Raw genomic sequence first — 110,024 nt, 5'->3', positions numbered from 1 at the left:
CCAGTCCTACTCAGTGCAATATAAGGCTTATTTCGGAGCAAGTAACAGATGTTGGAAGGGACTTATAGGTCATCTAGTCCAACCCCCCCCCCCCCACCAAGTGATACTGAATTGAAACTGGAGCTTCCCATTAAACATAAAATTGAAGAGGGCTCCAGTTCCATAGTTCCATTCAGGCTGTGCAAATTACAGGTGGATTTCAAACAAGGTTTCTAACAACAAAAGTTAGGTCTAAAAGCATTTCAGTGGGGTTTGACTTATGAATTATTAAGGCTTAAATAATATGGGAGTTTATTTGCCAATCAGGGACCAGGTTCAGTTCCCTATTGTACATAGTTTTGTTAGACTCAAATGAACTATTCCCACCCCTAAACAACTATTCCCCCACTCTTTCCTTGCTGGAAAAAAAAAGCGTTGCTGAACATTAACAAAGGCAGAATAAAATTGACTAGAGGCAGGGAAGATCCAGTTCCGTGCAATTGACTAAGGCAAGCCAAATACCGTAAAGGAATTATAACAATTATAATTGGATCATGGGAGACTAATCCCATTCATGTTCCTCCACTTGCTAACAGAGACAGTGGCTTTTCCAAGTGCCCCAAGGACACAGACTTTCTCTAGAAATCTGATTTTCCTTATTTCCCTATGACAGCAAACCAGAACTCGTAGAATTTCACACCCCACAATTCAAGGTCCTTATAAAAATATAAATTATTGTACCCTATTCCTCTTCTTTTATAAGCTAAAATCTAAGGATCATCTTACTTCTCAGAGTTGCAGAAGGATAAATAGGTGTTGGAAGTTAAAATCACCCCTCTCCTAGAAAAATGAAATATTTTAGGATATATTTAAAAGGTAGAATATTTCCCCTAAAAGAGAAGTAGAAACTCAGAGAGGCAGAAACTCACCCACCCCTCTGCCCACTTTTGTTAATGGGCCATTGAGGCCTGAGCCAGTCTATTCTACATAACAAAAACCTACCTCCTTCAGGCAGAGCCATTCAATTGCCCTTCATTGCACCACCCAACAAGTTTTAACCAAACTTAGCACATAGACAACCTACAAAGCTAGCTAAGACCTCTGACAGCAACCAGTCAGGATACTCTTCTTGTGCCCCAGGAAGTTCAAAGCCAGAGAGGGTATAAAACCAAGGGACTCTCAGCATCTCTTCCCTTTTCTTTGCCCAAGAGCTCCAAGGCATGTGATCCTGTCCACTATTAACCGTCTTTCCAAACAGCCTCCGTGTCTTTTTCCCCACTTGGAACTGAACCCAGAAGGATATTTCTTCCAACATAGGTTTATGAGTATTTTACTGAGTTTCTGTGTGCAAGTTGTTTCTGTGTGTTGAAGTTTCCACTATTGCTGCTGCCCTTCTTACAATGAATATCCTCTGATTTATTTATTTATTGGATTTATCAAGCCATACAGCTCAAACAATGTAACCATGAGCAATGCAGAGCAAAAATAACAAACACAGAAAAATAACTCTGTTAAAAAATCTACAATCTACAATTCCAATCACTATTGAAATAAGACATTGAATTTGAAACATTCCAATTATATTTACCTTGTGTGCAAAACTTGCCAATGTAATTAAGTCTGTTTTGGTATATTGGGCAAACCATTGAAAGTGGGTCATTTGAATAAACCCTAGCTATGTTTTATGAATTCATCTGAGTCATCTGAGCACAGCCATTGTATGTCAAGTTTGCATGTGGCTTAGGATATCATGAACCCAGCTTCTGTTGAAAGCATTGATTTATGGCTTGGTATATTAAGTACATTTCACCATTTGTAGTTTATTCAGTATGCCATAGTGCAACAAGCTATACCTTAATATAATATGTAAATTCATCCTGTGGGTATAGGACTGAGGAGACCAGATTCAAATTCCCAGTCAGGTGTGAAACTCTGCAGATGCGGTCACAGAACACATTTAATCAGGTCAATTACAAATCTGGCAGCTGCATTTGAACATCATATTAATTTTAGTTTGAATTATTTTATCTTTTTTTCTCTTTAGCCTGTTACAGCAACCCTGTCTACTTGGTTACTTTATGGTTCAATGTTGTATGGGGACCCAAAATGGGATTATACCCTATTTCCCCCCAAATACGACCTACCCTGAAAGTAAGCCGTAGCTTGATTTTTACATGTGAACCACCCCCAAAAATAAACACTAATTAAGACCCCACCCTCTGCAGAGTGCACAGATAAAAATTTAGCTAGGATGGGGATGGGGGGTGGAGCTGCCCTACTACTTACCTTTGGACAGTTGTAGCCAGGCCTCACACACCCCGACACCTGCCTTGCTGGCCCATTTCTTCTGCAGCCAGCAAGGCTTTCCTAAAGGCCTCTGTAACTTTGTAGATCGATCTGGAGCTCTGTTATTGGCTTCAGAGGCCTTCAGGAAAGCCTTGCCGGCCGCAGAAGAAGTTCCTGAAGGCCTCTGACAGCAAAAAGGAGGCTGGGGGCTGCACGTGCAAGTGAGGTTAGTCAGTGGATGATCTCCCTTGAAAATAAGACCTGGTGCTTTTTTTGGTGGCCAAAAAAATATATAAGACAGGGTCTTTTTGGGGGGGAAACACGGAAATAACCTGACTAAGATGATGTATGAATTACTGTTGCTGGACAGATGAGGTTGAGAGTTAATGAGCAAACTATCTCTTCTGGATATTGGGAGGATGAAGCCAAAAAGAATGTGTTAAGTATGTTTCTTTAGCTTCTGGGGAAATGGGTTATTAATGCAACAAAAAATGAAAAAAATACAAAATCTTAGGTTCAAAGAGCCTTCCATCTAAATTCAATAGATTGTAGGTAGAAAGTTACTGCCTTCCTTCCTCTTGCTATATCTCTTGTTTATTTATGGGGTTTTTATACAATATTTTGACCCATTTTCAAAGTTCTGAAAATATGATGGATTGCATGGCTATGTTCACACATGCTAAGCTATGGTTTGACCATGATTCACTGAGAAAACTCCAACAGACTGACATAGAATTATGATTTATTCGTCACAGGGCTTGGGTTGCAGTTTGCTAATCTGACTATACACTGCCATCAAAAGCTTTGAGAATGTTAGATGAAAGCTACTGATGCATTTTTAGATTTTGCTGAACGTACGCAAATAGTTCAAATTACATTACACAAAAGTACCACTTATCCCTGGATAAGATTGAGTTTAATCTTAGGTTGTGCAGAGTTATAAAGAAAATGTGTGAGAATAATTACACTGAGATTGTATTTGCTGCACTCAATTTAAGAAAACATATGAAACATTTTCTATCCAAACAAATATGCCATTTTATCACCTAGTGTGGTAGCCTTGTTAACGCAACATGCTAAGATAATCAATAGATTTGAACAACAGATTCAAACTTTTCAACCTGATTAAGTGTATAATGTAAATTCAGCTTGTAATAAACACCAAATATGATACTTACAACTTACAGAAGATGTTATCATTACATTACATATAAAGCAGTATAGGTAGGCCTTGACATATGACCACAACTGATCCCAAAATTTATGTTGCTAAATGAAAAATTTGCTAAATGAGCTTTGCCCCATTTTACGACTTTTCTTGCCACCTTTGTTAAATGAATCACTGCAGTTCTTAAATTAACAATCTGGTTGTTAAGTGAATCTGGTTTCCCATTGACTTTGCTTGTCAAGAAGGTTGCAAAACGTGGTCATATAACCCAGGGACACTGCAACCGTCATAAATGTGAGTCAGTTCTCAAGCACCTGAATGTAAATCACGTGACCATGGGATGCTGCAACAGTCATAAGTCTGCAAAATGGTCATAAGTCCCTTTTTTCATTGCTGCTGTAACATTGAGCGGTGACTAAATGAACTGTTGTAAGTTGAGGACTACCTGCAGTCTTCTATTATCACCCATTAAAGCAAAACCATTTGTTGTTCTCAACCGACATACACTCTGCCTATGCTGAAAGACATCCTGTTCAAGGAGCCATGATTTCTGAAATGAGGAATTGGTTGTTCGGCTCATTACTAGCAAAAATTAAGAGGTAATATTCCGCAACATGAACATTTGTTTGCATAAACACAGAATGATGGTTTCTCGCTTAATGGCTGGCATTGGGTCATTATATGAGTAGAATTATTAACTGACTGGTATAACCTGGCTTGTTCTATCCTCTTTGGGCATCAGTTTTAAGAAATGACCAGAAGAATCATAATGCAATGGAAATTAGTGCTTCCCAGACCTGGGTAAATTATCCCAAATTGGGTAAAAGTGGTTTTTCTTTGAGTAATGGCACTTGAACCCCCCTACCCAACTGCAACAGGAACATTTAAATACTGTAAGGACTTTCTGATATAGAAAACCTCCAAGGTCCCTTCCAGATTTCTATTATTTTCTGTTCTGTTCTGTTCCCTTCCCTTCCCTTCCATTCCATTCTCATAAGCGGTTTTGGATAATGAAGGAATTTTGTGGGGGAAGCACTGGTAAATAGAAGTACCATGGTAGCCCCAGTTGAGATTTGCTTATCAAACTGAATTTAAAACTGGCCACTGAGCACACAACTCTTTTCATTGTACAGTATGTTCCTTTCAGGTCAGTTGCCAAAGCTCAAAAGAAAATATAACCTGTTTGAAAGATGCTTCCTGGGTATTCTGCCACCTTCTGGGCATTTTAGAAATCATAGAAGGGCATGATGTTAGTCAATTGTATCTAAAAATAGGCATCTTTTTCAGACTAACATGTTTTATTAAAATGTATGTGCTTTCATGAGTTTCTTCCTGATTTCTGGGAATTGAAAATCTAGTGGGCAGCCCTGTAGAATCCACGCATAATGCTTTCTGAAAATGTTTTCAGCTGTTTATCCTGATGCCATTTTTCTTCCATGGTAACTTTCAATCCTGATTTCTTATCTCTTCACAGCTCTATGTGGAGGAACTTTCCATCATTCTCTGTAGCTTTATTTATTTATTTTACCATGGTTGTCTATGATATAATGTTGCTATAAACCCAAGTCCTAAGGAATTAAAGATACCACAATTTAAATATATTTTCTACTACGTTGACCGGAGCAGGTGGTTCTGCCAACTTTTAAAGAGATGCTGCTCTACCATCTCCTCAAGAAACCATCACTGGATGCAATTGTTCGTGACAATCATTCCAACCTTCCCTATATAGGTGGTTGGTTTGCAGTACCAGAAGACCCTGGAAGAAACAAATTAAGCTAGATTCATTTCAGGCAGGAAAGGGTCAGCAGGATTGAAGTAGGGGTGGTACACTCATCCTTGCTGTACATATTGCTGCTATATTGCTGCTATATTGGTTTATAATACTAGGTTGGACACCCAGAGTTTTGATTGTGAGTTGGCTGTCCATATAAATTGATTACATAAATTGACCGATGGTAAATCATTGTTTCATTTTATTTCAGCCTTTGATTCCTGCTTCCATTTCTAAAATCAAAACCATCAACTATTTCCTCTCCCCTCTTCAGTTTTCCCACTTTCTTCCCCATTTTCAGCTTTTCTTTTCCTTCTTGCTTGCTGAATTTGCTGCCTTACAGTCCTTGCATAGTTGTACCTCTTTCCATTCATTCGACTACACCTAGAATTTCCCCACAATGAGACAGGCGGCAAAATAACAAAATAAAATTTATTTATCTAATTTATATAACCGACCATCTCACCAAAAGCTATTCTGGACAGCATACAACAAAGCTAAGAGAAATAAATATCACAATTTAAAACTATTAAAAATAACCAAAACAAAGAAATAACAAAGGGATGTTAATAGAGCAGCCTCACAAATTCACCTGTCCCTGGGATCTCCAGACTTGCTGGCACAACCAGGTCTTAAACGTTTCTTGATTGTCATGTTTTGTCTTCCTCTCCTCTACCTTAGTAACTGGGTCTATCCGCTATTTTTAAAAAGCCATCCTCTGAATCATTTTTCTTCTCAGCAGCTGCCCTAATTTGCCTTTAAATTGCAGAAAGCAGCTGCTTTTTCCCACTTCTACAACATTTTTACTGTCCTGGTCTCCCTTGTTCTCTCGCAATCTGGTTTCCACTCTGAAACTGTCCTCATTAAAAGTACAGTTGGCCTCCCCAGTGCTAAATTCAAAGAGCTCTGTTCCTTCATTATCTTTGACTTCTAGCTGCCTTTTATCTGATTAAGGTTTCTGTTATTGAATGAAACCACGTTTCTGATTTTATACAATGTATTGAAACCTAAATTAACCAAACAAAGGAGTTCTCAATATGCTGTGCATAAAGTTAAACTAATTCAGCATAGCATGTTATGCAAATATAGCTGCTAGGTCTTTAATTGACCTAATTAAGCATTTTAGTGAATATAACCATTTTTTATCATTTTATTCACCATTTGTCCTTTTTCCATATTTGCACTGAAACCTGAAAAAGGATGTGGCTGCTTTAAAAGGATGAACTGCAGTTTATACTTTCCTGGATCTCAGTGGTTCTTTATTTAGCTGACGGTCTTCCTATATACAATATTTCATTCTTTGGGGCATTCCATAGGCAGGGTCCTTCCTCTGCTTTCTCACAAGAAACTGTTTGACCTCCAGCTCTTCTCCCCTGAATATTGAATATCTATTTTAAAGGTTTTGAATTGAATGATCCTGCATATCACCTAATTAGTATACCAATGGGAAACAGATTACTCTTTCCTCTGGCAAATGCTAATGGCAGATCTGTAGCTTGTAGTGGGGTGTTGGAAGATTAGCATGCACTAGGAGAAAAATAAATGTGTGTGAGATTGTGATTTTCCACACATCTGCAAAACATGAAAAAAGTGACTGCTTTAATGAGAAGATTTCCTTAAAAGCAGCTTTGTTGTTTTTTCTCAGGGCCTTGAAAAGAGAGCCTAAAGCTTGAAAGAAATGGAAATGCTGCACATAACCTTCCATACCTTTTTGAGCATTTCTTGAAAGATTTTATAAAATTCTACAGGAAACCCGTCTGGACCTGGTGCCTTTCCATTATTTTGTTTCTTAAGTGCTTGACTTAACTCCATCATTGTTATATTACTTTCTAGCATTTCTTCAATCTCTTTAGGTATCTTAGGTAGATTTGCATTCTGTAGGTATTGTTTAACTTTCTCCTCGTCAATGTCTTCTTTCTTATACAAATGCTTATAAAAATCATAAATAATCTCTTTTTTTTCTTTGCTGCCATAACAAATTTTACCTTGGTCGTCTATTAACTGCGGTATTTTCCTCGACTCTTTCTCCTTTCTCAATTTGTATGCTAGCCATCTACCTGGTTTATTTGCATCCTCAAAATAATTCTGTTTAGCATTCCTAATTTTCTGTGCCAGTTCTTCTTTCTCTATTAAATCCATTTTATGTTTAGTTATATCCAGTTTCATTTTAACATCTTTTCTGTGTGGCATTTTCTGTAATTCTTTTTCAAGTCCCTTATATTCATCATCCAAGGCTTTAAGAGTTCGCCTTTTCCTGTTGTTCTTTTTTCTTGTATAGTCTATTATCAAGCCTCTAACATAGGCCTTCATTGTGTCCCAAACATTCTGTATTGAGGTGTCTTCTTTTCTGTTCTCTTTAAAGAAGAAGGCCAATTCTTTCTCCATCCATTGTATAAATTCCTTATCCTTTAAAATAGAATTATTTAATGTCCATCTCGATCTTTTCCTTTGTCCCTTCCATTCAATTGTCAATGGGTTATGGTCAGCCCAAGTACTTGTTTCAATATTTACTTCTTGAATACTAGACATTAAATCTGTTGAGATCCAAATCATATCCAGTCTGGACCATGATAAATGCCTATTTGAATAGAACGTAAATTGCTTAGATTTATCATTTCTTTCTCTCCATATGTCTTTTAAAGTTAATTCATCTATCATTTTAAAAAGGATTTAGGAAGAGTTTTCCTGTTATGCTTTACTGTTGTTGCAATATAGTCAAGTCTATTATCCACAATTCCATTAAAGTCTCCCATCATAATTACATTAGCATAGTCAAGTTCGGCAGTCTTAGTATGTAATTTTCTATAGAATTCTTCCTGTTTATCATTCGGTGCATAAATTGCAATCAAAAGTATCTTTCTATTATTGTCCATTATTTCTACCATTAATATTCTCCCATCATCATCTGTATAAATCATTTTTGCTGGAATGGCCTCTTTAATATATAAAACCACCCCTCTTTTCTTGGATTGTGTCAAAGAGGTATACAATTTCCCTAATTTTGGTTGTAATAACAATTGTTCATGTTGCTTTTTAATATGAACTTCTTGTAAACAAATTATGTCGAACCTTAATTTCATTAATTTATGGAAAATCTTCCTTCTCTTAGCAGCTAAGTTCAGTCCATTTATATTCATTGTAATCAATTTTTTTCTTCCATAATTATGTTTTATATTTAGATTTAACCACTCTCGTGGGTCTTGCCTCACGTTGATCTTTAATATCCACTTGTCCACCTACTGCACCTTCTTCTTTTCCAACCTCCATTTGTTCCTCTTGAGATTCAATTGATGGGACCTCCTTTCCTGCTCCTCCTTCTCTGCCTCCAAAAACCTCTGCGCAAAACAGTTCTGCTTTCTCAATTGAATCAATTCTATGTCTCTGTTCCTGCCACGTAAACATCAATCCTTCTGGAATCAACCACCTGTAAGACACCTCTTTTTCCAATAACCTTTTAGTCAGGAATCGGTATTCTCTTCTCATCTCTCTCACTCTTCTAGGTATTTGTTTTAAAACCAAAATTTCTTTACTTTTGTATTTCAGTGGCTTCTCTCTTGCTACTTGCAATATTTGTGTCTTCAAAGATTTTTAATAAATCTAATATGAACTTCTCTGGGTAGGTTATTTCTCATCGCATATCTTGTAAAACTCGATATATCTCATCAATTCCATCCATCATCTTCTCTTCTGTTATCTCGAGTGCCTCCGCCAAGATTCCTACCATTATCGCAACCAAATCTTGTCCTTTTTCTTCTTCTATATTTTGGAATCTAAGATAAAATTCTGATCTATCCAACTCCCACTTCAACATCTCACTTTTTTCTTGTTCAATCGCTATTAATCTATTGTCGATATTTCCAATTTTCTCCTCTCTTTGTTTGCCTCCCTCTTCAACATTTTGGAGTCTCTCTTCATATTTTTCCATCATCTGTTCCATCCTACCTGTTCTTTGTTCAATAGTATCCATTTTTACCTTAAGATCTTGAATTCCTTGCATAATCATCTGGAAGGATACTCTTTCTTGTTCTTTTTCTTTCTCCTTATCTTGCTTTAACAATGTCTGAATTGAACGCTGTCCAGATGGTGGGGAGGCAGAAGCAGACATAGAGGCACCCGAAGATATAAATTTCTTACTCATTTTAAGTGGTTCCAACTCTTCAAGTTTTTTCAAATTTTAGTCCACAAAAAAAAGAGAAAGAAATATGAAATTTTAATCCAAGGTAAGAAGGCCAACAATAAAAAAGCCAAAAGTGAGAGAGAAAAAGAAAAAAAGAAAAAGAAAATTCTTCAAATTCTTCCTGACCTTAGTTCAATAAAAAAAAAAAGAAAAAAAAAACCATAAAAAAAAAGTAACAGTAAAAATAAAAACCCAATAATAATAATAAACAAGACAAAGCCAAAAAGGAAGAAGGGAAAAAGAAAAAGAGAAAAACAAAAAACAAAACAAAAACCAAGAAAAATAAGTTTCTTCAGATTCCACACCTTAGTCCAGCCAGAAAAAAAAAGAAAAAAGAAAAAACCTCAATTAAAAAAAGGAAAAAGAAATAGTCCGCTAATGTACATTAAAAAAAAAAAGGAAAAAAGAGAAAACAGGATCCAAATAGACAAAAGAAAAAATAAAATCAGTTAAATCAAAATAAAATATAAGTAGAAAAAAGAAATTCAGAGGCTTCCCTTTGCAAATAAATCAAGCTTAAAAGTCAGGACCTTGATGTTAGTGAAGGGGTTGGCAGAACTCAAAAAAAAACAACAACACTGCACTCTATTTAATTATCCAAGGCTCTAATTATAACTCCCTTCTCTTTCCCACAAGCTTCAAAGCTGAGCCATGTATATCCAGAAAGACACCTGTAATAATATTCCACAAAGTGCTTTCCTCTATCTTATCAGGGGATGTCCTTGAGAAGAAGAGTCTATTTTTCTTTTTTTTAAATATTTCCGAGCCTCTAGGTGGCAGTGTTACAAAGTATCATAGTTCTCACTTTCCCCCCTCCTCTCTTAAGGGAAAGCCGGCTTGCAATACACAAAACAAACACCGAAAAATCAAACAAAATCAAGAGAAGCCTCTAGCCCAGAAAAAATAAAAATAAAAAGTCCAGAAAAAGAATAAAACATATGAATATATAGAAAAAAGAAAACAGTCCAGTTATCCAATAAGTAACAATAGAGTCCGAAAGCAAAGAAAAGAAAAAAATGGATTCTCTCTTTGACGTTTCCCTAAAAAACGCCGCTAAATCAATTTTGTCAAAAAACAAAACAAAAATCACACAGGTTTCTTCAGATAATTAGAGTAAACTTTCCAAATTCAAAAAATTAAATAAAAAAAAGAAGTTCTCACCCAACCGACAAACTCTTTCTCAAACTCTTTCCGTCTGGAGTCGCCCCGGCCTCAGCAGCATGGGGGCTGCCTCTCCGCCGCTGGCAAGAAGAGCTTCACCCGGGCTCTCCAGGGATTTTGCGGTATCCCCGGAATCCTCAGGATATGCTCTTCACGATGGCTGTCCCTACGGGACAGCGTAGGTCCGTTGGACCGGCCAGTGGCGGAGATATCGGCTGCAATCGAGGAGCTCGATTGCAGACCGTATCGCCACGGCGCAAGCTCCTCCCATCTCCAAATGACATAAATACTTAAGGTATGAAAACTATTACAGGTAGTCCTTGACTTACAACAGTTCACTTAATGGCTGTTCGAAGTTACAATGGCACTGAAAAAAGTGATTTATGACCATTTTTCACACTTATTACCATTGCCGCATCCCCATGGTCACGTGATTTACATTTGGATGTAAATGGCTAATGTTCATCTTCTGTGACCTTCTGACAAGCAAAGTCAATGGGGAAACCAGATTCACTTAACCATGCTACAAATTTAACAACTGCACTTAACAAATGACTTGTCTGACCGGATTCACGCATTGCATGAAAATATCCTTTAGGCATCTTAAGAACACTTTTCCCCCCATGGCCCTATGAAAGCACTGTCACCAGAGGAAAGGGAGTCTCTGGCAATGTCCTGAAGCTTCAGGGTTAGGTTTAGTGATGAAAATATACATGCCAAACATGTTGACAATTCTGAATGCTATTTCACTTTTTCAACAGCAGTAAGCCACTGTTCTGCAAAGATTTTGTTGCACAATCTGTTGAAGCTGGGGGGTGGGAAAAATAGTCAGTGAATGCCAAACAAGAGCCTGTGAGGTCATTGACCACCGGGACGTCACTCCTTCCATGTATCCTTATTTGCAAACTCCTGATTTCCTGCCCCACACCAGATAACAATATTATAGTTTCTTGCAGTCCGTGATCCTTGTGTATTTTCTAGGTTTCTGTATTTCTTGTCTATCGCAGTGCCACCCGGGCCCCCTGCAGGCTCCCTCTCGAGAGACACTGAAGGGGCATATCCGATTTTGTCGTGGATGTATTTTTAGGCCTGGTGTTCACTAAGGCAGTCCTCTCGCATCCTGCTGACGCACCCTACGGCCTCACCGGGGGGCCGTTTCCACAGGGTGCCATAGCAACGTAGGGTGTAATGATAACTCTGGAGCCTGGTGTCTGCCCTGGTAGGGAAGGCCGCTCTGGCATTCGCCTTCACTAGGGTGACAGACCATTGTACCTTCCTGACAGAGGAGCTTCATTGGAAATCACGCCTCCACAGCTGCTCCGGAGGGTGGTTCCCTTCTCTCCCCACTGCTTTCTGCCTCTGCTTGCCATCTGTTTTCCCACTGTGCTTCCCCCTCCCCCCCATTTCTTAAGAGAAACAACACCAGGTCCAGAACAGGCAAAAAAAGAAGTCACATTTCTGTTGTTGTTGCTCAGCAGATCATCAGTGTTAGTATGGAATGTGTGGCCGGGAGATGAAGGGATGGAAGCTGTTTCAAGGGCTTGAAAAGGGGATCGGGCAAATCGGATGGGAAAAAGGGTGTGTGTCTGTCATGAAGACGAAGGGGTATCGCTGGTTGTGGGACATTCTCTATCAGGTCATTGATGTTAATGGAGGGGAACGGTTCAAAAGGCTCCAAATAAGTTTATTATTATTGTTGTTTTGGAGCGGCGGAATAACTTGAGGCAAGCACAGAGCGAACTTGAGGCAAACACAGAGCGAACTTCAGCTTTTACTTTATTGTAGCAATAAAGGGTTGCCGCGGCTGCCGCGCTAACAAGGTAGCCAGCCGGCAGACAACAGCTGATGCCCTTTGACAGCTCCCTCCCCCCCAACTCCCACTCCAGGCTGGCCCCGCCCACCCTGCCCCTCCCCTCCCAGAAGTCCCCATACGGCCCATTTTGGATGCAGGTAAGTGCAGGATGGGCATGGAGGCTCAGGGAGGGTGAAAAATTGGCCTCCTGGAAGTTCAGGAAGGCCAGAAACAGGCTTGTTTCCTGCTTCCAGAGAGTCTTCGGAGCCCGGGGAGGCCATTTTTACCTCCCGGAGGCTCGAGGAAAGCCTCCAGAGCCTGGGGAGAGCAAAAATGTCCCCACCCCCACCGTAGTGCAGGAGGCCAACTAGGCCACGCCCACCATGGCCACACCTATCCAGCAACCCAGCAGAGAACCCGTTGCTAAAATTTTTGAAGCCCACCTCTGATGACATCTACTGATATAATGTCTCCTGGGCTGGACTGGAGACTGTAGAAGTCTTGAACCAGTACCTGGAGACTATGAGAATGTGGATGGGATGAAGCAAGCTTGTGTCAAATCCTATCTAAATAGAGTTGCCCTTTCTCAATGCATGGCTGGGCAATCCAGTAACACTAGTCTGAACAGTTACTCTGGAAGGGGTCAGGCTCCCCATGAAGGAGGTTGTTCGGACTCCTTGCCTTTCTTGACTCTCCGCTCCGGTTAAAACAAGTAAGCGCTGTGGCCAGAGGGGAGCTTTCCTCAACTTCAGCTTATAACATACTCTGACTCTAACTCATGCTTTGATCACCATCTGATTAGGTTACTATAACACATTGTTTGTGGAGCTTCCTTTGGAGATGACCCAGAAACTATAGTTGGTGTAGAATGTGGTGGGTAGACTATTGATAGGGGTATCCTGCCAGAAAAAATAACACCAGTTCTGAAGTCACTGCGTTGATTACCAGCATGCTTCCATGCCCAATTTAAAATTATGGTTATTATCTTGAAAGCTCTATGCCTAGAGCTTCAGTTGGTCTCCCCTTTGTCAAGACATTTCCATGTTGGGGGACAACTGCAACCCTTTAATTTTTGCTTGCTGTGGAGCAAAAATTAGAGGAGGAAAAGCTTTAGAGATTAAGAACTACTTTGCAATCCACTCTTTTAGGAAGGTGGTTCCTTCTCCTACACAGGCTTTGGCGGTGCCAGTTGGACTACTTCAGATCTTCTGCTGCCCCCAGTGGTTGAGTTGTCAATTGTCCAAAATAAAACCTGATATTTGTTTCCACTAGTGCAGACAATGTCTTTTTGGCAATAGTGAAAACAGCATCACTGACAAGCAGCTGCTCAATTTAGGTCACAATAATACCAGGGGTGGGATTCAAATTTTTAAACAACAGGTTCTGTAGGCGTGACTAGGTGGGCATGGGCATGTGACTGGGTGGGCATGGCTGCTGCTTTTTTGGAGCGGCACCCCCTCCCCTTTTGCAGGAAGCCTTTTGAAGGGGGGTCATTTTTGCTCCCAGAAGGCTTCCCTGGGGCCCAGGAAGGCAAAAAATGGAGCCTGGGGGGGGCACACAACACTCCCCCCCCCACGCTCTGTTTTTGGGCCTTCTGGGCCTCAGGGAAGCCTCTTGGGCGAAGTAGCGAGACAGCGAGGGGGATCCCGGCACAGCTGATCATCGTCAGGAGGAGGCGGGAAAGAAATACCTTAAGGAGTGACTGGGCGGTAGAGAATGCAGTCAGCGATGTCGTGCATGCGCGATAAGGACAGACTGGGCGGGGAGGGGTGGGCAGAGAGGGGCGGGGCCAGCTAGGAGCACGATTTGCCAGTTGTCCGAACTGTGCAGAATCATAACAACCAGTTCTATAGAACTGGTCGGACTGGGAGAATCCCACCCCTGAATCATGCCAAATTCAGTCAGCTGAACAGGTCAATCAGCAAAAAAGCTTCAAAGGCAGATGTAGACTGTGCATTTATACACTAGGTTTTGATTTTCTATTTGTTTCCTATAAGGAACCCTTGATTTATGAACCCCGTCCCTACTTCAGCGTCAGGAAGGAAACATTCTGATGGTGCTTACAGAAACTGCTGTTAACCCTTATTACATTCTTGGCAGGACTAGACTTCCTGTCTCAGGAACATCTCTGGAGTTTTTTTCCCCTCCTTTGCTGGCACTTTGCTTGTGTGGAGTGACCATTCAAAGTTACAATGGCACCGAAGAAAGTGACTTATGACCATTTTTCACAGTTACGACCGTTGCAGCATCCCCACAGTCATGAGAGGCCAGGCGAGGAGATGCGTGCCTCGATGTGAGTGATATTGAGTTGGTCACGCCCAGCCAATAACATGACCACCAAGCCATGCCCACAAACTAAGCCACGCCCACAGAACCGGTTGTTAAAAAATTTGAATCCCACCCCTGATTTCGGGGCCAAAAATGGTCTGAAAAAAAGCCAGGAAAAAAAGCTGGGAAAAAAAACCCCAAAACAGCCCAGAAAATGGCCCCCAAATGCCCTGTTTTCAGGCCATTTTTTCAGGTTGTTTTTCAAGCCAAAACTGTCTTAAAAGCAGACCAAAAACAGCTTGAAAATGGCCCCAAAACAGCCCAAAATCAGGCTGAAAATTGGGCAGGTCAGGGTCAGCCAGTGGTGGGATTAGCCCCAACCGGCTGAATCCTACCTCTGCCTTTGAGGCAAGTGGTCAGGAGGTGGTGCTGGGTGTGATGAATGACGTCATGTACCCAGTCACATGACCAACCAGCCATGCCTACCCAGCCAGAGAACCGGTTGTTAAAAAAAATTGCAGCACGCCACTGGGAAAGATGGATTCACTTAATGACCATGGCAACTCACGCAATGAGTATGACAAAACAGGTCATAAAATTGGGCATGACTCAATTAATGACCATCTTACTTAGTGACAGGTGTTCATGTCCCAATTGTGATTGTCAATCAAGAACTGCCTGTATTGAGATGGATCACTGTGGCTCCCACAACTATTCAATTGCTTAACCCAGGGTGTCAAACTCAAGGCCTGGGGCCTGGATCCAGTCCATGGGGTGCTTAGATCTGGCCCATGGGGCTGCCTTGGAAACAGCAAAGAACTGGCCCACAGTGCCTCTGTCAACAAAAATGGAGCTCGAAAGGCCCACAGACAGCCTTCCCGAGCTCCATTTTCACTGGCAGAGGGTTGCAGGAGGCCATTGCAGCTGAAAATGGAGCCTGTGGCCCTCCCAAGCTCCATTTTTCCTGGCAGAGGATTGCAGGAAGCCGTAGCAGCCAAAATTGGAGCTTGGGGCCGTTTTCACTGGCAGAGTGCTCAGGTCACCTGAGGCACCCCCAACACGAGTGACGTCGAACTGACCATGCTCATCCTGGCCACACACACCCCACCCCACCCCCCCGCCAGGGTAAACACAACCCTGATGTGGCCCTCAATGAAATCGAATTTGACGCCCCTGGCTTAACCTGATTACAAACCCAGCAGTTATCTTCACACAATATGATCCTTTGGCTAGTGTTACTCTAAATTAATTTTTTGCTGCTTGCCATATTGTACAAATTCAGCCAATTTTATTTAGGGTCTCCTATAGTATGCAAACACAGAAAATAGGTGAAGTCAGCCATCAAGTTAGGCGTGTTGTGCGAACATAGCCAAACCGACCCTGACCATGTGTCCGTCTATGATTTTGTTCCACATTTCTCATGTGAGTATCCTGCACACCATATGGCCCTCCCCCATCTTGGCAAAGGCTGGAAAGAACCCTGCTGCCTTTGTGTTGTTGCTTTTTTTCTAGGGTCCAGGAACATAGCTTTTTATGTTGATTCATACTGTGCTGCGCATAGGTTGCTATGATTTTACTTATTTTTGTCTCTTAATCTGTGTTTGCTTGCTGGGAATGCTGGGTGGGGGGAATGCATTAGTACTGGGTAAACACAGCATACAACTCCCTTTTCCTGCACATGCTCCCAGCAGTTCTTAGCCAATGCAAACAAAGTCTGTTTTGCCAACTCATTGACAGCTCCACTTGGTGGTGGGATTATGTGCGTATGTCTATAAGTCAGTTTAGGGGTGTTTCTAACATCATCGACAATATGAGACAAGTATAATTGCCAGTCCAATTCAGATTAAATTGCCAACTGACTGGGAAAAAAAACATGTTGAGTCCTTTGGCCTTTAACAGCCGTTTCACCTGCAGAAATCAGTAAGCGAATCTTCTTTTCATAGCAGAAAAGTCAGCATTATGGCCCCACTAATGATAGAAGATTAGATTGCTATTAAAGGCATAAGCACCAGATCAAAAGTTAGCCAGCTTATCTGGAACTGTTTTACGTTGCCTCCGGCTATCCAAATGCACCCTTGTACTGGCAAACAAGGTGTTAATTTTTGGCAGCAACTCTTTGTGTCCACCCATCTAGGAGGCAGAACCAGGTTGATGTATAAAGACTGCTATTGGAGTCAGAGCCCTAGTGAGTGCCAGGTGAGGTTCTGGCCATAATGTTCTTACCTTAAGTGTTAATTGAGCAGGGCATTTATGTATGTGGAACTGGCTGCCTCTGCAAGAAGATCCTGGTGTTGGCTTTGACAGCTGGGCTGAAGGCAGCTCCCCAGTGAATACCATTTCCTTCACCATGGCTGTCATTCAGCCTGGACGATCTGGGCCTTATATGGAACTGCAGATGGGGTCAAGGCCTGACTCGGATTTTGATTCGGATTCTGACAGCCCAGCCTTCAACAGCACCAAACCTGGCTCTGGTTATCCTGCCTGCTCCCAAGTGATCCACAGTGGTCATTTCATGGTGTCATGTCCACACAGCGACTTGGTGCCCCGTCGGCGCCATCACCAGACGGTGCCAGAAGTCCCTGATCCTCCAAGCATTGATCTCACTCTCACCCGCCTGTTTGAGTGCATGAGCCTGGCTTACAGGTGAGTCTGGGAGAGCCTCCTGCCTCCAGCCATGTTCAATTCTTTTGAAAGGTGGCTTTGAGAGATGACAGGTCTGCGGCCTTTTCTCAGGGATCCCAGAGGTTCTGTTAAAGGGCAGGGACCTTTTGATCCAAGAGGGGTACAGTCTCGGAAAGGCAACACAGAGGATTTGTTGTAGGGGAGACAGGATTGGATTAATCCCAGAATTAAGGTTTTAGTAGTTGAGAGTCCACTATGAGAACTGGCATCTCATAGTGGAGACAAGAATGTGAACCTCATGGATTTCTTCTGCCAATTTCTTCTTCTGATCTTTCTTTCTTTCTTTCTTTCTTTCTTTCTTTCTTTCTTTCTTTCTTTCTTTCTTTCTTTCTTTCTTTCTTTCTTTCTTTCTAGCAGGAACATTAGGCTGTCAGCAATTATGAGTCCCAAAATTCATCCTGTGTTTGCAGAATTGCAGTCTTACAAAAATGCAGATTGTAAATCTGTTGGGGGACAACATTTAATGAGCTGCAGGGAGTGCAAAACACACAGCCCTTCCTCTCAATCCTAGGGAAGAAGGAAAAAGAAAGCATCTTGCTATTGATTGAAACTCATGGCTTCTGCCTTTTGCAAAAACAAAAGGCTTCTGCCTTTTGCAAAAAGGATTTTGATGTTTTTTCCCCCTCATAGCAAGACTTTATCCTTTTTCTTCTTCCCTACGAGGGAAGAGGAACAGCTATGTGCAAGAGAGGTCTTTTAATCAAACGGAAATACATCATCAGCTATCTTTTCTTTCAGCCAAGTTCCAGCAATTTCCCAGAAAACTTTTATGGTGAAATTACCCTGCTTCCTCAGTGACATTTTAATAGAAATCCAGATTTTGCAATTCATTTGAATCCCTCCAGTATATTTCAAGCCCTTTCACCTTCTTTTTAATCCAGGAAAGGATAACATTTTTTTTTACATTGCAGACCTGTTCTGCTGATTGCTGGCTATCGGCAGTTCGAGTCTCACTGGCTCAAGGTTGACTCAGCCTTCCATCCTTCTGAGGTCGGTAAAATGAGGAGCCAGATTGTTGGGGACAATATGCTGACTCTGTAAACTGCTTAGAAAGGGCTGGAAAACCCTGTGAAGCGCTATATAAGTCTAAGTGCTATCATTATTTACTACAAGTATTAAAAGCTGTTTGCTTGGAAGCTTCCCCCCTCCCCCCAGTATATACTGGTAAGTTCAGTCTTGTTGGAGCAGACCAGCAATTTGTTTCTCAGGAGCCAACCAGAGGCCTCTTTTAAAGCCAGCCAGGTTAAAGGCCACCACTACATCTGTGGAAATGAATTCCTCACATTAATTTTGTGGTATGTGTTCTCTTTCATTTCTTCAAATTCTCCGTCCAGTCAGCTTCATTGGATGATTTCTATGTCTAGTGTCTGAAACGAGGGACAACCCCCCCCAAATATCTTATCTATGCCATAGATTAATTTATACCTTTCAATCAGGTTCTTCATTCTAATTTATTTCTAGGTGGTAGGAAGTGCCATATCCTTTTCCTCTAAAGTAGAGTTTGGGGCCCCAGCTAATTCTTTGTGCTTTCCCTCTCTATCTTGCCCTCTCATTTCAACTCATGTATGTGAACCTCACCATTGCACTTAATAGACCTGTGATGGTGAACCTATGGCACATTTGCCACAGGTGGCATATAGAGCCATTTGTACTGTCATTACCTCACTGCGCATGCACGCGCCTCACAGGTGATTTTTGGCTGGTTTGAGGCCTTTTTCAGCCTCCCAGAGGCTTGAAGGCCTCAAACCAACCGAAAATCAGCTGTGAGGCGCAGTGCAGGTAAGAGAGTGGGGGCAGGGTGGTTGGGGAGGGATTGTGCGCGGATACACAAGGGGCAGGGGGGGCACGCATTGCCTTCTGGGTGCTGGCACGTGAGCGCATGCGCACCAGCATCCACAGTTTTTAGCACAGGAGCCCAAAAAGTTTAGCTACCAGTGCAATAGACCATAGTTTAGTATATCGTGTTGCCAACCATTTGTGGTTTGGTTTAGGCCAATTTGTGATCCTCTTTCTTTGAAAGAGACATTTTCATTCACTTGCCAAAAAATCATGGCTTTGAGTATTGCTGTTCATCCTGCAAAAGTCTGCTTGTGTCTTTGTTTTGTTTTGTTTTTTTGATGGAGAAGACCAGAAAAATAGCACTTATTTTGTAGTAGACGCTTCTCATCCACCCACTGGCAGTTTGCAACAGCCTTAGTTGTGGCATACTGTATCAAAGACCTGCTTAAATGAGGCCATTTTCCCAGCTTCCAGAGGCTGTTGACACACTGTTCTCAAGCCTTGTTTACTTTGATCCATGGGGCGGCCCCAGCTCAGGCAAATCCGGAGGTGGAAACACTGTAAGGACACCCCCTCCCCACCTGACACACACCTATGATCTCACTGTGCCTAAGCACAATTCTTCCTGCTTTATATAGACTGTGCTCTCCGCTACTCCCACCCCTTTAAAGAAATGTCATGACAAGAATGAATATGGAGAAAAATGACTCATTTTCCATTCATACTGTAGAATTTGGGATCAGCTAGTTAAACTGACGGGATGCACTCTTCATATAAATGTCCTGGATAGATGTCATGAGGTTAGAGCCTATTAGATGTCATGAGGTTAGAGACAATTCTTCCTTGAGAGAGGAGATTGTTCCAGCCCTCTTAATTTGCTATTGGTTTACTCCCCACTTGGGAAGCCATCACTAGATCCTATTACACTGGACAATTTTTATCTAGTTGCTACACTGTATGCTACCTAGAGTTACACTTTTGTGAGATGGGAGATAACTATAGTAAATAAATAAATAAATAAATACATACATACATACATACATACATACAATTAGCTTACACAGGTAGTCCTCAACTTAGGACCAATCACTTAATGACCATTCAAAGTTACAATGGACCTCCCCAGAGTGAGTTACTACCCTTTTTTGGAGTTATGATAGCTGTACAACCTCATATGATCCCATTTTGGGTTCTTATCAACTGGGTCATCTTAATACTGTTTGCAGTATCTTGCAGTCACATAACCACAATTTGCTATGTTTTTTTTTTCTGGTTTCTGGTATATATTTCCAGTTTCCAGCAAAAACGCTGACTGGGGGAATTGATTCCCTTAATGACCACAATATTCGCTTAATGATTACTGTAAAACCAGTTATAATGTCAAATCTGATTACATGATGCCTCGGCTTACAAATACAACAACTTACAACCATAACTCCAGGGTACATTATGGTCATATGTCAAGGATACCTGGAGTAATTGTAGTCCTAAGAGTAACTTTATGTAGTTTGCTTAACAACCATGGTGTTCACTTAACAGTTACCCCCAAAAGGGCAACTTGAAATTGGGTCAGTCTCGTGGGTGACCCATTTTACAAATATCACAACTTATGATTATAATATCCATTACAGTTATAAATCAAGGATTACCTGTAATGTAACTTTACAATAAAAATAGAGCTAGTACTCTTGAATATGGTGGGAGTTCCATTATGACATCGCTGATGCATGCTGTTTCTTCATTATGGTTATATAAAAATAACTTTGCAATTAAATCTGCTCCTATACCTGTGTATTTCTTTTTCCCCATCCTGTTTGCTTATCTTTTCTGTATCATTTTTCTTCCTGCAATCCTTTATTTGATGGCAGTGTCGATACATTCCTGAAAGTATTCCGAGCACCTAGAAGCCAAGAGGAACATACGTGCCAAATTTCAAGTTCCAGATAATACAGATAATCAGAGTTGGAAGGGACCTTATAGGTCATCTAGTCCAACCCCCTGCCCAAGTGGGAGACCCTACACCATTTCTGACAAATGGCAGTCCAATCTCTTCTTGAAGGTCTCAAGTGATGGCGCTCCCACCACTTCCTAGGGCAAGCTGTTCCATGAGTTGATTGTTCTCACTGTCAGAAAGTTTCTCCTTATTTCCAGGTTAAATCTCTCCTTGTTCAGTTTCCATCCATTATTCCTTGTCTGACCTACAGGCGATTTAGAAAAAGTTTGTAGGCTTTATGGTTCTGGAGATTTTGTGAGGATGCCTGAGTGGTATTTCACTTTTATATAGATAAAAACAATTTGTACTTGTCTGTCCCGATGAGCATTATTTCAATATACGTTGAAATTGGACAACCATTTGTCTGAAATGGCATGGTTTCCTGTTTGAGCAAAGGATAGGTCTAGAAGACCTTCAGGGTCCCTTCCAACTCTGTTATTCTGGTATCTACTGCACGTGTCCACTTAATTGTCATGCCATCCGCATTTAAGTAGTTTGCTAATCAAAATGTAATGTGACTTTCTGTCAAATGCTTTTTTGAATCAAGATATCTTATACCACATTGCGTAAGGTATAGCTGTAGCATTCTCACGATTTACTAAGAAAATTGCCCAACAAAAATATGAGATAAAGTTAGTTTGGCACGATTTGTTCTCAGAATGTTTGCAGGTCAGGCTCTTGATTATTTGTTTGAGAATCTACCCAGATATCTATGTCAGCCTAACTAGCTGGTTGGGCTTCTTTTTTTCTCTTTTGAAGATAGCGATACTCTTCACGCAATCCTGTTTTACAAAACTACTCAAAAATAATATAAATAAAATATAAAGGTTCAGATAAACACTATTAGCGTGTTCTTTCAAAGCCTCAGTATGCAATCCATCTGACTCTGGAGAACTGAACCAAATAAATATTTCCTGACTATATTTCTATCTGTCTTGAAATTCAATCCTGCTCCTTCATTGTGCTTTTGTTTCTGGTAGAACATATCCTTTTTGTTTGCTTGGTTTTTTGAAAGGAAATTGTAATTGTTCATTTATGAACTCCCACTTGCCTTGGGCTCCTTTTCCATTTCTTCAGATTATGAAACCGTGCTTATCACTGCTCTGTTTATTCAAATCTGTAGCTCTTTAAATCCGTAGGGATAGTAAGCCTCATATAAACCTTTAATAGGGCGTGGTTATTTTTATTTTGTAATTGTAATCAGTCTCCCCTAATTATCCTGGCAAAAGATCATGGAGGAGACAAAGCAGAGGTGGTATTCAGCGGGTTCTGACCAGTTTTGGAGAACCGGTAGCAGAAATTTTAAGTAGTTCGGAGAACCGGCAAATACTACCTCTGACTGACCCCACCCCCATCTATTCTCTGCCTCCCGAGTCCCAGCTGATTGCCTGGGTCTTCTTTTGTTGCCCTGCACAGGAGAAGGGAGCTGGAAAGCAGGTTAGTGGGGTGGGGAGGGAATGGGATTTTGCAATAACTTTCCCCCAGGAGTAGGGAGGGGATGGAGATTGTACAGTATCCTTCCTCTGCCACACCCACTAAGCCACGGCCACCAAGCCATGCCATGGCCACCAAGCCATGCCCACAGAACTGAACTACTCAAAATTTCCGCTACCAGTTCTCCAGAACTGGTTAGAACCTGCTGAATACCACCTCTGGATGTGCGTGACAATTTCACTCTGGACCAAACAATTCCACCTCTTTATTTTTTGAGTCTTAGACCCAGTGCATATGCAGGAATAAGATGATTTTCTGCCTAATTTTGACTGGAGGACAGAGAAGCCTTAATTCAAGAAATATGAAAAGAAGCTGATGTATGCCTGGAAGAAGATCACTCTCACTAGCTGTCATACATGAGTCATCTTTGGCCAGCAGCCCTGTATCTAGACAGTCTGTCATTTGGGAATGTTTTCCTTTTGAATTTTACAATCTAACATTTAGATATGAGTGGCCTTATCCAAGCGATTGATAGGGCAAGTTATTATGTGTCTTCCGCTCTCTTAGAGAAGAACAGAACAAAGTTCATTCTGATAAGCGTAGTGCTGTAGGAAAATGGCTTCTCTTTCCTTTCCCTTCCTATCATTTCACTTGAGTTGCAGTCCTTGGCCTTCTCTCCATTCTTCCAAAGTTCTGGCTAACTTTGACAATAAGAAATTCACCCAGAGTAAGATTTCATAACCTTCCGAACATGTGATAACCGCTTTCCCCTTATTTATAGAACAATCAGAGCAATGAGCTAGATGTAATTAGACATTGCTCTAAGGCAGGGGTCCCCAAACTTAGCATCTGTCAGGGCTCCGGCAGTTACCCCCATTTAAATCATGAGTCTCTAGCCAAACTTCCAAAACTTAAAGAAGATTTATTAGGTGTAACCATGCTGGCACTGCCTGGGTGTAGCCGACTCTGAGACACATCATTCATTGTCACCCTTGACCCTGGTTTTCCCTATCCCCTGGGTGTATCATAATTCATATTCTCCAATGGGACACATCCATAGCCAAGAGGCATCAATCACACTCTCCAGTTAGAATTTTGCGTGGCAGAAACTTCAGTCACCTAGAAACTATCTTTGAAAACATTTATTGAATGAAAGCTGCCCACTGCTCCCTCCTCCCTTTCTCTTGGCAACTTTAAAAAGACCATATAAATATTTTATGAGTTGACAGCAATTTTAAGACTTTTGTGGACTTCAACTCCCAGAATTCCTCAGCCAGCTATGCTTAAAGTTGCCAAGTTTGGAGACCTCTGCTCTGAGGTTTAAGGAGATGGGGAGAAGGTAGAAGAGGAAGACAGGATTCAGGATTCCTGTCTCATGAATATAAGTCAGAATAGATTTCCATGGAACTCTCTTAAATGCCCAGTTCTTGAAGAGGTTGTTCCTCCAAACAGCCTCTTTCAATCTGGCACCATTCATATACAGCCAGTCCTTGACTTATGACCACAATTGAACCCAAAATTTCTGTTTTTAAGTGAGTTTTGCCTCATTTTATCACCTATCTTGCCTCAATTGTTAAGTGAATCATTGCAGTTAATAAGTTAATAACCCAGTTGTTAAGTGAATCTGGCTTCCCCTTTGACTTTTCTTGTCAAAAGTTCTCAAAAGGAGTCACATGCCTTGGGACACAGCAGTGATCATAAATATGAACCAATTGTCAAGCATCCAAAATTTGATCACATAATCATGGGGATGCTGCGAAGGTCATAACTGTGAAAAATGGTCATTTTCACCAAGTTGTACAAGTTCCACACACTGATCTAATTCTAAATTCATGTGCACTACTGAATGCAACATTACGTTCTCCATTGCAATCTCCTATTCCATGTAAGAAAATGGCTGGGTTTGCAGAACAGGCTAAAATATACTGTGGTTGGTTTTTATAGCATGATTTAGCATGGTAAACAAATTAAGCCATTGTGAATTGTAGAAACAAGGTTTATGGCTCTGCAAGTTGTGTGAAGCTAGTCAATTGTGTGGAAATTGTATTCAATCCATATCTAAACATCCCATGGCTTAGCGTGATTTCCGAACATAGTAAGTTTCCAATTATATCTGTTATCTAAAACATGCTTGACAAAATAAGTAAGTAGTAAGTAAGTTTCCAGGAAATATAACTCTTCTCCCTTTCTAAAATAGCCAAAGGAAAGGATATGAATGGAATATATCTGTTTTACTAATGATCATGTGAATTATCAGCCAATCTGTGGGCTCCTTTGGCTCCTGGGCACTTGGAGAGCTTTGGCCGGTGGGGTGGCTGGCAAGAGGCTCCTTTGCCTGATTCACCTACTTGGCACTAGCAGAGAGTGTTTGTTCTGAACCAGGGCAAAGAGTCCAAATTCCCCAATACAGTAGCAGCTCAGAAAGAAGACTTGGCTCATTATTTCAGTCTGCTGGTGTGGGGACTGGACTTAGCTAGATCTTTACAAATTTTTAGAGGTCATGAGAGAAGAGCACAGGGGCCACTTTTGGGGAACAAGCCCCCCCCCACCCCCAAATGCCAGGTTTTGAGTCTTTTCCTGGTAAGTAGGGACATTCAGCAGGCCCTTGGTATTGGCACACTTTAGATAGGCATATTCTAGGTGGATTCAAAGATACTCAGGTTCCAAGTGATATAGGGATTTATAGGTGGTAACCAACATTCTGAATTGTACTTGGAAACAAACTGGACCAGTAGACCAGTATCTACCTATTCTCCCATTCTGGGAATTGAAGTCCACACTTCTTAAAGTTACCCTAAGTTATCCTAAAGTAATGTTACTTTATGTCCTGTTGAAGATCTTAAATCTTACAGTAAGAAATATTGAGGTATGTAGTCCAGCTGCAACAGCAGTTTTAATGAAGAAATAACAAAGTTGATCCTTTATCAAATGGGCAGCTGGAATTTCCAAGAAGTCTCCAAGGACAGCCCCAGCTAAAGAAATTACAGTAATTCAGATTTTAGATCTTCCCATTTTTCTTTTGATTATATCAGATAATCAGAGTTGGAAGGGACCTTATAGGTCATCTAGTCCAACCCCCCCCCGCCCAAGCAGGAGACCCTACACCATTTCTGACAAATGGCAATCCAATGTCTTCTTGAAAGCCTCCAGTGGTGAAGCTCCCACAACTTCTGACAGCAAGGTGTTCCACTGGTTGATTGTTCTCACTGTCAGAAAGTTTCTCCTTATTTCCAGGTTAAATCTCTCCTTGTTCAGTTTCCATCCATTATTCTTTGTCTGGCCTACAGACACTTTAGAAAATAGATTGACCCCCTTCCTCTCTGTGGCAGCCCCTCAAATATTGGAAGACTGCTATCATGTCTCCCCTGGTCCTTACCCACAGTTGAGGACAGCTCTTGCCCATCACACAAGATGGATAGCTATATTCACACATCACATTGACCTGGTTACTAAAATAACTCATTTTCTGGATTTGCGCAATATATTGAGGCATACATTAACCAAAACAGCAAAAAAAAATATGACAAGATTGACACTTGACTTAGAAATCATGCGAAAGCAGCTCCTAGATCTATAATTGACTTACTTAAATGTATTATGCAAATATGTTCTATGTGAACTTGATCCCCCCCATTCCAAATATGCAAACTCAGTTTCTAGCCCTGGGGGTTACTGTCTTATGAAAAATTTAAATTGCCCTCAGCCTCATTTCAGCCAAAAGAAAGTAGATTTTGTGGGGTATATCAGCAAAACCTTCCTAACAGAGGTCTTCAGCAATGGGCTATTGTGCCTTAGAAAGTACTGGAGTCTTTTTCACTATAAGTGTTACACAAAGGCTGGATGGCCACTTGTACAAAGGATGATATAGCATTGGATACTTGCATTGAAGTTCCATGATCTTCTTGATGATCACCAAGGTACCTTCCAATTGTTCCCTTCTGTGCTTCTACTGTTGTGCACGAGATCATGTCCCAACAGTGCTTGCTTCAGCCCCATCCACCATCCCTCACCCTTGAAGAATGCGGCCATCAACAGGGGGGAAAATCGTTTTGTCCTCTGCAGGCATTTTGTGGAGAAATATACTAGCTTAGCTGGTGATTCTGCAATCCTTGGTTACATGTACTTAGGAGACTAAGAAATGATGACAAAATCAACAACACTTTCCTCTGTCTGCTGCCATTGTGGTCCCTTGGCAGCTATCTAATTTTTTTTTGGGGGGGGGGGGAAGCTGATGTAATCATGGCTGCTGCCAGATGAAGGCTGGAGAATGGAAACATTTGACGTGGTCTTCCTTCTGTTCACTCCCACTGCTGTGGGTTGATACAAGGGCGTCTTTGGTTTTAGATTTGTTTCTTTGCTTAATTCAGAGGTCTCTAAACTTGGCAACTTTAAGATTTGTAGACTTCAACTCCCAGAATTCTGGAAGTTGAAGTCCACAAGTCTGCTGGCTGGAGAATTCTGGGAGTTGAAGTCCACAAGTTTTAAAGTTGCCAAGTTTGGGGACCTCTGGCTTAATTGCTCATAACAAAAGTAGCTTTTGAACATAAGAGATACTGTAATAAACCTATAAACTGCTTTTGGTGATTGACTGATCAGTTACTTCTAAATACAGGAAGTTTGCTCTGTGTCTGCGTGGGTGTATGTATGGTTTGTTATCTTTAATTATTGTCAGAGATAGCCTATTTGGCTATTTTATGATTCATTTCAATAAATTGACTGACCCTGTTGTATAAATAGTCAATATAGTCCACTTGTCTTTAACATTCTATGGGAACACAGTAACTATATTTAATTAACACTGTTTTAATCTTTAACGTGAATCCAATGAATGAATCCCTAGCTTGACATGTTTCTTCCACTTGTTTCACTTGTTGGAAGAAAGAAAGTAGAAATGGTTATTGAAGGCTATTTAGAGATATAATATCCAGTTGTATTGTTTTTTTCCCAGGGGGGAATGAGAGGGGGAAAAACCCCTGCAAGACAAGTACTAATCATCAGTTGGAACAACTTTTTTCAAACTGTTGTTTTTCCAATACATAGGACTACAATTCCCATTGGACTTTCTGGCTTTTTTTCTTTGTATACATAGTCCCCTGTCTCCAATTTCTTTGCTTGATTCTAACATTTAGCAAAAGATCCACTGCATAAAAGTCTATTACGGTAGATGTCTCGATATTTACCTGAGGACTTTGAATATCACATCCTAGCAGGTAGTAATTGAACTAATGTCAAGAAATCCATTGTGGGTATTGTAGTCTTAACCTATGGGGTAATGAGGCAACAGGATGCATACTCTATTCTATCTACTATATCACCCATGACAATTAAATATGATAGGACTTGTAGTCTAATGTCACTGGAGGGCAACAAATTAAGGGAAGATTACACAATCCCACTCTGAATTTCTGTTTTATAATTCAGCATTGGCCTCCATTGTGCACTTTCCTCCATCGCGCTATCTCCGTCAACATTTGGCTGCTATTTTACAGGGTTTTCCATCCCAGCTGGTGTTTGCTTGCTTTCTTGTCCAGGAGATGATGAAGGCTGGCTTTATACATAGGTCTCTTTACATAGATTAGCAAAAATGTGCTCTGTTTTGCAGACTGAATAAACAGCCGGCTGACTGTTCCTGGAAACTTGGAGAAAGTGAGGGAATAATTGGTACAATATGATTTTACTCTTGTTTCGATAGTGCTCCTTTAGACCACATATGCTGTTATAAAAAATATGCTTTGGGACTCTTCATATGGATTCACATAATATAACAAACCTTAAAGATACCGGGTCAACTAAATCACATGCTGTATCCAAACTAATAAAACACGTTACAGTTTAATATGATGGCCTATTTCACAGAAGATGCTGAGATCTCTAAAACATGCTGAATCAGGGATTAAAAAGCAAAGCTGCCCCCAATCAAGCTTTACTTCTAGGGACCACATAGATATAACCAGGCTGTTTTCAACTGTCTTCTTCCAGGAATGTTTTCCAATTTTCCAGCCTACCTACCACAATCTTCTTTGTGCTCTCAGACAAGCCTGGACAGCATCAGCCTGGTGCTACCCAACCAGAAACTATCCAACTGGACTTTAATCTACTTCAGTATACAGTGCGAACTCAGCCACTTAGAAAAACAAGTCCTTATATAGTGGGGCAGATCCCCACACTTGCTGTACACTTATAAACATTTCAGAAAACCAAAAAAGGATTGACTTGTCTTGATATTCCCATGACACGTTTCTGAAGGCTCTGATCAGCTTTCAGAGGCTGCCTATTTGATAAGGTATTTTGGCACAGAGGCAGTGTTTGCAATGGCAAGTTGGACAAAGCAGAGGAATTTTTATGGCAACCTATGTGCATGGATACATCCCCATGCTTTCACTCATTTCTAGTTTCATACTAACATAATAACTCCAATAAACAAACTATGAATAGCCTCCCTTTAGAAGGTAGTGACTTATCTAGAACAGGGAAATCTCATGTGGAGTCTTGCATAATTTGCTATTTCCTGACTGGTTAAAACTCCACTTCTCATAGCAATCTAATGCTTTAAAAGCATTTCACATGCACCATTCTGTTATTATTACAGCAACCCAACGAAGGCAACAAAATAATATTTCCCTATCATGTTGCAGTAGAAGTGACAATGTGCCGTTTGCCACTTTGTCATAATAGTGATCTATCTTGCAGGGTTATATAATTATTTGTACCTGGTTCATTTGTTTACCAACTTGCATGCCACCCATCTTACCAAAAGTGAACCTTTACAAATAAGTGTACAGGACAGAAAGCCTTTCTATGAATCAAAGATCCACTAATTGAACATCTGGCTTCCAATTAAATGCCTGTAAGGATGCACACATGATAATGCGATTCTATTGCTGTTTGTCTTCAGCGTCCACAGCTGAAAGGTAGGCTGCTTCATAGAAATTCTGATCTGGGATCCAAAATTGATATTCAACGGTACATTTCATTTTTTAAAAATAACTTTATTAAGTTTTCAAATTTTAAAAACATAAAATAGTACATTTCAAATGCCTTGTTCAATCATAAGTTGTCAAGAAGGTATCAAGGCATTTCAAATGAATGTTGAAAATGTAAATGTAAAGAAGAGACTTTTTATCATTTATGGTGGATGTGTGATAAAGCAAAGAAATGTTGGAGTAGGATACATATCTTAATACAGAAAATTCTTAAAGCGAATATAATGAGAACATCAGAGATTTTTCTTTTCGGTTTAATGGAAAAAGACCTGGAAAAAAAATTCAGAACTTTGATGCGATATATGTTGACAGCAGCAAGATTATTTTATGCACAGAAATGGAAGGTCATGTCTATCTCCACAATTGATAAATGGCTGCAAAAATTGATGGAGTTAGCTGAAATGGCTAAATTGACTGTTTTGATCAAAGAAGAAATACAAATACATTTATTTCTACTTGGGAACTGCTTCTGGACTTTGTGCTTGTGGTGGAAAAAAATAAAACTTTGATTTTAGATTAGATAGATATGTTGTTATAGAAATGTCTAGTTTATACTATTATGTAAAAGTCAAAAAGTTGAGGTTTGATGTTAATGCCTTATTCTACTGCACCAAAGGAAGTCAAATGCCTTTTTTTTCTTTCCTCCCTTTCCCACCCTCACTTTTCCCTTCCCTATTTTCTTTACTATTTCCTTTTGTATTTTCTTTATATGCTACATTATAAACTAATAAAAACTGTTTTAAAATTCCTTGTTCAATCAGACCAAGAATTCATCAGTTCTAGTTGTCTCAATCACCAATCAACTAAATGCCTCTAGCATTCAGGGCATGAAGACAACCATATTTAAACAAGGAATACCGCCTCTGTTCATGACTGCTCAATTTGTAGTTGTCCTCCTAGCAAATGATTACTCATAAATATAATTATAGTTCCATCAGCCTTGTTAAAATGATATTGGATAAATTCAAAGACTTACAAACTTGGTCAAGAAAAGGAACTGGGGTTTATCTGTTCCCCTCTCTTTAAATCCATGTCATCTTCTTTGACATTTCAGTGAGAAGCTGGTATCTCCCAAGTGGAAGAATTTCAAAGGATTACAATTACTTTGTCGGGACAAGATCCGCCTCAACAATGCTATTTGGAGAGCTTGGTACATCCAGTGTGAGTTTGGGGAATAGGGAGGGAGATGGGGAGAGGGTTGAGGTGGGGAAGATGGTTGGGAATTCAACTCAGCTTCAGTAGATAGGAGCCCAGACTTACTCTCCAAGGATGGGCTTCAGTGTTTGCATTGTCCACATCTGAAAAACATTTTAGATCCAAGTACTGTACAAGTAAATTTAGATTTTGTGAGGGTTTTTCTAAAGTTGGATTTTGATTTTATTAAAAATCTGAAAAACTATTTTTGAGTCCTAAAGAAGGAACTTGGGCTTTTGTGAAAGTAAATGAATAAGTCTAGGCATATTTAGACATATCTATCAAAATATTACGTTTTAGAGTAAGCAATATGATATAAAACAAAATTGTAACAAGTGAGAAATTACCAGAAGACAAATTGTAAAGGAAAAATCTAGATTACATCAGAATTATTCATTGTACTTCCTCGTTTCTTTTTGTCCTTGCAAACTAACTTTGTTTCTACCTCGCTGATGAGAATATTCTTCCTGCCCAATGTATTTGAATACATGATGTCTCTAAATCATATTTACCAATACCAAGATATCGGGGCTTTTTAAATTATGCTTCTCCCATTGTTTCTGGAACCAGCATTGCTCTCAGATCCTCCTTCCCCTCCCTTCCCTTCCAACCCTACCGTACCTTAAAGTTTGCTATGGCCCTGCAAATTGCTGACAATAGTGTCCTAGAAGTTTTCCTCATCCAAATGATACAACCACACCACTATTAGTCTATTCCACAGCATCATATCTAGCCTTAGGCATCTTTTTTCTTATATAAACAAAGCACTTAGATTAAGGAACCCTCTTTGTCATCATCTAGCTGGGGACAGGAATCAGGGATATCAGTCCAGCTGTAGATATTGTAATGACCATTAGCCTAAAAAAAGCTCAGCTACATGACTGGTAAATGGCAAATGGGGGGGATACAGAAACAGTGAAGTATGTTCCCCCCCCACCCCATAATTTGGTACCCAGCCAATAGTCTGCAAGTCCAAGAAGTCTCAGCCACCATGACCGAGGATAATGGGGGTGGTAATCCAAACTGCACTGGTGGGTGGGAATGAGTGTGGGGGGTGGGAACATTTCTACATGCCTTCTGCTTGCATTATGAAGACTTGAGCGACAGCTCTAACTTTTCTGCTTTAATATATTTTTGGAGGGGAGACGAAAGAGAATGTCATGCCCCTGGTTGAGACTGACTCTGAGGGAGAGGAGGAACAGCCAACAGGGAGTGGAAGTGTGGCTCCGGAGGTTGTGGAGGAGGCTGGGGAAAGGCAGAGCCTGGCTGGGCAGTCGGAGGAGGACCCAGGCCCATCCCCTCTCCATCCTAGGGCAGGCAGGGAGGAGAGGATAAGGGAGAGATGTGGTCTACTTGGGAGGAGAGGGCCTTAATCCTCTTCATGGGCTGCAGCTGTGACAACTGAATAAGAGGACAGACCTGCATATGGGCGAACGCTGGAAAAAAAGCGTGGAAATATCTCTAGTTTGTGGTTTCTCTCTGTGTTTGGCATCCTTCCCAGTGTGTGTTCTGTTATCTGTGGACATCCTCCAGCCAGGGGTGGGATTCTACAGGTTCGCGCCTATTCGCTAGAACCGGTTGTTAACATTCTAAGCAGTTCGGGGAAGCGGTTGTTAGAAGAAATTACTGGCCTAATCCTGTAAGGAAGGCAGGAAGGAAACATTCTGGTGTTGCTTACAGAAACTGCCTCTCCGTTAACCCTTTTTACATTCTTGGCAGGACTAAACTTCCTGTCTCCGGAACTTCTCTGGAGTCTTTTTTCCCTCCTTTGCTGGTACTTTGCTTGTGTGGAGTGACCATTCGAAGTTACAATGGCACTGAAAAAAATGACTTATAACCATTTTTCACATTTACGACTATTGCAGCATCCCCACAGTCATGAGAGGCCAGGCGAGAAGATGCATGCCTCGACGTGAGTGATATTGAGATGGCCATGCCCAGCCAATCACATTACCACCAAGCCACACCCAGCAACTAAGCCACACCCACAGAACTGGTTGTTAAAAAAATTGAATCCCACCCCTGCCTCCAGCCCTTATCTTGCCTGGTTTGTGTTGCTTTTTTCCCCTCCTTCTTGTAACTGTTTGTGTGGGAGTTTTTTGTTTTCCATCAAGGATATTTGGAGCTTGGAAGCAAAGTGAAGGAATAAAAAGGGCTTCACAGGTTTTCTGTGACTGTGTTTGTTTGGTATCCCACCCTGGGTCATCATAGAGAGGCTGGGGACAGAGCAAATGGTCATCTCATAAAACAGATACTGAGAAGTAGCAGGAATACCTGTGCCTCCTCAGCTTGACTGGACAATGGAATATTTACTGTAATGGTTTCTTTACACAGATGTGGAACGCAGGAAGACCTCTGTTTGTGGATTTGTTACTCCTCTGGATGGGTCTGAAGCAGATGAGCACCGAAAACCAGAAGTAAGTGGTGTAGCATTTTCTCCATATCGTGTGTGTTTGTGTGTGCAGTTTTGTCAGGCACGAAAGATCAGGTCCACATGTGAAGGTCCAATTAAACAGATTTATTGCTACTTATGCCTATGCACAGGTAAATTCTCAACTAATGGTTAGCACCTGCTAGGAATTAGATAAGAATTCAAGCGGAGGAGGGCTGGACTTAGTCTGTTTGTGGCTATGTAGAGATTCTAGGCTGCTCTCTCTTTTAACTCTGCCTTCAGGCTTTACCACTTCTTTCCCTATAGGTTTGGTAAGCTGGGTGTTAGGAAAAGTCAACAAGGTGCACACAACATATTTGACTGTGTCACTTAGATCATGCGGCTTTGTCTATGAAGGTTCTCAGTCATCCAGGTCATGGTTGTCCAAAAAGGTGGGTGTTGTTTTTTTTCAAACATCAACGGGACTTTCTTGATTTTTCTTAAAGATGTTTTACTTCTCATCCAAGAAGTGCCTTGACTTCAAAAAAAAAATTCAAGAAAGTTCACGCCATTTGAAAAAAACCCACCTTTTGAGATTTCCGCAGGTTTCATGCAACACACAATCTGATTGCTGAATCAAAAATGCAACTTTTTTGGATTGCAAAATACGTTCTCTACAAATCAACCAACAGAGTTCATATAACATATATAAATAACAAATGATCAAAGTTAAAACTAACCGAGTGTTGGGAGTCCTTAGAACAGTGGTTCCCAACCTGTTTTTCACCCCACACCCCTAAAGAAATTTCACTCGAACCTTGCACCCCCTGAAAATAAAAATGCCAACATATAGCCAATATCCTATTATTTACCTGGACTTTTCTCGCACCCCCTGGAATATCGTCTCGCACTCCCAGGGGGTGCGAGCACCCCAGGTTGGGAACCCCTGCCTTAGAACCACTCAGAGTTGCTGGGAATTGAGTGGCGTAATATTGAATAAATTCCCCAAATTATTAATTTATCAGACACAGAAAACAAGAACATCTTGTGAAGTGGGTCAGTCTTTCCTTATGCTTTTTTCCCCCTTCCATCTTCCTTTTACTGTGCTATGTCATGAAATGGTTATTTCTATTCCTCAACTGCTGTATGATCCCAGATACCCAATTTAAAAGCCACAATTTATAGTTTACTGTGATGTGATCTCATCCATTTTAATCCACTCAGCAAGATATGATTAAGCCAAACCATGGTTTAGTATTGTGTTGGAGACCAATCCATTTAAATATCTTTCCCTTCAGTCAAATTGATAAATACGTGTTAATATTAAAATGGTTTATCATCCCCCAAACCAAGCTGAACTTGGAAAATTGCAATTTAAAAAATGAGTAAAAAAATGAGGCTTTCATTATTATTTTTCTTTCAATTTATTCTTCTTCTTGATTTGTTGTCTTCCTTCTCAGGCAGTTGTGCTGGAGGGAAACTACTGGAAGCGACGAATTGAGGTGGTAATGAAAGAGTATCACAAATGGCGGACCTACTACAAGAAAAGAGTATGGATTTGTCTCCCTTTCTCCCCACAATGTTACCAAGTTGACCTGCTGGGTGGATAGAAAAAGATAGACTTCATATTTATCCTCAGATACGCCCTGATGTCACCTGATTGCTATCTGCCATTCACCATTTGCTGATGACAGGTTGACAAAAGAGGACTAAAAGTAATGGAAAGAATCAAGTCAACTCTAAATCATGAGTAGGGTAGCAGCTCCACCTAGGGGCTTAAGTGGTCTTTGATTAGCAATAGAATAGAATAGAATTCTTTATTGGCCAAGTGTGATTGGACACACAAGGAATTTGTCTTGGTGCATATGCTCTCAGTGTATATAACAGAAAAGATACATTCGTCAAGAGTCAAGAATCATAAGGTACAACACTTAATAATAGTCATATGCCCACAGTTTACCTTTCCCAAGATTCACAAGAGATCAAAACTTTTGGCTCTGAAATTTCTGCTTCAGCACTGCTGGACTAGCAAAGCTGTTCTTATTATTATGTTATTATCTGTATACTGCACTACTAAAATTATTCTGTTTGTAACCTTCAGTTGGATGAAATGGGATATCACAGGACAACAATGTCAAAGCAAGCATATTCAGATCTAAATTGATTGGAGCTTTCTCCTTTAGGCTGTTTGGTTTTTGCCTAGGGGTTGGTGGTGATGACAATGATGGTGATAATGATCTTTTGGGTACTGATGATGGCATTTCATCAGCAATGGCACTACAGGCCTATGTTAGAAAAAATAACAAATCTATGGATTCCGAAAATGCACAAAGAATGACCTCTCTTTAATGTATTGCATTGGACAACATAACATCCTTAAATAATCCCTTCTCTTCTTGCTACTTATGTCAACCACTATGACTTCAAATGCATCCTGATTGCATTGGAAACCCACTCTTGAAGCTTAGCCCTGGTCAGCCATGGTTTAAAAAAGAAAGTACAAGCTTTAATCAATGAATGTTTTAGCTTCTTAAAGTAGTTCTATTTTATTTGATTTTTCCCTTAAGCTACCTTGAAGCAATAACTGTAAAAAAACAAAACACCACCTAGTGGTTTGTCAATGCATTGCGGCTGTGCAGTGCTTTTGCACTGACAATCACTGGTCAAATTGCTTCTTGATGTTAACATTAAATTTCCTTACTTCTGAAAGGATGGTTAGAAAATCATCAGATGAACTCATCTGATACATTAGTTCTTTGTTGGCTTGATACAGAAGTGATAATACATGCCAGGAGCAGAATAACACAGTTTTGCCTTCCTTTCAGAGGAGCAAGATTTTTTTTCTGTAGAGTTTCCAAAATATAGGTGGTCCTCGACTTACAACAGTTCATTTAGTGACCGCTCAAAGTTACAACAGCACTGGAATAAGTGACTTACAACTGTTTTTCACACTTATAAACTTTGTAGCATCCCCATGGTCATGCGATCAAATTCCAGATAACAGATAACTATAATCAGAGTTGGAAGGGACCTTGTAGGTCATCTAGTTCAACCCCCCGCCCAAACAGGAGACCCTACACCATTTCTGACAGATGGCAGTCCAATTTCTTCTTGAAAGTCTCAACTGATCGCGCTCCCGCAACTTCCGAGGGCAAGCTGTTCCATTGGTTGATTGTTCTCACTGTCAGAAAGTTTTTCCTTGTTTCCAGGTTAAATCTCTCCTTGTTCAGTTTCCATCCATTATTCCTTGTCTGGCCTACAGGCGCTTTAGAAAATAGCTTGACTCCTTCCTCCCTGTGGCAGCCCCTCAAATATTGGAAGACTGCTATCATGTCTCCCCTGGTCTTTCTCTTCACTAGACTAGCCAAGCCCAGTTCCTATAACGGTTCTTCATATGTTTTAGCCTCCAGTCCCCTAATCATCCTGGTTGCTCTTCTCTGTACTTTTTCTAGAGTCTCAACATCTTTTTGATGCTTCACAACTGACTCATAGTCATATGTATGATGGCAGTAGTGTCATAAAGCAAAGTTAATGGGGAAGCCAGATTCACTTAACAACCGTGTCCCTAACTTAACAACTGCAGTGATTCCTTTAACAACCATAACAAAAAGGGTTGTAAAATGGGGCAAAAGTCACTTAACAAATGTCTCACTTAGTAAGAGAAATTTTGGATTCAATTGTGGTCATAAGTCGAGGACTAACTGTATAATGCAAGAAGGAGGTGGCTTATTCAGCACAGGAGAGGTGAACTTTATCCTTGTATCTTAAGGATATCAGAGATTAACTGAAAGAATATCAGGAACCACTAGAGCCCCCTCCCTTATTTAAGAGTCTCCAGCATTGTCTTTATTAGCATGATTCAAACTACCTGTCACTTTCACTCCCACTGAAAGGAAGGTGACTTTTCATTGTCTTTTAAGAGCTCCAGCTAGAACAGGTGTTATCCTTCCGTTGAAATCCAAGTCTAATGTAGCATTTCTCTTATAGCTCCACAGGTTTAGCCGGGAAGGGGAAGTTCCCAGCCCAAAGCCGGTGAGTGAAGAGAATCTAGTCGAATACATTTGGAGCTGCTCGTAAACTCTTCACTGTAAAAAGGATCCTGATGAGATCCCCGCTGAAGATTCATGTCTCTCCTATGCAGGAAGACGTACCTTGGCAATCAACAGAGAATTGGTGCAACCAGCTCTTCTCCAATGTGGTGCCAATGCTGCTGCGGGATAAGGAGGAGGAAGAGGAGGAGGGAAGGCAGCTCTTTGATATGGACAGCTTCCTCTCAGACATCTCAGACACACTGTTCACCATGACTCAGGGCAACTGTCCCCCTCAATCATCATCAGAGGAAGGTAATTCTGGTGTCTATCGCTGCTGGCTTTGGGATGGTCTAAAGAATTTTTTTCCTGCTATGTTAGAGCAGAGCAGTGGTCCCTCGAATTTTGCATTCAGTGTTGTGGTGAGCCAGGGACTCTTAGGGAGTTCACAAGCCGGTGAGATGATATTCATGAGAGTTTGATCAGACCAAATACTCCATTAGTCCATAATCCTGGTTCCCTCCCCCCAAAACAACTAAAAGTTGTTGGAAGCTCACCTTTAAGGTATGAGTATCACAGTACCCTTCCAATAATTGGGACCAAGAAATGCATTGACAACAATCAGTAGGTAATAATAAAGATATTATAACTAATAACTTTTGATAGCTTTATCTTCCATGACAAGGCCTCATGGCTTTTAAAGACTTTAATGGTTTTGGTTATTACCACAATAGAAATTCATAGTATAGCTTTGTGAAATACTTCTTCCTTTTTTTCCATACTGAATTTTCCCCCATCCGTCTCTATCTTTTGACTCTGAGTAGTTGTCCCTGCCACATGCATATTTTTAATTTACTTGACCACATTCCGCTTACACTTTTCCCCCTTAACACATTCTTACATATTGTACTTTTTTTCATAGGAACTTACCAACCTGTGCACATTTGAGTTGCTTTCTTCTGTATTGTTTATAATTCTGCCAATTTTAAAGAAATTGTGAGCAAAACCATGCAGTATTCTAATTCCTACTACAGATTTTAATAAAGCATTGTTAGTTTTATTTTCAATGTCTTTTTGAAACATCTACAACATGAAGTTAACTTTTTAATAGCTATCACATGGGATTGATGTTTTCCTTGACTTACTATCACTACTCCAAAATAACAATAGCAATAGTACTTAAATGTATATACTGCTTCATGTTTTTTTATAGCACTCTTTAAGTGGTTTACAGAGTCAGTTTATAACCTCCAACAATCTCGGTCCTCATTTTATCGACATTGGAAGGATCTTGAGCCAGTGAGAATCGAACTCCTAGCAGTGGGCTGAATTAGCCTGCAACACTGCATTCTAAACACTGCACCACCATGCTCTTGGCCATTCTTCCTGAAAAAAATATAGGATATATAAATGGCATTGAGTCCCAGAGGATAAAAAGAAAGCAGTTTATGACAGTTAGCTTTTAATTATATAACATTAAAAAGCAATAAAGTAAGCATTTTGTAAAGTATGCTTCCAGAAGCATTATTTCTCTTTATTGTTTTAATAATAATGTTTAACAACATGCTTAATCTCATAAATCCTCGTGTCCTCACTGAACCACAGGATCAAATAATTAGTCATAGGGGTAGTCCCAGTCATAAACTATAAACCCTTAAAGGGGTTTATTCAGGCAATATTGATAATTTCTATAGAAAACTATGCAAAACACAAGGTGACCACAATCTGTGGTCTTACTGCTGTTCTCCATTTACTGTTTGTCAGAAACCTATTGTTAAGCATGCAAATGTTGATCATTTGACTGCAGGGATGCTGTAATTGTCGTATATGTGAGGACTAGTAATAAAGTTACTTTTTCAACATTGCTGTAAGTTCAAACGGCTGCTGAACAAGACCGTTGGTAAGCAAGGCCTACCTATATATTTGTTAGAGCTAGCAGCAGCAGAGACTACTTATTAGGAGCAGAGAATTCTGAATTATATGGACTTGTAGTTTGCTTCAAGAACAGGGTTCTTAGATTCACATACATAAATGACACACACTAACTTGAAGGACAGCAGATCAAGTATACAAAGCTTGCAAACACAACATCCTCAATAGACGCAATAAGCTATTTTCTGAAATCTGGTAGACAGATGGCTTTTCATTTTGCAAGGCAGTAATAAGTTGGTCTAGATTACTTTGTCCTTTTCTAAACAGGTAATTAGAGAGCAGTGTTTCTCAATCATACCAAATTTAAGATATGTGGACTTCAGCTTCCAGAATTCCCCAGCCAGCATGGGACATTTTAGGAGTTGATGATACACATCTTAAAGTTGCTGAGACTGAGAAACATTCATTTAGAATGAGGACAGAGAGAGAACCCATTCATCCAAGGGCCTAAAGTTCTCTGCCCAGGTCATCTAGTCTGGTCCAAAGGCCCTTGAGCAGACTCCGCTCTTCAAAATCTCTTTCCTTTCCTTCCTCTCTTTCTGTGTGACTAAACACCAAGAGTCTGCAGTTGTAGGAGCTGCATAAATATCTGCTTCTGCTGCTCTTCACCTTTCGCTTTTGAAAGCTACGTGTCTATGTGGGAAGAGCAGATGGCAACAAGCAAAAGTCTTGCTGAGTGCAGATACGAGTATTGAAAGGGTATATAGATTGGTGCCTGAGCACTAGAAGCATGAAACGTTTCTGGTTGGTCCTATTCATGATCATCTGGGAAGAGACATAAGTAAATCTGACCAGAGGTGGGTTGCTGCCGGTTCTCGCTGGTTAGTTAAGATTGTGCGCAGTTCGGCGAACCAGCAAATCCCACCACTGGCTGGCCCCACCCCTGCTTGTTTTTTGGCCTGTTTTTGGCCAATTTCTGGGCCAAAAATGGCCCTGAAAACAGCCTGAAAATAGCCAGGAAGACAGCCTGAAAATGCCCCTAAAAGTTTCTGAAAATGGCCTGAAAAATGGCACAGAAAATGGCCTGAAAATGGCTCAAAATGGTCTGAAAAACAGCCTGAAAATGGCCCCCAAAATGGCCTGAAAACAATCCAAAAAATGGCTCAAAAACCAGCCTGAGAATGGCCAAAAAAAACAGGCTGAAAAATGGGCAGGTGCAGGGCCAGCCAGTGGTGGGATTAGCCCCAACCGGCTGAATCCTACCTCTGCCTTTGAGGTGAGTGGCTGGGAAACGAGGCTGGGTGTGATGAAAGACATCACCCACCCAGTCACATGACCAACTGGCCACGCCTATCCAGCCAGAGAACCGGTTGTTTAAAAAATTGCAGCCCACCGCTGGATCTGACACAGCAAGGCAGTTCTTTAGTTGGGCTGTAATTAGAACCTCCATGAACAGGGACAGTGTTTTCTTCTTGGCTAGGCAAAGCAGAATAGCTATAGAGGTATAACTCTTCAAGTAGAGAAATTTAGCTGGCTGCATTAAACTCATAGAGCCGCATGAGTTCTATGGTAAACCTTTGCTTGCCTTTCCTCTCTCTTACAGCTTACGTTGGCAACGCTGACATGATCCAACCAGACCTGGCTCCGCTACAGCCAAATCTTGATGATTTCATGGAGATATCTGGTAGGAACCAGACTATATCTGGGGGAAACGGAAGAGATCGTGGGAGAAATTTGGTGGTTATGATCTGTGAGGCGCATTCATGGCCTCAGCAAAAGCTTCCATTCTAGGGCCCTTCAGTTCTATTAAGGTGTCAAATTTTCTCAGTTTGCTGGAAATGGGGGAAAGGAGGAGGAGGAGGAGGAGGAGGAGGGGAGTCCTCAACTCCAATCCCGCTTTAGATGCCGAAATCCAATTTAAAGCATCCCTGACAGATGGCTCTCCAGCCTCCACTTTTAACAGTTCCCCAGATATAACTTGTGTTACATGAATGTGGAACCACGCCAGGGGCTACTCAGAGAGGAAGGAAAAGTTTCTACTCAAGAAAGAGGAAATTTCTGAGGAGGGGGTGCTTGGGGCCTGCAGACCAGAAAGCAGCCAAAGAGCAAATGAAGCACTGAAAAAGGAAAATGGGGGCTGGAGGAGGGTCACTTCACTCCTTTTACCGACGTGCTTCTGAATTTAGGAAACTCTTAGGAACCAAGGAATAGAAAAACAATCCCCTTGGCTCAGGCTGGTTTTGTGCGAGTTACTTTACCATGAAACCCTTTCTCAAGCATCCTATTGCAGAAACTCATGACCGGTTTTGTATAATATGCTGACTAGATTGAAAGGGGGGGGGGGTGTCAGGTATTTGGGGGTTCAGAAAATTGTGGAAAAACCAGCTGCTGTCTTAGCACATTATGAGAACCAAGCCATCAAGTAATATTGGCTTTACTATACTGTGCCTACTCAACCAGAGGTAAGGTGCCAGGAAGGTAGTGTTCTTCCTTGAGGTTGGCAGGCTCTAATTCAGATAACACCCCACCCCCATCCCGGCAATCCACCATAATCTTGGAATATAATTCCCAGAAAGCACATATTGGCTTAGAATCATTGGAACTGGGCTCCCAATACACCTAGAAAGCACCTGGTTTGGGAGGAGAGATGGATCCTCTTGGAGTGACTGAGAACCATAAAGGTCATGGATTCCTTTGAACGATGATACAATTCAAGAGGTAAATTGTGGGTGGAATTGAAATCTCATTACAGATGTTGTCAATTAATTATTTTAGTTTTAATAAACACAATAGTATGTGCATTTGAGTCAAAGCCCTAAGGAAAAGTTATCCATCTTTCCTTGCTTTAAGATGACTATGATCTGTACTGTCACCAACTTAGAAGAGTTGTTAAAAAAATTAACATTTAAATGTTAAACTTAACATTTAAATGTTAAACATTTACCATTTAAAACATTTAACATTTAGAAATTTGATGACTGTGTTTCTATCCGGGTGGCTTTCAGTGGAAAGGTGACAGCAAAAATATCCATTAATATGACAACTCTTAAAATGAGTAAACTGATTTTGATCCACCACTGTGGTCTTAGCTATGTAGTGCAGGATATTTGAGACCCAGGTGCAGCTAATATTATTGTGCCAATTATTTTAATTAAGGAGGAGTTAGAATCTACCAACATTTTCTGAATGCTATTGTTCTTAACGTCAGTCTTGATGCATAGAAATTGATGATGCTTTTTTGGGTGTGAAGATAAAGTGATGATGGGGACAATTGTGTTGGCTGTGTTCCAAAAGTTAATTTAAAAATATACAAGGAAAATCAGTAAATAAGGGCTTGATTTAGGTCTTTTGTTAAGCTCAATCCTCAGGAGTAATAAAAAAAAAATCAGGGAAATAGATAATTCAATGAAGAGAGGCACTTCAGACATGCTCAGAGGCAGATTATCTCGCAGCTGGAATTTTAGGGACTGTAGTATTCAGTTAATCCTTGTTTCTTTTAGGTAGGACTAAAGGACTGGTCTCTGAACTACATTCTGTTCTAAGGCAGAGGTCTCAAAACTTGTCAACTTTAAGACTTGTGGACTTCAACTCCCAGAATTCCTCAGCCAGCATCTGGCTGAGGAATTCTGGGAGTTGAAGTCCACATGTCTTAAAGTTGCCAAGTTTGGAGACCTCTGTTCTAAAGGTTTTGAGGCTGCTTCCTGCAGAATCCCCATCCTGTCTGGAAACTCTAAACAGTGGACATTAACCTGATTATACTCCCAATATCTTGGATGACTAAATTGAGCCTGCATTGTACCAGGGACCGAAAATGTTTCTTAAAAAGCCCCCTTCTTATCTCGATGTTCCGAAAGCCTCTTTGACATTTTTATGGGAGGAGGGTAGTTCAAGGAAAAAGCTGGGTTAGCCCCCCAAAAAACGTTGCTGCAATGCAGAGGAGTGGCAGTAAGGTCACCAACTCTGTCCCCAAGGCAGGCTACAGAATCCTCTGCCTGTCAGTCAAAGGGCAGAGGCCCCTGTTGAATGAGGAACCACTCCCCCCTTTGCTGCTCTGAATGTCTGGAGAAGAGAGGAACCTGAACCATATGGAGAAGTCCCCATGGCAGGACCACGGCAGTCTCTGGGGATGGTGACAGACTGCTGCTGGCCTTCCACTGCAGGTAGGAGATGATGGGGCAGATGTGGTGAGAGTTGATCCTTGCTTTTTATTCAGTTCTCCTCCCTGCTTCCTGGCCTAGACAGTCCTTCCTTCGCCTATAAACCTAAGGGCTGCGAGAGAGCTGGTGCTAAGGGGAAGAAGGAAGTGTTCTCTGCACTTGTACTGAGTACTCTTCTTTCTGTAGAATTGGGCCATCCGATTCTACATCTGTACCCCAGAGGTGAGGTGAGATTGTGAAAATATAACTCCATATAACCAAGTAGCCAGAGACCAGGAAAGCACAGTGGGGAGATCTTGCACCTCTTAGGGTTTTATAGAGTGAATTTTGCCTAGTTCAACCTAGTTCACTCGCCCTCAGGCGGCAAACTATAGCTGTCTCTATTCCTGCTGCTTCATGGCTACAGTTGAAGCACAATATCTCCTAGACATTATCTCACTTGGGCCTTCCAATCCTAGAAAGAAGCTGCTTGGGACTTGGAATTCTGGAATGTATGGTGACAGCTCAGAGAGATAGTTTTCCAGGGGGTGGTAAATAAAGTGTACCTTTCTCCTCAAGAAGCCGAAAACCGCTCTCTGGGGCAACGAGCCACTGCAATGGAGGACCCTCCCTGGAAAGGGGACAGTATGCTAAGTAGCCCTTAGTACCACTCTGTTTTCTCGCTTCCCAACTGATTCTGCCCACATCTTTGAAAGAAATTGGCAGAAGTGCTTTTAACATTCCCAGAACAATAAAATAGGGGGACAGCCAACTTAGTTTATTCATTGATCATCCATGGTCTCATACTGACTCTTAAATATCGGACAGTCTACTTGTTTCCTCTAACATTTAGTAACTGTGATCCCCAGCTATTCATACAATCTGTGGCGTGTTTGAGTTTCCACACGCTCCGATACTTGCCAAGCCTTTTTATGAACTGGCCGTTAACAGTGAAGTGTAATGAACGTATGCATTTGTGTTTTGTTTTCATTATGGATGAAATCGAAAGGTGTTTTTTTTTAACATCTTGGAAAAAAAAAACCCAGGGAGATATGGCTGATGCAAGAAAAGAAACAATGTGTGAGCCATATGGAAACTTACAGCTAGCTTTTGCACTCTTTATCTGTGTCTGGTGTAATCTGCTGCTATACCATGAAATCTCTGTCCTGTAGTTTCAAAGCCAGTGAATAGATTTCTTTAATAGCAATTTTAGTCTGGGTTTCCCATATTGCATGAGGTAATTTTCTTTGCTATAGGGAAAGAATGGCAAAATTTAGATGAGGCTCAGCCTTGTCTGACTTGGAGTGTGCTTATTGTCACACCATATTTGATTTCACACACCCCACTGCATATTTGGTTGAGTTTGGGGCGTGTTGAGTGATGTGTTTTTAACCATTGTTTATTGAATAAATCACAATTGGATTTACACAACATATACTATAGTTAATATTTTGCAAACTACAACAGTTTGTTATTCAGTAGTTAGTTATTTTGGCAAGCTTAATATGTTATTCATGTAGGACATGTTATGGTTTACACAATACGTGACCTGGAGTGTCCTAGAAAAGTGTAGTATAAATTATAAAAATAAATGAGTAAAGCCAGCAAGTGTGAATTGTGTTGCTGTTTTTCCTTTACTAGATGTACAGTTATGGAATATATTGATGCAAAAATTTAAGATTGTGTGAACTACCCAGCATTGTGCAAAGTAACATGATTGATTATGTGCCATCAAGTTATTGTCAACTCTTCATGACAAGGTCGACAGATTTTCCTCATAACGATCTGTTGTTTCAGGACTTCCAACAGTGCACCATTGCCACTGTAACTGAGTCCACCTACCTTGCTGCTGGTTGTCCTCTTTACTTTCCTTCCATCTTTCCCAGTATTAGAACCTTTTCTAGATCACCCTGGTCTTGGCATAAAGTATCTAAAGTAGGATAATTTGAGCCAGATCGCTTGTGCCCCAAATGAGAATCCAGGGTTGATTTATTCAATGATTTTTTTTATTATAGTACATTCCAATACCAATGTTCAAAAGTGCCAATAATCTTCCTAGCCTGCTTTTTCAAAGTGTAAAAATAATATGAGCGAGAGAGAAATCTTACCCTGGAGAACTTATATTCAGTACAGAGATGAACGGTCTATAATTAGGACAGAGAGGGCCAGGATCTGTTTATATTTGGCCTTCTCAGTTAATGCTTGCAAGTGACAGTTGTACACCAAGAAAAGCTACAGTGACATAATTTACAGAGTTAATGGCTGCATTTTTATAACACGATTAAATAGTTCAATTAAAGGCCTAATAACTCTCTGTACATGCGCAAGGGTAGGTTTGTTTTCTGATTTGGTTCACATAGTTTCTTTACGGTTCAGCCTATTGTTCAAACTCTTACTTAAAGTATCGTAATAGTAGTAGTAGCTGCAATGGTACTAATTATAATTATTAATATTAATTTTAGTCTCCAAGGGATGTGGAGAGAGAGGAAATGACATGCTATCAAAGTTGAAAATGGTGCTTTTTGACTGGGAGCAGGATTTAAAGCAAAATAAGATATTCCTAACTCATCAGTTGCTTCCCATTTGTTTAAAATCATACCAAGAATATTGACAGCTTGTAGTCATGAAGGAGGAAAGATAGAGATATTATTTACTTCTAGCAAAAGGATATTTATAAAGAATGAAATAGACATAATTAATGCATATGTCTGAATGCAATTGCACAACTGCAATCCTAAATATGTTTACTCTGAAGTAGGTTGCAATTTTTATATAAGAATAAAAGCTTTTGAATATAACTGGGCTTTTGAACAAACAAGCCCAGAATTACACTGTGTTGTATGGTACAGATCAAACAAGTATTTAGGGGAATAAAGAAAAAAAACCTCACTGTGGATTTGATGAGGAAATAAGACACATATGCCCTTATGCAGCCTACCTGTGAGGGCTATTGTAGACACAAATAATATGTTTCTTTTGGAAGAGGGCAGTTTGAGCAATAAAAAATACTTCATGTGCTAATAATGATTAAGTACTACAATTGTAAAAGAAGCTGCAATCCTGGGAAAGGGAAAATCTATTCACTGATTTCTTAAGATTAGGGCATTTGTGTATTAGGGTGTTGAATGCGTTTATAAATTTGATAGAGGAGGGAGCTGAAACATGGCTTGTATTGTGTTTACATGTGAAAAGAAACTACAGTGTATTTTTGTGTAAGTGCCAATGGGGAAGGGCACATGTTAGGAAATATTGTGGGGGAGAATGCTTTGAAAGATTGGGGAAAGAAGGAAGTAGCTGGACAGGGCGTGTGTGTGTGTGTGTGTGTGTGTGTGTGTGTGTGTGTGTGTGTGTAAGGGTGTATTCTATTGTCAGAGAGGGAATTAATTTTGGTGGGGTCAAAAATCAGGATGGGCATTTACAATGTTGCATAAATTATGGGTGTGGGTAAATTTAGAATGCAGAGTTGGAGAAATCTGTGGGTAGGGGTGCTTCTTGAGACTGAAGGAGTGCTTCTTGAGTGAGCTATTTTTTGGCAGAAGCAAAAGAGTCCTTATATTCTTAAGGAGTAGAAATTTATAAACGCATAACTGTTTAAATATCAGATGTGCTGACTGCAGTCTTGTCACTATGTAAAGTGCCACAAGTCTTTTTGTTGCATTGCTGCAGAAGATGGCTAATCCCGTCAGGCATCTTTTTGAGTACCAATTGTGGGGATATTTCATTCCTGAGCACAACAGGAAATTTCTATAATGTTCTGTTTCTGTAATGCAGTTGTACATGTACGTACAAATAGCTCAATGCATATTTTTGCATGCAGTTTGGTTTTTCTTGGAGTTTCCTTTAGCACTTCGCTAAAAATAACTGGAGAACAAAACAAACAAACAAACCAGAGTTGCCCAAAGAATCATGGATATAGAAACTCAAAACGACATAGGCACACTTAGTAAGGCTGAAAGCTTGAAATGGCTGAGCAAATATAAACACACCTTCCAAATGGACAACTATTTAAAATCACAATTGCCAAAATATCTCAGGGAGACATTTACCTGAGCAAGATTCGAACAGCTTGATACAATGGTTAGATTTGGGAGATACCATTCTACCCCTACGATGAACGTACATGTATACATGGAGCTGAAGAGGTAGAAGATCTGACCATTCGACTGCTGTTTGTATAACGGGACGAGAGATAAGTACCTATATCCGCATATTAAACGTACGGCCCAGTAGGAGGCCCATATTAAAACAACATATCTCATGTGTAGCCAGAATCTGAAAACATTTAATACAGCACAATTTCTTACTAAAATGGTCTGACCAGGATCGGCATATGTGGGTCTGATTGGGGTAGATTGCAGGGATGATACAGAATTATAATTTTATATCATTTTATTCTATTTTACATATTTAATTATTGTATTTTATCCTATAACTATTATATTTTACCCTACTCTCATTTTAAATTGTTTGTTTGGAATTTTATCGGTAACATGTGTTTGAACCTGTACGCTGATATAGCCTATACTATAGGCTAATATAGTATATTAGTATAAATATATACTTCCCTGCAAATATCATAGAGAAGACAGGAACCAATAATGAGCTATGATACAAATAAATAAAATTACAATAGCAGTAGTTGGTGACCCAACAATCATTGTATGCATTTATTGGGAACCCAAACAAATTCTGGTTCCAGTGAAGAATATGATGTGTTGAGTATTCTTCCACACCCCTATCCTCTATTACATGCAGAAGAACTATCATTGAGTATATTTTAAGACCCAGCCATCAAAAGAATACATTTCTATTCCCCCATTAAGGTAGGTTGCACTAGAAAAAAAATTACAATCAGCACAACAGAAATAGGTAGCACAGTTTAATCCCCCCCCCCCGCCAAACCACTGAGCAAAATTAGAGAAATTTAAGAGAGATTATGATAATACAACTATTTCATCTATAAACAGTAGCAACAAAAACAGTGTTGGAAAAGTCAGAATACAATTATCTCCATCTATCTAAAAACTTCTCTTGTCTCTCTTGAGGAGGCACTAATAAAGCAATTGGGTGATCATGGAGGCTGACATTTTGAAAGTAGGAGGAGGTAGCAGGAGGCCACAGAAAATGGCATCACCGCTGAAAAGCTGAACACATTGAATAGGTTTGCACATTAGTCAAAAGTAAATGCCATCAGGTAGTCTGCGTTCAGCGTGTTGTGGGAATTCAGTCGTTGATTTTGCACATTATGTAGAATCAGGCCCGTTGGATGAACTGTCTGCATCTGTTTTGGATTGTATAATGTTTCTAAAGAGTTAAAGGAAAGCAGAAGTTTATGGACACAAGATGCAAATCTTACTCATCCAACTTTAGATAGGTTGCTCTTGAAAGGTTAGCTATACATGTATTAAAAGTGAAAAGTACCAATAAATCTTATAGGAGAGATTTATTTACTTGCATGCATTATAATGGGGCAGCCTGGTGGCTCAGCAATTAAGACACTGGGCTTGTCAGCTGGAAAACCAGCAACCAAGGTTTGAGACCTGAGTGCCATGTGATGGGGTGAGCTCCCATCCTCACTGCAGCTCCTGCCAACCTAGCAGTTTAAAAGAATGCAAATGTAAGTATATAAATAGGTACCCTTTTGGTGGGAAGGTAACAACGCTCTGTGATGTTATGCTGGCCACATGTCTTTGGGCGGCACTGGCTCAATGGCGCGGTGAGCACTGCCTCCTATTGTCAGCAACAGCTGGCAGAGTAAAATCCACATGGCCTGCTATGTATTATGATAAATATATTATGAATTCTTCAGTGGGAACAGGAAGGCTATTTTCTCAAAAAAATATACCTTAGGTTTTTCAGATCTTTTTAATACGATGCATTAAAGCCTAAACCCTATGTAGATCTAGCATGCCTCAGTGAAACATTTTTTGCCACCAAAAAGAATTAAGGTTTATTCTGAACTCTCTTTTTATGTTAGTTGTCTTAATGTTAGGCTTTGTCACAAAGTTCTAACTTGTATATTATTAGTAACAGCCAACTTTAGAAAACAACTGCTGGCCTCACTTGAAGAAGCGGGCAAGATCAGTGTGGTCAGTTGCCTTAGCTGAAAAATTTTGACACATTTATAGCCGTTTGGTTCTTTTGTGTCACGTATGCTTATGAAAAGGATGGTCCACCTCTAGCGGTTGCCACATTCTGGAGAAATGGATTTTGTCACATAAGCATGTTTCTTACTTGCTTGGGTAGCGTTTGGGTCTTTGTAATTATATTAGAAAGATAGTGAAGTTAATTTAAAAACATACTGTAAACCCACTTCAGCAAAACACAATTCATGTTATATATTGTGCCCAAACAAACCATATTATTTTATACTGTAACATGATGCCTTAGTTTGTAAAACATGCGAAAGCAGCGCCTGGGTTTCCACCTCAAACTAGTTTAGCCGCTGCGTAAACTGAGCCAGTATTTTAGATGCAGTTCCCAATAAATGTGCTAAGTGGTTGATACAACCTCAGACACTTAATCTTCCCGTGCCTGTGTGTGTGTGTGTGTGTGTGTGTGTGTGTGTGTTGCATGCGCGTCTTCCCCTTGTGACAAAGTCCCTGTTTTCACCCATGCCAATTCTATATTGCTAAAAATGAAGTTCTAGGTCACAAAAATGACTGAAGTTGGTCAATTTAAAATTGGGAATCAACATCGGAAAAAGAACAACCCCCCCCCACACACTGAGTGGAAAAATCTTCAGAGTGCTTGATGTGGGGTTGTGGTTTTCAAAATTTCCACTTTGGATTGAGGAAGAAAACAGGCTCGGAATGACTATGCCCATTTCACGCAACTCTGAAAGTGCCAAGGCAGCGGTTTGGGCTGTCTGACCCTCCAGAAATGAGAGAGTTGTGCTGCAGGGACAGGAAGGGAGAGTAAGCCACAGCTGGGTCACGGGGCTCAGCTTCGGGAAGACCATGGGATGTGGTTAGCCACAGGCTGCACGCAAAGCAGGCGCCAGAAAGCAGGCGCAGACCTGTTTGATACCTCCAGGGAGGTGTTTGACCTTCTTCATAGCAAAGATTGTTTGGTTCCTTCTCTCCAGACCAAAAAGCATTCCTGGATTTGTGGGAGGCCTACACTTGTCATGTTTTCTTCCACAGCTGGGGGAGTTTTACATTTTGAGGCTCCTAAGTTGCATGTGGACACACAAGCAATCATAGGGCAAGCCCCACAGATCTGCTACATTATTTTTTCCTCATGTCAGAGGGGAAAATTATTAAATACAGGGAGCATCACCTGCATTTCATAAGCATAAGCTTGAATTAGTTGTGAGTTTAAATGAAATAATGTTAGCCTTTCTGCTGGCCTCATCCATTTGTTGTCCTAGCTCCAGCCAGTATGGTATCCAGCCATGGCCAAGTATGGCCCCAGACTACATAATATTGGATGCCCCACTTCTTCATCGGCCCAGTGGGTTACTGCTATTTAACACAGAGGAGAAATACACTCACATTTGCTTGTTATTGAAATAAACCTAAAAGACCACAAGAATCTTTTCTAAAAGGAAGCTTTGATTCTTAGCACGCTTTTTAAGCAGAAGGCTTTTCCCTTCAGTTCTCCAAAGCTAACTCACCAGTAATTTACTAGACCAGGCAGGGGCGTCCAACCTTGGCAACTTTAAGACTTGCAGCTGACTGGGGAGTTCCGGAAGTTGAAGTTAATTCGTCTTCAAGTTGCCCAGGTTGGAGACCCCGGCGCAAAACTATCATCTTCTTTGAGTAGAGAGATTGCAAATGTGACAATTTTATCTCTCGGCATCCATTACCCTTTTGTGGTCAGGGCCCTGGAAGGTGTCGGCTAATACTTTTGTGGCCCATGGGTGGGATCTGACATATGATTGCTTCTCTATGTGGCAAAAATGCTTGTTTCACAATTGCAGCCACCGTCCCTGTTTTGCTGCTGTTGCTGCTGCTTCTGCTGCTGCTATAAAACCCAGCCAGCTGCCTTTCAAACACCTCTAGCCAGGTGAGAACAGTGCAGTGGCTTCTCCAAGGCAGCACCATCAGTATCAGGAAGGGGGTGCGATGCAATTTTTTAAAGCTCAGTGGCTATGGACTCACTGAACGTTTAACTGGGCTAATTTATTTATGTATTTGTTAAATGTCTGTGCCACCCATCTCAGCTAGAAGCCACTCTGTGTGGCTTACAATAGAGTAAAAACAACAGAATAAAACAGTAGGATATTAAAATAATAAATATTAATATTAAAATTGAAAGAAAGCTAAGGAAGGAAGGAAGGCATAAATGGGGTGGAGGTAGAATCTTCTCTCAGTCCATTAGCCACCTCCTCCCCCCCTCCCCCCCCTCTCTCTCTCTCTCACACACACACACACACTTTCTACATTCACATAACTTTGAACATTAAATTAACTAAAGACTGGTCCTAATCTATATATATAAAAGCGAAATACCACTCATGCATCATCACAAAATCTCCAGAACCGTAAAGCCTACAAACTTGAAATTTCGCGCGTATGTTCCTCTTGGCTTCTAGGTGCTCACTAAGAAATGATTATTCGAAATACCCATTAGAGCATTAGTATTTCGTATATTATTATTAACATGCTCTGATGCTAAGGAGTTCTACTCCCCACCACCACCTGAAAAGAAATCTGTTCCAAATGCAAAACACAAACAGAGGAGTTTTAGTTTCAATTTCAGAGCACCAAGCAGCTGTAGTACAGAACAGTTGAGCTAAGTCATACCCAGGCTCCTTGCTGTCTCCTTCTTGCTCACATAACAAATACTGTTTCAGTTTCTGATGCTAGCCAGATGAATACCAATGGATGCTGGTAGGCAGAGGCAGAATTCCCCCCCTTATTTTCCTCCCCCAAAACTAAGTCTGACCACATAGTTTCGTAGTGAAGCACGGGTATAGAGCTAGTTCTGTATATAATAATTATCCTGGGAGTTGATTTCTGAGAGTTTGAAGTCCACAAGTCTTAAAGTTGCCAAGTTTGGGGACCCCGAACCTAGAGCCATGGTTAAGGAAGTTAAACTTATAAACTGAAGGTGTCTCCCGGGTAAAGCACTTATATTTAGCTACAATATAATCCAGGGCTCAAATTGGACATCCCGTTACTGCTGCTTTCCCACCACACCCCTAGCCTGCTTGCTGAATTGATTCATTTTTCTGTTTGCATGATGTGTTTCTTACCCAGTTGAAAGAGTTCCTCAATCTTTCTGGGAAGATTTTTGTTTCTTAGCTGAATACATGATTCGAAAGGAAATAATATTGTATTCTCAACATTATTCAAATTGGACTGCCTTTTTATGGAGATGGGATGGAGATAGCCTGAGGCGGTGCAAGGAGGTAATGAATGCTGCGTATTGCTTTGTGTTTCTGTTTTGGAATATCTTCCTAATGTTTTGAGACTTGCATAATTCCATAACTCTTGATTCTGCAGGAATAAAGTAAAGCATGGAACATGCGGATTGAATTTATATTATGTGTGCCTCTTGTCAAATTTGGACTGTTTTGTAGTGTATCCAACTGTCCAACTGACTCAGTCTCTCTTTTGTCCTCTAGATTTCTTCTCCAGCCCTCGGCCAGTGCCTGCACAAACCCCTCTGAGCTATACAGATCAGCCTTGCTTTGTGCCCATGCCAGACACCCTTTTTGATAGTGGTGGTAGCAACCTTCTTCCCAGCCCGTCCAATGCCTTGCTTCCCACAGGCTCTGCCAGTTCTCCTGCCTTGAGCAGCCCTCGTCTTCAGGTGTGCAAGGTTGATGGCTATCTCTTTTTCCAATCCGCTGTCCTAGGTTTTGATTTAATTTGGGGGGCCTGTTCTCTTCTTTTGTATTTTTCTGCCCTTTCCAACTCAGTCTGGGTTCAGCGCAGGGTTCCTGCCGTATCAAGACTTTAAGAGGGAGCCATTTGCAGGAATTCTCAGTATAAATTGAATGTGGAATAATAAACAGATTCATGTGCAAAGTGTTATTTGGATGGGGAAGATAGGTTGAAGATCAAGGATCAATTCTTGCCTATTTCATCCCTAGTAATGGGATGGACTCTCTTCTGACCTAGGCTCCCCAACAGCACGAAGCCAAGTCCTCGTCCCAACCCCCTTTTATTTAATTTACAATGAATTTCCTCTCCAACAAAGTCCCAGCCAGCAGTCTTTCAAGATAGTTCCCAATTACAGACTTTGATCAGGCTTGGAGATTGGCCAGGCTGATATCTTTCAGACCCTGCAATACTTGGCAAGTATGCCAGAATGAACTAATTGTCTCCTGCAAAGCCCCACTCCCCTTTCACTCCTCTTTTATACTCTAGGGGAGGGGCCATTCACCGTCCACCTGTGGCTTTATTCCCAAATTGGCCCTTGTTCCTCAGCTGTTCCCTTTTTCTGGCAACTCTGTGCATGCGCATACTGGGAACAGGCTCTAACTGTTCTTCTGCCTCACTAATGGCTGACTCCGAAGGCCTGTCTGATTTCTGTCAGACAGGCCTGGTCCCATCTCTGCCTCCAATGCAGAGCACTCATCAGAGCCTTCCCCAGACTCCAGGACTTGCCCATGTTCCTCCCTAACCTCCTCGCTGCCCGAATCTGCTGCCAGCTCTGCTGGCTGCTGTCAGGCCACAACAAACTCCAACAGAGTATGTACACTGGCAACATTTTGGTGACCGAAATATGAATAAACCACCCCACTATTATTTCCCACTTATAAGATTCAGATCCAGAGTATTGCAGGATTAAGCTCAAAAATTGCCAGCCATTATTCTGTTTTACTTAATTTGGCTGATTTTACAACAATCCAAATCAGGGGAATTATTCTAAGTGCTAACTAAACTTGCAAAGGCCAAAGCATTTCGGGTGTAGTAGTTGGGTTTCTAAAGGTCAGATAGAATTTGGAGCCTTCCCCTTTTTGACTACGTGCCACTTTTCCCTTGCTCTGGATGGCTGCCCACTTCAACAATGAGATGGGAGGATATATTAATTAACTTTTTTCTTTTTTGCTGCTGCAGCATCTTTCTCCTCTCTTTTCTTTTTCAGTCTGCAGGTGGTTGCCCAGCTCAGCTTGGTTCGCCTGGTGCCTTCCTCAGCCCTGAGCTCCCTCCCATTCCTTCCCCTTCAACCTCCCCCAACAATTTTGGTCCTGATCGCAAGCAGAAGCCCCTGCTTCCCTACACACTCCCCAACAAATGGCTCAGCCTTGACCACTATGGGTCTTATTGTCCTGCCTCCCTGCCCAGAGCCCCTTTGCTCAGCCAACAGCCAGTATGCCCACCACTGTCAGCCCCTTGCTCCAAATTCCACTACCCATCTGCCCCTCTCTTTTCTTGTCCTACTTCCCCATCCCTCTCCACAGTCTGTTTCCCCCCGAATATACCAGGTTACAATATAGACTTGCCCTCTGGATACCATTCTCCCTTCAATGCATCACATCTGCTCCCTAGTCTGCCAAGCAGCCCTATTTCTGGCATGGCCAGAGGACAGCCTCCATCTGGAAGTGACAGGCCCAAGGCCAAGGGGGCAACGATCAAGAACAAGAGATCCCCAAGACTTCCTGCCCCACCCCTGGCTGCAACAATATCTGACCAATGTCTGACAGAGCTGCTGAGCACAGGTAGGAATACGAGCCAACATATTTCCTGAGGGGGTTTGCCAGACTGGAAAAATGCATTGGGATTAAGACTGCAAAGACTAATGAAAGAATAACATGCATTCAGATTTTTCAAAAGGATCTTATTCTCATTTTACTTACTTAATAGCATGTTCAGATCAGTTTAAAGCATTGGGTGAAATCCAGATTTAGTCATGTTTAAAGGAAATTTGACATGAATCATGCAACATTTAATATCAAGCAGATATCACTGAATCTAAGCATGAATCTGAATCTATTCCATTATTAATATGTATAATGGCGCAGATGGTAAATACCTTTTGAGAAAAGATGTTGCATTGTTGTGCTGGAAAAGAAAGGACAGATATTCCTCTTCTAAGATCTATATTGCATGCATTTTGCTTTTTTTTTTAAATGCTTGCCATACAAACTGATTAGTTATCAAAACTAACATTTCTCACATACCAATCCATTCACCCTTTCTTTAGCTGGCTGCAGTCTTGTTCCCTTTGTATGTTTAGAAGTTTCCCAAGGCATGTTTGATTTACTTAGTTCTACAAATAAGTCAACAATTCAAACAGAAACTTTCTGTGTTTTGGACTATTAATTGTCAGAGTAACCAAAGTCCTATTGAGAATTTTGGAGACCATAGAAGTAATGCATTTGGAAGGCACTGTGTATACTTTAAAAATGATTTGGAAATACTGTTTCTTACTACATCTCTTTGAAGCATCTCTTTTAATGAATAATAAAGAGATGTTGGGCTTACATGAAAGCATCTGAATCATTTCTTCCAAATCATTGTCAAAGCATGCACAGACCTAAATTGCTTATTCTTTTCAAAGACTAAATCCTATTGAACTTTCATTTCTATTGCATACTGTCAAATCAGTAAAGACTTATAGTAGTTTACAAAAGAGTTGACAAAAAATGCAGAAGTTAGAAATGAATTAAAGCAACCAATAACTAATGAAAGTGTGAGGAATACAAGGATAAACATATTATTAATATTAATTCTGAATATTGAACTTTCATTTTTATTCTATTTGCATACTGTCAAATCAGTACAGACATAGTGGTTTACAAAAGAGTTAACAAAAACATGTGCAACCGTTAACACATGCAATAAACATAAAACAGTACATATAAATGAATTAAAGGAACTGATAACTAAGGTTCAAGAACTCAAAGATAAGTGTATTATTAATAAAATTACTTCTGAGTAGACATGTAGAAGATTGCAATCTTTTCCTGGTCCTGAAATATTTTTACAAGTAATAGATTGTTTTGACTGGCTAGTTTACTTGTTACCACTTCAGCCAATGAATTTATAGGAGAATCCATTTAAATTGTAGATGACTTTTTTGCAGACTATTTTGTGTTGATCAAATAAGTTGAAAGTCCTGAAACTGACTAGCCCATCTTGGCATGTAATTGAAAGTATAATGGAAAAGACTTAGCTCTTGTACTTCTGTAGCCTGGTGGCAGAGAATTCTGTTTCCAATGGCAGCTCCTCCCAGATGTCAGCCTTGCCAAGTAGTGCAGACAAATAGCGCATCCAGAGGCACAAGCTCTATTTTTACCGTAAGGTTACATTAACAGAATCTTGCAGGTGTGAAAGTACTCCCCCCTCCCCTTTCTGAGAACTTTGAGAAAACTAGGGAGGATCCTTTTTGAGAACTTTGCCATGCCCACATTCCTTCTGCAGACTCATCTACCTCTTTTCCATTGCCTAATCTTCTGCTCTTCCTCCTGTTTCCCAAAGTCATTTCCACTGTCCATTATACCAGGGCAGCCTTGGCTCCGCCCTCTCTCTCTTCAGGAAGAGGTTTGGAGAACTTTACAGCTGTCACATTGCTCTCCCTAGCCAAACCCTGTTCTGTTCTCAGTCTCCAGCTTTTGTGTGCTGTATCTTTCACTGAACAAATTAGAAAACAAAACAATTAGGGAACAAATTAGAAAACAAAGAAAAGACAAAACCCTTGATGCTTTCTGCCACCTAGTGCTTGAACAATGGACTAGTTGAACCAATGTTAAAAGCCATTCTTTTAAAAGTTCAGTTCACTGTGTGATAGAAAAGAAAAGAGGGAAAACACAATCGTGCATACAAGAAGCAGACACTTGTGCCTACAGTTGGAAGAGCTTTTCCATGTGGTGGAGGATTAACAGAATGACAGAGTTGGAAAGGACCTTGGAGGTCTTCTAGTCCAACCCCTTGCTCAGGCAGGAAACCTTACACCATTTCAGACAAAAGGTTTCCAATCTCTTCTTAAAAACCTCCAGTGTTGGAGCGCCCACAACTTCTGGAGGCCAGTTGTTCCACTGATTAATTGTTCTGTCAGGGCTGGGGTTTGAGCAGAGGGAAGCACCAGTCGCATCCCCTAGATTAGAATGGGGCATGTTAAAAGTGGATGGACAGCAAGGTAGCGCACACCTGTTTTCACAGCACAATAAAGGTGCATGTGGGGGCAGCATGATTCCCTAATAGCTCTGGGGTGGACTTGGCAAAGCAGCTATATGGATGTGCCCTAGTGGGTCAGTGGGGAGACCAAAAGAAACATCTTTTAGACTTTTGGCGGAACACAAGCTTTTCTAGACTCTAGCTAAAACACAAAAAATGGTGTATAAATCATCACCATCTATATAATCCTATTGTCCCATATATATTTTGGATAGTTTTGTCTAGTGGTTAAAGCACAATGCCAGAAAGCTATGAAAACCAGCTGGGTGACTTTGGGCCAGTCACTTTCCCTCAGCTCAACCCACCTCTCAGAGCACCATTCTTTGGCTCAGTATTTGTAAACAGCAATGGATCCAGCCCAGTACTTCCTAGTCGAACCACAGACAACTACAGTGATCTAATACATATCGATTTTACAGAAGACATTGTTGAAAAAGCACTGCGCAATCTAAAACCATCTCTATCTATTGGACCAGACGGAATATGTGCTTACTTCTTAAAAAAGCTATCCACTGCCATAGCCGAACCTCTAAGCATAATCTTTGAAAGATCTTTCAGGACCAGCTCCTTGCCAAAACTATGGTCACAAGCCAGTCGTCCCCATCTTCAAAAAGGGAGACCCCCACCTAGTTGAAAATTACAGACCAATCTCCTTATGCTGCGTCACCTGTAAAGTCATGGAATCAATTATTAACTAATCCATTATCTTCCACTTAGAGACAAACAACCTACTCTCCAATAAACAATTTGGTTTCAGAAAAAAACCATCCTGTAATCTGCAACTCTTACACTGCAAAAACATATGGACTACATAACTCGATCAGGGCAAAGCAATAGACACAATCCACATAGACTTCTGTAAAGCCTTAGATTCAGTGGTACACGACAAACTAGTACTAAAACTAAAATCTTATGGTATCTCTGGACACCTACATAACTGGATAGAAGCATTCCTGTCAAACAGACAACAAATGGTCAAAATTGGGAGCGTCCTATCAAATTCTGTACCTGTCAACAGTGGTATCCCCCAAGGCAGTGTTTTAGGACAAATTCTCTTCATACTCTACATAAATGACTTCCGTGATCGTATTAAGAGCAACCGTGTTCTCTTTGCTGATGATGTAAAGCTATTCAACATCACAGACAATACTAATACCCTCCAAAAAGACCTTGACTATGTATCAGAATGGTCAATCAAATGGCAACTTCAAATATCAACAAATAAATGCTCTGTCTTACATATTGGCAAAAAAAATCAGAAAATAAAATACAAGCTAAATAATCAAGACCTTGTTGAGGATCCAAACTTTGTCAAGGACCTTGGAGTACTCATCTCTAATGATCAAAGTGCTAGAGCCCACTGTAACTACATAGCCAAAAAGGCATTAAGAATTATTAACCTAATCCTATGTAGCTTCTTCTCTGGTAACATCACACTACTAACTAGATATACAAAACATTTGCTAGACCAATACTCGAATACAGCTCATCAGTCTGGAACCCATATCATGTATCTGATATTAACACAGTTGAGAAAGTCCAGAAATATTTCACAAGAAGAGTTCTCCGCTCCTCTAGTCATGGCAGAATACCTTAGGCCACCAGACTTGAAATTCTAGACCGAGACAACCTAGAACTACGCCACCTCCGGTCCGATCTAAATATAGTATATAAAATCATACATTGCAATGTCCTACCTGCAAATGAATACTTCAGCTTCAATCATAACAATACAAGAGCACACAATAGATACAAACTCAAGGTTAACCGCACCAAACTTGAATGCAGAAAATACGACTTCAGCAACAGAGTAGTCAATGTTTGGAACACTCTACCTGACTCTGTGGTTTCTTCCCCAAACTCCAAAAACTTTAACCTTAGACTGTCTACTATTGACTTCACCCCCTTCCTAAGTGGCTTGAAGGGGGCATGCATAAGCATACCAATCGTGCCTACCGTCCCTGTCCTATTGTTTCTTTTTATTTTTCTTATAAGTATCTATCTCATGTATTCAAAACTATGTTTATTCTTATATCTGTATCTTGTAAGCGATTGACAAATCAAATAAATACTAAATACTAAAAAAATTGTGGGAAAAATAGGAGGAGGAAGATGAATATGTTTACCACCTTGAGTTATTTTTTAAAATAATAAAGGTAGGATACAAACAAATAAAATATTTTTGTCCTGTTTTTCAGATAATTATTGTCTTTCAACTGGGCACATGTAAATGTTAAAAATAATAGTTCCCATCATCAGGTTTAAGAATGAGCACACATAGAATAAAAAGGAAAGACAGATCAGCTCTTAAAATCCAGAACAAAATAACAAACTTGTATGCCAGCGATCCACTCATGTTTTGGATCGTTTCCTGTTCCTGGTCTTAGCTGTGTGACAGTTGGTAATCTTTGGCAATGGACCTTTCTCCATTTCAGATCTGTAGCTCTAATGAAAGTAAAATGACTTTTGATTCAGGGTGTGTTTCTTCAGGCTCACTCTTTGGACATATGGCAAAAGGAGAGGAATCATTTTCCTTGCCTTTTTGACTTCCTTGTCTAATATATAGACCTGGTATTCCCTTGAGGTCTCCCCTCCAAGTACTAACGAGGCCTAACCCTGCTTAGACTTTCAAAGCCAGAGAAGGTCAGACAGATGTTGCTACCTGCTGAGGAAGCTGTAACTAGTAGCTATGTGACAGAGGGATAAAGCAAGCTTTGCTTCTTTCCTGATGTACAGGTGCTCCACAACACAGGGGGATCCATCAGGATGCCCCTCTCCTGTTACATAAGAAAACATCAGCATCTTTCTTTCAGTCACCCAGAAAGACCTTCAGAGAAATAAAAGGCTGACCCCATCTTTAGCTAAGATTCATTCACACATACTGTTCATGGAGACAAGATTCCGTTTGGAAGAGAGCCTTCCCTCCTTAACTATGGCTCAGCTGCACTCAAGCATCCTGAGCACTGATTAAATTTGAAAGCACTGTTTGGTTGGATTCACACAACATATTAACCTAGGTTAAAATGAAATTGGGTAATTTGTGGTGCAGAGTAATACGGGAGGGCAGTCGTCAAGATGCTGTGTGAATCAGATCATTCATTCAGCATGGTTTATCTGCTGCACCATCACATCATATATGAATGCAGGGATTGTATTTTGTTGTCCTGGGTTTAGGGTTTAAGCTAATGCATGTTGTGTAAACCCTACTGTGCTCTATATATGGGCTGCCTTATTTTTCTCTTTTTACAGCAAAAGCAGAACCTAGTTTAGAGGATCTGTCTGCTCCCAGCCACAATGTGGCCTCCACGGGACCTGAGACCCTGGTAGGTGTTGGTGAGAGAATGGGGTTTTTTTGTGGGGGGTTCTTGGATTTGGAACAGGATTAAGATAAGGTACTTCTAGATCTGGAAGGAATGGAGCTGTATCATCTCACCTGGACAGCTTGGTACTCTAAAACTTGGGATTGTGAAAAAACCCTGGTAGATGTTGGAGAATATGATTAGTTAGACCAAGGGTCTTCAAACTTGGCAAGTTTAATACTTGTGGACTTCAACTCCCAGAATTCCTGAGCTAACATGACTGGAGGAGGAAATCTGGGGGTTGAAGTCCACAAGTCTTAAAGCTGTCAAGTTTGAAGACCCCTGGACGGAAAACTGCCATAACCATGGGTAAAATGAACCAATATACATCCCACATCTAGATTGCCAATACTATTAGAGGAGAAATTGTAACTTAAGATTGGTAGCACTTGTCAGACCTAAAGACCCAAGTTGTCCAGCTCCTTTTGTCCACCAGTGACTGGGCACATCTCCCACTGGGAAGTTTATCAACAGAGCTGGAGGCAGATAGAAACTCACTGTTTGTTCAAAGAACTACTATTCCCAGGTACCAGTGGCGGGATTCAAATTTTTTTACTACCGGTTCTGTGGGCGTGGCTTGGTGGGCGTGGCAGGGGAAGGATACTGTAAAATCTCCAGTCAGAGGTGGTATTTGCCGGTTCTCCAAACTACTCAAAATTTCCACTATCGGTTCTCCAGAACTGGTCAGAAGCTGCTGAATACCACCTCTGCCAGGTACTGTATACTTACTACTTCTGGCCAAGTAAATTCCGTTTCTGGCTGCTTAGAAATCAGGACTCTAGCTAACACATTTATTTTTCATAAAATCAGTTCCCCTTTCTAGAGTATTTTTCAGTATTTGGTGTCAGAAGGTTCCATGGACACCAGAGGTGGTATTCAGCAGGTTCTGACCAGTTCTGGAGAACCGGTAGCGGAAATTTTGAGTAGTTCGGAGTACCGGCCAATACCCCCTCTGACTGGAGATTTTACAGTATCCTTCCCCTGCCACGCCCACCAAGCCACTCCCACAGAACCAGTAGTAAAAAAATTTGAATCCCACCACTGATGGACACCCCTACCATGATGTGCCTAATGTTCCCTTGTGTGTGCTAACTTTGCCCCCACTTCCTTTCTGTAGCACAACACATTTGGTGACGAACCCGCCAGCTTCATGTCCCGAATAACAGAGCTCAGCCCTAAGCTGTCCCCCATCTCCAGCCCCTCGCAGTCCATTTCAACCACAGCATCAACAGGTTCATTGCTTGTGCCCAAGATAGAACGTCTCTCGCCCACTCCTATTTGTGGTGAGTCATTCGAACCAGCATCTACAATCAACCAGTAGTTCTATGTATTCTGGACAGTGTTCTGCCTGCATAGAAGTCTGTGAATGCTCAGTAGCAATCAGTAATTGCAGTGATGTTTTTTTCTCTCCTTCTTCCCCCACCCCCCAGCAGCCAACAACCAGAGAATGACACAGGGACCCCCTGTTTCCCTTGAGGGGCTAGTTTCATCCCCTGTCTATTCAAGCCAAAATAGGACAGAACCAAGCAAGGTGAGACCATGTTCCCTCAGATCATATTAACCCTCTCCACCCCAGAAATGAGTGGATTGTGAAGCATTAATCAACTCATAAGGAGGGAGTGTATTTGTAGCTCAGGGTTGAGGCTGTGAGTTCGATCCAAGGTAGAGATTAATATTTGGAATAGACTCTCCTGCACGAGCAGGGGGTTGGACTAGATGACCTCCAAGATCCCTTCCAACTCTGTTATTCTATGTATATTTTTTATTTATTTTTGTCAATTACTTACAAGATAATAGGTATAAGTAAAAACATAGTTATGAATACGTGGATACATATAAGAAAAATAAAAAAATAAAAAAAAATATGTAAATGAGGGGTCCTTGGCACCAAAGGCCCCTCATAAACAAACCCCTCTGATTTATCACAGCTTATTTCTTATGTGCTTCATCGGTCTATATGGCATTTCCCTTGCTGTCCTCTATACAGTTTTTAGAAATTACATGGTAAGAAAATCAATCATCAGTGATGGAGCGCATAAAAAAATACAGGTTGTGACTGTGTCAAAAAACAAAGGGGCAACCTGAAAATGCAGCTGCCTTCTTGCACCCTGTTCAAGTGCTCAGCTTCAATGGCAGTACAAACCTAAACATCCTGTCAATATCAGGATGTTTTAAAGCCCTATTTGATCAGTCCTAAAAGAAAATAATTTAGGGGTGTTTTCCTTTGTTTTTTTTTCCCTATGGAAAAGTAGCAGGAAATGCATTCCAGTAATATGACAATTTGGTACCAGACTCTGGCAATGTGAATCAGGAGTTACATACAGGTAGTCCTCAACTTATAATCATTCACTTAGTGACCTTCAACGTTACAACAGCATTGAAAAAAGCTGTTTTTAGCATCAGTCCTCACACTTATGACCATCACAGCCTTGGCAACTGGCATGTATTTCCAAGAATTGCAGCATCCTGGGATCATGTGATTGCCATTTGAGACCTTCCCAGCTAGCTCCTGACAAGCAAACTCAATTGGGGGAGAAGGGGGGAGTTGGGTTTGCTTAATGACCGTGAGGTTCACTTAACAACTGTAGTGATTTTCTTACCTCGTGGCAAGAAACGTTGTAAAATTGGGCACGCTCACCTAACAACCACACTCTAGTTCCATTTGAACGTCTAAGTTTTACACTGAAAGTTCCCTTCTTCCCTCCTAGACTGAGAGCCGCAGAATCATCCACATTTCTGCTGAGCAGAAACGCCGTTTTAACATCAAACTTGGGTTTGACACATTACATGGCCTAGTGAGCACTCTGAGTGCCCAGCCCAGCCTCAAGGTGAGTGTTGATCATTCTTGATCCTTGATTTCCTTAGTAGAGGCCACAAAATTACCCTTGCAGTTCTTGACGCCATCTTGGACAGTCTGCTTCTCTGGTCTTGTCAGCCATTCTTAATCTGAAGGATGAATTCTGCAAACTTTGTCATCCACAGCTGGCAGATATTATATAGGAGCTGTGCAGGCTGCCAGGCCAGGGAAGCCCTGTAAACACATTTCTCCTTCCTTCCTTCACCCCTCTATGTAGATCAGCAAAGCTACAACCCTGCAGAAAACAGCAGAATACATTTGCAAGCTGCAGCAGGAACGCGCTACCCTGCAGGAGGAAGCCCAGCGCCTGCGGGATCAAATTGAGGAGCTGAACGTTTCCATCAAGTAGGCCTGCTGGGAACGCCCCGGCTTTTTTTGGCAAAGAAAGGGATTTGGGTGTCTTTTGGTTGCTGACATGGAGCTCTGGCATGGCATGGACAATCGGCCATACAGTAAAGTGGGGGAGGCACAGGCCAGAGGCTCTGGAGCAGAGGTGGTATTCAGCAGGTTCTGACCAGTTCTGGAGATTTCTAGTGGAAATTTTGAGCATTCGGAGAACCAGCAAATACCACCTCTGACTGGCCCCACTCCCATCGAGTCTCTGTCTCCCGAGTCCCGGCTGGGTCTTCTTTTGTTTCCCTGCACAGGAGAACGGAGCTGGAAAGCAGGTTAGTGGGGTGGGGAGGAATGGGGATTTTGTAGTAACTTTCCCCCAGGAGTGGGGAGGGAATGGAGTAGTATCCTTCCCCTGCTACGCCCACCAAGCCATACCCACAGAATCGGTAGTAAAAAAGTTCGAATCCTACCACTGCTAGTCTGGAGATAGTGGCACCTGGCTTTTGTGCCAAATCCAGGTTTCTCCCTAACTTGTAATTCCTCTCCTACAGCCTCTGCCAGCAGCAGTTGCCTGACACGGGGGTGCCCATCACCCGCCAGCGCTTTGACCAGATGCGGCATATGTTTGACGAGTATGTCCGTTCGTGCACCTTACAGAACTGGAAGTTCTGGGTCGTATCCTTTGGGAAGAAGGCTGCTTGCATTCCCGAAAGGGAACCTACAACGCTTTGACCAGAATAATGATTCCCTGAAATTGCTAATGGTTCAAGTATTTTTTGCAATGATTCAAATAGTCCTTGTGCAAGCCACAGGTGATAGGGTATCTAATTTGCCACCTAGCAAAGGTAGTAGAGAGAAAAGGCAAAGCTGGCTCCTTAACTGCTCCTCCACCATCAGTTCAGCATCATCATGCGGCCTCTCTTTGAGTCCTTCAACGGGATGGTGTCCACCACTAGCCTAGAAAGCCTCAGTCAGACATCTTTGGCCTGGCTGGATCAATACTGTTCACTTCCAGCACTGCGACCCAGTGAGTCATTGACTTCCTTTTTGTTTTTAGTTAAGATGGTTCTGGGCAAAAAGGGCAGGGATTGGGGATTGAATAAAATCAGGAAATAATGTTTCAACTTTAATACAGCATGGAGTTACTCCAGTGTTGAACCAGGACCTCAGGTATAATCTTGACTTGTACAGCAATTTAAAAAAAGGACACCTGGATTCAATTTCTTCCTTAGTTATGGAGCTTATAATAGATAGTCCAAACTTTACTGAATGCCTTGGTTTGTGACTATTCAAAGGTGTGACTGCTGAAAAAGAAGACAACTGTTCCTCAAAGTTGCAATCTTTGCTGTGGTCACATGTTCACAATTTGGGTGCTTTGTAACCAGCAAACATTTACAATGATTATGTGCGATCACTATTTGTAAACATCATAACTGGTTTCTGATAAGCAAAGTCAATGGGGAAGCCAGCAGGGTGATGTCTTGCTTAATGAATAAGAGTGATTCACTTAATGACTACTAGGGGACTGATATCGTAAGTCTGGCATAGTCACATTAGATAGATAGAAAGATAGATAGATAGATAGATAGATAGATAGATAGATAGATAGATAGATAGATAGATAGATATGATAGACAGACAGACAGACAGACAGACAGACTGACTGACAAAGTTAACGGAGTCCCTAGTCCTCCACTAGTCATCACCAACTATAGGGGGCGTCTCCATTTCCAGGCCACTGAGCCAGCACTGTGTGAAAACATTTCTGCAGTCATGTGGCCAGCATGATGTCACAAAGTGCTGTTATCTTTCCATAGTAAATAGTGCCATACCTATTTATCTACTCAAATTCCTAGATTGGCAGGAGCTGGGCTGAGGACAGAAGCTCATCCCAATGTGTGGTACTTGGATCTGGAATCTGGGCTTCTGGCTTTACAGCTGACAGGCCAGCATCTTAACTGCTGAGCCATGACACCACCTGTATCTATGTATGTGTGGTTGTATGTGTATCTCACATCACTGAAATGCCAAAGGAAAGTGGGATATAAATACGGATTATAAACAGTGTGGATGCTGACTTTTACGTCACAGATCCCTAACTCCTGGGCCATGGCCCATTTGGAAACAAGCCCGCAAGTGGCAGGCCCTCGTGCACATATGCAACTCAACTTGTGTGAGTGGCAGGCTGGTTCCCTTCTCCCCCTGGTAGTGGGCCATGGGCCATGGGTTAGGGACCTCTGTCTTAAAGAACACTGGAAGCCGGAAGCCAATTTGAATGCTAAACGTAATCCTAATGCCAACAGAAATACAGTATATTGTTTCTGGAAGAATCACTGCTTGCCCAACACAGTGCTTTCATCTAAACCCAAACCATGTTATGTGTGATAGTTCTAATGACAGCATTCCACCTTCTGTTTGATTTTGTTCTTTTCTTTTTGTGATATGTCAGTTCTTTTTTCTCAAAGAACCCCTCCCCCCCATCATTTATTATCATCTTGCTGGCTGAGGAATTCTGGGAGTTGAAGTTCATGCATCTTAAAGGTGCCAAGGTTGAGAAACACTGCTATAAAGCATAGGAAGATTCAGAAAGAATGTAACCGGGTATGCAGAATGAAAGAATGAAGACAGTATATATGGGAAGGTTTATAATACTTCATATCACTTGTGACTTCTGCAGTGTTATTTCTTTGGGGAGAAGTCTTGCTGTACTTTGCACTGGCAAGATTCAATATTTCTGTTTCCTAAGGAAGCCTACCAGAGCAAAGGAGCAGAAAGTTTTAGAGGTATGTCATGATTTTATATTCTCCACACATTTTTTTCCCTTAGCTGTACTGAGCTCCCTTCGCCAGCTGAGTGTTTCTACTTCAATCCTGACCAACCCATCTGGCATCCCAGAACAGGCTACTCAAGCAGTGACAGGAATAAGTACCATCGATGGCTCTTCTTAGCCCAAAATTGGGATGCTAACCAGAGAATGACAATTGCCAGAGGAGTCCTTCCTCCCTTCATAAGAGCCATATTTATGAAACAACTGATTGACTGGTTCTCTGCAGGAAACTTATAGAAGAAGCATCTTGTGTTGATTTTTTCTCCAAAGTTTCTCTAACTCAAAAGCCACCTGGACCCACCTTGTCTCCCAACCTGGCCAATGAAACAGAAGTGATTAAACTATAAGATCTGTGTGACCTTTTGTTTTGTCTTGGTGGGCTTAGCTGACATCTTCCAGTTTATACATTAGTAATTCATATAGGTGTGGATCTTCAGTCCTCTGTAGTACTTTTTCTGACTTCAGTTCAAAGTCTTATAACTATTGTAGATCCACTTTGGAAGTCCAACAGGAACAAGAGGTGATGTGGCATCTTTTAGGCTTTGTAAAGTTATGTATCCTTACCAGTGCATAATTTTACAAGTACAGGTACATCTCTAAAAAAAAAGAGTTACTGTATACCTGAGAAGGGATTTATGCTTTAGTTCCTGTTTACTACATCATCACTGTGTGTCTTTACTGAGGGGAGACAGTTACAACTTCAATTATGTTTTTTACCCTTTTTCCATTTTCCAAGAATATGCATAGTTCCAGAGTCAAGCTTACAATGTTTATGTAAGTCTGCCTGTGTGTACATAGTTTTTCAGTAGACAACAAGTCTACCCATATTTAGAGGAAATTAGTAGCATAAGACAATGTCAGGTCAGACCAGAGATTCATTAGATCCACAATTTTGTTTCCAGCATTGGCCGGTCTAATGTGTCTTAAGAAGCTCAATAAAGAGGGCCCAAAAAGTGATGTATTATGGAAGAGAATACTTAGCTCAGGGATGAACTGTGGATCCTTGGTGCTATCTGAGCTTGGTTGTTTTTCTTGTATTTCCCTGCACTTCATTGATCTTTGATAATGAAACATCTGCAAGAAAACAACCAAGGTTAGAGAGCATCAAGGACCACAATGATATACAGTACTTATCACTTCCCCCTTCTGCTTGATCTTAGCATCTGTGATTCAGAGGAATACTGCTTCTACAGTAGAAGTCCTATTTGAAACATAATTGGCAGTACAACTGGGGCATTATTGTAAGATCCATCTTATCCAATTTTATACATTACGAAGGCAAAACAGGATCTTTTGAAAGACTATCGGTCAGAATGAAAATTCCTACTATGGGTGCCCCAAAAGTTTATCATCTCTCAATATTGTTCCAGCTAGCAGAAGAGCTAAGGCCCAGTCACTTTCCGATCACCATCTGAATAGTACAAATAGGCCAGCATAGCAACTTTTGTCAGTAAATTACACAACAAATCCAGGGGAAGGGCCACTTAATATAAAAAGAGGCTGCACTGTGGAAGAATAGGCCCTTGTGCTCCCCCCCCCCCACCATTTGTTTCTTTCCATCATCAGCATATCTGAGTTGCCAACAATATAACCTTGATGCTTGATATTAACAGAACATGAAGAGACCCCAATTCTGTGTCCCCTGGGCAACAGTGATGTCACCAGCTAATTCTTTCACCCCCAGAAGCGCCTCGGTGCTTCCAACATGGAAGTAGTATCTTGACACTATAGGGTAAAAGTGACACATTGGTTTTGAAACTCTGCAGCCACTAGCAATAAAACGCTTTCAGTGTAGTGTGTTTTTTAAGTATGTGGCATAATAAATCTTTATGGTAGCAAAAGTTTCTTGGTTATTTTGGTTCCAACAGATTAAGATGTCAACCAGCTTTAGAAAACAATTTCAAGAAATTCCAATAATGTGGACCCACAAACCCAATTATAGCTGGTAAATTCCTGTAGGGTCTTATTTTGCTCTGGCGTGTGCAATAAAATCAGGATCCAGGAAAACCTGATACCAGAATATAAAACTGGTTTAACATTGTGCTAAGCCACCCTTTTATTTGATTGTTTTAGCACAAGACCCACATGCAGGAATTTTGGTCCTGCATATGGTTCCTAAAACCTTGCTGGATCACACTGTCACAATTAGATAACAAGCTCTTCAGTTTTTGACATTGCCATTTTTTTTTCAGTTAAAGGTAAACAATAGAAAGGCTTTACAAGGATTCACATCCCCTGCTTCATATACCCATCTCCCCAGCTACACTACAGTCTACTTTTTGGTAAGCAATAATATACAGGGTGAAAACAGAAATAATAAATAGTAAGCTAAAAATGTAAAGGCACAAGATAAAAAGAAAAGGAAATAAAACTAAATCTAGCTTACACTAGCACCATTGAGGACATTTCTCCATATCCTTCCATTGTGATAAATCATCTTTGCTTCTATTATGCTCATGCATCACTTCATACATTTTTTCATTATAGTTTTCATTTCCTACCCTTGAGGCTCTCTTCAAGCACATCTTTCTTAGTCTTTGCCTCAATCCATTTCTTTGAACAAAAGTTTTTGTTTTACAATCTAATCCTCATTCGTTCTCTCTATACTGCATAACCAAATGATATTCCCATGCTCATTTCATATTGATAATAGATTTCTGTATTCAGTCCAAATTCATTTTGTATCTTCCTGTTTTATCACCCAGTTCTTAAATATCCTATAGCCATTGCATCCAATATATTTGTTCAATTTCTCCTGACAAACAATTCCCACTTTATTAAAAAAAATGGGCATAGTGTACTTACATATAGCTGTTGTGCCTCCAGGCTTGGATTCAGCTCCTGTGATTGATATGAGTTCAAGTGAAGAGGTTATGTCAGAACAATATGAACCAGCCTGGCTTACTGATTGGACTGATAACCAGGATGAGGAGATGGACGTGACAAAGGACGACAGACCTGATGTATTAGAATTGTCAGGACCTTTGACCTCCTCTGGTTCCTTATCTGATCAACAGCCAGGAATGGCTGACAGGGAAGTTTTGAGAGAGTCTTCTAGTGGAGATGAGAACTTGGAAAATTTGTGGTTAAATGTAAAAAATAGAAGACGGTTGAAAAGGCAAAATCAGCTGGAGCAAATGAGAAAGGCAAGTCAGTAAATTAGCACGTTGCCTTAATGAGTATAAAAGGACACAGCTGGGCTGGTACATTTCGCCAGGAACAAAATGACTATTTGAGTGAGGACGTTACAGCAAAGAGCTCTGAGGCTGAGGATTTATTGCCAGGACTGGTTTGCCGGACAGAGTAAAGATTTATGCTGTGGTTTCTGCCAGCCGTTATCTTGTAAGACTTCTTTCCGTTTGATTTAATTGTGAAACGGCTGCTTTCTGTTTTGTTCGTTTGAATTTCGAAGGGGAGTCATAACATATAGCCATGTTTGTTTCTTTTGACACTCATCCAGTACAATATACTACACATCACCCACTAAATTTCTACTAGCATCTGCTTGCTTTTGCTTCCATTTTCTCATCTTTAGCAACTGCTCTACAAAGAGTGCCAATTCATTTTTTTTTCTTTTTTGGCTTTTATGGGTTGTCTTGCAATACATTAATTTGCTCCACTTTCTTTGTCAAACACATCTACCTGGATCGTTGGTATATTAATTCTCAGATTCATGCTTTTCATTGCATCATGCAGTCTAACATTCATTGCAAGTCTTTTGGCCAACCACAAAACATCACTGGCACCCTAAGTGTGCTGTCCCAGCCAGTCTATGGGAATTGGATAGTTACTTAGGAATTATGAGCTGTCCCCTTAAGGGAATGCATCATGGTAAATGTAGTTAAAGGTATCCTGGGAAATGTAGTTCATGTCATGTGGCCACATCTGTAATCCTGATTGATCACTTTGAGTTTATCTATCTGCATCTGCACAATTTACAAATCCACTACTGTGCAGAATACAGAACACTAAGTACAGTCTGTAAATGACTTGGAGAGGGCTGTAAAGCATTGTGAAGTGGTATATAAGTCTAAATGCTATTGCTACCAGAGCTCCTTAGATTTTTACCCCCAAAATACTTAAAAATACATTAAGGAAAGAGCACACACCTTGCCTTACTTATTAAATGCTAAACCATTCATTACACATTCAATTTCTTTACTTCCATCACATATTACTCTTACTTCATTCAGCAACCAAATTTCAAAATGTTTGGTAATTCAAGGCCACTCAGTTTGAGTACTTTCTCTCTAAATCAACAAATGTAAAATAAATATATAATTGCACAATTTTGAAAGTGTAATAATGCGTCATTTTGACATCACCGTGGCTTGTTACAGGTGCCTATATTAATCGTGTTAGTTTATATTCAACCAGAGATGGACAAATGGCCCTGCAAGTAGAAATTACCTTTTTTTTTCATTCCTCCCCACAACTTTGGGGTAAAAGGGCAAGTGTTTATAAGAGAAGAGAAATCTAGTTTTATCATTTAACCATGACGGAAAAGAACCACTTTGTTTTCAGACTCAGGATCTGCTCCCTGAAGCATATGTGAAGTCTTCAAGCAACTCACAATGCAAATATAACATAATTACTACCCACCTCAACAGACCCAGCACTGCTATAATTCAGGGTTTAAGCTACTGCATTATAAATGACACAAGAGTTCACACATCATGACACCCTTTAATTGGGTTTGTTTCATTCCGATGTAGATAATGCATAAATGCAGCGACTGTAATTTGCAATCGACAGCATATAACACAGCATTTCAAATCAGTCCAATCACCTATGGTTTTTAACACACTGTAGTTGCTATACTGAATCCATTTTGCATAGTACACTAAATAATCAGCTAACCAATAGGGCCGAGTTCTCATGATAAAAGCCACAAAAGGTTAAAACGGATTGCGTTATGCAGCAATTGTAATTTGCAATTGTCCGAATGCAACCATTAGTGTTAACGATTGTGGTTAATAGGGTTATGTTAACACAGCAACAGAAAACCTTACAAAACCCCACAAAACAATCTTTATTAAAAAAAAATTGATAACAGGACGGTGCTAGGCGGCACTAAATCTTCTAGTGTCCCATTGAGCTGCTGCCAATAAAAGTCCCGAACTACGCAATTTCTGCAGACATTCGATTCAGACGTTTTGGATTCCGAACCCACCCTATAAAGCGCTCCCATTGGTGGACAGGTGGGGTGACGTAGAAAACAGAATTCATCAGGCAGATAAACGCTGCGTTTGACGTACTTTTTCCCGTATTGGCCTTTGCCCCACCTACCAGCTCCTGAATTGGCCAAGCTCCCCGTCTGTCTGTAGACCACGCTCTCCTGCCCTCACCTCCCCACTCTTACCGGAAACGAAACTACAGTGACCGCTTTGCACATGCGCACATAGCCATTCCACGCATTGGGTCACACCGTCTCTCATTAGCACACTGCCTTTATCTCTGTTTTCGCCTTCTTGCTAGTGGCTTGCACGCCACGTCCATCAAGAGCGCACCAATAGCTGACTACGCCCCGCCTTTTGGCTGGCCAGGAAGAATTTTCCAATGGGCTTCCTTTCTGGGTTACCGGCTGATTTTTGCTTCAGGCGGTCGGGTATCTTAAGATGGCAGAGGTCGCGGGGAAACGAGTCGCTGTCGGCTTTTAAAGACGCTGCCTATGGCCCTGGCAAGATCGCAGCGCCAGTCAAGGGCCTCCTCGGTCCTCGCCTCAGATCTCCTCTGGCCGTCCTTTGGAGCCGGTCTTAGGCCCAAAGCAGCGCTGCCTACCCTTGCCTTTCGTGGACGATCAGGTCCTGGCCAGGGTAACGGCCAGGAGGGAGAAGGCGGGGGAAACGTTTGGCGCCGTGATCGCCCGAAGGACCTGTACGAATTGCTGGGAGTGCAAAGCAACGCTACTCAGGCCCAAATTAAGACCGCTTACTACAGAAAGTCCTTTCTCTATCACCCGGATCGCAATGCGGGCAGCGTGGAGGCAGCCGATCTCTTCATCCACATAACTCAGGCCTACCAGGTGTTGGGCAGCCTCAGTCTGCGCAAGAAGTACGACCGTGGCCTCCTCACCCAGAAGGACATTTCCAACGCCAAGAAGCCCCCCGGCAAAAGTAAAGCCGCAGCCGCAGCCCAGACAGTGTCCAAGAAGAAGCCGGTTTACACCTCTGGCTACCCTTCAGGCAAGCCCATCTTCAACTTCGATGAATTTTACCGAGCCCATTATGGCGAGCAGTTGGAACGGGAGCGCCTGATGAGGCTAAAGCAGCAGGAATTGCAGAAACAGAGAGAGAACCAGCAGGATGAGCAGTACAAATTCCTGGAAAATTTTCTCTTTGTGCTGTTTTTATCAGGCGCTGTGATCCTACTCAGATACCAGTGAAGAGACGAGAGAAGAAAGTGGTGCTAACCTTGTATGCTGATCTCCTCTTGGGGAAACTTTGGGAGCCGGCAAAGCAGAAAAGGCATTTGTGTGCCAAGGCATTTGTGGACTTTCTGCTGCAGGGCACTCAACAGATTTTGGGTTACATGAGCAGTCTCTTGGAGAACCTTCATCTAGTGCCCGGAGGACTTTACAGTTTTAGAAAGATTTGAAGCAGGCATAGTTTTATGTAGTTAATTGTCCATGCTTAATAACATAGGTCCTAGGGAGAAGGAGTGTTTGCCCATGCAAAATATTATCACCATATGCCACTCCTATAGCATTAAATTCTTCCTCTGAGTCAAGAGTGGAAGGATTTGAGGTGATTTTTCCTTTCTTTTCGCATGGGTTGAAATGTTTCTGGTTTGGCACAGGCATATTTATACTGTTGTTGATACTTCTGGATTTGGGCCCAAGGCTGCTGCAGAATGTAAAAGTACAGGAAAAAATCTGAATGTTATGAACAAATGTTTTTGTTAAGCATTCAAATAGAGGGACAGTTTGACTTCTGGTACTGAGAGCCAATCATGTCTTTATCCTAAATATAATTTAATTGGATAAACAGTTTGACCATTCTGGGCTTTTTTTGCAGATTGTATTGTACAGCTGTACTGTGGTTTCCTTATGTCTCCAAAACGTTCAAGCCACACACAAACAATTTATACACACACACTTTGTTTTAAAACTTCAGAAGCATAAAGATTTATGATATACGTTACTGAGCTACTTTTAACTATGACATCGTTTACATTAACATTGGGGATGACTTACAATAGTGCCAAAATGTGCTTTTTAATTGGAGGTTGTGCTGTCTGCAGTCATCTTCCCAGGGCTTCCCCCCACCCACCCCAAAAACCAGCATTTACATGATATTTTAAACTAATTTATCATGTTTCTTAACTGACCCAACCAAACAATTGGGTAACTGAATTATCCCATTTTCACACTGTGTATTAAATTATTAACAAATCAATGGGATTGCATAATAGAATCCCAGAAACCAACATAAACACAAGCTACATTTAGTATATTGTACAAATACATCTATTTTTTTCTAAATATGTCTTCTCTTGCAGCCTTAGTCCTTCATAGGTGTAAACCCCATTTTTCTTTTTCCCTTTCTGTATGATTTTCATTTTAAGTCTCCCTAAATTGTCTGCTGTCTGCTCCTAGTCTGGATGACAGCGAAAGAGTTCCTGCCCTTTCAATTTTTAGCCAATAACCCCTCCCCTATAGCAATTCTCCTTTGTTTTCAAAAACTGGAATGTTGTTCCTAAACAGTACTATAGAGGGAGTCCTAGTACTGTACTGATCTACAACTGCTAGTGAAATCATTTAAGATTCATAAGCTAGAGTGCTTTGTTCTTGAACTAGCTGGATTTAAGAAGAATGAATCCCCATATATGGATAGCAAGAGGAAATAAGTTTCTTGTGATTGATGAGTGTCATAAAAGCAGCCATCAATCTGAAGCTAGAAAATGAGTTCTGTTCTATTGGATATGAAGAACCACCACACCAGGAGGGAGATTTTATATACACACACACACACACACACACACACACACACACACACACAATATATATATATATATTCTTTGTATTTTGTAATTAGCTTAATTTATTTGAACTGCCTTTAGATTGTTGCTCTGCAGGTAGATTTCTATTAGATGCCATTTCAGATGGTTGTTCCTGTTCATCCCAGGATGTTTTAAGGATCGCTCCAAATAAAGTTCCTTGGAAGATACAGAAGCCAGTTTAGACGTTGTAATAGCTGATGTAATAGTAGACAAAAAAAGGCACTCTGAGGTATTATTGCACAAGAGTATATGATAAATCATAAATCAGCGAATAGCATTTTGACTTGTCATATAACCAGCCTTCTACATTTAGGGGCACTTTTCTAAAAGTGTGCACGCATCAAAACTGAGCACCAAGCCCTGTGTTGAATTAAGCATGGCCACAGAGAATATAAGATGCCCATAATGAAAGCTTCCTAGTTTTTTTAGTGCTGCCACCCCCCACCCCCCGCCAAGATAATATTATTTCATCTGAGACCTTCTGTAAGATTTCCTGCAGTATGACAGTATGCTGAAATATACCTGCTAGGATCGCCTAGGCATTCTGTGGAACATTTCAAGGAATTCTACACCCCCCCCTCCCAATCTTGCATTGTGTGGCTTAGGTTCAGGTGGAACTGCATGGTGGTCGCTAGGGCTTTCTGGAGAAGCTTGCAGAATCTCTGTTGCCTTGCCTTCACAAGCGTATCTGGATGCTGCTGTTGCCAAGGCAACGGGTGGCCCATCAGCAAGTTGGAGAGCCTGGCTGGCCCTCTCCACCAATAGCAGAGCCTGACTGGCATCCCAGAGACAGCGGCTCCTGCCTGTAACCAAGGGCTACCCATTGGCAAATGGGAAGCAGATCTTTCTTTCTCTTGCTCAGCCTAAGCAGATAGAGGGCTAAGATGACTCCCCTCCCCTTCTCTCCATCAGCAGTTTCTGAGCAGCCAGTACATGAGCAAAATAACCTGTCCCTTGAGATTTCTGTGAGGATGGGGATCCAGCCAACTTTACCAGCTACAATTTGAACAAGCTATGCTTGATTTCTAACGTGGGAGAGCCCAGGAACTCAAAGCAAGGCTGAACTTTGGTTCTATTCTTCATTTGAATGGACTTGTGGGAACAGCCTGAATTAAAAGACTGAAGTTTACATCTGGTGTGCTATCAAGGGTTTCACAACAGAGACGTTGTGATCTGTGAGATACCCTGGTGTCACTTTGAACCTGGAGGTATGTGTTGGTGCAAGCCATTCTTACCATGACATCACATGCCAAGAATGAACAATGCACCTGTCATATACCTAGCATAGTCCATGAACCCACCCTCAACATCTCCAGTTCTTTGAAATCTGCCCCTTATGAAATGGACACTGAAACATGTATTCTATGTGGTTCAAAACACACTAATTTCTTGAATTCAGATGTGTGACATTTGTGCCAAATGGCCAAAAGAAAGCAACTATCTCAACTCCAAATGAGTAAATTTGTTAAGACCTGATATGAAACCTTAGAATTTGGCTATGGAGTGGGATGAGGTCATGGGGAGGGGCATCTTTTACATCAATTGTCTCTAGCCTGGGCAACTTTCAGTTGTGCTGATTGGCAACCAATTTACTTGGTATCACTGGTGTAAGTTCTTACTGTGTGAGAAATACAGTTTGCTGCCACTACCCTCAAAATGACAACCACAACTATGCTGAGTCGTTATGTTCTTTGTTATAAATTATTGGTAGTAGAGTATCTTAGACATAGGAGTGGGGGTATTAACTATTGTGTGTCATTTTCTCAGAACTGATTGTTTACAAACAAAATTTAATAATACTGCATGAATAATTTACTAAATTTAAACTCTGGGCAGCTTACAAAATTAAAAAAAAACAATAAAAACAAGCACATAAATAGACGATCTGGACTAAAACCACCAGAATAATAAATACAATACTAATTTGTGGCCCCACCCATACATCAATGAACACAGGAAGAGAGTCAGGTCTTAAGGGTTTTCTGGAAAGCCAGGGAAGTGGGCACCTTTCCTATCTCTGGAGGTTGCTATTCTAAAGTGGGGGCGGTAACAGAGAAAGCACACTTCCTTGGCCCCAGAAGTTTCATGGTTTAAGAGTAGGCACTTACTCTGTATACCAGGTGGTCAGAAACAATTGGAGGAAAACCTTGGATAACCAGGCCATATACATCATTATCATGTATATACAGATAATAAGAATGTGCAAACTATTATAATTTAAGAATGATAATTTCTGCCTAAAATGAGAAATCTGCGTTGATTTCTTGTGTTATCTGTTTTTTCCTCCCTTGGCTAGCTATGGTATTCTCAGCAGTCTTTTCCAACACCAAAGTTTAAAAACTTCAACACATTTTCTATTGTATTGCTTCAAAGTCCAACTTTCATACCGGTATTTGTAGGAAAGGAAGGAAAGCCACTGACTGAACCATTCTGATCTTTACAGACAGAGAGAGGACCAAAGTATGTAAATATTTTTTCCCCATCGCCTTCACTGCTATCCTAACAGGTGCTAGTTTTTGATGTTCTTTTGTGTTGATAGATGATCCTAAGAGCTTCCGTTTGATGTCTTCATTGTCAGTTTGAAGGCTATTTGCTTCACCTGTTGTCATTCTTTTGTTATTTCTTATATTTAAAACTTAGCCCCAATTCTTTTGGCTGCTCCTGGACTTTCATTACTTGAGTTTGCAGTTCCTTTGCATTTTCTGCTATCAGCACACGTTTGTTCCTACTGTTTTAAAACCAGATCTTCCAATCCAGCCTCCTTCAATATATATTCAGCGCAGAGATGGAATAAATAAGGAGAGAGTATGCAGCCCTGTCTCATTCCTCTGCTGACCTGAAGAAAATCTAATTCATCATGACCATGGCTTCCTGCCCTTTGTACAGATTTCACATGAAGAGCCAATGAGATGTTCTGGATTCCCCCAAACCTTCCACAGCTTGACATAATTGACGCAACTGAGGGTGGTTTTATAATTAATTAAACACACATTGATTTCTTGTTGATATTGTTTAGGTTTCCCAATTATTCAGCATGCATCAGCAATAATGTTTCTTGGTTTTGGTATTTTCTAAAACCAGACTGAACATGTACTATCCCCCTTTCCATGTAGAGTACTAATCTGTGTTGGATTAATTTAGCATTATTTTGCTAAACACTTTGCATACTCATATACTTTCCAGACTCCTTTCTTTGGTATTGGTATGTAAACTGAGTGTTTCCAAGTACTGTCATTGCTGTATTTTTCCTGACTATGAAATCAACATTGTTCTGTGATTTTTATGTCAGTGTTCAATTCACTCTATTTTAATTTGTTGGTGGCTAGCTCAAGTCATTTAATCTTTTGCTGTATTGAACTTTCCATATTCCCTTTGTAATTCTGTCTTTGCAGGTTTGGATTTTCCTTTTCTGCATGGCAACTCAGCAAGAGATCTGGAAGGCTTTAATCTATCTGTATCATAAACACCATTAGTACTCCAAAAGGCTTAGTACTCCCTTCCCTCCTTCTTTCCTTCCTTCCCTCCCTTTAAAAGTCACGAACAACAACAAAAGAAAAAAGTGCATGTCCTGAATAACACAGTATCACCATCTTCTTTTAATGACCCCATAATCCCTACTGGGGTGGAGTCTGGGCAACTGAACGGAGCTGAGTGTTTACTGGCTAGATGCCCTTCCTGTTGCCAATGTGGAGTTTTTTTCCCCAGCATATGTTCTCATTGTGCTCAGAGAGACATATCTGCCTCTACCTAGGATCAAACTTCTGACTGAGGCAAGAGCTCCATCTCTAGGCCACCACACCACTCCTGAATAACACAGTATAGCAACTCCCAACCAACGGGCCCATTATTATCATCATCTTAACCCTAAAACTAAAAGTAAAACCAGCTTGTCAGGAGAGAAATCTTCAGGAAGTTTGAAGGAATTGATATTTAACCAGGTTGTGAATTTGTTTCAAAGGTATTTTAATGAAAAACTCCATGAATCACCAATAGTAAAAGCGGGAAGCTCAGAATCCTTTTGGATGAGAGTGGTTTATAAGCCACAGTAAATGAATAAATAATAAAGCCTTCTCTTTCTACTAGCAAACAAAGTGAAACACAGCCTGGAACATAATCTTGAATTTGGGATGGATCTCCCTTCAAGAGTTCCCTAAAATTACTTGGACTCTTAAGAAATAATGTCTCTATGGCTTCTGCCTTTATCTACGTTTTCTTATTATTGCTATTGGTTTGTGGTTATATCCAGTGGTTATTAATTACATGCACGTTTTATGTTTTATTAGTAGCAATATTCAAAATACTTCCCATCCGCTTTCAAAAATGTCGCTGTTTATTCGACTTGTAGCACCTTGCCAATATTTTGTCTGGTGCTTCCCCTAAACAGCATGGCTGGCTGTGCCAAGGGAACTCTCTGCCAGCTGCTCCCATTCTATGCGCATGAGCCTTTGGCAATGCAGATTTCTGTGAGATTGAACATTCCTCATCCATTTATCCTGGAGGGCTCCAGGCCGCTGGCCCAAGTCCTTCCAACTGATCCCAGCCTGTGTGGAATTAATACTGAACTTAAAAATGCAAGCATCAGCCCCCTTGTGTGTTGGCTCCTGGCCACCAAGGAAAAACTCAGACTAATGGAAAGCCACTGGAGTGGAGTATTCAAGGACAAGCTGGGCCAGCAAGACCCACTTTCAAGTCTACCCACAAGCTCTGGCCAGACACACATTCTGAGACACATGACAAGGAAAGAGAACTATAACCCCCACAATAGCTGGGAATTTACTTAGGAAACTAGTTGCTTCAAGGTAAATGTGGGCTTGGACAACCTAGAACTATGCTGCCTACGGTTGGGTCTAAGCGTAGTATACAAAATTATCTACTACAATGTCCTACCCGTCAATGACTACTTCAGCTTCAACTGCAACAATTCAAGAGCACACAACAGATACAAACTCAATGTAAACCGCTCCAAACTTGATTGCAGAAAGTACGACTTCAGCAACAGAGTGGTCAATGCCTGGAATGCACTACCTGACTCTTTGTTACATCCTCTAACCCCCCCACTCCTTTAACCTCAAACTAGCCACTATTTACCTCACCCCATTCCTAAGAGGTCTGTAAGGGGCGTGCATAAGTGCACCATCGTACCTACCATCCCTGTCCTATTGTCCCCATTTATTCGAATCTATTTCCTGTATTCATACTCATATCTATTCTTATACCTATTATCTTGTAAGTGATTGACAAATCTGATAAATAAAAAATAAAATAAAAATAAAAAGATTATTGCTTTGATGGACATCAACTTCCTGATATTTCTAGCTTCTAATCGTTTTTTTCAATACTGTACTATCCTTTTCTGATTCTATAAGATCATCTTCCCCATTTTCCGTCTTTCTTCAAACCTCCTTCTATAGTTACTATTTCCTGGCTATAGAAAATTTTTAAAAAATCCTTAATCAGATTTGATGAAGATCTAACAGATGCATTCTCAAAGCATATTAAGCTTAGTCCTACCATTTCTTTTAAGATTCTTACAGACTTTCACAAACAGGTTGTCCTTGACTTGCAACCATTGTGTGCTGTCCCAGCCAGTCTATGGGAATTGGATAGTTACTTAGGAATTATGAGCTGTCCCCTTAAGGGAATGCATCATGGTAAATGTAGTTAAAGGTATCCTGGGAAATGTAGTTCATGTCACATGGCCACCTCTGTAATCCCGATTGGTCACTAATTTGACCCTTGATGGGTTGGGGGAGTTTTCCTCACTATTGCCTGAACTCCCTAACTCATGGGAGCTGCTTTCTATCACTACAAGATGGGTTAGGAGATAACCATTTTTTACTACAAGGCAGATATGCAAAGGATTGGTCAGCAAACCATATATCGCCCTCAGGCCCTATGCACACTACCAGGGAAAGACCCTTCATGGTTGTCCATAAAACTGAGATCGACTCCTCATCCACACACAGTTGGGGAGAGGATACAACCCAAGTTAGATCTCTGAACACAAGGAGAATACAGTTTTGTCCTATGCACCACACTCGTCACTCGCTGAACAGCTGCACTGGGTTTGCAGAGAAATCACTGACCCAACGAAAAGAGTTGCTAAGGGAGTACCAATACCAATAGGTGTTGTGAATCCAAACACCTGTCCAAGTACTGGATAGCCAAGGTGCAATGCAACTTATGCCATAGTGACCAACACCCAACCGTGCTGCATCCAGACTCTGAGCTGCCACTGCAGAAATCTCGTAACCCTCCTTCGGACTAGGAGCCTCAACATAACACAGAAGCATGCAGGGCTCCTCGGCAGACTGACAAACCTCAACCAAAACCAAGGATGAGTGTCAACTGCACAGCACTGTGCGCCGACTCACCATGCCCTCATTCTGTCTTCCTATCTGTTTAGCCAAAGTGTATCCTGAAGGACGCCCTGAAGATGCTGTGAAAATGTATGTGCAGATAGACACTCAAAGCACCTGCACCCTGGCCAGACCTGCATTCTTCGACCTCTTTGAGGTGCAACAGAATGAACTTCACTTCACTGTATCAACATGCCACGCACCAAGAAGCACAGCGGGGAGGAAAACTACTGGACTCTGCATAGAGTCATTGGATGGAGGTTCCCAGTTCCCATTACCACCTGTATTTGAATGCGATGGGGTACCGAACGACCGCAGTCAGATCGCAGCACCTGAGGTCATAAGTAGCATGCCTCACCTACAGCACTTGGCTCATCACTTTCCCACTCTAGATACGGAGGCTGAGATCCTATTCTTGCTGAGAAATAATGCCCCACATGCCTTTCTCTTCTCTGAGTCAGTAGGTGGCCCTGTAGATGGCCCAGTGGCCATCAAATCTCCACTAGGATGGGGGATCGTAGGAATTGACAGTGATGATTGGATGCAGGCTCCAACCCAGGCAAATGCCTTAGCACCATCCATTCTAACTGTCTTCCAACACCCTTTAGAACCATCGAAAACAAGAATGCCATTCCAGCCTAAAAGGCCACTGGCAATTAGTACACTTTCACTAGGACACCCTAAAGAGTCTCTAACAACTACCAGACATCCACTAAGACGCTCTACACAGGCATATACCTATGCAACACCCTTTCCAACAGCTTGCCGATGCCTTTTGACACTGTGGAAGCAAGAATACCATTACAACCCGAAAATGCCACCAGAAGAGACCACCAGACTTTCACGATTGGTACCAAGAGTACCTGTCAACCCTAAAAGGCCACCAGAGGTGACCAGCAGACTTTCACCTTTGCCGCCAAGAGTACCTGTACACCCTAAAAGGCCACCAGAGGTGACCAGAGGACTTGCACCAAGAAGCCGAATTGAACCTCAAGCTTTGCATGCTTTGCTTTGTTTGATGCTTTATTAATGTTTACTAGTTTATAGTTAATTTTTTTTCTTTCTTCTTTTAATAGTGGAATTTACAATTCTAGGTGGGGAATGTGGTGTCCCAGTCAATCTATAGGAATTGGATAGTTACTTAGGAATTATGAGTTGTCCCCTTAAGGGAATGTATCCTGAGAAATGTAGTTCATGTCATGTAGCCACATCTGTAATCCTGATTGGTCACTAATTTGATCCTTGATGGGTTGGGGGAGTTTTCCTCACTTTTGCCTGAACTCCCTAACTCATGGGAGCTGCTTTCTATCGCCACGAGATGGGTTAGGAGATAACCATCTTTTACTACAAGGCAGATATGCAAAGGATTGGTCATTAAAGAAGAACTTCGTCACAAATGGGAGTTATGAGGATACCTGATGAACCAATAAATATACTTTGTTATTGACGTCTTGTTGAGTTTATCTTTCTGCATCTGCACAGCTTAAAAATCCACCTCTGTACAGGATGCAGAAAAAAATTGTTTAGTGACCAAAGTTACATCAGCAATGAAAAATATGATCTATGACTAGTTTGCACATTTATGACCATTGTATTATCCCCAAGGTCACATGATCAGAATTTGAGTGCTTGGCAACCTGCATGTATTTATGATGGTTGCAAATGGCATGGGATCAGGTGATCAACATTGCAGAAATTGCAGTTTCCCAGCTGGCTACCCACAAGCGAAGTCAATGGGGAAAGTTGGCTTTGTTTAAGAACCATGTGCTTTACTTAAGTACTGCAGTGATTCTTTTAACAATCATAGCAAAGGAGGTCATAAAATGGGGGCAACACCCTCCTTATTTAGCAATGGAAATTCTGCTCTCCATTGTGATTGTTAAGTCAAGGACTGCCTGTATATTTTCTGCTGTAATATCTTCTAGTTTTTCATATATTTTTTAGATCTGATATATCTTCTATGCTTTTCAGTTGACTGTGTCCCATCCTCCTTATGCTGGCTTACACTCTAATAAAAACTTGATTTGATTTACTAAACTTAGTGACAGTAATATGGGTTAGACTTGGGGAATAGTGTCTAGATTGTAAATCCAATCCAGTTGGTCTGTTTATACATAAATATTAGGTGAACACAGATGACAGCTTCACTAACCAGTTATGTTGCCCAAATAGTATCTGAAATGTTTGTGAACATTTTCATGCCATGCTACAATCGACATGGCAGACAGGATGCAAAAAACTTTCTCCTCCTTTGTTTTCTCAGATCCTTAAACACGCCTGAGAAGTTAACCATTGCAAAGATCTACCTGATACTGGGTTTCTAGAAAAAGACAAGAAAATTATGTCTTGAAACCCAACACAGTTGAGTTGAGAGGAGCTTCATTAGTGTTTCTTACTCATGCCCATTGGGATCAATCATGATATTCTGTACTGAAATGTTTTCCTTAGCGTGTATGTGTATATCTATGACTCAGCAACAAGGGAACTGAAGTCAATTCTACTTTTATCTGATCTCTCTGGCATAAAACTCAGTCATCCCGATTCAACTACACAATGATTCTGCAGGACACGTTAGACTAAGAAAGACATTGGCATGCTCATCCACTGAATTCTGCTGAATGAAAATTCCAGCTGGATCTCCAGGATTAATTTCAGTTCGCAGTCACTTTAAAGCAACAGAGCTACCAAGATGATAAAGAGATAAACATATTATTCTTTATATTGTTCTTTCTTATTAGAATTATTTATTCATTTCAGGGCTGTGGGAAAGTACAGTTGTTGTTTTTTACTTTTGTACTTGTCAATTGCTGGGGTCTAAGGCTATAAATAATATTGTTGTATTAATAGTAGCAATTAATAAGAATAAGCATGTCACTGTAATTATTTTTCCTAATTGTTTTGCTCACATTTTTCTCAAGCTTTAAAGCAATCTTCTAGGGATAAGTCAATTGTCACTAACTCCTTGTTATACATGGCAGGTGCCAATTGGTAACCTATCTAGACCGATCTACTGACATCATAAGTTGTTTTATTTTGAACATGGATATGGCATCTATTCTTTTTAACAGATCTTGCAGAAAATTGAGCTCTTGCACAAATCCAGTCATTAGTGTTGATACAGTCCAAGTCATAATGCTTATTTACTTCTGTTCAGGACTCTGGAGAAGCAGCCAAATTCAATGTGCTTTGGGGCACAAACTATATTTTTTATTCAATCAGGGTCCATTCCCATCTTCTCCTCCTACTTTTCCCATTCAGCTGACCTGGTGCTCTGGCCAAATCTTCTGTTCTGTTGGTCTTAATCCCTTGGAATGAAACCTCCCCCTGTAGCCTCCTACCCAGAACCTGCGGAACTCTCCACTGGATTTTCATATGATCAGCAGAGGGCACTGCTACTGTTCTTAAGTGGGCGGTTCTTTTTCCCTGGAGCAGGGGTCTCCAACCTTGGCAACTTGTGGACTTCAACTCCCAGAGTTCCTCGGTGAGAATGACTAACTGGGGACTCCTGGGAGTTGACGTCACACATTGTAAACGTGCCAAGATTAAGAGACACTGCTTTAGGGAATGAATTGACACTTATCCAACAGCCCTTAACTTCAGCTTTATGAATACATATCTGGGCTGCTAGATAAGGAATAATTCATTTTTCTGAGGGAAGTTTTTGCGACTCGGATACACGGTGTCTAGACTTGGAAAACCAAGTCATGTTATGCTTTCAAACAAAGCTGGCAAAGGCTGTCCTCAGACTGGCATGCATATTTCCAGAATGAATATGTGACGATCTGAATGTGCAACCGTAACTGTTAAACATAGTAACTTTCTGAATTGGCATAAAACGCTAGAAGACACTAGTACAATGGCATCAAGTGGTTAGTCATTCAGCATGTTATGGGAACCAACATAATCTTAAACCCTAATATGATTATGTTGGGCCTATCTTCATATTCCCCCACAGCAAGTATAGGAAGCCAGTCTTGGAAATTCCTGCTGAGGAAACCCCAACATAAAAGATAAAATCAACAGATATTCTGCAAAAACCGTGCCCTCCCAGGTGCCTTTCCCATATATAGAATAATAAGCTTTGAAAACGCTGCATACAGAAATGTAGTATTTAAATTTATTCCAAAGAATATATATATATATATATATATATATATATATATATATATATATATATATATATATATATATATATATATTCCACATTTATGTTTCCACACTTATGTTTCCAAAAAACATTACATGGAAAAAAACGTTCACGAAGACAGCATGAGGTCTACCTTGAAGCTGCTGGGGGCACTGCCAGAATCGGATGACACCACCACCACCCCTTTCACACATGTATAAAGTTTTGCAGCAAAGTCCCCAAAGGAAAAAAGAAAAGAAAAGAAGAAGAACCAGTTCCGGCTTGTGCATTACGTCATTGAGGGAGGGGATCCAGTGAAGTCCAAGAGGTAGAGGAGACTGGAAATGGCCCCTCCTCCCCTCCTGTCCCTTCCATCTTGTGGTAGAATTGAAGGAGCAGATTTACATTCCAAGAGCTTGTTGTGGTCTCTAGGCTTGTTTGAGATACTGAGGATTGTTTTCGATGGTAGGACCGGTTTGCTCTTTTGGTCAATGAGAACCCACTCCTGCTTCCCACCGAAGAAAACCAGGATCTGGGCACCTGCAAGGGCCAAACCAGGTTATCACAGCAGGCTATTTTGTTTTTGAACCTAGCCATCAAAAATAAAAACAATTCAGCATCAATGCTAGAAAACTAGTGACTTTAAATTTGCATGCATTTAAATGAATGAACATATACTTGAGAAATGGCCTTCTCTTGTTCCCTTTTTCTTGGGAGCTGAAATAGATTTGAGTGGAAATTTTCAAGCAAATGTCGATAACTCAAACATCCTTGTAAACGCTGGCACAAATATTCTCCTAATGTAATGCCCTCTTCCTCTATTCTTTCTTTCGTTTTTTTGTAATTAAACAATGGAAGCAAATTCATGAATGAGGCGTCTAACATTGGCTGTAAGACATGAGAGCATAAAGCAGATCTTCTCATTTCAGAGGCAGTATACCTTTAAGAAATAGTTGCTGGGAGCAAACTCCTGAAAGATGCTCCATTCATATAGGCTTTCCCAAGCCTTCTGATTGGCTGCAACTGTTAACAAAGAAAATGCTAGACTAGATACATTGGGCCTTGAGTGTGACCCTATCCACATGAATTATAGATGGTGCTGGACTTAAAGGATACACAGAAAAAAACCTGCCTGTGAAATGTTAAACTTGGCCAACGAATACTTCAAACAAAACTTTGGCTCACGTTTTCTGGCAAAAGACACTTTTTTAATATTAAGCCCAGAGTTTGGAAATTGAGTTCCTTTCCAACTGAATTTTGGAGTTTGAAATCTCAGACCAAGTTGGTGCAATGTTTTATTTTAGCTGTCCAGCAATTTTACCTCTGAAGAGACGGGAAGGTGTGGGGGAATTCTCGTGAATGGATTGCATTACATTGCATTGCCACAAATACCAACCCACCCACCCTGTGCTCTTTGCCTCTTTGTTCACCCTGCTGTCTCTGGGTTTTGTAGCGGGTCCTTGCCCAAAGACAATATTTTATTGTACTGACTGGCTAGCGAATCTAATGGAGAAAATACAAAAGACTGGAGCTGAACTGGGGATCGTTTACATTCTAGCTTGGGAGAGAAATCAGAGACGGCCCTCCAGGACTAATCGGGGTGAGGATAGGATAGGGTTTCTCTTCTGGAAGACCCTGAATGAATGCTGGCAGAATCTCTTAACCAGGAACAGAGATTATTCTTTCCTTCATTGTGATAACCCTCTTTGTCCTCCTTTAACTCCACCATCTACCCTGTGCTCCAGTTCCTATAAAGACTGCTATTAAGTTCCCATGATGACTGCAGCAGTCCCTTTGTGAGTTGGGAAATGCCGTGTTATTTGGTGGCAGGAAAAATAAGATACTTATCTAGATTTCACCTCCTTCGCTGTGTTTTTTTTAATTAAGAAAAACCAAGTCTGAACACTGATATCCCACAACTAGAAATGATTGCAGAAGCTTTTCTAATAGCGCTTCCTCCACTGCAACCGAGATTCCTGCCTTCTAATCTAGTACCAAGATTAGGGGCTTGGTTTTGCAAGCCTGGATTTGAAAAGATGCCCAATGGGTCCTTCCTGGTACAATTTCCACCCCCTCAAAAAAATCCAGCTGTGGTGGGTTCAGTTGCAGGACGTCTTTACTCACTGAGGCATGAAGTAGCCATTCCTCACTTGGTGAGCCTGGGCAATCTGTCTGCTGCTTCTGGCTCACAGTCACACCTTTCCCACTTTCTAGTCACAAGCCCCCCAAAGTCCCTTTCTCTACTGGAGAGTTTCCCATCCGTGGCGCCTTTAAGACATGGCGGACATTCCACCATGGCTGGCTGGGGAATTCTGGGAGTTGAAGTCCGCATGTCTTAAAGTTGTCAAGGTTGGGAAACCCTGCTCTAATGGGAATGGCAGAGTCGGCTGCCACAACCCCATGCTAGTTCAGCTCCCCTTCTCTAAACGGGTGTCCTACTATGGGTCTTCACAAACTCAGCCTTGCTGGAGCTGAAATAAAATCGAAAAGCGAAGAACTTTTGATATTTGAAAGTGACATTTCAAGGCTTGGGAATTTTGATTTTTTTTTTTTTTTTGAATTCAGTTTTGTAGAAAAGTGTTATAAACAACCTTGACCTCAGGTTGAAGAGGGTAATTTATTTTCTGGCTGGCTCTGAGGAAGTTAGAGAGCCAGGGCTGTCCGGTGGGAATAGCCAAATGCACCCTTATATCCCTGAGCAGGGAAATAATGAGAATACTGTATTATCCACCACCTTGGAAGGCTACTGCAGAGAGGAAAAACCAAAGCAGCGACTCACTCAGAGATACTGTGGGCAGCCTCCACAGAGGCGAATATAAAAAGTGATCCGTTTTACATTCTAATCAAGGAGAGCTTTGCTGTGGACCGGATATGTAGCAAATGGTACTTCTTGCCACGTTCCGTTCATTCTGCCTTTACTTTCAACGGGATCTTGGCATGGCACCTGCATTGTACTCTCTAAGTCCAATCACACCTATAATTGCTTGAGGGGGAAGGGATTAATATTAGGAGAACCTTATTTATTTTATTTTTTTTCCAGTTCAAATCTCCCTCCCTGCTGTCCCCATAATTTCATCCTTTAGGTTTTTGTTTTGTTTTTAGCAAGCACATCGAATCAAGAAAAAAAGTTTGCTTGAAAGTATTTCCTTGCTCCCACCCCCACCCAACCCAAAAGGCATGTTTCCCCATAGAGCATTGTGGGGCTGCCTCGTCTCTCCCGTTTACGCATACCCTGTTGAGACCGTGTGCCTATGCTGGTACTAACCCATTCTCTAGCCGTGGCATAAACTTTGGGCTAAAATGTTCTACCCTGTGCTTTGCAACCTCAACCCCCCCCATCACATCAATAGACCCCCTCCCCACTTCATCTTCAGACCCCGCCCCTGTCCCAATAGAAAAAAAATGAATAGGAAGGGGGGCAATTTAGCTCCAAAAACTGCCCCCTCCAAGCAGTTGGCCTACCCCTTCTTCCTCCACCCCTGGAAATGTGCTGTGCTTTTTCCCTACCCCCACCCCCACCCCCTGCCATGTATGTTCTCTTCCTACTTGCTACTGAAATGGAGTCCCTTGTGCGACAGAGAAGATCAGCCGGCCGACTGCCTGGAGGGGGTTAGAGATAGCCCTGCCTGAAATTGATCACACCCAGCATCCAGAAAAGCAACAAGCAGTTTGCAAGAGGTTTTCCCCCACCTGACTCGAGAGATAGACGTAATGAGTGCATGATGGTGAATTCAGGCTCCCGAAAAAGAAGGGGGGAAGAAGCGACATAACTTTCCTTATTTCTCAAGTGGGAAAGGGGGAGGCAGGGCACAACTTCCCTGCGGTCTTGGCCACCTATACATATAGTAACACTGGATCAACCCAGCCAGCCAAACTGCCTGGGGAGGTGGGGGATGGTGAGGGGGAGGAGTGGAGATGGAATCTAAATTATTTTGGCAGCCAGAGAGAAAAGGGAGCCAGCTCTCTGCCATACGCCCACCCCTAACTCCCACCAAGTCTGGGAAGGTGGAGTTCTTGGCAGGCTGGCATCACACCTCAGACTCTGGCCCATCATAGCTGGTGTCAGAGGCTCTGGTCAAAATGTCCCGTTGGTGCTGTGGCAGCTACCGATGCGGTGGCTCTTTCTTCTTCTGCTGGTGAGGCAGGTGTGCCTGGGGCAAATGGATGTGCCCAATCAGACTCAAGGGAGAGCTCACAAAGTTAGTGGTGGAGTGCGAGGTGGCCAGAGTGGGCAGGCAGCACTTCTGAGGGGCTGCCGTCATGGGGATGGGCAGCACAGCCTCTGAGGGGATCAAGAACGCCGGTGCCAAGCGGAGCTGGAAGACCTTAGGAGGTGGCCCATTATTCTGAGCCGGGGCCGCTTGAGCCGAAGGTGGAGGAGGAGTTGGAAGTGCTGGGGAGACTGCGGGCTGTTCCTCTTCACAACTCGGGCTTGGCTTTTCAGGAGTTTTTGCCTTCTCCACCTTCAGGATCTCCTGCAACTTCTCCAGCTGAGTGCGACGAAGATGGGAGAGCATGCGGCTGTGCTGGAAAGACTCCACAAAGCTCTCAATGGGGAGATCCCAACATAGGAACTGCTCCATCTGTTCCTGTGGACAAAGAAAGGAGGATGAAGCGGCCATTTTGGATAGTTGGTGTTCCAAGCAAATTCCAACCATCATCTCTTCCCTGTGGGTTTTTGTGCTGAGCCACAGACCGATATGGTGCTCGTCCCCATTTCCATTTACAAAAGTGGGAGTTTAATCTTTACTTAGCATAGAAACATAGAAAACTGACAACAGAAAAAGATCTAGTGGTCTATCAAGTCTGTGTCAACTCATAAAACATTTTGTATACGTGTTTAATAGTTGACAACAGAAAGAAAGTGGGGGGGAGTTTCAAAGAGCAGGCAACAGTGTGAAATCGAAAGTACATCCCATTCATATTTTCTTCAGAGACTGATTAAATGGCTGAAGTTTCTGCCCGGGAAAAAATCTAATTGGAGAGTATGATTGATGACTCTTGGCTATGGACGTTTTTTCGTTGGATGATACACCCAGAGGGATAGGGGTGGGGAAAGCAGGACCAAGGGTGACAGTGAATTACATATCTCAGAGTTGGCTACGCCCAGGTTAGAATGTTACCTTCAAATAAATCTTCTTTAGTTTTGGGAGTGTGATTCGAGACTCATGATTTAATTGGAGTAACTGCCGGAACCCTGACAGTCTGGCCTTTGAGTTTTTTATTATACTTATTTATTTATCTATTTTAATTTTTGTCAGATGATGGACATATATTTACCCCAACCATGTTTACATTTGGTTGCTGATGACTGACCCACTACTCCGCTGGGAGTTAGTTCCAAGCTTCCACTCCTCGTTTTGTGAAGTAATACTTTCTATCATGTTCTCTTCCTCCCACTTTCCCTTCTGTCCTCCAGGCTGTACATATTCAGTTCCTCCACTCTCTTCTGCTATGTTTTGTCCCTCAGGCCTTGCACTTTTTCTTGCCCATCTCTAGACTCGCTCAATCTTATCAGTATCTTTTTTTAAGTGAGGTCACCAGAACTGGACACAGTATTCCAAATGGGCTCTAACTAAAGCCCTCTGTAACCCTAGGGGTGATACAGTGAATTTAAAGGCAGAAATGAGCGTAGGAACAACAAGGCAGGGATTGTGTTCTTTCCTATAGCATTTTCCTTACATCCCATCAGACGCTTCAAAGACACCTGAAATTGACTTTTTTTTCCTCAGTTTGTATACAGGCCATTTCCTGTTCCTTTTGTACTTGCTGTGATTATAGAAAGAAATTCCAAACTTATTTCTGCTATTTTGGGGAGCTTTCTAAATCTCTTGTTGGCTCAGTTTTGCTGAAAATGTATTACAATGTTAAAAGTGTTGATTAATGACTAAGACCAGGGGTGTCAAACTGGATTTCATTGAGGGGTGCATCAGGGTTGTGTTTGACTGGGGAGGCGTGGCCAGGGGGCAAGGCCAATGAAGATGGGCTCCCTATCTCTATTTTTGGCTGGGACGGCCTCCTGCAACCCTCTGCCAGTGAAAAAGGAGCTCGTGCGGCCCTCCTGAGCTCTGTTTTCATTGGCAGAGGGTTGCAGCAGGCTGTCCCAGCCAAAAATGGAGATAGGGAGCCTTTTTTGCTGTCAGAGGCACAGTGGACCAGTCCTTCGCTGTTTCCAGGGCGGCCCCGAGGGCTAGATCTAAGCACCCCGTGGACCAGGTCTGGCCCACAGGCCTTGAGTTTGACACCCCTGATTAAGAGAGTTGGATGAAGACTGAGAAGATTCAGGTTCAGATCCATCCATAGCCACGAAAGCTTCGTGGATAACTTTGGGTCAGTCACTTCCATCACTCATAAAGTTTTCATTGTAGAAGAAACTGGAGAAGGCCACTATAAGCCTGTGGAGGACAGGTGATGTGACAGTATGTGAGAATGGAGTCTTGGAGATGGATGGAAGGAAAGATATGCTGCTTAGGAAACAATTAGATAAGGGGTGAAAGAGCCTATAGCTGCATAACAGGTAAAGAAAGAAACTCAAAAAGGAACCTCCCTAACTTATCAGTTTGGAAAAAGAAACGATAAAGAGATTTGTACTTTCAGACTTGCAAGATTCTTGCAAGTTGATATAACCTTACAATAAAGTAGAATTAGCTCCTTTGGTTGTGATTCTTCTCTGGTCTACCTGAGAAGGCTGGCAGATGGGGTATAAATCTAGAAAGCCCCCACAGAAAACCTAGTACATGTATTTATACAACATACTAAGTTTAGTCACTGACCTTAGTTTTTAGGTTGCTGTGTGAATCCAGCTTGTTTGGTTAATTCATTGTTTAAATTAATTTGATTTATTTAATTAATGTAGGTCATTCCTAACTTCAAGTGACTCGGAGAGTTCACAATGTAATAAAAAGAATAAAACATAATGCCAGTCAAAAACAAACCAGTGAAAACAAATAAAGAAGATGGTAAATCTGGCCAATATCAAACTCACAAGGAGTCCAATCACCCTAGTGAAGTTTGGGGGGAATAATGCCCTTTTATTATGACTTGGTGACTCCAACTCCCAATTCCTGAGCCAGCCATGGCCCCCTCCATGGGAGTTGAAGCCCACAAGTCATAAAGGGACCATTGTTCCCCATCTCTGCTCTAGGCCAAACTCTAGAAGAGCCAGGTCTTCAAAGCCCTCTACAATGCTATCCTAGTTTAATGTTTTGTGCAAATCCCAAACATGGGTTAATTTAAAAATCAAATTAATTGCACTGTGTGAATGCAGCTCCTGGCACAATCTTATAGGGAACTGCTAAATGTATTGGCTCAAAAGGTGATTCAGGGAAGCTGCAGACTCCAAGGTTACATACACAATTTGCCAAAGGAATACATGGAGGGGGAGACCTGGGGCAAGATTACAAACAATTGACAGATAATCCAATTTCTTTCAGTTGTTCTGAACTACAATTCCCGTAACATTGCTATGCCAATGGGTGCTGATGGGAGCTGGAGTCCAAAACATTGAGAAAGCCCCACACTGCCTATCTCATTTAAGAATGGAAAGCAGTTTTTTTTTTCCCCAAGCCATTCAAATCAGCACAAAACTTAACAAGCATAATTGGCATCTGGGTTCCCTCTGGTTCCTTAGCCCCTTGGCCATATTCTTTTGCAGGCAAAGATGCAAAATCCCCTATGAACACATGTGGGTACATAAACACACAGATATTTAACAGCCAGGTTAGATTGCTAATCCAACAACGGCATTTAGAAAAAGCTTTTCAGTCATCTCTTAATAGAAAATAAGCTGTTCCAGTCAAAAGCTCTACAGGTAGTCCTTGACCTACGACCACAATAAAAACCAGAACATTCATTGTTAAGCGGTGCGTTTGTTAAGTGAGGCACCAGGTGACTGCATCCAATTTTATAAACTTTTTTTTTTTGCCACGGTCATTAAGCAAATCACTCCCAGTCATTGAGTGGGACGTCATGTGGCTGCGACGTGCGACCTTCCCTGCTGGCTTCTCCAATGCCTTTGCTTGCCAGAAGCCGATCTGGGAAGGACACAAAAGGCGATTGTGTAACTGCAGAATGCTGCAATTGTCACAAGTGCGAGCTGATTGCCAAGCACCTGTATTGCGATTGTATGACCGCATGGACACTGGGACATTCGTAAGGGCAAAGTTTACTCATAAGTCACCTTTCTCAATACCTTTATAAATTTAAATGGTTGCTAAATGAACGGCCACAAGTAGAGGAGTACTTGTACGAAGTTCTTTGCCTCATTGCAAGCTCATTATAAGAAGGGCAGCTGGGATGGCCGCAGTACTAAAGCTGTGCTACAAGCTCTCCTACCAGGAGAGACTCAAAAATTCTGGCTATCAGCAGATGGCAGCACTCAGCTAACTTTGACTGATCTGGAAAGTTAAGTTAGAACACAGAACATAGAGTAGAACATAGAATAATAGAGAAAGGGACTTCAGAGGTCTTCTAGTCCAACCCCAGGCATCAGTGGTCTCTGTGGCGCAGTGATTAGAGTGCAGTACTACAAGCTACTTCTGCAGCCAGCTGCCTACAATTTGGCAGCTCAAATCCCACCAGGCACAAGGTTGACTCAGCCTCCCAGCCTTCTGAGGTGGGTAAAATGAGGACCCAAATTGTTGGGGGCAATAGGCTGACTCTGTAAACTGCTTAGGGAGGTCTGTAAAAGCACTATAAAGCAGTGTCTAAGTGCTATTGCTATCAGCCTTTGTTAACACTTGGATGAGAGATCTCCTGGAATGCCAGAACTAGACAGAAAAGTTGGGGGCGGTGGGGGGGAATCCTAGAAGCAGGCAATAGCGAGCCTAGATGTGTCCATGGTGTCACCAGATTTGAGCTTGATGCGAAGGAGGCTTTTTAAATATACAAATGCTGTAGGGACCTATACGTCCCTACAACATCATGCCTCACCTCCACTCCAAGTGTCTTGCTCTCTCTCCCAAGGAGGGGACGACGTTCCATAGCTTGAGTACCACTGAAACAGTCCAACATGTTTAACTTGATATTTGTTGTTGATACGATAATAGTAATAACATAAAGGCAGGCTTCGCACAACACACTGAACCTGGTTACTTAACCCATTTTTTTTTAAAAAAATTGCACAATACATTGAACCATAACTAACCAAACAGCTCAAGTACTCAGCTAAGAGATAAAAACAAAAAATTGTAACCCTAGACAAGTTTGGTATGTTGTGGGAATGCAGTTGCTAGGTCTTTCATTGGCCCAGGTCATTGTGTTGTGTGTCTACAACAATAGCCAGATAGATCGTTTGGGACAGATAAAAGGCTCTTCGAAGCTCCATACTGGCCACAAGCCGATACCTGGGAGATGCAGCTTGGAAAACCCATATCAATGCACCTCCTTGAAGCCCAACGTTCATGTAACCAAAAGGCCCCCTTCTCAAGCAAAGGAAAACGCTCTTGTTTCCCTTCCTTGTCCGCCACAGTTTGGAACAAGTTTGGGAAGCTGACCTTTGATGGTATGGCATGGAGAAAGGTGGCCTGCTTTGTTCCCATCTCTATGTGGGAAGAAGATTCAGAGAAAGAGTTTATTCCTTTTATATATATATAAAAAAAACTTCTGGGAGCAGCCCTGGAGAAGCCAGCCAGCCGAGCTTGTTCCTCATGACTCACCTCCACTTTGGCCTCTACGTTCTCCAGTTCAGCCTGTAGCCTGCTCAGCGCGTTCTCTGGAGTCCACTTTGCCATACACGCTCCTGTTGGACAAAGGGCAAGTTCAGCTTTAACATCCACATTTCAGCCAGCTGTGCTGTGATCCTTGCACCATGGCAGGAAGGAATGCCAAACAAGGTGTGCTCCCCAATCTTTGCAAGCAGAATATAATCCCAGGTTGCCAACTCTGAAGGGAGAGACTATAATAGCACCTTCAACTTCCATCTTCTCTTTCTCCTGTTGAAGGGGACTAGAAGTCTAAATCCTATGGGGACCGATTCAGGGAGAAGGTGTTTAGCTTTGAGGAAAGATGACCAAGGAAGAATAGAATAACATTTGGCAGGTAGTTGGAGGGTTTTCACAAGAAGAAGGTCAAGCCTGCGGTCTCTCATTCCATACTGGAGGATGTGGGATACAGTAATGGAGTAAGTTACAGAATAGAATGGAATAGAATTTTTTATTGGCCAAGTGTGATTGGACACACAAGGAATTTGTCTTTGGTGCATATGCTCTCAGTGTACATAAATAAAATAAAATAAAATACATTCATCAAGAATCATAAGATACAACACTTAGTGATAGCCATAGGTTACTAACAAGCAATCAAATCATACTAGGAAACAAATAAAACAATACAAATTGTAAAGATACAAGCAACATGGTTATAGTCAGAAGCAGGAAGAGATATGTACTAGGAAGGATGAGAAGAAAAATACTAATACAGTCCTAGTAAATAATTTGTCAGTGCTGTGGGAATTAGTTGTTTAGCAGAGTGATGGCATTCAGGAAAAAACTGTCCTTGTGTCTAGTTGTTCTGGTGTGCAGTGCCCTACAGCATCATTTTGATGGTAGAAGTTGAAACAATTTATGTCCAGGATGTGAGGGGTCTGTAGATATTTTCACAGCCCTCTTTTTGACTTGTGCAGTATACATACATATATATATGTATGTATATATACATACATACATATATATATACATATATACATACACATACCTACCTACATATATATAAATATAGTATATACTATGTGTATGTGTGTGTATTTTTTTTACACCCCACCCTCACAGTCATGTATTCAAAATGGGTGCCCATACAGACCAAACCAAGATCTAATCAGAATGTGTCTCCAAAAAGACAAGATGATGTGCAATTTTACAATGGAAGAAGCACCAACTCTTTTTATGTGTGTCACATACAAAAATGGGGCGGGACTTTAATCAGTTGGGCAAAACCGCCATCTTGAACATTTTGGAACACTTCCTCCCCTCCATGTACCAGCACTGAAGATCTATATGTTGAAGAACTATCTACTTCAAAATTCATGATCCAGTTGGAGATTGTAAAAGAATTGTAGGGTGGCTTCAGGTTGGCGCTTGTGTTCATGAATGTTCAAATTAGAAGCTTATTTACAGTATTGATATACTGCTGATTCTCCTCCTTGGATTTCTGGGGGTTCACAAATTGAACAAAATCCATTCAAACAATGAAAATCGGTAATCCAATTGCATAAGCCATCTCACCATCTGTATTGATTGATCACATCCAATCATTAAAAATGACAAATTAATTAACTCTACTAAGGGCTCTACAGAAAAGCTCTGCTTTGAATTTCTACAGGAAGGTGCCAGTTGCTTCTCCAGGGATAAATTGTTCCATGGAGACAGAGCATCAAATGAAAAACTCTCAATTTTCTTTGTCCCTTCCATATTACTTTGAGAAGGGGAGAATCTCAAATTCTCAACTTGTGACCAACACACTAGGTAGGCTGGTTCTATGACATAGAGGTAGGCCATTTAAAATTACTACAGGTAGCTCCTGACTTACGACCACAGTTGAGCCCAAAATTTATCTTGCCAAGTGAGACATCTGCTAAGTAAACTTTGTCCCATTTTATGGTCTTCCTTGGGGCCACATTTGTTAAGTGAATCACTGCAGTTGTTAAGTTAGTAACCCAGTTGTTAAGTGAATCTAGCTTACCCTTTGACTTTGCTTCTCAGAAGGTCACAAAAGGTGAACACGTGACCCTAGGAAAGTGCAACCATTATAAATATCAGTCAGTGGGTCAAACGGCTGAGTTTTGATCATGTGACCATGGGGATGCTGCAGTGGTCATAAGTGTGAAAAACAGCCATACATCACTTTTTTTCAGGACTGTTGTAACTTTGAACAATCACTAAAGGAACTGTTGTAAGCCAACGACTATATGTACCCGTGGTGGGATTCAAATATTGTTGCCACTGGTTCGGTGGGCGTGGCTTGGTGGGTGCGCTTTGCACGCGTGCACATACTTTGCATACATGTGTGCGCCAAATGCGCACTTAGTGCAGGCATAGAGGAGTTTGTGCAGGCACAGAGGCATTGTATCTCGCCTCCTGCAATCCAGCATGATCCCGGTCGCTTCAGCAGCTGCCACGTGGCACTATTCTGTGCCACGCAAAGCAGCTGCGCTTCAAATTTAGCAGATAAAAGCGAGTATGGAAGCCCAGGCAGGTGGGTGGGCCCAACAGCAGAGCAGCGGAGAGAACCGGGCTGAACCGGTCAAATACCACCACTGATATGTACTTTAAATCAGAGGTCGCCAATCTTTTGGACCTCAAGGACCACCAAACTCATAATTTTAAATCCCGCAGACCAGAGACCCTGGGAAAATCCCCAAAAAAGTCTGCAGGAAAATTCCCCATCCCGTTTTCCCACCGATGGATCATTCCTTATTTGGGATCACAGGATACCGTCTCCAGCTCCGTTCTCAGGGGGAGGGAGAGAAAGTGAGAGAGAGACTTTTGGCTTCATGCAAGGAAAACAGCAGAAGCAGCAGAAGTCTTTCTTTCTTTCCCCCAAACTCCACCAGAAATGAGTCTTTGTGAGACTTGTCACATTGGTGCAGCCTCTTGGGAGCAGGATGCCTTGCAGAGTCCCAAAGACTAATTTCTGGCGGAGTTTGGGGCAGAGTAAGAAAAACTTTTGCTGCTTTCCTTGTGTGCAGCCAAAAGCAGAAGAAAGAAGTGGAAAGAGGCAGTCTGTTGGCCAGGCCAGGCATGTGGGGTGAGTGGGGCAAGTTTTCCCCTCTGCCCTTTCCCCCCTCCCCTCACTACCTTATGTTGTTCACAATGCAAGCGACGCAAGCCGTGTGTTCCCACAGTCCATGAGGGTGGTGCAGCCTTGTGTTCCTGCGCAGCCTGGATTGGGGGGTGCTATGGAGGTGACATTTCTCTGTAGACCACCAAAATTTTCTTGCAGACCACCAGTGGTCCCCGGCCCACTGGTTGGCGACCACTGCTTTAAATTGTACCACCTAGCCTGTCAAAAGCCTATGCCAAGGGTCTTCAAACTTGACAGCTTTAAGACTTGTGGAGTTCAACTCCCAGAATTCCTCCTCCAGTCATGTTAGCTCAGTAATTCTGGGAGTTGAAGTCCACAAGTCTTAAACTTGCCAAGTCTGAAGACCCTTGGCCTATGCAATGACTGTGGAACAGGTAAGGGTAATACTAATGCAGATCTGCACCAGCATCTACTTCTGGCCGTTCTTCAAAAGCAGCCCATCTAGAGCACATTGCTGCAATCGAAGAGTTTAAATTGTGTCTACAGGTAATCTTTCACTTATGGCCACAACTGGGACAAGAAAATTTGTCCTTAAGCCATGCCAAATGAATGTTGATGTTGACTGAAACACCACAAGTCTTTGGAGATTCTCAGTCATCCAGGTCATGGTTGTCCCAAAGGTGATTTTTTTTCGAGAGGCACCTGGACTTTCTGGTTTTTCTTTGAAAACATTTCACTTCTCATCCAAGAAGCTGAAGCTTCAGGATCTTGGATGAGAAGCAAAACTTTTCCAAAGAAAAAAGCAGAAAGTCCAGTTGCCTCTCGAAAAAAATCACCTTTGGGACACATGACCACACCTGATATATTTTTTTTAACCTTTGCTGCCAGGGTCATTAAGTGAGTCACTGTGGTCATTAAGCAAGACATCACATGACCTGACTTGTGGCCTTCTCTGCTGGCTTCTCCACTGACTTTGCTTGTTGGAAGTCTGCTGGGAAAATCCCAAGGGGCATCCCAACTGTCCTAACGTGCAAGCCCGTTGCCAAAGGCCCAGATGGCGATTCCATGACTGCTGGGATGTTGTGACGGTCGTAAGTACAAGGAACAATCAGATCAGAGGTCAGTTTTTTCAGCATCGTTGTAACTTCAAATGATTGCTAAACAAATGGTTGTAAGTTGAGGACTACCTGTGTACATTCAGGAGAGAAGGTAGCCTGTGATTCCTGGACAATCGTGGAAGGAAAGGAGGGATTGGAGTCTCGGCAGATGGCCCACCTGTGATCTCCTTCCACACACCCATCCTCTACTTCCCAGAATCTAAATCCAGGGGTGTGCAACCTTGGCACCTTTAAGACCTGTGGACTTCAATTCCCAGAATTCCCCAGCCAGCCATCTAGTAGATCTAGATCATATTGAGGCAAAGTTTGCATAAATGCTTACCCAATCTAATGACTGTATCAGTATAGCACATAATGCTTCAGGAATTTTAACTTTTCAATTTGTTTTTCATGGTTCAGCATGTTATGCATAATACCAGTCAGTGTGATTTAATTATGGTTTGCCTCCTGCAGCACTCTGCCGGCCAAAACGGGCATGGAGGGGCCACACACGGCCCCCATGCACTCTGTTATCAGTCTGGATAGCCCCCTGCAGCACTCTGCCGGCCAAAAGGGGGCACGGAGGGGGCCACACATGGCCACCATGCACCCTGTTTTCGGTCTGGATAGCCTCCTGCAGCACTCTGCCGGCCAAAAGGGGGCACGGAGGGGGCCACACACGGCCGCCATGCACTCTGTTTTCAGTCTGGATAGCCTCCTGCAGCACTCTGCTGGCCAAGAGGGGGCATGGAGGGGCCACACACAGCCCCCATGCACTGTTTTCGGTCTAGATAGCTTCCTGCAGCACTCTGCCGGCCAAAAGGGGGCACGGAGGGGCCACACACAGCCCTCATGCACTCTGTTTTCGGTTTGGATAGCCTCCTGCAACACTCTGCCAGCCAAAATGAGGCACACACCCCCATTTTGAGTTTTGGCCAGTAGAGGGCTGCAGGAGGCTGTCCAGGCCAAAAACAGGGTGCGGGAGGGGGCCATGTACGACCCCCCGCACTCGGTTTTGGCTGCCAGAGGCACTGTGGGTTGGTCCTTTGCTACTTCCAGGCTGGCCCCATGGGCCAGATTTAAGCACCCCGTGGGCAAGAACTGGCCCGTGGGCCTTGAGTTTGACACCCCTGGTTTAGACTTTATAAAGTTATGTGATCCCGAAGATGTGTCTCCCCAAATATCATGTACAGATAGTCCTCAATTTATGACTGCAATTCAGCCCAAAATTTCCATTGCTGAGCAAGACAGTTGTTAAGTGAATTCTGCCCCATTTTATGACTTTTTTTTGCCACGGTTGTTAAGTGAATCATGCAGTTGTTAAGGAAATCTGGCTTCCTCCATCAATTGCTTGTGGGAAGCCAACAGAGAAGCTTAACAATGGTGACCACATGAGCCCAGGAGAGTGCAATGATCATAAATACATGCCACTTTTCAAGTGCCCAAATTTTGATCGTGTGATCATGGGGATGCAGCAATCGTTGTTAAGTGTGAAAACTGGCCTCAAGTCACTTTGTTTTTCAGTATGTTGTACTTCAAATAGACATTAAAGGAATGGTTATAAGTCGAGGATTACCTATACTGTACTCAAGCTGAAATCTGTAATCGAAACACATTGTCTCAGCTCACTAAAATTACATAGAATATAGAACGGAGTTGGAAGGGACCTTGGAGGTCTTCTAGTCCTACCCCGTTTAGACATGAGGAGTCCCTATACCATTTCAGACAAATGGTTGTCCAGTCTCTTCTTAAAAACTTCCAGTGTTGCAGCATTCACAATCTCTGGAGGCAAGTTGTTCCACTGATTAACTGTCCAGAAATTAGTTCTAGGTTGCTTCTCTCCTGGATTAGTTCCCACCCATTGCTTCTTGTCCTGCCCTCAGGTGCTTTGGAGAATAGCTTGACTCCCTCTTCTTTGTGGCAGCCCCTGAGCTATTGGAAGACTGCTATCATGTCACCCCTAGTCCAGAGGTGGGGTGGTACTGGTTCTACCCGGATCTATAGAACTGAAGAGCAGCAGACACCAAACCGGTTCTGTGTTTGCTGCTGTTTGGCCCACCCGCCCGCCTGGGCTCTTACCTGTCCTTTATTTCCTGCTTTTTCAACCTCAGCTGCTTTGCGCGGCACAGCTGAGGTTGAAAAAGCAGGGAAAAAGAGGCTTTTCAAACGCTGAGCAAAACGTAACCACCGAATCGGTAGTAACAGTGGTGGAATCCCACCCCTGCCCTAGTCCTTCTTTTCTCTTTCATATCTCTCCTTCACCTATTGCATTACAGTGGAAGAAATATCCCACTGTCTAACGTAGCGTTTCTCAGCCTCATTAACGTTTAAGCCGCGTAGACTTCAATTCCTAGAATTTCCCAGCCAGCATATCTGGCTGGGGAATTTTGGGAGTTGAAGTCCGCACAGTTTAAAGTTGCTAAAATGGAAAAATATTATTTCAGAGTAAAGAAACACCTTCTGCATAAAGTTGTTGAGCTCTCACTCTGCGTGTTTCTCCATCTATTCATCCTTCCAGTTTTACCCAGGAAGCAGGCGGTAAAAGGAAGTAAGGAAAGGGGATCTACATGTTTTCAGTAAACTGAAATTTGATAAAAATCATCGGTGATCATAAACTAGGCCCACCCATTATGAATAAGACAACATTTCTTTACAACTAACTATAGGTAGTTATCGACGTACGACCACAATTGAGCCCAAAATTTATGTTGTTAAGTGGGACATTTCTCAAGCGAACTTTGTCTCATTTTATGACATTTCTTGCCTCCGTTGGTAAGTGAATCACTGCAGTTGATAAGTTAGTAGCTTGCTTGTTAAGTGAATCTGGCTTCCCTTTTGGTTTTGCTTGTCAGAAGGTCACAAAAGATGATCACAGGACCTCAGGACCCTGCAACTGTCATAAATATGAGTCAGTTGCCAAGTGTCTGAATTTTGATCACCTGATCATGGGGATGGCTGCAAAGGTCATAACTGGGAAAATGTTCATAAGTCACACTTTTCAGTGCCGTTGTAACTTTGAATGGTCACTAAATGAGCTGTTGTAAGTCGAGGACTTCCTGTGTTATCAATCTACTCTGGAATCCTACCTTTTGCAAGGTAAGCTTAGTTTAAAGGGAGGCAGGCTGCCATGAACAGAATGGGACAACTTGCTGGACAAGTTGTAGCGACCAACTCGCTACGGGACAACTTGCTATGGGACAATTTAACAAATCTATGTAATTATTTAAAATAAAAATATTTTGATTTTTGCCATTCACATTTCATTCCCTCCCACCGTTTGCATCCTTTTAAAAAATGATTCTATTCCACCATTGCTTTGATAGTAGTGTAACTCTTGTCCTGAGTGAGATGGCCATGGTGAGTTGGCCGTGGCAAATTGTCACAGACCCGTTGTGAATGAAGCCCCTTCTGCTTAAAGATGCTCTCAGATGCTCTCTGGAAAAGATGCTCTCTGCAAAAGTCCAGATCACTAACAAAGGTACTGCCCTTTGATGATCATCTAGAACAGAGTCTCTCAACTTTGGCCACTTTAAGATGGACAAACTTCAACTCCCAGAATTCCCTAACCAGCAATCAATGCTGAGGAACACCCATCTAGATTAAGGCAGCCCAGTGGTGCTACCTTTGCCTCTACTCTTGGAGAAGGTGGGATAGCAGGGGGGGTGGGGGGGAGAAAGGAAAACACCAACTATTTCTCACCCAAGCGCTGCTGTTTGTCATGACAGGTTTCCCGTAGCTCCTGCAACTCCTGGTATTTGATAGCGAGGGAAGCTTTGCCATTCTCTAGCCGAGGCTGCAAGCCCAAATTTTGCTTGGCGAGGTTATAGTTGGAAGCTAGGTGCACCTCCCGCTCCAGCTGCAGGTTCTGGAACTGAAAAGACACATATTTAATGAGAGTCTCAGCCAGGCTGAAAGGTCTGTTCACTTTGTCAAGAGTTTCTTTGGGTTCTGCATGGCTATCCTGTGGGCATACATGGCAGGATTTCCCCAGAAATGCATGTAGAAGAATATATGGACTTCTCACCCAAACAGGAAAGCCATTTTTCCTGCTAAAAACAATGAGCATGTTTGGCAAAAAAAAAAAGAAAAAAAAAGAAAACACCCATCCCCTTGCAATCTAGTTTGATACTTTTGCTATTTTTCCCAATGTTTTCCCCCAAGTTGCTGTTCTACAGATCTTTAGATGTATATTAATTATAAATATTTACACAAGGTGCCCAGTCGACACATTGTTTAACTGAAAGATGGATTTGTTGTAAAATTTAAAAAAATGGTTTTTAAAAAAAGACCTCTAGATCTTGGCTTCGTTCTGTATCTGGCAGCCTATCATCCTCATTTGAGTTACTTTTTTTTTTTTGCTAAACTTTGCTTTGCTGTCTGCACTCTTGTCAGGGTTGTCTGTTTATCAAGGTATACATTTATGCACTATGCCTAGTGATGGTTTTGCCAGCATCCCCACCACTTCCTGCACCACCACCATCATTTGAGATTCAAAATATATTTGAGCCAACGCTGTACAGATACAGTATTTAACAATACAATCTGAAGATTCAAATTACATTTTTGTTACTAAAGTGATTTGGGCTGATTCAGTACAAAGCAGTAAAAGAAGCAGCTTGGAAGCACCCAGAGTGAGTGAGCCTTGGAGCGATATATTGTGGAGAATATATACCATAGGAAGGTCATTGACATAGCTGTGTTCATACAATATGCTGAAGCAGGTCATAGAAAGACCACCTGGATGCAGCATACAAAGTTTGATAATCCAATGAATTCTGTGGTTAGTTAATGGTTTGTTGCTCAAACCAGACAGTGGATTAACTTGGAAACCAAGTTTTTTTAAAAAATAATGTGAATGGACTATCAAGCTGGTCTGAATGGATGCCTAAAATAAGTCTAATTATTCAGCAGCTGCTATTGCTGCCACCAATATAAAGCAGGCCTAAAAAATGTTGTGCTCAGAAGTCATGGATTTTATTCTCCATGAAATGGCTACTTTAGGTGAGAGACCAACTTTCTGTCTTTTACAGTCGGGAGTTAAAATTCTTACCTATCTTAGAAGGATGTTGTACCTATGAGTAGAAAAAAAAATAATCCTAAAAAGGGTTAGATGAGAGAACCACTCATACAACTTGCTAAAGAGAGTCATTTAAAATCCTGGTGGCTGCATGGGCATAACTTGCAAACTTGATTTAATTTTGATCTTGGTTAGGGATTTTCTGTGAGACTTAATGCATTGTGCAAATCCAGAAAATAAGTGTTAAGTGTGCTGTGTGATTGCAATCAGTGGGACTTATATCACACTTTCATTCTGGGAGTTCAACTAATTCTCCATATTAAAGATATGAAGTGAAGTCATTTTTTTCTTGCTAAATTCAAACATTAATGTTTGAGGTTGGAGCCAGATGTTCCCGATTATTAAAGTTTTTAGAATTTTTCAAACACAACACTTTTGACAATTGTATAAGCCCACTGAATGTACACATTAATTTATAGATCTAGTCATGTTCATATTCTTTGACAGGGCCCAGTTTTTTAAAAAAGTTGTGCATGCCTTTTTATCACAAAACAATGTACTGGTTGCAAAATGGTATTTTTTAGCGTTATCTTTTCCCCATTAATCAGCTGATTGAAAAATAAGTATTGTCAGTCCTTAGCTGTCACAACTAGTGCAGAATCTTCCCACTGCCAGATGCTCTTTAGGCCTCCCCTAACAACATGGGCCCTTGAGAAGTTACTCCGGTCTGTGTTTGTTCCTTCATACTAGCTAACTCCAAACCCGCTTCGTGAAGGAAAGTATCTCAGGAGCATGGCCAGCTATTGTCTGTCACCAATTGGCATTCAATCACTGAATGTGGTTTACTGTTTCTGGCTACAGCAAGCATAGAACCACTGAGAAGCTGCCAAAATGTTTTTCTTCTAGAGCTACTGCCCTTATTAAACCTCTGAGCAAAGCAGAATAAAAACAGAATAATAGAATTGGAAGGGACCTTGGAGGTCTTCTAGTCTAACCCCTCTGCTCAAGCAGGAAACTTTATACCATTTCAGACAAATGGTTGTCCAATTTCTTCTTAAAAACCTCCAGTGTTGGAGCACCCTCAACTTCTGGAGGCAAGTTGTTCTTCTCATTAATTGTTCTAACTGTCAGGAAAATTCTCCTTAGCTCTAGCTTGCTTCTCTCCGTGATTAGTTTCCATCCATTGCTTCTTGTCCTGCTTTCAGGGGCTTTGGGGAACATGTAGACACCCCCCCTTAATTATGCATTAGATATTTTAGGGGAGTACATCTCTTCAAGCAAAGGTTAATATTTACTGACTATTTACTGACTTGGTAAACCAAACTGTAAGTACTCTATGGGAGTCTTGAAACTATGAAAAATTGCCCTAAACTTAAAAGATAACATTTTGGGATACCCTTCTAATAAATATGCTATATAATATTGTGGTTTATCTTGTACTTCACTTGAGCTCGTATTTGGGGAAGACAAATGTATTTATTGGGCCATCTTAGTTAGAATTATGAGGGCCACTGGGGATGATAAACTATGGGGAAAGGACTAATCTTGATGTGCAATTTTTCAGAGGGCACTGGGCTTCTTGTGAGATCTAGCAACTCAATACTCCTGTTCACACAATACACTGTCTTGAATTAACCCACTCTGTTTTGAATAGGAGGCTGAACCATAACTCTCCAAACAGGCTGAGTTCACACAACATACTAAGACCAACCAAAAGACCAACCAAGTTTAAAATTAACCACAATTAGCACAATGATTGAGAATGGCCGCTAAGTCTTCTAATTGACCCGGTTAAGGATAACCGGATAAAGGCGACCGGCAATTGCCTTGAGAGTACACCAAGGCCAGGAAGCTCGGAGTACTCAGCTCATCTGAATTGACAAAAGATATGGCAAAAGTGAGGCTGTTTTTCTGGCCATTGTTGGAAAGGAGGCAGAGAAGGTGCCTTTCCAAAATCAACAGCCTCAACGTCTCCTTGTGAGGATGGATGACAACATGTGTGACGTTGCAACTGTGAGACTAGGAGCAGATTCCAATGAAGGTCTGGGAGGGGGCACAAAAAGGGGTGGGGAATTCCTGCAATTGGGGGGGGGGGAGCAAGGAGGAAGTTAGCTGGATGCCAAATAAATAAGGGAAAGAAGAGGGGAGGTTTTGCTTTGTTTCCACGCCTGTCGAAAGGCAAAAATCATACGCCATTTATGATGAAAATGCCTGACATGCTGTGGCACTTAATTCGGCAAACCTTTCTGTGTTACCCAGCACAAGACATGTTGCCTGCCTGGCTAGACACAGTCAACACCCCTCCACCCCCGCCCGTGTTTCCATGGCTGAGTCAATGAGGCTTTGCTGGGTCTCGGAAAAGAAATCCCTTTCTTTTCAGCACAGAGAAACAAAACAGGGGTCCATGGTCACCATTGTGGCTGATTTTCACCAGAGAAAAAGAGGGAAGGGAGTGTCTGGTCCAGGATGGGTCTATCCTGCCAAGACAAAAGCACTGAGGCCTTGGGAGCATCTCCACACACCCCCACCCCCCACCAAGCCAACACACCCACACCCTCCCTGGATGACTCCCATCTCCAGGACCCCAAACAAATGGAGGCTTCTTCTCGGCATTTCTTCTGGCATAATAAACGGGGTGTATTTTAAAGAGTGTTTTTTTTTTGGGGGGGGGGGGATACTGCTTTTCAGGGAAAGGAGGGTGGGGGGCTGAGTGACAGGTGGGTGGAGAAGACCAAAATCTGACAACAGTCCACAAAGGGGCCTATAGCATCTCTGGGGGGTGGAGAGGTGGAACCAGAGTAGCAGAACACCTCGGTTCAAACCGGATCCCAGGGGCAGCTTCTAGAGGCGGGACAGGTAGTCCCTGGAGCTAGCAGAATGGCATTAGAAGGGGGTAGATCTTCCAAGGGCATATCCAACAGTTGGGGCGAGAGGGCCTCCCCGCCTGGGGCCCACCTATTATCTTTGGGTCTTGTGTATTTGGGCCAGCAGCTTCCGTGCAAAGGCCGAAGGTCTGGGCATTGTTTCTGGCACCGAGCACAGGCCTGGCTGGACTGGCACTAGCCCACCCCCCACCTCCCGTGCCAGACTCCCAGCCCCCTGGCAACCAGAGCTGCCTTTGCTGCAAAAGGGGTCGGGGGGGGGGGCACAGCCCCAGGGATGCCACGGGCAGTTTCGGCGGCCCTTTAGATGCTCGGATTATTTTCCAAGGGGGCGGGGGCGGTCTTTGTATTTGGATGGAGAGGGATGGCTGCTGGGGTCGGAGTAACGCAAGGCGCGGGTGCGTGCAGTAGAAGACCCCGCTGGAAAGCAGGATGCCACCCTCCCATCTCTCTCTTTTGCCCCTCCGGAGGGCCCGATCCTCCCTCCTCCTGGGCTTCCAACCCGGGAGCCGCGGCTTTTACCTTCCTGCTCAGCTTGACGATGCGCTCGAGCCAGGTTTCGTCCCGCATGAGGGCGCGGAGTTGCGCGGTGCTGAGCGCCCCGAAGCCCAGATCTACCGCCGAGGCCCGCGGGCCCCGATCGCGCTCCATGATGTGGACGGAGCAGACGGAGCGGCCGCACCTGGAGGAGCGGGATCCTGCACCTGCACCTGCACCGCCGCAGCAGACCGCCAGAGGGCGGCCCCGCCGCTCTTAAAGGGGCCGCCTCCGCCGAGCCTCCGTTGTTTCGGCTGGGGAGGAGGGTGGGCGCGGCAGAAAGTCGGCGCAGGCGGCGGCGAAGGAGGGCGTTAATTGCACGTGCTGGGCAGCCCCCTCCTCTCAAAGGAGGAGAGCAGACAAAGGGGAGGGGGCTCCATTGCCTGGAAGGCAGATGGAGCGTCTGAGCATGTGTAAAGTACCCAGCCTGTCGCCGCGTGCGAGGGATCTCGGGGGTGGGGGAGAGAAAGTAGACGTTCTGCGCCGTGAAAATTGGACGGGCGCTTGGTGGCTGCAAGCGTGTGTCACCTCCCCTTTGTGCTAAGCTTTAGGCACGCAGGGCCATGGAGGCGGGAATGCCCGGCTTGCTGTGAGGTTTTTAGCCTGTTTCATTTTATGTATGATTAACTGAGTTAATCCTCCATCCATCAGCCTTAGAAGGAGCCCGAAGCAGGATATACGAGGTAACTCTTCACGGTATCCTCATAACGACACTGTGAGGTAGGCCGGTGCTGGGCAAAATGAACAGGTCTCAGATGATGATGATGATGATGATATAAATTTACATGCTTGCCTGATGCTGTGGAAAAATAATATAATGAGCCCCCTGGTCCAGTGGGGATTTGAACTGAAGCTCCATTGACTCTTTAATCCCCTTTGGTGCAATTAACATTCCTAGTAGATGGTTTAAGCGCCTTTTATAAATCTATCAAAGTGCCAGCTGAAGAGAAACTGCCCTGAATTTTCTTGATGGGGCCAATGCAGGGAGGTAGGATTCCTAAACAAACATCCAGAGGTTGGCTTGGCATGCCCAAATCCTTGGCATTTGGGAAGGGTCTCCCTTGGTTGGAATGCCACCCCTGTGCTAACTTTCCTGAATGGATTTCTTCCAGGATGGTTATAAATATTTGTTGAATTTATAAAGCTTCCCATCTCATGAGTAGGTTGGTTTAATAAGAGGAATAGAATCAAGAGCGGATGAAGTTCTAGTACCACTTTACAAAGCCTTGGTAAGACCACACTTGGAAAACTGCATCCAGTTCTGGTCAGCACAATATAAAACAGATGTTGAGACTCTGGAAAGAGTGCAGAGAAGAGCAATAAGAATGATTGGGGGCTTGGAGGCTAAAAGAATGAAGAATATTACAAGAATTGGGTATGTCTAGTCTAATGAAAAGAAGGACTAAGCGAGACATGATAGCCGTTTTCCAATATTTGAGACGCTCCTACAAAGATGAGGGGAGTCAAACTATTTTCCAAAGCACCAAAACGTAAGACAAGAAACAATGGATGGAAACTAACCAAGGAGAGAAGCAACCTAGAACTAAGGAGAAATTTCCTAATGGTAAGAGCATTCAACCAATAGAACAGCTTGCGTTCAGAAATTGTGGGTGCTTCATCACTGGAGTCTTTCAAAAAGAAGGCAGACAACCATTCATCTGAAATAATATAGCATATCCTGCTTCAGCAGAGGGTTGGACTAGAAGACCTCTAAGGTCCCTTCCAACTCTTATTATTCTATGTTCTATGATCACATAAGTAAAACAGCATAGCAGAAAACTTGACACTATTACAGCAAAACTGTTGAAAACAAAAATGATAAACGGAACATATGGGAGAATGCAATCACAATCTTACACACAGCCATTTTGTGGGCTCGGTATCTTCATGGGATCCCAGGGCCAATGTCAAAACCAGATTATGAGGACCTTCTGGCAGCTCACTGTCATCAGGGCCACTCTCACCTTGGGGAGGAACGTTGCTTCAAAGGGTAAGTGCCACACCAAAGAAGGGCCAACTCCTTGGTCCCATCAGATAAGTAGACAGAACCTATAACATGCCCTTTCTGCCAGATGGGTAGATGTAACCAGTAAGAGACGGTTCCTCAAATAACGGGTCCATGCTATGTAAGATATGAAAAATCGTCAGCACTTTGTATTGAACTGGGAAGAAAACTAGCAGCTAGTGGAGCTTGCTTTCAACTTTTTTAAAGTTGTTTTCAATTTCAGAAAGCTTTTGCGGGGGAGTCAAACTTCTAAGAATAGCTAGAAAGTGGATTTTAAGTAAAGACCCTCATAAATTAATCCTGACTCCTGGGGTCATTTTCTTGCAACAGTTAGTAAAGAGATTCACTGCTACGTTCTCTCTGGTTGGTTGTCCATCATCTTAGTCTGGTCTACAGGTCTCTGGCATCCTGATTCCCCATCCAAGCTTTATCCTAACCAGGTTCTGCTTATCTTAAGATCAGCCAAGATTATCTAGGTGGTGCAATTTACAGTAGATATGTGGATCCAACCATGTAAGAGATTGATTTTTATTCCATGCGCTCTTCAGCTAAAAGTTAAAGTTGTTAGGCACCTGTTTGCTGGTCTCTACAAATGTCAATATCTGCTGTTAAGAAGACCTCCAAGGTCCCTGTTACTCTGTTCTTCCTTAATTTGTTCATTCTTACATTCAGTTTATATGGCCATCCATCTCAACAAATGATTCTGAACAAAAAATAAAGCAATTACAATAACC

At 41.9% G+C, this 110,024-nt stretch overlaps 3 protein-coding genes across 4 annotated transcripts; 2 read left to right on the top strand and 1 right to left on the bottom strand.

Moving 5' to 3' along the window:
• The first annotated feature begins 16,305 nt into the window (after positions 1-16,305).
• MLXIPL (MLX interacting protein like) lies at positions 16,306-66,886 on the top strand. 2 transcript variants are annotated; one of them, XM_026708561.2, is made up of 17 exons: positions 16,306-17,245; positions 30,528-30,634; positions 33,002-33,084; positions 34,499-34,588; positions 37,026-37,070; positions 37,180-37,381; positions 40,542-40,622; positions 52,649-52,836; positions 54,118-54,691; positions 60,399-60,472; positions 61,626-61,791; positions 61,942-62,039; positions 63,217-63,336; positions 63,583-63,710; positions 64,253-64,376; positions 64,599-64,728; positions 66,528-66,886. In XM_026708561.2, the coding sequence occupies exons 1-17, from the start codon at positions 16,857-16,859 to the stop codon at positions 66,647-66,649; spliced, it is 2,721 nt and encodes a 906-aa protein (XP_026564346.1). In that variant the 5' UTR covers positions 16,306-16,856; the 3' UTR covers positions 66,650-66,886. The 2 variants fall into 2 exon arrangements, with proteins under 2 accessions (XP_026564346.1, XP_026564344.2); XM_026708559.2 differs by having other exon boundaries at positions 16,862-17,245; positions 61,939-62,039.
• A 5,038-nt stretch (positions 66,887-71,924) lies between these two features.
• DNAJC30 (DnaJ heat shock protein family (Hsp40) member C30) lies at positions 71,925-73,515 on the top strand. Its single transcript, XM_026708563.2, has one exon. It carries the CDS (start codon positions 72,200-72,202, stop codon positions 72,911-72,913), a length of 714 nt encoding a protein of 237 aa, XP_026564348.1. The 5' UTR covers positions 71,925-72,199; the 3' UTR covers positions 72,914-73,515.
• A 14,823-nt stretch (positions 73,516-88,338) lies between these two features.
• Positions 88,339-107,537, bottom strand: VPS37D (VPS37D subunit of ESCRT-I). The gene is made up of 4 exons (XM_026708457.2): positions 107,271-107,537; positions 102,549-102,720; positions 94,671-94,753; positions 88,339-89,603 (listed from the first exon to the last, which is right to left on the bottom strand). Exons 1-4 carry the CDS (start codon positions 107,397-107,399, stop codon positions 89,118-89,120), a joined length of 870 nt encoding a protein of 289 aa, XP_026564242.1. The 5' UTR covers positions 107,400-107,537; the 3' UTR covers positions 88,339-89,117.
• Positions 107,538-110,024: the final 2,487 nt, after the last annotated feature.

This window comes from Pseudonaja textilis, chromosome 1 (genome assembly GCF_049901715.1).
Source record: "Pseudonaja textilis isolate UNSWEBS1 chromosome 1, rPseTex1.2, whole genome shotgun sequence".
Taxonomy (NCBI): domain Eukaryota; kingdom Metazoa; phylum Chordata; class Lepidosauria; order Squamata; family Elapidae; genus Pseudonaja; species Pseudonaja textilis.
Note: the sequence above shows the minus strand (reverse complement) of the source record. Positions and strands in the feature narration are given on the sequence as shown.

Excerpts from the sequence above, each read along its gene's own strand:
- MLXIPL (XM_026708561.2), top strand. The coding sequence starts at position 16,857 with ATGTGGAACTGGCTGCCTCTGCAAGAAGATCCTGGTGTTGGCTTTGAC. Across the intron at positions 17,246-30,527 it reads TGCATGAGCCTGGCTTACAG|TGAGAAGCTGGTATCTCCCA; the intron begins GTGAGTCTGGGA and ends TTGACATTTCAG. Across the intron at positions 37,382-40,541 it reads TCAATCATCATCAGAGGAAG|CTTACGTTGGCAACGCTGAC; the intron begins GTAATTCTGGTG and ends TCTCTCTTACAG.
- DNAJC30 (XM_026708563.2), top strand. The coding sequence starts at position 72,200 with ATGGCCCTGGCAAGATCGCAGCGCCAGTCAAGGGCCTCCTCGGTCCTC.
- VPS37D (XM_026708457.2), bottom strand. The coding sequence starts at position 107,399 with ATGGAGCGCGATCGGGGCCCGCGGGCCTCGGCGGTAGATCTGGGCTTC. Across the intron at positions 94,754-102,548 it reads TGACAAACAGCAGCGCTTGG|GAGCGTGTATGGCAAAGTGG; the intron begins GTGAGAAATAGT and ends TTTGTCCAACAG. Across the intron at positions 89,604-94,670 it reads ACGTAGAGGCCAAAGTGGAG|GAACAGATGGAGCAGTTCCT; the intron begins GTGAGTCATGAG and ends CTTTGTCCACAG.